Source organism: Jaculus jaculus, chromosome 6, assembly GCF_020740685.1.
Source record: "Jaculus jaculus isolate mJacJac1 chromosome 6, mJacJac1.mat.Y.cur, whole genome shotgun sequence".
Taxonomy (NCBI): domain Eukaryota; kingdom Metazoa; phylum Chordata; class Mammalia; order Rodentia; family Dipodidae; genus Jaculus; species Jaculus jaculus.
The window spans coordinates 65,516,606-65,660,784 of NC_059107.1; the positions used below are offsets into that span (position 1 = coordinate 65,516,606).

At 42.0% G+C, this 144,179-nt stretch overlaps 2 protein-coding genes and 1 non-coding gene across 10 annotated transcripts; 2 read left to right on the forward strand and 1 right to left on the reverse strand.

Annotated features, from left to right (window-relative positions):
* Positions 1 to 9,163: 9,163 nt before the first annotated feature.
* On the reverse strand, positions 9,164 to 25,547 carry Pcyox1 (prenylcysteine oxidase 1). Of its 2 annotated transcripts, none has more exons than XM_004668313.2 (6): positions 25,418 to 25,547; positions 24,125 to 24,331; positions 22,290 to 22,464; positions 12,956 to 13,167; positions 12,506 to 12,658; positions 9,164 to 10,096 (listed from the first exon to the last, which is right to left on the reverse strand). In XM_004668313.2, exons 1-6 carry the CDS (start codon positions 25,527 to 25,529, stop codon positions 9,438 to 9,440), a joined length of 1,518 nt encoding a protein of 505 aa, XP_004668370.1. In that variant the 5' UTR covers positions 25,530 to 25,547; the 3' UTR covers positions 9,164 to 9,437. The 2 variants fall into 2 exon arrangements, with proteins under 2 accessions (XP_004668370.1, XP_045009546.1); XM_045153611.1 differs by lacking the exon at positions 25,418 to 25,547 and adding an exon at positions 24,818 to 24,851.
* LOC123461736 lies at positions 19,721 to 19,911 on the forward strand. The gene has a single exon (XR_006637818.1). It is a non-coding gene; the product is annotated as a U2 spliceosomal RNA (small nuclear RNA).
* Positions 25,548 to 50,721: 25,174 nt separating the features above from the next.
* Positions 50,722 to 119,461, forward strand: Tia1 (TIA1 cytotoxic granule associated RNA binding protein). Of its 7 annotated transcripts, none has more exons than XM_045152524.1 (13): positions 50,727 to 50,980; positions 71,667 to 71,763; positions 75,548 to 75,646; positions 86,166 to 86,220; positions 86,385 to 86,417; positions 87,627 to 87,714; positions 92,908 to 92,983; positions 107,583 to 107,691; positions 108,073 to 108,168; positions 108,280 to 108,364; positions 111,228 to 111,351; positions 112,427 to 112,572; positions 117,524 to 119,461. In XM_045152524.1, the coding sequence occupies exons 1-13, from the start codon at positions 50,955 to 50,957 to the stop codon at positions 117,678 to 117,680; spliced, it is 1,191 nt and encodes a 396-aa protein (XP_045008459.1). In that variant the 5' UTR covers positions 50,727 to 50,954; the 3' UTR covers positions 117,681 to 119,461. The 7 variants fall into 7 exon arrangements, with proteins under 7 accessions (XP_045008462.1, XP_045008459.1, XP_045008461.1 ...); XM_045152523.1 differs by having other exon boundaries at positions 50,730 to 50,980; positions 112,424 to 112,572; XM_004668314.2 differs by having other exon boundaries at positions 50,733 to 50,980; positions 117,520 to 119,461.
* The last annotated feature ends 24,718 nt before the right edge of the window (positions 119,462 to 144,179 follow it).

Sequence of the window (144,179 nt, forward strand, 5' to 3'; positions counted from 1 at the left end):
TTTCACTTTCGGTTTGCCAGCAAGCTGCATCTGCAGCGTTTGTATTTCTGAACGGGTCATACGTCCATTGTGGACACACCATGTGGGCAGACCTGGAGGAGACTCGAGGCATATTGCCCCCTCATTTGAGTCGGGGCTCCATCCCGGAAGACAGAGCAAACCTTCTGGGGATATCTGCTCCCATCTGTACCGTGTTTGGTATCATCAAGCTGTCCCCTAAGGACACAGACTCATCTGGCCATCACAGATCTAAATCTAAACTTAATTATACAGCACATTTAGCTATTTTTTTTTGGTCCTTTGTGTTTGTGTTGTACTCATGTGTCTGTGTGTTGCTGTTGCCCTAATTTTATGGACACTCCTCTCCCAACTTTATAACATGGAACATCTAAACCAAATCCTGCCTTAGAGTCACTACAGGTTCTGCTCAAAAGTAGAGGCCTTAATCTTTCTGATAACCAAGCCCTCCAGGCATGGGGCTGTTTACTCAAGATTGCTCCCTGGTTGCCCGAGACTAATCTTTTTGACTGGGACACCTGGCATCGGGTTTAAGTTCTGATCAGGAGGGCCCAGGTGAAAAAGTAGGAGATTCCCCCCTTTAGGTGCCCTCCCAACTGTATCGGCCTTAAAAAAGGGAAACTCTGACCCAGAAGGGGACAAAAGATGATAAAAAGCTAAAAGTAAAACCAAAGCCAAGCACCAAACCCTCAGGCCCACCTGGGTCTTTGTATTCCTCCTTGGATCCTTTTGGAAATGCTCCTTGGCCCACCACCTCCAGACACCCTACTAACCCATTCCAGACTCCCTCTGTCCCTCCGCCTTATAGGATTGACACTTCTGGGGAAGGAATAACCAACCTCTTCCCTGTCAATGTTAATTCCAGCAGTAATCGCCCCACTGCCTGGTATCACTGGCAAGCTCATGATTTAAAAGACCTTAAAAAGGCTGTGTCAGAGGATGGACCTAATTCCCCCTGGGCAGAGACCATCCTCCAGGGTTTGGCTCATCATCAGTGTACCACCCAAGATTGGACAAACTTTGCTAAAGCCATTCTTTCTGGACCACTGTGCATAAAGTGGTGTGCTTTCTTTCAGGATGAGTACTGTATTCAGGCTGAGCAGAATCAGGCCGCTCAGCCCCCAGTCCAATCACCTTCAACATGCTCTCGGACACCACTGATGGGTTTTCCATGGGCCTCCAGCAAGCTGCCATCCCTGATCCATACCTGGATCAGGTGCAGGCTTTGGGAATGGCTGCATGGAGGAAACTGGAGGAAGGCCCATCTGAGCCCCCCCATCACAGGAATCACACAAAAAGCTAGTGAAGATCTGGCTACCTTCATAGAGAGGGTTAAAAAAGGTCTACAGAGAAAGTTTCCCCCTGGCCCCCTGCGAGACCAGTTCATTAAAATGCTGGTCTGGAAAGGCATGACAGGTGATCATAAGCTGGCCTGTGCTGGGCTAAAATATCACTCCATGAGTAAATAGATCATGGCCACTAAAGACATAAGATCCATGTCCCATCAGGCAAGGAGCATGGCATTGGCCCTAGAGCACCTGCCATGAAGATATGGCCACCTAGTTTGTGCCCTTCAACAGGCCCTGGGGGGGAAAGGGGAGGTCCTGTTTTGGGTGCAGGAAAGAAGGCCATTTTAAAAGAGAGTGTCCCAACTGGGCCAAGAATGCCCCAGCAATTCCTACAGCCCCTAATTTGCCTCACATGGGGCATCAGTCTGCCGGGTTCTCTGACAGGTAGGGCTGTGGGAGAGCTGGTCCACTAGTCTCTCCTTGGGGCTGAGGGGAATGGTGTCGATGACCCAGACCCTCTCCTAGTCACTGGAGAGAAACACATTGAGTTGGGAGACTTGTCAAAGCAGGATCTCACTTTATTGTAACAGGCAAGTGCTTATATAGCATTGAAAACGAGGGTGGGGATCTCAGGATGGGGTGAGGTGTAAGGGCCAATAGCATACTACGACTTTTGAAATGATTGGTTCTAAGCGTGTTACACGAAAGTAGCAGGCCAGAGGCAATTTGGCGCCCTGCTGAGTCATAGATGGCCAGAGACAGGTCGCCAAACTTTAGCTACGCTCAGGAAGTTCCATTAGGCCTCGCATCTGGGCCTCTCAAGGCCTAACAACTGTGGATTATCTTCACTGGTGATTTCTCTCTCTCCCATTGAACTGCATGCAGAATGGCTTCTTCCAGCTTTCTGTCAGCTGGTCTACATGGAGTATGTTATCAGCTCAGTTCCAGCAGGATGTCTCAGTGGCTTTGCAGCCCAAGTATGTGGAGTTTTCAGCAATAGGGTCTTACCATCTATTCTTGGTGGGAAACCAAGGGTCTTGGCAATAACCTGTAATGTTTTGGGGGCATCAGGGACCTCTCTGGCCAACAACTCACTGGAAGGTATCCCATTCCTGGCAATGAAAAATTTCTAGCAACAACCTACAGCTCCTGAGTGTTCCATTGTCCAAAAAAGTAGGTTTCTATATGATTTATTTATATCCTCTTAGATTTTGATTAGCCCTCTCTCCACCTTTCCTTTACTCAATCTCTTCCCCTAACTTCATTTGCAACCCCCCTTTTTAAATGGTTTTCTGAGGTACAGTCTCTAGCCCACACTGATCTGGAATTCACTTTGTACCCTTAGAGTGGCCTTGAACTCACAGCAATCCTCCTACCTCTACCTCCCAAGTGCTGGAATTAAAGGCATGCACCACCACACCCAGCTAGAAATACTTTTATTTTTAAATTTTGTGTGTGTGAGAGAGAGAGAGAGTGAGAATGAATGCACCAGGGCCTCCAACTACTGCAAATGAACTCCAGACTTTCACCACTTTGTGAATCTGGCTTACATGGCTACTGGGGAATTGAACCTGCATCCTTACGCTTTGCAAGCAAGTGACTTAACTGCAGAACCATCTCTCCAGCTCTATTTTTTTTTCTTTTTCTTTTGTAATCTTATTTTATTTTTTCTCAATTTTTTTTAATTTTTTATTTATTTATTTGAGAGCGACAGACACAGAGAGAAAGACAGATAGAGGGAGAGAGAGAGAATGGGTGCGCCAGGGCTTCCAGCCTCTGAAAACGAACTCCAGACGTGTGCGCCACCTTGTGCATCTGGCTAACGTGGGACCTGGGGAACTGAGCCTCGAACCGGGGTCCTTAGGCTTCACAGGCAAGCGCTTAACTGCTAAGCCATCTCTCCAGCCCTTTTTCTCAATTTTTAAAAACATTTTCCATGATTATAAAAAGTATCCTATGGTAATACTCCCCCCCCCCTATTTTTACTTACTTGAGCGAGAAAGAGAGTTAGTATGGGAGGCCAGGGCCTCCTGCCACTGCAAATGAATTCTAGATGCATATGCTACTTTGCACATCTGGCTTTTGCAGTCAGGGTCACATTGCTGGTAGAAATCACCCAAATAAGAGCAGCTTGTGAGAAAAAGAGGTTTATCTTGGCTTACAGGCTCGAGGGGAAGCTCCACAATGGCAGGGGAAAATGATGGCATGAGCAGAGGGTGGACATCACCCCCTGACCAACATAAGGTGGACCATAGCAACAGGAGAGTGTGCCAAACACTGGCATGGGCAAACTGACTATAACACCCATAAGTCCACCCCCAATAATACACTGCCTCTAGGAGAATTAATTCCCAAATCTCCATCAGCTGGCAACCTAGCATTCAGGACACCTAAGTTTATGGGGGACACCTGAATCAAACCACGACACTGGCTTTACCTGGGTACGAGGGAATCAAACCCAGGCCTTCAGGCTTTGCAGTAAGTGCTTCCAAGTTTTAGATTTCTGAGTATTTGTTAGGGATGGCTATACATCTACATTCCAAGTATAGTGCAACAGAAGCAACACACAGTGGGGCTGGGGAGATGGCTCAGCAGTTAAAAGCACTTGCTTGCAAAACCTGCTGGCCTGGGTTCAATTCCCCAGCATCCATGTAAAGCTGAATGCAAGAGTAGCAAATGCATCTATGATCCCAGTGCACCTGACAATGGGAGGCAGAACCAGGAGAATTCAGGTAGTCTGACATTCTGGTCTGACAGTTCTTTTGCAGACTTAACAGACTGTCTCAAAGTAGAGAAAGACACCTAGAAATTGTTCTTTGATAGCCAGGCGTAATGGCACACGCCTTTAATCCCAGCACTTGGGAGACAGAGGTAGGAGGATTGAGTTCGAGGCCACCCTGACAGGACATAGTGAATTTCAGATAAGCCTAGGCTAGAGCAAGTCCCTACCTCAAAAAACAAAAAAACATGATGCTGGGGAAAATGATTTAGTGGCACTTAAGACGTTTGCCGGTGAAGCCTAAGGACCCCAGTTGGATTCCCCAAGACCCACATAAGCCAGCTGCACAAGAGGGCGCATGCCTCTGGAGTTCATTTGCAGTGGCTGGAAGCCCTGGCATGCCCATTCTGTCTTTCTCTCTGCCTCTTACCCCCACCCCTCTCAAAGAAATAAATTAAATTAAATTAAATTAAAACCAGCTGGGCGTGGTGGCGCACACTTTAATCCCGGGACTGGGGTGGCAAAAGTAGAAGGCTCACTGTGTGTTCAAGACCACCCTGGGACTACATAATGAATTCCAGGTCAGCCTTGGCTAGAGCAAAATTCTACCTCAAAAAAAAAAAAAAAATTTTTTTTTTTTTACTTCTGCATGTGCTCACATATACACACAAAAAGATATTTAAGCCAGGTGTGGTGGTGCACAGCTTTAGTCCCAGCACTCAGAAGGCAGAGATAGGAGGACTTACATGAGTTTGAGGCCACCCTGAGACAGCATAGTGAATTCCAGGTCAGCCTGGGCTAGGGTGAGACCCCACCTCAAAAAAAAAAAAAAAAAAAAAAAAAAAACCCAAAAAACTAGATACTTAACTTTTTGCTGGAGAGATGGCTTAGTGGTTAAGCGCTTGCCTGTGAAGCCTAAGGACCCTGGTTCAAGGCTCAACTCCCCAGGAACCACGTGAGCCAGATGTACAATGGGCACGCACGCATCTGGAGTTCATCTGCAGTGGCTGGAGGCCCTGGTGCGCCCATTCTCTCTCTCTCTCTCTGCCTGTTTCTCTGTCTGTCACTCTCAAATAAATAAATACAAAATAAATTTTAAAAAGAAAAAAAAAATTTTTGTGGGCTGGTGAGATAGCAAGGACCCCATTTCAAGGCTCAATTGCCCAGTACTCATGTAAGCCAGATGCACAAGGTATCTGCATGTATTTGCAGTGGCTTGGAGGCCCTGGTGTACACATTCCCTCTCTCTGTCACTCTCAAATAAAGAATTTTAAAAATTTTGATTTATAAGCATTTATTTTATTTATATGAGCAGAGAGAGACAAGAAACCGAGAAAGAGAGAGAATGGGCTCGCCAGGGCCTCCAGCCACTGCAAATGAACTCCAAATACATGCACCACCTTGTGCATCTGGCTTATGCGGATACTGGAAAACTGTCATTAAGCTTTGCTGGCAAGCCCCTTAACTACTGAACCATCTCTTCAGCCCCATTTAACTTGTTTTGTTTTGTTTTGTTTTCAGAGGTAGGGTCTCACTCTAGCTCAGGCTGACCTGTAATTCACTATGTAGTCTCAGAGTGGCCTCAAACTCATGATCATCCTCCTACCTCTGCCTCCCGAGTGCTGGGATTAAAGGCGTGCGCCACCACGCCTGGCTCATTTTTTTTTTTTTTTAAAGAAGTAACACAGACTGGGTATGGTCTTTAATCCCAACACTTGTGATGCAGAAGTAGGAAGATCACTGAGTTTGAGACCAGCATGAAGATACAGAAATTCCAGGTCAGCCTGGGCTAGAGTGAGACTTTGGCTCAGGAAAAAAAAAAGTTAACACACAGTAAGTAATGACACAGTTGTTTATTTTTAGCATAATCACTAAGTGGGAAATACTTTTGAGTATTAGAAAAAGGATTTCAGAGAAAGACATTCCAGTGTATTGTAGCTCTTTCTGAGAATAATGATGACGTCATCCACATTTATTCACTTTTATAACACTGAAATTATCTAATATGCCTGACTTGATCCCAATCTGTTTCTGTTCTGAGAAAGTTTCAAGTTACAAGCCAAAATACATCTCATTGCAAAACAAGTCCACAAATAGTAAATATAAAATCTTGTATTTGCCAGTATCTGCAGCAGCTCTCCCTTATCTGGTATCTCTTCTGCAAGTTTTAGACATCTACAGCCAGCACCACCTGAAAATACTCAGTGGAAAATGCCAGAAATAAACCATACGTTTTTTCTTTTTGTTTTTCAAGGTAGGGTCTTGCTATAGCCAGGTTGACCTGGAATTCACTATATAGTCTTAAGGTGACCTTGAACTCACAGCAATCCTCCTACCTCTGCCTTCCAAGTGCTGGGATTAAGGGCATGCACCACCACATCTAGCTAATCATAAATTTTAAGTAACCATCTTAGTGGAATGTTAGACTATTTCTATTTTATGACTAATGTTAATCTTACTTTCTCACATTTATAAATTAAACTTTTTTTGTTCTTTTGTTTTTTTGAGGTAAGGTCTCACTCTAGCCCAGGCTGACCTGGAATTCACTAAGGAGTCTCAGGGTGGCCTCGAACTCATAGCGATCCTCCTACCTCTGCCTCCCGAGTGCTGGGATTAAAGGCGTGCACTAAATTAAACTTTTATCATGGATAGAAAAATATTGTTTACATGGATTTCACTACTACCCAGTTTTAGGTACCCACTGGGGGTCCTGGAACATGTTCCCTCAGATGGGGAGACTGCTATACTAAAACCTCAACAGTACTATATTCTCTATAAATGGTCTTCATTAAAACTTCAACCTAGGAAAAAATATAAGTGCTTCTTAACAAACTTAAGAATAAATTAGAAAAAGCTAACCCTTTGGTAAACTATGGATTTAATTTCTGCCACTGTATCTATATCAGATATATTATGGTAGCTACATCAGTACAATGATACCCACAACCCTACCAGGGAAGAAACAATGTTTAAAAGAATTGTCTTACAGCATCTTTGTTAAGGTAGCCACTGCCATTACCTGGTAAAGGAATTTTGATTTTTTTTTTTTCATTCCTTTTGACAGGGTCTTGTTACACAACCCAGCATGACCTTACACTCCTAATCTTCCTGCCTCTGCCTCCCCAAGTGATGGGATTACAGGCAAGTACCACCATGTCTGGCAAAGTAAGTTTTTCCCTGGTTAACGTTACATGTGAACCTGGTTGCAATGTTAGAATTCATAAATGTTTGCTTGTTTTGTAAAAGGCACTTATAACCTTTGTACACTAGATATAGAACTGGCTTTCTTGAGTTAGCCAGCAAAAGAGCCCTACAGTTGACTTCCACATGCCATCACAGGTGAGCCACTGTTTGATCTCAGCCATTAACCTCTCACCTGGCATTATCTAGCAAATGATGAATTTCACATTGAACCTGTGGCAGCTGACCAAGCTGGCACCCACCTGATCCTGACTTAGTGCCTATTGTTCTGGGCTCAACCAAGCTGCCTCTGCTCTTTAGATACCCTAGGCTGCTTCCTAGCAGGCTCTCACTAAGACATCATTCCTTGTGACATGGGTTTAATGTGGTCATAGCTGGGGTTGCTTAGCACTTTTAAGGCACTCAAAACCCTCATTAGACATTTTAACCTTATGTTTGAAATTCTCTTCCTTCTAGCTACAAGTTAGCAATCTGACAAAGCTACCAAGACACATCCTCAACCCAGTGAATTTCCATCTCTGGCTTTGAGGCCCAACAGTCATTTTAAAAGCTCTTGAGGCTGGTGCTGTAGCTTAATGACAATGCACTTGCCTATCAACCACCCTCAAGGAACTGGGTCTAATCCCTAGCACAGCATAGAAAAAATAAACAAACAGAACTCCTCTTATGAGAACTTAAATTACAATGCTAATTTCTAAATTTAATGGCCTGCATTTTCTTCCCCTTTCCCAAAATATTTCTGCATAAACAATGGTTATACTCCTAAGACTTTTGGATACACCCTTAACCCTAACAAATCAAGGCAGAAGTAATCTAAGATCACATTCTGAAAATCATGACTTTAGGCATGAGCACATTTAAAGATATAGAGTGTTTGCTTCAACACCACATATATAAAAAGAAAAGGAAGCCAGGCATGCTGGCGCATGCCTTTAATCCCAGCACTCGGGAGGCAGATGTAGGAAGATCACCATGAGTTTGAGGCCACCCTGAGACTACATAGTGAATTCCAGGTCAGCCTGGGCTATAGTGAGACCCTACCTCGAAAAATGAAAAAAAGAAAGGAAAGGCACTTAGAGCGGTAGCTCATGCCTTTAATCCCAGCAGGATTTACTCCCAGTGGGAGCCTGAAGTAGAAGGATCACTGTGAGTTGGAGGCCAGTCTGGAACTATACAGTGAATTCCACTAAGCTAAAGTGACACCCTACCTAAAAAAAAAAAAAAAAAAAAAATTAAAATTAAAATGGCATAGACTCCCAGAAGTAGTGGCTCATACCTATAATCTTAGCACTCAGGAAGTTGAGGCAGAAATGCCACGAGTTCAAAACCAATCTGAGCTACATAATGAATCCCACACCACCCTAGGATACAGAATAAGATCTTGTCTCAAAAACAAACAAGGAAGATATAAGTTACTAAAAGCAGGCTTAAGAAATCAGCTTCCAGAGTATTTCTGACTAGTAGGTATCAAATGAACTGATTCCCAACCAATGTCTCCTTTTTTTGTTGTTTTGTTTTTGTGGCAGGGTATCACTCTAGCCCAGGCTGGCCTCAAACTCACAGCAATCCTTCTACTTCAACCTCTTTAGTGCTGGGACTAAAGGCATGCGCCAACATGCCTGGCTCCAAGATGTCTTCAACTCTCTCAAGTATTCATCTAAGCCACTTTTCAGCTGGGTCCAAATTCAAGGCTGCAAACAACCTACTGAGTAAGAGTTTCAAAGCCAGGCATGGTGGTGCATGCCTTTAGTCCCAGTGCTCAGGAGGCAGAGGTAGGAGGATTCGCCATGAGTTCAAGGCCACCCTGAGACTACATAGTGAATTAATTCCAGGTCAGCCTGGGCTAGAGCAAGATCCCACCTGAAAGAAAGAAAGGAAGAAAGGAAGGAAGGGAGGAGGGAGGGAGGGAGGGAGGAAAGAAAAAAGAAATTCAGAGTGAAGCTTGAGGATCCAGACATTTATCAAATTCTAGGTGATGCTTACAGACAAGTTTAGGCAATAGCGCCAAAAATATTAAAGAATAGCTAAGAAATTTTGGATATGGTTGAAGAGAGCAAGAATCATCCACTGAATGTTATACTTTGTCATGACCCATGGGACTACTCCGTTAAACAACGATCATTATCTGATTCAAAACCATCTCTGCTCAGAATTTGTTCTTTGTCTGTGGTACTGATCAGGAACCAGGACAGGAAAGGGATGGTGGTAAGTCACAGCTCTGTTTTAAGCTTCTCATACAGGTCATCCTGGTCAATCATGTTTGTGTGCCCATTCCAGCGGTGATAGGCAAGGAGGGCAGCATTGTAGCCTGCAATGGCACTCATCTCCATAGCACTGGCTGCAAACTCTATGCCATTGAGATAATAGAGTTGGTCATGGAGGACGATGGAGGGGCACCTCTGTGGGGGTTTGTAGTAAGGATACGACCGCCACAGCTTTCGCACAGCATAATCATAGGTCAAAAAGAGCCTGGAAATTTGCTCTTTGGTAAGAACTTCCCTAGAAAAGGTTTTCCAAACATGTATACCATCTGGTGACGATGCAGGGTTTTCCTTTTTCCTTACAGAGGACACAATCCCAAGACTGTTAATAAACATATTTGCATTATCAGTGATTAAGATTGTAGACAGGCCAAACTGATCCTTGGCTCTGGAGCTAAAGAGAGTTGAATTCAGTTCTCCTTTAACGAAAGTGGTCACTAGCTGTTGGTACTGCTCACGGAACTCCTCAATTGGAGGATTAAAGTTAAGGAAAGTAATGGTGGACATTTCTGGATTCAATGGAGTAGCCACGAAAACAATGTCATAGAAGTCTGAATGGGTTTCAGATCCCATCTGATAAACTACTTCATACATCTTTGTGGGATTTCCTAGAATGAATAAGGAAGCATACATTTATTAGTGTCTCTAACATACCATATTTATACCTTTAAAAAATTATTCTAGGGAGCCGGGAGTGGTGGCACATACCTTTAATCCCAGCACTTGGGAGGCAGAGGTAAGAGGATCACCGAGAGTTCAAGACCACCCTGAGACTACATAGTGAATTACAGGCCAGCCTGGACCAGAGTGAGACCCTACCTCGAAAAAAAAAAAAGGCCAGGCATGGGAGCATGTGCCTTTAAGCCCAACACTTGGGAGGCAGAGGTAGGAAGAGTGCCATGAGTTTAAGGCTACCCTGAGACTATACAGTGGATTCCAGGTCAGCCTGGGCTAGAGTTAGACACTACCTCAAAAAAAAAAAAAAAAGATTCTAGGGCTGGAGAGAAGCTTAGCAGTTAAGACACTTGCCTGAGAAACCTAAGGGCTCAGGTTCAATACCCCAGTACCCATGTGAGTCAGAAACACAAGGCGCATGCACCTGCAGTTCATTTGCAGTGGCTGGAAGCCCTGATACACAAGTTCTTTCTCTCTCTCTCTCTCAAAAAAGTAAATAAAGAGCCAGGTGTGGTGGTGCATGCCTTTAATTCCAGCACTTGGGAGGCAGAGGTAGGAGGATCACCATGAATTTGAGGCCACCATGAGACTACATAGTGAATTTCAGATCAGCCTGGGCTACAGACTCTACCTTGAAAAGCCAAAAACAAAAACACAAAAAAACAAGAGACACTATCTCTCACTGAAACTAGAGCTCACAAATTCAGCTAGACTGGCTAGCCAGTGAGCCCCATGATCCTCCTGTCTCTGCCACCCCAGTTCTGAAGTTACATATGTGCAACACCATACCCTGTTCTTACATGGGAGCTGGGAATCAAAACTCAGGTCCTCATGCTTGTGTAACAAGTAATTAACCAGTATGACTTTGAACTCCGGATCCTCTTGACTACCCTCCGGATTATTAGAATCACTGGCATAAAACACCAGTACCATTTATGCAGTGCAGGGAATCCTTTGTGTATGCTAGGCAAACTATCAATTGAGTTATGACCCCAAGTCCAAAATTCTGCAACTTCTAATAGTTTCTCTATAATTTTATTTTTATTTGTTTGACAGAGAAAACAAGGGAGAGAGAGAGAAAAAAAAAAAAAAAGGCATGCCAGGGCCTCTAGCCACTGCAAATGAACTCCAGACATATGTACCATCCTATTCATGTAACTTATGTGGGTCCTAGGGAATTACCTGGGTCCTTTGGCTTTGCAAGCAAGCAACTTAACTGCTAAGCCATCCCTCCAGCCCAGTTTCTCTATAATTTTATAAAGTCAAGGGAGATTTATCTAATTGTATTACACTGAAGACAACTTTTTTTGTTGTTTTTTTTTTATTCATTTTTATTTATTTATTTGAGAGTAACACACAGAGAGAGAGAAACAGGCAGAGAGAGAGAGAATGGGCACGCCAGGGCTTCCAGCCACTGCAAACGAACTCCAGATGCATGCGCCCCCTTGTGCATCTGGCTAACATGGGTCCTGGGGAATCAAGCCTCGAGCCAGAGTCCTTAGGCTTCATAGGCAAGCGCTTAACTGCTAAGCCATCTCTCCAGCTTTTGTTTGTTTTTTGAGGTAGGGTCTCTCTGTAGCCCAGGCTGGCCTGGAATTCACTTATGTAGTCCCAGGCTGACCTTGAACTCACAGGGATCCTCCTACCTCTGCCTCCCAGCTTCTGGGATCAAAGACATGGGCCACCCACATTTATACAATGGAATTCTACTCAGCGGTAAAGAAAAATGAAGTTATGAAATTTGCAGAAAAATGGATGGACCTGGAAAGGATTATACTAAGTGAGGTGACCCAGGCCCAGAAAGCCAAGCGCCACATGTTCTCTCTCATATGTGGATCCTAGCTACAGATGACTGGGCTTCTGCGTGAGAAGGAAAATACTTAGTAGCAGAGGCCAGTAAGTTAACAAGGAGACATAAAGGGAAGAGAAAGGAAGGGAGGAGGGTACTTAATAGGTTGATATTGTATATATGTAAGTACAATGATTGAGATGGGGAGGTAATATGATGGAGAATGGAATTTCAAAGGGGAAAGTGTGGGGGGGAATTACCATGGGATATTTTTTTATAATCATGGAAAATGCTAATAAAAAAAAAAGACATGGGCCACCACACCCAGCCAGAAATATTTTCTTTTGAGGATGAAATTACTTTTCATAACCTAAGAGTAATAGCTGGTTAACACTCTAATGTGGTAAATATGGTATATGCAATTTAAGGTCTCACCATTCTGCCACTGCTTACGAGCCAAGAGAATAAGTTTTGTGTTTTTTTGTTTTGTTTTTCCTCTTTGCATCATAATTTTATGCAGAAATGATCAGGAACAATGAAAGTTAAAGCTCACCTGTCTGCTTGTTCTTCATTTTCTCTTCTATGGATAGTACTGAGCCAGATATAAGATTGCCTTTGGAAGCCTGAAGGAGCCGTGAGCAAACAACTTTATTGCCACCTTGCACTGCCCAAAGATTGGAATCAGCAGCTGTCATTGATACTGCTCCTGTCAGCAGGAGGCAAAAAAAAAAAAAAAAACAGCTTCAATTTTTCCAGGTAGGTAAGCAGCAACTACATACTCTGGCCAATTAAATCCTCTGTTCCAATATCTCCTGACACTAAAAAATGACCCACAGGGACAAAAATCTCACCTACTAGAGAACCAATGAACTGACAGACGGATAAAACCCTCTCCCTCTAAAAATGAAAGCTTCTTCAAGCCAGGGCCTAAAGCACAAAACCCCCAAATTTCAGCTAAGCCTTTGTTAATGAACACCCCCATATGCTCCATGGCTTGGCTTACCCACAAATGCATTGAGATCAGTACTTTGACCATAATTGACCCTCATGATAGGAGCAACCATCTCATTGAGGAATTTCTCAGAGAAGCCTGCTTTCTGCAGATTTTCACGAAGAGTGTGATTTAGTAGTCCAACGTAGTCAACCCCCCCAACAGCATACAGTAATTTTTCTACACTGCTGAAGGCATAATCATGGGACTGGTAGCGATAAATCCTATTGAGAAGAAAAGAAATGGCCATTAAACAACACATAGATATGGAAAGGGGAATTTCAGTGTCAGGGTGAAATATTTTCCAGCAGTTTGTTGGCCAGGGAGGCCTCTGATGCCCCCAAAACATTACAAGAACTAGACCCTATCCCTGAAGATTCCACTTGCTCATCACTGAGACATCAAGCTGGAGCTGAGCTCTCAAATATGTGCAAAATTAAAAAAAAAAAAATTAAAACTTAAAAAAGAAAGAAAGAAAGAGGCAGACAGAGAAAATGGGCATGCCAGGGCCTCCAGCCACTGTAAACAAACTCCAGAAGCATATGCCACCTTGTGCATCTGGCTTTACATGGGTACTGGGTCCTTTGGCTTCGCAGGCAGGTGCCTTAACTTCTAAGCCATCTTTCCAGCCCATAAAAAGTTTAAAAAAGAGGGCTGGAGAGATGGCTTAGTGGTTAAGTGCTTGCCTGTGAAGCCTAAGGACCCTGGTTCAAGGCTTGATTCCCCAGGACCCATGTTAACTAGATGCACAAGGGGGTGCATGTGTCTGGAGTTTGCAGTGGCTGGAGGCCCTGGTGTGCCCATTCTCTCTCTGTCTGTTGCTCTGAAATAAATAAATAAAGTTAAAAAAGAAGAAAGGAAGGAGGAAAGGAAAGAAGGGAAAGGGAAGGGAGGAGGGATGGGAGGAAGGGAAGGGAAAGGAAGGGAAGGAAAGGAAAAAAGGAAGAAAAGGAGGGAAGGGAAGGAGAGAGAGGAGAGGGAGGGAGGAAAGAAGGGAAAATAAAGAATGGAAGAAGCAAAGGAACTGGAGGAGTAAAAAATATTGTCTTCCAGACACAAAATGACCATTTGCATTCATGACTTCACAGCGGCTAATGTTACCTACACAAGACCTGTCTAATAAGAGGGACAAAATGATGACATCAACATAGAAGAGAATAGCTGGGAGTGGTGGCACAGGCCTTTAATCCCAGCACTTGGGAGGTAGAGGTAGGAGGATCACTGTGAGTTCAAGGTCACCCTGAGACTACATAGTCAGTCTGGGCTAGAGCAAGACCCTACCTTTAAAAAAAAAAAGTAGTAGTTCTGAATAGTTCCTGAGGATGACAACCTGAGCTTGTCCTCTCACCTCCACATGACCACAAGCACACATATACACACACATGTACACACACATGTAACCCCCCCCCCAAATAAGACAACAAATAATGTGTAGTAGTGCTGAGGACTGAACTAGGACCTTCCTAATATATGCTAGGCAAATATCCTCTTACTAAACGACATATTCATCCTATTTTTATTTTGTAATTTGAGACAGGGTCTCACTAAATTGTCCAGGCTGGGGCTTTACCCCTCTCCAGCCTTCTCATGTGCAAAAACTCTTTATTCCCTCTCCTCTTTCCTTCTCTTAATCTAACAAATTCTAAATATTTTCCGCTGGGCGTACTGGTGCACACCTTTAATCCCCACACTCGGGAGGCAGAGGTAAGAGGATCACCGTGAGTTCAAGGACCCTCCCCCCCGAGACTCCATAGTGAATTCCAGGTCAGCCTGGGCCAGAGTGAGACCCTACCTCAGAAAACCAAAATAAATAAATAAATAAGTAAAATTCCTCTTTATTTTATTTTTTTTGTTTCTTTTTATTTATTTATTTGAGAGTGACAGGTAGAGAGAGAAAGAGGCACATAGATAGAGAATGGGCGTACCAGGGCTCCAGCCACTGCTAACAAACTCCAGATGCATGTGCCCCCTTGTGCATCTGGCTTACGTGGGTCCTGGGGAGTTGAGCCTCAAACCAGGGTCCTTAGGCTTCGCAGGCAAGCACTTAACTGCTAAGCCATCTCTCCAGCCCAATTATTTATTTATTTGTTTGAGAGAGAGAAAGAGAGAGAGGGAGAGGCAGAGAGACAGTGGGTACACCAGGGTCTCCAACCACTGCAAACAAATTCCAGACACATGCACCCCATTGTATATCTGGCTTATGTGGGTCCTAGAGAATAAAGCCAGAGTCCTTTGGCTTTGCAGGCAAATGCCTTAACCACTAAGCCATCTCTCCAGCCCTATTTACTTATTTTTTAACTTTTTCATTTTTTGGTTCTTCAATGTAGGATTTCACTGTAGCTCAGGCTGACCAGGAATTTACTATGTAGTCTCAAGGTGGCCTGGAACTCACAGCGATCCTTCTACCTATACCTCCTGAGTGCTGGTTAATCCATGAGCCACCATACCTGACTTTTTTGTTGTCATTTTATGAGGTAATGTTTCACTTTAGCCCAAGCTGACCTGGAACTAACAATGTAGTCTCAGGCTGGCCTCGAGCTTTCAAAGAACCTCCTGAGTGCTGGGATTAAAGGCGTGCACCACCATACCCAGCTAATAAGGTCTCTCTAAACTTTACCCTCTGGTTTGTTTATTTCACTTCTTTGAATTTCTAAGGCAAGAATCTGAGGATGCCCCCAAATTACTGGTGCATTGGCGAGAGACCCCAAAATTCCTGTATTATATTGGTGCATTAGTCCAGGAATGTCAGAGGGTTAAGTGTTCTTCAACCTTAAGGCAGGAAGCATGATCTATTCTATCTCCTAATTCTCTCTTCAGCTTGGAAACTGGGCATATTTAAGACTTTGTAAAGTCAACATCAAAATGTAAAAACAGTATGTAGAATGTTAAGTTTTGTGTTTGCTCTGTGTAACACTGACTGGAGTTTAAAATGCCGGGGTTGGGAAGATGGCTCAGCAGTTAAGGTGCTTGCCTGCAAATCTTAACGACCAGGGTTTGATTCCCCACTACCCATGTAAAGCCAGATGCACAAAGTGGTGCATGTGTCTGGAGTTCATTGCAGTGGCAGGAGGCCCTGACTCACCTATTATCTCCCCACTACCCTACTGAAAAGAAAGAAACAAACAAACAAACTGCAGGTCATGGTGGTACACACCTTTCATCCCAGCACTCAGGAGGCAGAGGTAGGAGGAGCACTGAGTTCAAGACACCCTGAGACTACATAATGAATTTCAGGTTAGTCTGGGCTAGAGTGAAAACCTACCTCAAACAACAACAAAAAAAAGTTGGGCATGATGGCACATGCCTTAAGTCCCAGCACTTGGGAGGCAGAGGTAGGAAGATGTCTGCCAATTCAAGGCCACTCAGAGACCACAGAATGAATTACAGGTCAGCCTAGGCTACCTTACCTCGAAAAACCAGAAAAAAAAAAAAAACAACAACAAAACTTTAAAATGCCAATGCCAGGCTTAACAGATGGCTTAGTGGTTAAAGGCACTTATTTGTAAAGCCTGACAGCCCGTTTGATTCCCCAGTACCCATGTAAAGGTGCGTGTGTGTGTGCATGCGTGTGTGTGTATGTATACAAACATATATACATACATACATACACATATACATACATACACACACACACACACACACACACACAAAGTGGCACATGTATCTGGAGTGTATTTGCAGTAGGAAGAAGCCCCAGTGCACCCTCACAAATAAATATAAATATTTTAAAATGCTAGTGCCTAATGCTAGTCTGAGAGAAATGCAGATTTTGCCTGGGATCACAATGCCCTGGGACAGACATTCAAGCAATGTCACCCACATCACTAGATGGTATCATCTTTTGGAGCTCAGTCCAGGATTTGCTTTCTGGAGACCACTGACTCAGACTCACCTTAAGGTCAGCAAAAACCAAGCTAAATCAGGAAGTGGGGAAGAGTGACTGTTGAACTTCTGGCATCCTTCCTGACCTGGGAAAGTCCCCAGCCACAGCTAGCATAGCTGAATTCCCAAGCTGTTTTTCTCCCTTCCTCCCATTTTTGAGTTATTTAAATTCTAAATTCTAAATTTGGGTATCTAGCTTTACATGAGTGTGAAGGAATCAAACCAAGACCATCAAGCTTAGAGAGAGAGAGAGAGAGAGAGGGAGAGAGAATGAATGCACCAGGACCACTAGCCACTGCAAACAAATTTCAGACATGTTGCGAGCTATGAACCAAACCTCGGCCATGTTAACAGAAACCGCCATATAGCAAGTTAAGTTTCTACTTCCTCACCTAATATCCAACTACCAGAAACAAAGGGATCGTATGCTTGGCTGATTACTCCTCCATGCTGCCGGTAGCTGATGAAGAAACAAAGGCATTGCGGCTTAACCAGTAACTCTGTGATCTTTGGCCTGATTACATCCCCTGCCCCCTACAACCTTATATAAACCTACATGTAAGAATAAACTCTCAAGGCCTTGACAAACACCTAGCATGGTCTCCTTCTTGTGTGTGTTTGCTTTTTCCCACTCAGGTTAACTTCTCCTTGGGTCCTTGTTCAACTCCCCGCTGGCCGGGGCAAGTGGCGCCCAACATGAGGCTCAAGGTTACGAAGTGTGACCTGGACATTGCTCGAGTGGACAGCCATCCTCGCCATTGGACCGCCACCCCACCAGGAAGTGAGTGAAGGTTTGCATAGATCACTACAAGCAATACACCTGTAATACAGATCTGCTCTGTGATCACCACTGAAAAAACCCGCCTGTAATACAGATTCACTGAGGTAAGACAAGCAATGCAGACTTCTAGGCAAACCATTTAAGTAAAGACTATTTAGTCAGATTTGCAAGACACAAGAATTGCAGGATTTCTTTGTTGCTTTTTGTAAACTTCTTTTCCTTCTTTTACTTTCAGTTGGCGCCATCGCATAGAATTGCAATATAACGACAGGGCAACTGAAGCCTCTTAGCCAGGGCTACCCTCTGGCATTGGCTGAAGGCCCCTAGCTCTCTGTGCGAATCCCAACAGCCTGTTCGGACATTGGCAAAGACCTCCTATCTAGCCTCTTCCTACCAACGAACCTGGTTACACAATAGCCAGTAAATGCCCTTAGGGCAGCTGCCACATCCCTAAATTTGTGGACAGGCTTGCATCAAGCTCACTGGGGAATCCCCTGTGCTGGTTCTCTGACTGGGAACATTGCCCTCTGGTCTTGCCATTTCTCCTCTTTCCTTTTCTGTCATGGGACAGACCCTAAATTAGCAGGAACTTTTTATCCAGGGACTTAAAGACTCCCTCAAGACTCGTGGGACAAAAGTTAAGAAAAAAGACCTTGTTCACTTCTTCCTCTTCTTAGAAGATTTATGTCCATGGTTTCCCCAGGAAGATACCATTGATGTAAAAAAGATGGGGGAGAGTGGGAGATTGTATAAAAGACTATTGTAAGACTTCTGGCCCTGAGAAAGTCCCGGTTCAGATCTTTTCCTATTGGAATTTAATAAATGATGTCCTAGAGATACACTGGTGCCAACTGGACATTTCAAAAGTTGTTAGGGATGGAGAATTCTTTCTTAAAAATAACCTTAAAAAAAATAACCTTAAACCTAGCCAGATCCCTCCTATTCATAAACTAACTCCCAGCCATCAGGATCCCCACAAGGCAGCAGCCACAGCAGCTACAGCTCCCTTCCCTGAACCGCCCCGCCCTCCAGGCAGACATTGAGGTGGTGGCCCAGAGGCAAAGGAGCTGGGTGGGACAAATGGTTCCCCTTCACCATGCCCTTCTTTCATTGTTCCTATACCCGAGGATGACCCACTTGACCCACCTGCCCCTAAATCTATTTATCCTATTCTCTCCAAAACTATAGTTACCCTCCCCTTAATGCCCCTCTTTCCCCAGATGAGGAATCAGGGCTAGAGGGTGAGGCTGCCAGATATCATAACCCTGACTGGCCATCTCCTATGGCACCCATAGCAGACCCTCCACCTTATCTTTACAAGCCTAAGCCACGTCACTTCTGTGCCCCTGTAACCGACTTGACAGGTAACTCGCCAACTTTCCCGGGAAGCCCAATCACTAAAAACTCACTTGCAGCTAAAAAAGAAAAGGCCACTTTCTTCAGAGGCCTCCTGGCAGTCCTGGAGACCCCCTTTCCCCTTCAGGTAGTCAGAATCCTTGGCCTCCTGGCAGTTTGCTTGGTCATTACCTCCACATGTACTAGACCGGCCCCCTGGGGAGTGCAGGAGTAAGGCAGGGCTGATCTAAGGTGATACAAGCCCCACCCAGCCGCCAAAAAGCGGCAAAAAAAAAAAAAGAGGTCACATTTAATTACAGCCTATAAAGAACTAAAGTTTTACATAAAAAAAAAAATGTGTCAACTTTGTTACATAGCATAAATATAATTACTAAATTTATGTTCTAGGTCAACTTCAACTTTCATAAAAAATTATTAGAAATTTACCATGGGATTTTTTTTATAATCATGAAAAATGTTAATAAAAATTAAAAAAAATTATTAGAAACAACAGAATTCTCTCTAAAATGGTAACTTATAATTTGTCAGGTATTAAAAAAATTGTAACATACTTAAAAGGAGGAGACAACTGACCTGACTTCTAGGCCAGCCTGCCTCAAGATAACAATACAATTTGCCTTAGTTACTTCTAATAAAGTCACTTCCAAGTGTGTTATTGGTATTAATGACATAAAATTATATTAAGACTACTTTCTTGTTAGTAATAGGATTAATCAATTTGGTGTAATTTTTTAATAGCCTTATAAGAAAGATAATTAATCACTTCTTGGCCTTTTGGCTAAGATCACATGTAGTATCTGTTCTTATCAGTTTAATATCTGATACGTCCTCTATCTGAGGACAATATATTAAATAGATTTTTGGAGCTCAGAGTTGGAATAGGAGCTTGCTCCATCCACTCCATGCATCGACCTGGTATTGCAGTACCTCTAGGAACAGTGCTCCCCCTCGGGGGAATAAAAAAAAAAGAGAGAAAGGTAATTAATGACGGGGTGAGATGAATTGATTGAAGGAACTAGGAAGGAAGTTTTCAATGATTACTTGTTAAAAATGCCTTTTGAGTGGTACTTAGATCAGAATGTTAAAGTATATAAAGGTGTGCGGATGTAAAAAAAAAAAATATATATATATATATGTATATGTATATATATATATACGTGTATGTATGTATGTATGTGTGTGTATGTATGTGTGTGTATATATATATATATATATACACACACACACACACACAAAACTATTAAACATACCCTCCAAAAGTTAAAAACGAGGGATTTATATCCCATAAAAGGCTCTCCAAGAAATATCCTTCATCATGCCTTGTTTGTCCTAAACTTTTTAACACTTGATACTCAGGGAAATTCAGCTGCTGATTGCTTTTGGCACACAAATACAAAAAATACCTTTGCCAAAGCCATGTGGAAAGATCCTTTAACTTTAAAATGGAATGGCCCAGACCCAGTACTCATTTGGGGCCGAGGTTGTTTGACACCAAAGAAAATGCTGTGAGAGACTTGTAAAACAGGCTGATGATCCTCCAATGACACTTCACATATTCAGGAAAGAAACACTTCCCTGAGAAAATCTCCCTTTTTTCCTAACAGGACAAAGCTGGAAGGACCTCTACTTATCTTAGTCCTCTTACTCACAATCAGACCTGTTATTATAAATAAAATTATATCTTTTGTATGTCAACAGATTTAAGCCATTAAGATACAGCCTTTACAGGTCCATTATCACAGACTGGAGCTGGCGGATCAAGACGTTGCAACTGAAGACCTACCACCTGCAGCTGTCACTCTCCCTTGATCTTACATTCTGTAGTCATTTACTATACTACATACATTCTGTACTTATTTACTATACTGCTGTCCTCTACACCTCTGCTATAGCTGTGGTCTACCTGTCTTGGCCAGATAGCTACCCCTCCTACGGGAGCTGCATAGGATCCAGACTATGCATATTGGCTCACAATAAAGTAAGTGCGATATGGGCACCAACGTGGGTGTGAGGCAAAGCCACTACAAGGGAAGGTCCCTTTCTGACCACTTCTGAATTCCCTGAGACAAAAACCTGACTTGCATGGAGGTTGGTACCGTGCCTCACTCTCCAGCCACATAGGCCCTGCCTCCCCTCCCCAAAAGGTATCAAGGGCCAAAGAGTGTGGGAAAAAGACATCCCATGGGAGGAATTAGGTCCCTACTCCCCCAGTTGGTCAATGCCCACCATTGCAAAGCGGGCCTCCCCCTCTTTTTGTATAAAAGAAGGGAGGAGATGTTGGGAGCTATGAACCAAACCTTGGTCATGTTAACAGAAACTGCCATATAGCAAGTTAAGTTTCTACTTCCTCACCTAATATTCAACTATCAGAAACAAAGACTGCCATGTAGCAAGTTAAGTTTCTACTGCCTCACCTAATATTCAACTACCAGAAACAAAGGGATCATACACTTGGCTGATTACTCCCCCATGCTGCCGGTAGCTGATGAAGAAACAAAAGGCATTGTGGCTTAACCAGTAACTCTGTGATCTTTGGCCTGATTACATCCCCTTCCCCCTACAACCTTATGTAAACCTACATGTAAGAATAAACTCTCGAGGCCTTGACAAACACCTAGCATGGTCTTCTTCTTGTGTCTGTTTGCCTTTTCCCACTCAGGTTAACTTCTCCTCCGGTCCTGTTGAACTCCCTGCTGGCTGGGGCACAGACACATGTGCCATTTTGTGTATCTGGCTTTATGTGGGTCCTGGAGAATCAAACCTGGGTCCTTGGGCTTTGCAGGCAAGTACCTTAACTGCTAGGCTAGCTCTCCAGCCCCAAGCTTTGCAAGTGCCTTTAACAGCTGAAGAGTTTCTCCAGCCCCATTTCCTCCTTTGAGCTAAGTCTTCCTACTTCCCTGGGTATGAATGGCAGAGCTCACATTGCCTGGAAAAAATGGTCAAAGTTCCTCAACAATCTAGAGAGACTGAACTCAGCCAGTGGTCCAGGATTCATGCAGCACACACAGTGTAGGACTCATGGGAGCTAAACCCTGTGCATAGCTCAGGACAACTCCACATGGAACACAGAACCTACAAGGCTACACACCATGGTAGGTGGCTAACAGTGATGAGGCTGCCAGTTTGAGGCCACACAGTGAATTCCAGGTCAGCCTGTGCTACAGTGAGACCCTATCTCAAAAATCCAAAACAAAACAAAACAAAGTCAGAATGCCAGGTCAGCCTGGGGTAGAGTGAGCACCATTCCTTGAAAACAAAGAAACAAATAACTAGATAAAAATAGCCATGTTCGATTCCCCAGTGCCCTTACAAAAGCAGGAAAGTTACCTCATGAACTTATCTAGCAGGTCTTCCACCCACATGTGCATTCGGAGGGACTGGAATCCATAGCGCCACACCAGTTTAATCATGTTGATGATGAACCAGCTGCTCTCCTCGAACACCAGAGTCTGTCCATTGTAGATCCCCACAAGGCCACCTGACACTGGAATAGTGGAGAGACCTGCAAAAGCAAAGCATGGCCAAAGTCAACGGTCTCTACATCAATCAAATAAAAAAAAATGGGGCCGGGCATGGTGACACACGCCTTTAAATCCAGCACTTGGGAGGCAGAGGTAGGAGGACTGCTGTGAGTTCAAGGCCACCCTGAGACTACATAATGAATTCCAGGTCAGCCTGGGCTAGAGTGAAACCCTACCTCAAAAAACAAACAACAAAAGATGATAATCTGGGGACCTGCCAGGGGCATCAGGAATAAATGATTTTGGGGCTTTCCCCAGGTTCCAGGAGTAACATTGGAGTTCTATTTTTATTTTTATTTATTTGTTTATTTTGTTTTTTTCAAGGTAGGGTCTCAATGTAGCCCAGGCTGACCTGGAATTCACTCTGTATTCTCAGGGTGACCTGAGAATACAAACTCATGGGGATCCTTCTACCTCTGCCTCCCAAATGCTGGAATTAAAGGCATGCTCAGCTAGAGTTCTATTTTTAGAACAAGGTGATATACTTGCACCCATTGCACTGTCCACAAGGAGATGGATCAGATCACACTTACCAAAATAGACCCACTATTCTTTGTCATGGAGAAAATACCCACAGGGGATGAGGAAGGTAGCTAAGGGGGAAAAGGTACTCCTGTTCCTACTCCAATCTTACTTTGTAAAACTAGGTACTTCAGATAAGTGGAAGGAGACCAAAATTATACAATACTCCTAAGGAACAGACTTGCAGAAGTCTGCAAGACTTCCTCTACAACTCACCCAGTTTTTCTGTTGGCAGGGTATCAGTCCCCATGAATGCACTGTTTCTGATAGCTCAAAGCACTCTGATTCTTCAACCCAAAACCATGTTTAAGAATTGATAGAAGGGCTGGAGAGATGGCTTAGAGGTTAAGGCACATGCCTGAGAAGCCTAAGGACCCAGGGTTTTTTTTTTTTGGTTTTTTGAAATAGGGTATCACTCTAGCCCAGGCTGACCTGGAATTCACTATGGAGTCTCAGGGTGGCCTCAAACTCACAGCAATCCTCCTACCTCTGCCTCCCAAGTGCTGGGATTAAAGGCGTGCACCACCACGCCTGGCTAGGACCCAGGTTTGATTCTCCAGTTCTCACATAAGCCAGATGCACATGGTGGCACACGCCTCTGGAGTTTGTTTACAGTGGCTAGATGCCCTGGCGTGCCCATTCCCCCCCACACACACCCTGCCTATGTCTCAAATAAATAATTGATAGAAGGGGCTGAAGAGATGGCTTAGTGGTTAAAGCACTTTACTGTGAAATGGACCCAGGTTCAATTCCCCAGTACTTAGCCAGATGCACAAACTGGCACATGCATCTGGAGTTCATTTGCAGTGGCTAGAGGCCCTGGCATGCCCATTCTCTCTTTCTCTCTCTCAAATAAATAAATATAATACAAAACAGAATTGACAGAAGCAGCCCATGGCTGTAATTCCAGTTAACTGATGATACTGATATAGGGTTCCATTACAGTGGTGTGGCGCCCAGTTAAGCCAGTTCTAACTCTACTAACCTGACAGTGAAGGACAGTTTTATTTATCTGTAGTAGATAATTAACAAGGCAAAAACAGTTGGGTTCTCCCTATGATAAAAATACCCGGGGCAGTCCACAGAAATCTGCTTAGCTCTAAAACCAAAATTACATACCCAGCTCTTTGACAAAACGCTTCATGTGCAGATTTAGAGGATGGATAACGGATCCTCCTGCTTCATAATCTTCACCTTGCACCTTCAAGGTGGCCAGGCGGCCCCCCACCTCATCTCTTTCAAACACATCAATCTTCACATCTTTCCCAAATTTCTGCCGAAGATAATAGGCCGATGAGGTGCCACCAATTCCAGCTCCGATAATTGCTATGAAAATAAATGGAAATAATAAATGTTTTTATTTTTTATTACCATTGTGAGTTTTGCTTATGAAAGCAAAACATTACTCTCAAATAAATAAAAATAAAATAAGAGGGCTGGAGAGATGGCTTAGCCCTTAAAGCGCTTGCCTGCAAAGCCAAAGGACCCAGGTTCTATTCCCCAGGGCCCATGTAAGGCAGATGCATAAGGTGGCACATGTGTCTGGAGTTCCGTTTGTAGTGGCTGGAGGCCATGACATGCCCATCCTCTCTACCTTTCTCTCTCAAATAAAAATAAAATAAACATTAATTAATATTAGAGACTACTCAAGACAATAAGCAACAATTTGGGGAACGCTGGGAGACAAGCTTCCCTAAGAAGACTGAACTCCTTAGTGATCAGGCGCTGCTGCCAGTCAAAAGTGGTGATAGGTTAAGCTACAAATTGACATTAAGTGAAATTATTTTGTCCCAGATGCTCAGATTCCCGTACGTCTTTGTGGAGGCAACATGGAGCCGCAGACCCTTTTAATGCCCGATTCCAGGGGAGAGTCGTTTCTGCACGCATTTTAAACAAAGTGGCCGCCATTTCGCCTAGCTCGGTTGTTTGTCTCAGTGCGGCCTCAACGTAATGCATGATCCCACAGAACACAGCTTCAACTAGGGGCAGACAGACCAGGGAGCAAAACTCAGGGCGACTGACGCGAGGCAGTGAATTATGGATCGCTCGGTGGCGGCCCAGCAGTGGGCAGAGCCCACCGGGCATCACAAGGCGCAGGTGCGGGGAGGCGGTCCCCGCCCCAGGCGAAAGGAGCCCGCAGGTCCCCTGCGCGGTGGGCGCGCACCAGTCCGGGGTCAGCTGCCCGAGGCTGGCTCCCAGGGACGAGGACGAACCCTGGTTTTCCGGAGAGAAGCCGCAGGCCTCCCGAGCCGCGGCTGCAGGGACGCTAGGTCCCGAGGCCGGCCACGCCTCTAGCGGCGCCGCTGCACGCCCGGGAGGGCAGAACGGGTCCTCCGGGGAACTGAAAGCGGCCCGGCAGCCCGGCCGGCCTGCGGGACCCGGCGCTCCGCGCTCCCGCCCCGACGCGCCTACCGATCCTGTCGGGAGGGGCCCGCAGCTCGGCGCTCGCGAGGCACCCGAGGCCGCACAACAGCAAGCCCAGCCCTGGCAGCGAGCCCACAAAGTCGGCGGCAGGTCGTCCCATGGCCGCCGAGTGCTGCAGCCGCCCGCGGTCCCACGCTCGGCGCGTCTGCGCGCGCCCGCCCTGCGCGAGCCAGCCCCGCCTCCCGCCGCCGCCGCCGCCGCCCCGGCAGCCCTCCCTCAGGCCCGCCCCGGGCCGGGCCCACACCTCCCGCGCCTCGCCTGGCGCCCGCATGTGCTCCCCACCGCAGGCTGCCTGATCCCCCGTGTCCCCTCCCCTTTCTATCTACAAGGCAGTAAAGGTGTTGCTTTCTCTCTCTGCCTCTAGCCAATGGGCACTCCGGGGCATTTTGCCTCCGCAAATGAACTCCAGATGCATATGCCACTTTGTGCAGTTGGCATTCTGTGGGTACTGGGGAATCGAACCGTGGTCCTTAGGCTTCTCAGGCAAGCAACTTAACCCCTGAGCCATCTGTCCCGTTTAACTTTCTTTATTTCTTTTTTTTTTTTAATTTATTTATTTGAGATCGACAGACACAGAGAGAAAGACAGATAGAGGGAGAGAGAGAGAATGGGCGCGCCAGGGCCTCCAGCCTCTGCAAACGAACTCCAGACGCGTGCGCCCCCTTGTGCATCTGGCTAACGTGGGACCTGGGGAACCGAGCCTCGAACCGGGGTGCTTAGGCTTCACAGGCAAGCGCTTAACCGCTAAGCCATCTCTCCAGCCCCCGTTTAACTTTCTTTTTTTTAAAAAAAATTAAACCAGGCGTGGTGGCTCATACTTTTAATCCCAGTACTCGAGGTAGGAGGAGCACCGTGAGTTCGAGGCCAACCTGCTACTACATAGTGAATTCCAGGTCAGTCTGGGCTAGAGCAAGTCACTACCTGGGGGGGGGGGAGGGGGGAATTATTTACATGTAAGCAGAGAGAGACAGAGAATGGGTGGACCAGGGCCTCTAGGCATTGCAAGTGAACTCCAGAAACGTGCCACATTGTGCATCTGGATTTACGTGGGTGCTGGTGAATTGAACCTATGTCTTTAGGCTGTGCAGGCAAGTACCTTAATCCCATCCCTGAGCCATCTCTCAAGCCCCGAATCATCCTGATGCCAGAAGAATTCAGGCTGTGTTCCAGCATAATGTGTTTAGTACTTGCTTCCCTGTCTAGTCTGTTGCCATGCAGTCTGCATGGCTACTCAGGAATCAGCTACAAATTTTGAGTTCCTTCTAAGTGGTAAGCAATGATCTACATCGCTATGAAAAATCAGTTCTTGGGCTGGAGAGATGGCTGAGCGGTTAGGGTGCTCGCCTGTGAAGCCTAAGGACCCAGTAAGCCAGACGCACATGGTGGCATATGCGTCTCAAGTTCGTTTACAGTGGCTAGAGGCCCTGGTGTGCCCATTCTCACTCTCTCTACCTCTCTCTATCTCCCTCTCTCTGTATCTAGAAAATAAATAAAAACAATTTTTAAAAAAATCAGTTATTAGGTCTGGAGAAATGGCTTAGTGGCTAAGGCACTTATCTGCAAAGCCAAAGGACCCAAGTTTGATTCCCCAGGACCCACTTAAGCCAGATGTATAAGGGGGCACATGAATCTGGAATTCTTTTGCAGTGACTAGAGGCCCTGGTGAGCCCCCCTCTCAAATAAGTAATGTGTATATGCACACACACAAGGAGAAAAATCAGTTCTTGTCAAGCGTGGTGGCACATGCTTTTAATCCCAGCATTTGGGAGGCAGAGGTAAAAGGATTGCCATGAGTTCCCAGCCAACCTCAGACAACATAGTGAATTAAACACCAGAAAAGGGCTGGCAAGATGGCTTAGCTGTTAAGGCACATGCCTGCAAAACCTAAGGACCCAGGTTCTATTCCCCAGATCCCATACTAATGGTGGCACACGGTTCTGGAGTTAATTTACACTGGCTAGAGGCCTTGGTGCCCCATTCTCATTCTCTTTATAGTATATAAATAAAATAAATATAAATAAACATTTTTTAAAAAGAAAGATCTTTCCAAAATCATTTAAAAAAACACCTGCATGTGGTAGTGCAAGCCTTTAATCCCAGCACTCAGGAGGCATAGGTAGGAGGATCACTGTGAGTTTTAGACTGTTCTGCATGACCTAGAGCAAGACCCTACCAAGAAAAAAAAAAAGAAAAGGAAAAATAAAATCAAGGTTTTTGTTTGTTTTGTTTTTTTTCCGAGGTAGGGTCTAACTCTAGCTCAGGCTGACCTGGAATCCACTATGTAGTCTCAGCCTGGCCTCAAACTCATAGTGATCCTCCTCCTCCTGCCTCCGGAGTGCTGGGATTAAAGGCATGCACCACCACGCCTGGTGTTTGTTTTTGTTGTTGGTGTTGTTTGGTTTTTGAGGCAAGGTCTCAAACCACATAACTACCACATAAAGCTAGATGCAAAAAATGGTGCATGCATTTGTAGTGTCAGGAGGCCCCAGCACTCCCCTTCACACACTCTCTCTCATTGACAATGAATAATAAATAAAACTTTAGAAGGGCCTCGCTCTAGTCCAGGCTGACCTGGAATTTACTATGTAGTCTCTGGGTAACCTTGAACTCCTGACAAATCTTCCTACTTCTGCCTCCCAATTGCTGGGATTAAAGGCATGAACCACCATGCCCAGCTAAAATTTTAATTATTTGCATGTGTATGTGGATATGGATATGAGCGTGTCTCTTGCTTTTGCAAACTTCAGAGAATGTACCACTTTGCCTTTGGCTTTATGTCGGTTCTGGGTAATTGAACCCTAGGCTGGCAGGCTCTGCAAGCAAGCAACTTTAACCACTGAGAAATATCCCCAAATCCCCCAAAAGATCGTTATTTATTTTTAAAAATATTTTATTTACTTATTTATCTGAGAGAGAGAGAGAATGGGCATGTCAGGGCCTTTAGCCACTACAAACAAACTCCAGATGCCCCACCTTGTGCATCTGGCTTAAGTGGGTACTGGGAAATTGAACCTGTGTCCTTAGGCTTCCCGGGCAAGGGACTTAACCACTAAACCATCCCTTCAGTCCACCCCACCCCCTTTTTTGGAGGAGAGTCTCACTGTAGCTCAGGCTGAACTGAATTCACTATATAGTCTCAAGGTGCCCTCATACTCACAGCACTCCTCCTACTTCTGCCTCCTGATTGCCGGAATTAAAGGCATGAGCAACCACGCCTGGCTCTCCCAGCAGGAAGATTGAGAGTTCAAAGAATGCCTCGGCTAGATAGTGAATTTAAGGTCAGCCTGGGCCGCATGACATCTTGGCTCAAAAAAAAAACAGGGGGCTGATGAGCTGGAGAGATGTTTAAGGCACCCATGTAGAGACAAATGTGCAAAGTGGCCCATGAATCTGAAGTTTGATTGCAGTGGCTAGAGATTGTGGCACACCCATTCTCTTTATCTGTCTCTGTCTCTCTCTACTCACAAACAAATAAAAATAAAGTTTTTTTTTTTTTTAAAGTCGGGTGGGTGGCACACATCTTTAATCCCTGCACTCAGGAAACAGAGGTAGGTGGATCGCTGTGAATTCAAGGCCACCCTGAGACTACATAGTGAATTCCAGGTCAGTCTGGGCTACAGTGAGAAAGAAAGAAAGGAAGAGGGTGCACCATGTCTACAGAGTGAGTGCCAGGTCAGTCTGGGCTAGAGTGAGACCCTAACTTGAAAAAAAAATTGTAAAGGCTGAGTTCTGTCCAAAAACAAAAATCTTGAAGAAGGGCTAGAGAGATTGCTTAGTGGTTAAGGCGCTTGCCTGTGAAGCTAAGGACCCATGTTTGACTCTCCACATCCCACTTTAGCCAAACCCACAAAGGTGAGGCAAGCACGAGGTCGCACATACCCACTAAGTGGCAAAAGCATCTGGAGTTCAATTACACTATACCAACTGTGCTATCCCCTTAGCCCCTTTGTTTATTTGTTTGTTTTGAGACTGGCTCTCCTGTGTAGTTTAGGTTGGCCTCAAAATTTTAATCTTCCTGCCTCAGTTGAGAGGTGGTTGGGATTACAATCATATACCACCACTCCCAGCCAATGAAATATAATTGTAAAATACTATAACACACATTTACTCAAAGGTATGTTGTTTTAATACTGTGGTTTCTCTTCAGACTGAATAAATCTTTCACCTTTTACTAAAAAAAAAAAAAAAAGGTATGTTGTTTAAAAAAGGTAGTCTAGTACTGGAAATATGGCTTAGCAGTTAAGGTGCTTGACTGTGAAGCCTTAAAGACCCAGGTTTGATTCCCTAGTACCCATGTAAGCCAGATGCACAAGGTGGCACACATATCTGGAGTTCATTTCCAGTGGCCAGAGCCCCTGGCATGCCCATTCATTCTCTCTCACATGCAAGTAAATAAATAATTTTTTAAAGTAGTCTAAAGCTGGGTATGGTGGTGCATGCCTTTAGTCCCAGCACTCAGGAGGCAGAGGTAGGAGGATTGCAATGAGTTCGAGGCCACCCTGAGACTACATAGTGAATTCCAGGTCAGCCTGGGCTAGAATGCTAGAATGAGACCCTACCTCAAAAATAAATAAAACTAGTCTATCCAGACATGGTGGCAAACTATTAGAGCTGATAAACACTTTTAGCAATGTAACAGGATATAAAATTAACAAATAGATATCAGTAACCTTCCTATATACTAACAACCAACATGCTGAGGATGAAATCAGGGAAACACTCCCATTCACAATTACCTCAAAAAAAAAAAAAAAAAGTAGTAGCTGGAGAGATGGCCTAACAGTTAAGGCACTTACCTACAAAGAAGCCTAAAGACCCAGATTCAATTCTTCAGTACCCACACAAGCCAGATGCACATGCATCTGGAGTCCTTTTGCAGTGACTAGAGTCCCTGGTATGCCCAATTCTCATTCTCTCTCTCTCTCTCTCTCTCTGCCTCTTTCTTTTTCTAAAACAAAGAAAAATTAAAAAATAAAAATAAGGGCTGGAGAGATGGCTTAGCGGTTAAGCGCTTGCCTGTGAAGCCTAAGCACCCCGGTTCGAGGCTCGGTTCCCCAGGTCCCACGTTAGCCAGATGCATAAGGGGGCACACGCGTCTGGAGTTCGTTTGCAGAGGCTGGAAGCCCTGGAGCGCCCATTCTCTCTCTCCCCCTCTATCTGTCTTTCTCTCTGTGTCTGTCTCTCTCAAATAAATAAAATAAAAAATTTAAAAATAAAAATAAAATAAATAAAATTTAAAAAAAAAATTTAGCCGGATGTGGTGGTGCATGTCTTTAAACCCAGCACTCAGGATGCAGAGGTAGGATGATTGCCATGAATTTGAGGCCACACTGAGATTACATAGTGACTTCCACTATGTAATCTGGGCTAGAGCAAGACCCTACCTTGAAAAACCAAAAATAAAATAAATAAATAAAGTACCTTGCAATAAACCTAACCAAAGAAGTGAAGGATCTCTACAATGAAAACTTTAAAACACTCAAGAGAGAAACTGCAGAAGACAGTAGGAAATGGAAAGACATCCCATGCACCCATGCTCTCTCCCTCTCTCTCAAATAAATATATAAATTAAAAAAAATTTTTTAAATCTAGGATATACAAAGAACTCAAAAACTAAATAATAAATGAAACAACCCCCCCCCAAAAAAAAATGGGTTATGGAGGTAGGAGGATCACTGGATTTCAGGCCATTCTGACACTACATAGTGAATTCCAGTCAGCCTGGGCTAGAGTGCGACCTTACCTCAAAAAAACAAAATATAATAATAATAGAGTTGAGCGTGGTGCAACATGCCTTTAGTCCTAGCATTCAGGAGGCTGAGGTAGGAGGATTGCCATGAGTCCGAGGCCACCCTGAGACTACATAGTGAATTCCAGGTCAACCTGGGCTACAGCAACACCCTACCTCAAAAATAATAATAATAGGGCTGGAGAGATGGCTTAACAGTTAAGTGCTTGCCTGTGAAGCCTAAGGACCCCGGTTCGAGGCTCGGTTCCCCAGGTCCCACGTTAGCCAGATGCACAAGGGGGCGCATGCGTCTGGAGTTCGTTTGCAGAGGCTGGAAGCCCTGGCGCGCCCATTCACTCTCTCTCCCTCTATCTGTCTTTCTCTCTGTGTCTGTCGCTCTCAAATAAATAAATAATTAAAAATTAAAATAATAATAATAATAATAATTGATTTACAATATGATTGGCATATATCCTAAGAATTCTACTCACTACATTAGAGATACTTGCTCATCCATGTTTACTGCTGCTCTTTTCACAGTAGCTAGGAAGTGGAACCAGCCTAGATGTCCCTCAACAGACGAATGGATAATGGAGATGGGGTACATTTATACAATGGAGTCCTTTTTTTTTTGTTTTGTTTTGTTTTGTTTTGTTTTGTTTTGTTTTCTGAGCTAGGGTCTCACTCTACTCAGGCTGACCAGGAATTCACTATGTAGTCTCAGCGTGGCCTTGAGCTCTAGGCAATCCTCCTACCTCTGCCTCCCAAGTGCTGGGATTAAAGATGCGCACCACCACACCTGGTTTACAATAGAGTCCTATTCAGTCATAAAGAAACATGAAATTATGAAATTTGTAGAGAAATGGATGAGTGTGGAAAGGATTATACTAAGTGAGGTAACCCAGGCCCAGAAAGCTAAGTGCCGCAAGTTCTCTCTCTCTCATACCTGGATCCTAGTTACAAATGTTTGCAGTTGCATGTGAGTTGGAATAAAATTCAGTAGTCCAGGCCAGTAAACTTGAAAAGGACTATAAGGGAGGGTGGAGAGGGGAGGACTTAAGGGGAGGTATTGTATATTTAAGTAGACAAACAGATTACTGGGGCCACCTTTAATCCCAGCACTTGGGAAGCCGAGGTATGAGGATTGCCATGAGTTTGAGGCCACTGTAAGACTACATAGTGAGTTTCTGGTCATCCTGGGCTAGAGTATAATTCTACCTCAAAAAAAAAAATTAAGATGTGGCAATGTACACACTGGGCATAAGGAGTGCTTATACCAGCTCATGCTGCCAAAGACCTCATTGGAGATCGAGTACCAGGTTTTAGATGGAGCAGGATTAGATATTTATTTCCATCTAGCCTCTCCAGAAGGGAAAAACCTTAGTTTTGCTTGTTTGTTTTAAGGTAGGGTCTCACTCTAGCCCAAACTGACCTGGAATTCACTATGTAGTCTCACGTGGCCTCAAATTTATGGTGATCCTCCTACCTCTGCCTCCCAAAGCTGGGATTGAAGATGTGCGCCACCAGACCCCGCTTTAGCCTTAGTTTTTGAACAACAACAACAAAAATCAGATGGAGCTGGGTGGGCATGGTGTCAGCCATTCAAGTTCATATGCTGAAAAGTCTATTTGAAGATAAGAAAAGTAGAACCTAGAAATCCAAAACAGATTAGCTAACATTGAAATCAGAGGTGGAAAACTGTAAAAGCTGTTATAGTTAAGATCATTAAGTGCAAAACAGTAAAATTTTAAAATGAAGTCTTCTTGTTATATACAAATAATTTTAACAATCCAGTTGTGCTTATGCATGTAATAAGAAAAACATAAAATATAAATTTAAGTGAATGGAGCCATATTAACAAGTGTATATTCCTGAGTTTAAAAAAAAAAAAAAAGGCACAACAGAAAGCTGGAAGAAGCCATTCTACATGCAGTTAAATGGGAGAAAGAAATCACCAGTGAAGATACTCAACAGAGGATGCTGCAAGCCTTAGATTTGGCCAGCCAGGACAAATGAGCCAATGGTACAATAGTGGCATGTCTATCATGGTGGAAACCAACTGCCCTCTAATTGGACAGGAGGCCCACTCCATGGGAGGGAATACATCCCTGAAACTGAAAAGTTAAAACAAGGATAGTCATGAGCCCTAGGGGTGTAACATCTGCTGCTGTCTGGCTAAATGTATACACTATGCTTATCAAACTATCCAGTAAGCACTTCTCTTAATGTTCATACCCTTATATTAATGCTACTCTCTCACTTTTGGTAAAGAATCTTCTCTTTTCAGATGGCAGTGACCTTGGGACAACTCAGAAGGTATCATGGTGCTGGAAAGAAGTGACCGGAGTGCTCAATACTGCAATATCTCTATCACACCTTTCAAGGCTCAAGGGCTAATACAGAAGAGGTGGCAGAAAGAATGTAAGGGCCAAAGGAAGGGTAGGACTCCTTACTACATGCTCCCTCCAGACACGAAATGGCCTGGATGTCCATGACCTCACAGTGCCTGACACTACCTACACAAGACCATCATAAGAGGAGGAAAAGATCATGACATCAAAATAAAAGAGAGACTAATTGAGATGGGGAGGGGATATGATGGAAATGGAGTTTCAAAGGGGCAGGTGGGAAGAGGGAGGGTATTACCATGGGATATTTTTTATAATCATGGAAGTTGTTAATAAAAAAATTTTAAAAATGGTCACAAGTATCAAACATGAATTAAGTGAATGAATACTCTTCCTAAACACCAATTTACTTTTACCCAGAAGTTTATGTGCATATGTGGCAGTCACAAATTAATTGTGGAGGCTGTCAATGTAGCTAGTTATAAACCATTTCAAAAACATCTAATTATCAAGCTGGGCATGATGGCACATGTCTTTAATACCAGCACTCTGGAGGAAGATGTGGGAGGATTGCTGAGTTCAAGGCCACTCTGAGAGTACATAGTGAATTCCAGGTCAGCCTGGGCTAAGGTGAGACCCTACCTCAAAAAAAAAAAAAAAAAAAGGCTGGAGAGATGGCTTAATGGTAAAGGCACTTGCCTGTGAAACCTAAGGATCCAGGTTCAGTTCTCCAGGTCCCACATAAGCCAGATGCACAAGGTAGTGCATGTGTCTAGAGTTCCTTTGTAGTGGATAGAGGCCCTGATGAACCCATTCTCTCACTTTCTCTCTGTCTCAAATAAATAAGTTAAAAAAGCTTAACTTATTATTTTTATATATTTTATTTATTTATTTATTTTGGTTTTTTGAGGTAGGGTCTCACTCTAGTCCAGGCTGACCTGGAATTCACTCTGTATTCTCAGAGTTGTTAGGTCAGGACAAAATGAAGTTATAGCAGGAGGGCAAAGTGAATCATCCACATTCCTCAAGAAATTGCACAGTCATTATCCCTCCCCTGCCTGAAAAAGCTCCAAGTCTAGATTTGCTGCCTCCTAATCTCTCCCTGGGTCACTTCCGGTCTCACCCTATAGCTAATATAAAGAAAAAAGATTTACAGCCCCAACAAAGAAATTCCTTCCCTTCCTCACCTTCCCCAAGCTCACTATCTGTAACCCAAAGCTGGCTGCTCTGTTCTTGAGAGTCAGTCCTGGCAGCTTACTCCCCCCCCCCCCCCCCCCCCCCCCCGCGCCTGAATAAAAACTTCCATCTTGGGGACTTCCGGTTAAGATAGCGGCACAGGTACCATGCCAAAGCAGCCTAGGAGTAAAAAAAGAGAGAGAGAGAAACAGCAAAATACACTCTCTGTGAAAAAGTGAGGTATATAAGAAATTATCAACTGCAACAGAGAAGTAGGAGAGATCAAGACCATCTAGAGCCCACAGCAGCAGGTAGAAGCAGCTCCAGCAGCAGTGGCACTAGGTCCATGGGGCTCTGGCTGTAAGGCTTGGCCTGAGCCACAGGAAAAGCCAGGTGGGGAGATTGTCCACTCATACAGGAGTTCCTTGCAAACTCAAGAAATGTGAAGGGAAGATGCCAGGGAAGAATGGAGGATCAGCTCATGAGGAAGACAATTATGAGGATCAGCAGGCAAACATCAACCACCATTCACAACCTCCCCTCCACAACCACCAGTGTGAGTACCAGAGACCTGGGGAAGATAGTTCACATACATAGCACCTGACAGGTGATCAGAGTAGCAACCCACAGACCCAGCCAACCTACCTGAACCCACAGGGTAACAAAGAGGGACCCGAGCAGGAGCACAGCATAATTGAGACCAAAATCATCCCAAAAGGTAACTGGGATTATGCCAGGGAAGGGTGTCATATTGTCAAAGCTGACTTGGAACCCTCAACAAATGAGAAATCTTAGCCTTCTAGTTGACAGGATTAAGGGGGTGGGGCAACACACATCCTAAGGGACTGTGACTATTTTTGAGGACCTGGTAGTCATAATACCTACTTTTTCATAAATACTCTATGCTGTTTTTCATTGGATATATACGTTGTTTAGTTAAGTTTTAGAATCTGGCTGTATTTTGTTCTACTCAGCCTTTTTGAATACTCTCATAGCAGGCAAACCCAACTCCTACTGTCACTTTTGTACTTACTCTGAGAATCTTAAGAACCACACCAACCACCTTAAGGTCCTACCCTGAAGATATATAACATCAGATTGATTGATACATCTAATAATACTGCAGCTAACTAGAAAGTCCAACCATTAAATTAACCCAAGTTGCAAAAATATGTACATTACAACACAAGAAACACAAAAAAACAAGACAATATAAATACACCAAAACATATTAATGCATCAGAAATGACCTCCAGTGAGAATGAGAGGAAATTCCTGAGAAAGAGTTCAAAAGAATGATTATAAATGTATTTAAAGAAATCAAAGAGGAAATCAAAGGAATGAAAATTGAAATCAAAGAAGTCAAAGAAGACACAAAAAGCAATTTAATGAAATGAGGAGGTCAATACAAGACATAAATAAGGAAATGGAAATAATAAAGAAAAACAAGTCAGAATTACTAGCAATGAAGAACACAGTCAATGAAATAAAAAACTCTGTAGAAAATCTCACCAGTAGAATGGATGATGGAGAGGACAGAATATCTAAACATGAAGACCAGGTGGCAGATCTAATACAGTCCAACAAAGAGAAACACAAACTAATAGGAAAGTATGAATGTAAATTTCAAGATATTCGAGGCTTTATGAAAAGATAACAACATAAAAATTCAGGGTATAGTAAGAGAAGAATTTCATTCCAAAGGCATAGTAGGTGTTTTCAACAAAATCATAGCAGAAAACTTCCCCCATATTAGGAAAGAGATACCAATGCAGATACAGGAAGCCTTTAGGACACCGAAAAAAGACAAAAACTGGAAAGAACCTCTCCTTGTTATATTATAATTAAACTACCAAACATACAAACCAAAGAAAATATATTGAAAGTAGTTAGGCAGAAAAATCAAGTCACCTACAAAGGAAATCCCATCAGGATCACAGCAGGTTACTTAACACAAACTTTAAAAGCCAGAGGGTTTGGAGTGATGTATTCCAAGTTTTGAAAGATAGCAACTGTCAACCAAGGTTACTTTCTCCTGCAAAGTTATCCATTCAGATAGGTGGGGAAATAAGGACATTCAACAACAAAAGCAGGCTAAAGGAATATTTGAAGACAAAACCAGCTTTACAGAAAATGCTTGAAAGGATCCTCCATGTTTAACAGAAAGAAAAACACACATATAAGGAACCGGGAAAAAACAAACCATACTCAAATACTAACTAATACAAGAAACCAAAAATAAAACTAGAAGAACTACAAAACAAGAACCATGGCAAAAATAAATACACACTTTTCAATAATAACTCAATATCAACAGCCTCAATTCCCTAACCAAAAGACATAGGTTTGCAGACTGGGTTATACAGAGACCCTTCAATTTGTTGCCTCCAAGAAACCCACCTTTCTACAAAGGATGGAAACTATCTTAGGTTGAAAGGTTGAAAAACGTGTTTCAAGCAAAGAGGCCTAGGAAACAAGCAGGAGTTGCTAGCCTACTATCTGAAAGGACAGACTTCAGTCCAACATTAGGAAAGATAAGGAAGGTCACTTTATATTAATTATAGGTGCACTCCAACAGGAGGACATTGCAATCCTAAACATATATGCACCTAACATGGGGGCTCCCAACTTCATCAAACAAATGCTATTGTAACTAAGGTCACAGACAATGCCAAACACAGTTATAGTGGGTGACTTCAACACCCCACTCTCATCAATTGACAGATCGTCCCAGCAAAAAATAAACAGAAAGACATCTGGATTAAATGAGGTCATAGAAGGAATGGACCTAACAGATATATATACAGGACATTTCATCCAAAGGCTGCAGAATATACATTCTTTTCAGCAGCACATGGAACATTCTCTAAAGTAGACTATATATTAGGACATAAAGCAAATCTTAACAAATACAGGAAAACTGAAATAATTCCTTGCATTTTATCTGATCACAACGGAATCAAACTACAATCAATAGCAAGAAAGGCTATAGAGCATGCAAAACTTCATGGAAACTAAACAATACACTAGTAAATTATGAATGGATCAATGAAAAAATCAAGAAGGAAATAAAAAAATTCATAGGCTCAAATGATAATGAGAACACTACTTACCCAAACATTTGGGGCACAATGAAGGCAGTCCTAAGAGGGAAATTTATAGCGTTAAGTGCCTGTATTAAGAAAATAGAAAGTCCAACAGACCCAGTTATACCATTACTGGGCATGTACCCTAAAACCTTCAAACCAAAAGCCAGAGAGATTTGCTCAACCATGTTTGTAGCAGCTCAATTCGTAATAGCTAAAAGCTGGAATCAACCCAGATGTCCATCACTAGAAGAATGGATAACAAAGATGTGGTATATCTACACAATGGAATTCTATACAGCAGTAAGAAAAAACGACATAAAGAAATTTGAGGAAAAATGGTTGAACCTGGAACAGATCATTCTCAGCGAACTTACCCAATCACAGAAAAAAAATCGACACATAGTCTCACTCATCTGCCACACCTAAACTGAATCTGCCCAAGATGCCTTACATACCCAGCAAGCACCTCATGGACTAGACAATAAGATGGATGGGAGGGCGGGGAGGGAATCAAAGAGTGGAAAACAGTAATCTGGACCCAAACGGCAATGGTACCATAAAATTCTACTTCCTAAAAGACAGACCAAATGGCTGAACCTTCACTAGACCCTTACAGGAAACACCTGAACCACAAGACACTGGGGTGGGTAGGATCAAGACTGACCTAAATCTCCTACATCTTCCCTCCCTCCCTCTCCCCCTCTCCCCTCTATCTCTCTCCTCTCTAACTCTTGTTTATTAGTTATCTTTTTCCTCAATTTCTTAGTGGACACTGACCTGTAAACCCCACTACCAGCTTGGGGCTACCATCCATAATGAGCTTTTGATCAGAGAAACCTACAAGGTTTCCCAAAACAATGACAGACTTCTGTCAGAGTACTTGATGACCCACCAAAGGCCAGTGATAAGACCCTATTGCTGAAGACTCTATACACAGCTGACACGTAAAATGGAATGACATGGCTGGAAGCCAGGAGAGAGTCAGTCCCCAGACAGTCAGCGTGTCTAGTGCCAGAAGGCGCTACATAGGCGACTGGGGGAAATGACCAAGATCTGTCCAAGCAACACATTGTTTAACCTAATTAGCAACAAATAACCGGATGTGATGCCCACACAAGTGCAATAGTGGTACACAGCCATGGTGAGGAATCAATTGCTCTTGATTTGGCTAACTGATCCACTCAGTGGTACTAGACCCTTAGCTGGAGCTGGGAAACAAGTCAGCACCATACCCTAACACAAGCCCACTCTACAATATCAAGCTACCATCAATCACGGGGTATAAGAGGGCCTACACCTATCAAACTGTCTATCAAAAAAGTAAGTGTTATCTCAATTTTCCGGGTGCTAACTTACTCTCCGTTGGAGAATCTGCTTCTCTTTTCCAGATAGATGCAGATCCTAAGAAGAGAGCTGCCCCAACATACCTCAAAAGGGGCCCAACTGAAACTAAGGACAACTGGTGAAATAAGCAAGGGTGATGTTTTCCTGTGAACTGGATACCAGCACAAAGGGGAAAGAGATCAACGCAGAGAAAAATCAACTCCTACCAAATCAGAGAGCCAAAGCCTCAGAGGTCCCCAACACCTCAGCACTGAAGCAGACCAAAAATGAACCCAACATGGCACAGGGAAATCTTGCGGAAGAGGGGGCGGAAAGAATGTCAGAGTTACATGTTGGGTCATGATTTGCAGAGACATTTATCATACTAATAACTGGGGGCTAACTCCACAATGCACGACCCATTTTCATTAACAAGGAGGGTCTAATGGGAGGGGGTAGATCACAGATGAGCCTAAATAATGGTACCAAACTGCCTGTATTCACTGAAATGAAAACTAATAAATTAAATTAAAAAAAAAAGAAAATAGAAAGTCCTCAAGTAAAGGACCTAATGCTTCACCTTAAAGCCTTGATAAAAGAAGAACAAGGCAAACCAAAAATCAGTAGATGGGAAGAAATGATAAAGATTAGGGCAGAAATTAATGATATTAAAATGAAAAAGACAATACAAAGAATCAATGAAACAAAGAGTTGGTTCTTTGAAAGGCTAAACAAGATTGAGAATCCCTTAGCAATTCTAACCAAAAGAAAGAGAGAAGAGACACAAATTAATAAAATTAGAGATGAGAAAAGCACTATCACAACAGATACCAGAGAAATTCTAAGTCATAGGGACTTACTATAAGAACATATACTCCACTTTGTTTGAAAATCTGAAAGAAATGGATAATTTTCTTGATTTATATGACCTACCTAAATTAAATCAAGATGAGATTAACCACTTAAATAGACCTAAAACAAGCATGGAGCTCCAAGTGGTTATCAAAAATCTCCCAACTAAAAAAAAAAAAAAAGTCCAGGCACAGATGGATTCACCAATGATTTTTTTGTTGTTGTTGTTTTTTCGAGGTAGGGTCTTACTCTAGCCCAGGCTGACCTGGAATTCACTATGGAGTCTCAGGGTGGCCTTGAACTCATGGCAATCCTCCTACCTGTGCCTCCCAGTGCTGGGATTAAAGGTGTGCACCACCACACCTGGCCCTCACCAATGATTTTTTACCAGACCTTCATAGAGGAACGAACACCAATGCTTCTTAAACTTTTCCAGGGCTGGAGAGATACCTTAGCAGTTAAGGCACATGCCTGTAAAGCCCAAGGACCCAGGTTTGATTCTCCAGGTCTCACATAAGCCAGATGCACATGGTGGCACATGCACTGGAGTTCGTTTGCAGTGGCTAGAGGCCCTGGTGTGCCCATTCTCTCTCTCTCTAATAAATAAATAAAATCTTTAAAAAAAAAAACCCAACTTTTCCATAAAATAGAAAAAGAAGGAATCCTACCAAACTCCTTCTATGAAGCCAGCATCACCCTGATACCAAAACCAGCCAAAGATAGAAAAAGAAAAATTACAGACCAATCTCCCTCATGAGCATAAATGCAAAAATTCTCAACAAATTATTGGCAAACAGAATACGAGACTATATCCAAAAGATAATTCATCCTGACCATGCAGGCTTTAGCCCATAGATGCAGGGATGCCTCATTGTTCTTCCCATCTCCTCCCTCCTTCTCAGTAAGTGCCCCTCTCTCTCAGGGCCTGTCTTGGGGTTCACCCCTTCTCATGGAAGCCATGTCAGCACACAAGGCTATACCCCTCGGCTGCTACCGTACTCTGGATACCTTGGGTCTCTCTCTCTCTCTTTCTCTGGTCTACAGTACCCTAAGGGGTGCCTTTTTGTTTGGTTTCTCTATCTCAGGACCCCTCCTAACTCTCCCTCTTCTCCCTCTCCCTCCTGAGCTCTCATCTTCCACTGCTAGCTGCTTAATCTTCCACAGCCAGCAGCTTTTACCATTGGGAATGCAGTCATCCTCCTTGCCCACTAACAGGCTAAAAAGCTGACAGTTGCGACCTGTACAGTATCTGCCCACGTGGGAGATGAGGTCCCATTCACCCTTACAGACCAGGGGGTCATATTGGTGTTCTGTCTAAACCCAGCTTAAGCTCTGATTTATTCTTCTCTCACCCTTGTTTTGCTGTTTCCCTGTCTCCTTAAGAACTTAAAGCCTCTGTGGCTCTTGGATGACATCTTATCTTTCTCTGCAACTCTGCTTGGCCACATCCATAAGTTGGACATTGAGTCCAAATGGCCTGAAAATAATGCTTTTTATTTCCAAATTCTCACTGATTTTAAACAAACTTCTGCCAATGCACAGGAAAATGGCCCGCAGTACCCTACTTTTCACTCTGCATGAAAGGCCTTCTCTGTTCTTCCTGCTTTTCTTACCAGGTCCTTCTAGCCCCTCCCCTATACTTGTCCTCACCCTCTGCTTTTGACCCTGACACCATAGAGGACCTCGCCCCAACAGCTCCTCCATCTCCTCCAGCTTCCTCAGCCTCTCCTTACACCCTGCCTGGTAATAAGGTTTGATTTTAATCTCTGGAGTTGTAAGAAACAAATAGAAATTTAAAATGGGGCGGGCAGCGCAGCGCGGTGGCAGCGGAGGCGCGCGAGCGGCGGCTATTCCCTGGCCGCGGACGGCCGCGGGGAAGGAGCTGTGGCCAGCGCCGCCGAGTCCTCGCCCCCGCCCCGCCGCCTCCTCCGGGAGCCCGAGCGAGAGCGGTGAAGGTCCGAGCATCGTAAACCAGCACTCAGGGCCACTGGGTTGACGGGGTCGTAGGGTAGAGGTTTAGCCTGCTGGCAGCCATGGATGAGTGGATGAAGAAAAGCCCTTTGGAATGGCAAGGTTATGTTTATAAAGAAGTCAGAGTGATAGCCAGTGAGAAGGAGTACAAGGGATGGTTGTTAACTACCGACCCAGTCTCTTCCAAGGTTTCACTCTAGCCCAGGCTGACCTGGATCTCACAGTGGACTTCCTGCCTCTATCTCCTGAGTGCCGGGATTAAAGTATTGTCCTTGTGAACTTCCTTGAAGATGGCAGCTTGTCTGTGACTGGTGTCATGGGACAGTGTGTGCAGACTGTTGAAACTGTGAATGAAAGGGACCCCAGGGTAAGGGAGAAGCTGATGCATCTCCTTACATCAGGAGATTACAACGGATTCAGTCCTGAGAATTTGGACAGGAGAAAGAAGAGCCTCAAGAAATGGCTTGAAGAATGGAATTTCAAAGGGGAAAGTGGGGGGGGGGGGGAAGGGAGGGAATTAACATGGGATTTTTTTTAAATAATCATGGAAAATGCTAATAAAAATTTTTAAAAAAGAAAAAAATAAATAAATTACCACATTTCAAAGAAAGAAAAAAAGAAAAAGAAAGAAAGAAAAAGAAATGGCTTGAGAAGAACCACATCCCCATCACTGAACAGGGAGAGGCACAAAGGACTCTCTGTGTGGCTAGGGCTCTGACCATACATACACCCACCAGACGCTCCAGAAAACTGCAGCAGCTCTAATGAAATTATTCTGTCCTGTATTCAAGATCTTATTCGAGGACATCTGCAGTAAAAGCTCTAGAACTGATTTAAAAAAACAAAACTGAAATTTAAAATGGGAATGCATAACTTCTGAATGAATGAATGAATGTGTGAAAGGGAAATGGTTGTCTAGAATCTATGAAAAGTGCACTTGAAATGAATGTGTGTATATGAGTATGTACGTGGCTCACAGCCCACGGCTGCAGAGTGATTTCTGTTCTGAGCAATTCCATTTCATTGTGGGGATGTTTTCCACCAAGCCACTATACTACACAGCATAACCAATTTTTACTGTGAGTGTCTCCCAGAAGAAACAGTAAAAGTAATTAATATCATAGAAAAAATACAAGATTCTCCTACTCTTAAAGAGTTGTAATATGGTAGGATCTAAAAGAAGCCTATAACCCTGAGGAAACTCTCCCTGGAATTTAGGGGGGAAAAAAGGCTCTTTCTTAGCTTCCCTGCCTTGCAGAGCCGGGAAACTGCAAGCACAGCGAATCTCAGAAACACTAAAGGCAATTAAGATCATAGAAAAAAAAAATACAAGATTCTCCTACTCTTGAAGAGTTGTAAGATGTCAGGATCAGGAAGCAGCCTATAGCCCTGAGGAAACTCTCCCTGGAATTTAGGAAAAAATGGCTCTTCCTTAGCTTCCCTGCCTTGCAGAGCCAGAGAACTGCAAGTACAGGGACTGTCAGGATCCTGGCCCCAGCATGATGATGAACGAATGCCAAGTCGCTATGTGGACTTCTTATAAGAAATTTGTAACTGTTTTACATTTACTTTATCTTTCTATGCTTACATGGAACTACTAACAGACAATAGCATCAAGGTTTATGTTTAAATTTAAAAGTACTCACTACTAAAATTTTTAAAAATAATTCTCTAAAATTTCTAATAATGTTTAAATATGCTTTCATTTTTTTTTTTAAAATGTGTTTCAGGAAAGTATAAGAAACAAAGTTCCAAAATCTATATGTTTATTATTGGTAAATAACATAAGTCAAATCTGATCTACTTTTTATTTTAAAAAGTTTATTTCAAAAGGCCTTCTGAAGGGAAAAAATGGTCATATTAAAAGTCTTACAGTAAGGACAATAAAAGTTTTTGTTGATAGTTATGAGATGAATGTGACTAAAGGAGATAAACTGGAGAGGAAACTTTATATGTTGGATGTTAAATGTTTGATGAAAAAGGTTGTTACAGAGTGGTTACATGGATTGTGAGGTAAAAGTATGTGGATGAAGGTATGAGTAAACTATGTAGATGAAGATAGGAAGCAGCTTAAACAGAAGGTTAACGACAAACTACTTAATCAGATTACAGACTTCTTGAGATATATAATGATTTAGCCTAGGGTTTACATCAGACTAACAACGTATGGCCCTGGCTGGTGGCAGGTTGCTATGGTATTCAAGATGTAAATTTAACTTTAACTCATTGATGTTAATCTGGTTATAAAAATGGCCATGAAAGACTGAATTTAGAGTAACCCAACTAAGTTAACTAGGTTCCTCTATTTGTCAATCTTTTAGCTAAATCTTAAGGTTAAAATTGACTTAATACTTAATTCTCTTCTAAGGTTATTATATCTAAAACCTTGCCTAAAAAACAAAAAATCTCACAAAGGAACTATTTACTCTTTTTCCCCCCCATTTTTTAAAGGTAAATAGACCACATTTAAAACATTAAACAGTATTTATCATCCACACACTTGAAAACTATTTACCTCATGGTGAACAGTAAAAAAAAAATTCTAAACAAAGCTATGTTGTGACTTAAGATGTGATTCCTCAATTCCTCCAACAATCAGTCTTCATACTTTAGATTTAACTTATGTTATTACTGAACAAGTTCACCAAAGTACCACAGACAGAATTATAAAGTTTGTTAAGGTTTGAATAGTTATAGATTGTGTTATAAAATTTTGTGTATGTCTGGAATTCAATATAGTTCTATAAAACTGATTTGGAAAAGATTAAAAATATTTCATTTTGGGCTGGAGAGATGGCTTAGCGGTTAAGTCCTTGCCTGTGAAGCCTAAGGACCCCGGTTCGAGGCTCGATTCCCCAGGACCCACGTTAGCCAGATGCACAAGGGGGCGCATGCGTCTGGAGTTCGTTTGCAGTGGCTGGAAACCCTGGCGTGCCCATTCTCTTTGTCTACCTGCCTATATCTGTATATCTCTCTGAAATAAAGAAATAAAAATAAAATATTAAAAAAATATTTCATTTTGGCTCATCAGATAAAGGTGCTTATTTGCAAAGCCAGATGCATATAGTGGAACATGAATTTGAAAATTGTTTTGGAAATTGTTTGCAGTGGCAAGTGGCCCTGGCATACTCATTCCCTCTCTTTTTCATGAGACTTGTCTCCTTTTTTATTAGACCATGGCAGTTTAATCCAGTTCATTTATTCTTTGGGTATGTTAAATATAAATAAAGTAGGGCTGGAGAGATGGCTTAGCGGTTAAGCTCTTGCCTGTGAAGCCTAAGGACCCCGGTTCGAGGCTCAGTTCCCCAGGTCCCACGTTAGCCAGATGCACAAGGGGGTGCACACGTCTGGAGTTCGTTTGCAGAGGCTGGAAGCCCTGGCATGCCCATTCTCTCTCTCTCCCTCTATCTGTCTTTCTCTCTGTGTCTGTCGCTCTCAAATAAATAAATAAAAAATTAAAAAAATATATAAATAAAGTAATTTCAAAAACTGACTTATAGATTGGATAGACAGCTAGCTTTAAAAAATGCTAAATCTCCTCATAAAAATATATATTATATAAAGATATTCCACCTCTGATAAACTTTAAAAATTACAATATTTTATTTTTATTTATTTGACAGCGACAGACAGAGAAAGAAAGAGGCAGAGAGAGAAAGAGAGAATGGGCGCGCCAGGGCCTCCAGCCACTGCAAAGGAACTCCAGACGCGTGCGCCCCCTTGTGCATCTGGCTAACGTGGGTCCTGGGGAATTGAGCCTCGAACCGGGGTCCTTGGGCATCACAGGCAAGTGCTTAACTGCTAAGCCATCTCTCCAGCCCAAAAATTACAAAATTTTTAATGTCTTCATATTTAAGCCAAAAATGTTACTACATAATATGGATTTCTTGTTTATTTTAAATTCTGTCAGCAGATCTTTTGTTCATAGTTTTACTCTCTGTAGTCTCATGTGCCTTAAATATGTAAACTCTAACTTTTGTTAATATCAGACATTTCCAGATATCAAAATATTAGAATATTGTAATTTGATTTGTACAAAGTCCATGATGTTTGGCTATCAATAAGCATACATCACTATGATTGGCTAAAACTCTGTAATTTTAAGATGGTTCTTGTCTTGTTCAAGCTGGTTTTGCTAGATGATTATCACTGAGGTTATAATCTAAGTCTTATAGAAAGTAACTTGTTGTGATTTTGTTCTTAGAAAAACTGAAAATGTTCCCCATGTCTTAGAAAAATTGACTGCATACAAACAATGTTAATATAGTTTGGCTAAGCTTCATGTAATAGTCAGAAATATTTCCTTAATTAAGTCTTAAAATTGTTCAATGGTAAAAGGTACTTATTTAAGAAACTGTTTTGTGTCTGTCATATTGCCTCTAATGCAGGCTTTCTTAACTCAACAATGACCATGTTTTATTTTATTTTATTTTTTTATTTTATGTATAATCAGTCTTAGTCAAGGTTTCTCTTAATTGTCTCATTTCTGACATCTTAAGTTCATTGCTTATAGAAATATTGATACTTGGGTTGGAGAAGATGGCTTAGTGGTTAAGCGCTTGCCTGTGAAGCCTAAGGACTTCGGTTCGAAGCTCGTTTCCCCAGGTCCCACGTTAGCCAGATGCACAAGGGGGCGCACGCATCTGGAGTTCATTTGCAGTGGCTGGAAGCCCTGGCACGCCCATTCTCTCTCTCTCCTATCTTTCTCTCTGTGTCGGTCGCTCTCAAATAAATAAAAAATAGACAAAAAAAAATTAAAAAAAAAAAAGAAATATTGATACTAAAGACATGTTCCACCCCCCAAAGAAAACCACATCTTTTAAGTTGCTACTCTACTTCCAGTTTGGGGGGTAATTGGTATACACACTCTCCAAAATTGTTTTCAAATACAGATGCTAAGTTTTTATACTGTCTTGTCTTTTTTTTTTCCTGGCATACAATTTCTAGATTAAATCAATTGCCTTAAAGTTATTGATAAAAATATTGTTTTCAGGGCTACTAAAATGTTCTGCCTATGCTTATAACTGAAAGATGCTTAAAAAAATAAGAGCATATGCTTTCTATGTTCCAGATATAGCTTACACTGTCATCTGACAACTAGACTTAAATATTAATCAAAATAATTTTAAACTATTGTGTCATTCTCTAACCAGATCCGTTTTGCTAACCAGATATGTTCTGCATCCTTTTAACTAATCTGTTTTGCTAATTAAATATGTACAGTCTCTCTGGGTGATTAATAACCATATGTAGAAACCAAAATCTATTGGAGACATTGGAATTCAAAGGATAACCAATATTTTGGTTCCTGCTCCAGGGGCAAAAGGCCACAGGACATACTGGGACACTTGAACTTCTAGCCTCTGGTAAGTTACCTATCTTCTTTATCAGAGAGGATGTGGAAGCCCAGAAATGAATTCCAAGTCAGCATATCTGCAACAGGAGAGTCACACTGGAGGAAAAATCAGTCCTCCAGGCTTCCCAAAAGAGGGAAGGCCACTTGGTCAGCACAGCCTTCACTTATCATAGCAGATGACAATGCTGAGAGTCATAAAAATTTTCATAGGTCTCTGAAAGTCTCTCCTACAGTGCTGTTATTGACCTCCAAAATATACAGTTAATTATGGCAGCCTACATGGTCTTAATCATCCTGTTAAACATATATATATATCATAAACAAAATTTCAGACTAATAAGCTCCCCTGTCTGATGCTTGCTTACAATACTAAACTCTAACATTAACTCATGCCTTCTGCCTCTGCCTGTCCCTGATTAACTTCACCTACCCTGACCTCAGCTCCTCTCCTCCCACTTGCTTTAGCCAGAATGATAGCTATTCCTTGGACCCCCTCCTTCCTTAGCCCTTACCCTAATTCATCCAGAGATAACTACACTGGCACCCCAACAGACACTCTCATACTTAAACTCTCTTGTGTTCCTACTCTTGCCCTGACCCCAAAATGCCCCTCTGCCTCCTCTCTCTTGCCCCAAGCCCTCTATCTCTCACCTCTGAATACTCATCTTCCCTTTACACCTGGTGTTTTGACAAGAGTAACAAGCTCCTTTATTCTCCCTTCTGTCTTCTCATGGGGTGCTTGCCTACGAGAAGTCCCTGTCGTTCATGCATAACAAAGTCCTATGAAGAGTACTTACTTTTCTCTAATATTAACTTCATGAGAAGCAAGTTTACAGGTACCATAACTAATACAGCAGGATAGTTATAGTCTACTGCATCTGTTCTACAAAAGTGTGATTAATAATTCTACCTTTTGATATTGTATATATGTAAGTACAATGATTGTTATGGGGAGGTAAGATGATGGAGAATGGAATTTCAAAAGAGAAAGTGGGGGGGGGAGGGAATTAACATGGGATTTTTTTTTATAATCATGGAAAATGCTAATAAAAATTAAAAAAAAAAGTGAACAACAAGAACCAGGAAAAAAAAATAATTCTACCTTTTATGTGTCTTTTACTGTATTCTAATTCCTTACTTAACACTGAATTTATAATATCATGTTGTGTGTATGTGACTTGTGCCACTGATTTTAAACCAGCATTTTACCACATCACCACATAAATGATGGCTTTATTTGAAAAATAAGAAATTTAGAAATATTATGAATACCTTATTTTTATAGATATATTTATATATAGATTTTTTTGTTTGTTTTTCGAGGTAGGGTCTTGCTCTGGTCCAGGCTGACCTGGAATTAACTCTGTAGTCTCAGGGTGGCCTTGAACTCACTGCGATCCTCCTACCTCTGCCTCCTGAGTGCTGGGATTAAAGGCGTGTGCCACCACTCCGGGCTTTATAGATAGATTTTTATAGATCTATTTATAGATATTTAAGCATCACATTACCTGTACTGACCATAAAAGGCAAAATCTGTGAACAAAGGACATGTGTATTTTTTTTTTGTTGTTGTTTTGTTTTTTCAAGGTAGGATCTCACGCTAGCTCAGGCTGACCTGGAATTCACCCTGTAGTCCTCCTACCTCTGCCTCCCAAGTGTTGGTATTAAAGGTGTGCACCTGGCTTAAAGACAAGTATTTTTAAAGGCATGTTGTCTGCTCCTGTAAGTTCTTTTTTTTTAATTTTTATTAGCATTTTCCATCATTATAAAAAATACTGTAAGTTCTTTTAGTGTTACTTTCTCAATTGCAAAAATTAATTAAGTGATCTCTGGAGCTGGTTTTGCTTACAGATTATGTCAGCTTGACATAAGCAGCATTTCACCAAAGCCTAGAGTTCATTGTCCTTACTTGCCTTTGGACCATTCTGTGCTCTTCTTTAATGTGAACGTCAATACACAAAGGTCAACAAGTGCTTGAAAATAGCATTAATATGAGCTGGAGAGTGGCTTAGTGATTAAGCGCTTGCCTGTGAAGCCTAAGGACCCCGGTTGGAGGTTCCATTCCCCAGGACCCACTTAGCCAGAAGCACAAGGAGATGCAGTCATCTGGAGTTCGTTTGCAGTGGCTGGAGGCCCTGGCATGCCCATTCATTCATTCTCTCTCTCTCTCTCTCTCTCTCTCTCTCTGCCTCTTTCTCTCTATGTCTGTTGCTCTCAAATAAAATAAACAACAACAAATTTAAAAAGAAAAAAGAAAATAGCTGATAGAGAAAATGTCTTCTCACATTTATCCTTCCTAAACCTTATGTCTTAAGGTTGGCAAAAACATGTACCTGTAATTGTACTACTAAAGTGAAAATTATTCCTGATTTTAAAACAAATCAATTAAGCATGTAATGATTTTTCAATGGTATGTAGTAATAGTGTTGCTCACACTTGCTGTACACTTGTAAACAGTTGTCTTAAATGAGCAACGGACTGTGTACTAAGCTGAGCTTATCTAATAAAAATCACAAACAGCTGGGGATGGTAGTGCACACCTTTTTTTTTTGTTGTTGTTCATTTTTTATTTATTTGAGAGCGACAGACACAGAAAGACAGATAGAGGGGGAGAGAGAGAATGGGCATGCCAGGGCTTCCAGCCACTGCAAACGGACTCCAGACGCGTGCGCCCCCTTCTGCATTTGGCTAAGTGGGACCTGGGGAACCGAGCCTCGAACTGGAGTCCTTAGGCTTCACAGGCAAGCGCTTAACCACTAAGCCATCTCTCCAGTCCGTGCACACCTTTAATCACAACAATAGGGAGGCAGAGGTAGGAGGATTGCCATAGTTTCAAGACCACCCTGAGACTACATAGTGAATTCCAGGTCAGCCTGGGCTAGAGTGAGACCCTATCTCAAAATCTCGAAAAAAACAAACAAACAAAACAAAAACAATAATAAATAAGTAAATAAATAAATAAAAATTCCATTCTTGTTTCCCAGGTTGAATTTCTGGTGGTATACAACTTTCTTTTGATTTAGGTCACTTAAGACCAAATAATTTGAAACATAAGCTTTATCTATTTATTTGAGAGAGAGATAAGGAGGCAGAGAAGAGTGAAAGGAAGGATGTGCCAGGGCCTTCAGCCACTGTAAAGGAACTCCAGATTCATGTGCCACCTTGTGCTTACGTAGGTCCTGGGGACTTGAACCTAGGTACTTTGGCTTTGCAGGCAATTTCCTTAACCGCTAATCCATCTCTCCAGCCGCAGTTCCCTACATATTATAGTTCACTATTGAAACATTCCGGTCTGGAACAAAATGAAGTGGCCTAAATCCTGAAGGAGTTAACTTTGCGCCTGCGCTGTCTGAGCCATCTCTAGCGATAGATGAAAGCGCGGCTGCGCAACCCGCGAAGCCCGCGGTGGGAAGGGTGAGAGTGCAAGGTGATGGTGCGCACGCGCGGCGCGGGTCACTCGGCTGGCTGCTCCCAGGCGCCCGCTCGCCGCCATCTTGGATCGGGGCTTCATTGTTCGCTGTGGGACAGATGGTTTAGTGCAATTGCTGCCCACGAGGAAGGCGAAGTAACCTTCAGGCAACCGAGACATCCCGCTATTCCGTAGCCATAGTCGCTCAGGCGTTTTGGGAACAGTAGAGGGCAGGGAGCTGGACCCAGAGGCACCGCCGCACCAGCTGCAGCCATGGAGGACGAGATGCCCAAGACTCTGTGAGTCTGGAGCAGCGATGAGGGAGGAGGGATGGTGGTCGTCCTGGAGGGAGGCCTCGGCCCTGCGCCCCTCGCCCATTGTTCTGCGTGGACGCCCGATGTCGCTCGCGGTCGCTCCCTCCCTAGCGCACACCTGGAAGCTTAGCCGAGGCGGGCAGTGAGGACAAGCGCGGCGCGGGGCTCAGCCTGCGCGTCCACCCGCCGCCCGGGCTGCCCGCCGGCGTCCTCCGGCCGGAGACCTGGGGCGAGACTCCCTTCAGACCTCCCTCAGAACCCGGCAGCCTGCCTTTAGTCGTGATTGCCCTTTCCTACCCTGTACCCCTTTCCTGGTTAATCTTCTAATTTTGCTTTTGGTTCATTCTAGGACTCCCATTTTCTTAGGACAGGAGTTTTTTTCTTCTTCTTAGGATGAGGTAAACCTTATTCTTGCAGTTGCCAACTGGAAAAAAAACCAAACCTCTTTCTTTAAAGTCTTAGGCATTTCTTCTGTACCACCCCGACCTTTGACCCAAAGGCCTAAGCGGATAGCCCAAGGATTTTGAAAGTGCTCTTGAATATCTACCAAGGGAAAGTAGAGCTAATAAATATAATCACGTACTGCCCCTGACTGACACTGTTGCCAATCAAGGAGGCCTTTTTATGAAGCAACAGTTGCTAATATAGTTAGTCAAGTCTAGGAGTTCTTAGTATTAAATGATCTGAGCTTGGCATATTTTCTTTGTCGTGTAGTTTCCCTTCTGCATTCTTGTTTTTCAAAATATTATTGAATGAGATGATCCTGCTATTGTTTCATTTCTTAGGGGAAAAAAAAGAAAAGCTTAAGTCGTTGATTTTTGTAATGTATAGTTTGAAGATCACACATGTTCTAGAATGCATGTAGATGGTCACTTATGAGTGAAGCATCTTAAATATCATCGTACATAGTTTTAAGTTTCAGTGAGTTCCACACACACCTTTTTTTTCCTTAATACTAACACTTTCAGAGCTCTAAGCATTTAGTTGAATATACTCCCAAAAAACATTTGTTGGAACTTTCCTATTACATGTTAGCAAAATGTATGGCAGCATATTTGGGTTAGACTACTAGTTAGTAGTCTCTTAGTGCTTTTCTTTCTTTTCTTTAAAATACCTTGTTAAAGTATTTATTTATTTATTTGCAAGCGGAGAGAGAGAAAAGAGAGACAACTGCTGCCAACAAACTCCAGACTCATGCCCCACCATATGCATCTGGTTTAAGTGGGTACTGGGGACTTGAACCTGGGTCCTTAGTGCTAAGCCATCTGGCCATCCCTCTCTTATTCATTCATTCATTTTTTTTTTTTTTTTTTTGAGGTAGGGTCTTACTATAGCACAGGCTCACCATGTAGTCTCGGGCTCATCACCAAACAGGGATTAAAGTCATGGGTCCCCATGCTTGGCCTCCACTTATTGGGGGGGTTGTTTGAGGAAGGGTCTTACTCTAGCTGAGGCTGACGGGGAATTCACTATGTAGTATCAGGTCGGCCTCCTACTACTGGCAGTGATCCTTATACCTCTGCCACTCAAGTGCTAGGATTAAAGGTGTGTGCCACCATGCCTGGCTTTCTTTCTCCCTCTCTCTGTCCCTCTCTCCCTCTCTCTGTCCCTCCCTCCCACTCTTCCTCTCTCTCTCTCTTTAGGCAGACCTGGCATATGTAGCCCATGCTGGCCTCTCAACTTCCGGCCATCTTCCTGTCTCAGCCTCCAGAGTTTAAGGCATGTACCATTTTGCCTGGATTCTTTTAGTCTTTAAGATTCTTTCATTGTTTTTAAAATTTTCAATTTCAAAAGTTATCAATATCTAGAAACTCCGCCTTTTTTAGTATGCTGATTTGGGAATACGAAATAAATGATGATATATCAACATAGACTGAAAAAAAGTAGGGAGTTATGTAATAATAGATTGGGACAGTAGAATTAATGGGGTTTATTCATGTCAAGACACTGGATGCTTAGTGTGGGTCAGGCTCTCTTTATTAGATAGTTAACATGTTCATTTGCTCCTCCTTAGAACTCTAAAAAGGTAAATTACTCCATTTTGTAGCCAAGGAAAAGCTAAGCCTAGAATTTGAGTGGCTCATTCAGATCATATGTATTCATTTCTTAACTGTTAACGCTAATGGTTAATTTTGTCTTGTACCCCTCAGTAGAATATCCCTTCCAGGAATTTTCTACCTAAAGTTATTTTATGATTATTGTCTCCTCTCTTGTTTTGACCTCCATCAACCAAAACTTCCATACTTCTAGTCAGCCAATCTTTTTTTTTTTTTTTTAGTATTTATTTATTTGAGGGGGGGTTGGGGGAAAGAGAGAATGGGCATGTCAAGGCCTCTGGGCACTGCAGATGAACTCCACCACCTTGTGCCACCAGTTTATATGGGTCCTGGGGATTTGAACCTGGGTCCTTTGGCTTTGCAGGCAAGCGCCTTAACCACTAAGCCATCTCTCCACCCCAGGCAGCCAATCTTGAGTAAATAAGGGTAGGTTTTTCCAAAAGTATTTTTCATTTCAAATGCTTGTCTTAATGGAAATCAGATGCTTTTAATATATCCTTAACCACAGTGTCTGGCCCATGGTAAGTAATCAGTTTTTGTTTGTGTGTTTGTTTGTTTTTCGAGGTAGGGTCTCGCTTTAGCCCAAGCTGACCTGGAATTCAGTATGGAGTCTCAGGATGGCCTGGAACTCACGGAGATCCTCCTACCTCTGCCTCCCAACTGCTGGGATTAAAGGTGTGTGCCACCACGCCCGGCTTTCAGATTTTTTAAAAAAGTCTGGTACAGAGCTGGAGAGATGACTCATTGGTCAAGGCCCTTGCCTGCAATGCCTAAGGACCCAAATTTGATTCCTTAGCACCCACTGAAGGCCAGATGCACAAGGTAGCACATGTGTCTGGAGTTTACTTGCAGTGGCTAGAGGCCACAGTGGACTCATATTCTCTCTCTCTCTCTCTCCCCCTCTGTCTGCCTAGTTTTCTCTCTCAAATAAATAAAATATTAAAAAATAATTGGTCCAGGACTAGAGAAATCATTTAATGGGTAAGGCTCTTGCCTGTGAAGCCTAAGGATCCAGGTTCTACTTCCCAGAACCCACGTAAGCCAGATGCATTTGCAGTGTCTGGAGACCCTACATGCCCATTCTCTCCCCAAAGAAATATTTAAAAGTTAAAAAAAAAAAATGGGTACAGCTGGGCATGGTGGCACACACCTTTAATCCCAGCACTTGGGTGATAGAAGTTGGAGGATTGCTGTGAGTTCAAGGTCAGCCTGGGACTACAGAGTGAGTTTCAGGTCAGCCTAGGCTAGAGGGAGACCTTACTGCAAACAAACAAACAAAATCTGCTGCAGTTCAAGAAGTTTATCAAGATTTTACTCATTGACGAATCAAATAGCTTTAATTTTACTATCACCTATGTTCCTAAATGTCTCACCTTCATTTGCCACATCCTCAATTTTCAGCTCCATCTTGTTAAGTTAGAGATTGCCAATATTCAATTTCTTGTCAGCAATACTGTGAAAATATATTGTAAGAAAAAGTTTCTTAAAGTTTAATGCAAAATCATGAAGAATGGTCAACAGAAGATTTTAAGTTCAGATATTTGTAGTGAGTGAATGGGTGATGTATACATACTATTCTCATGTATAACTTTCAGATTGTCCATAATTAAAAAAATAAAAGTGTATGTGTAGTGAATCTGAATTGGCTTTGGTCACTTTAAAAACTTTCAGATTGTGAATTAAACTGCACACTTGAAAAAACATTGCCAGTGTTTAGTTGATGGTAGTTACTTCCCTCAGATCCAGGCACCTAAACATGTTGTGTGATTTATTCTTAAATGCACGGTTTTGGGATCACTGTACATTTATTGTATGGTATTTACATTGCTAAGATTGTAGGTCTATAAGTTTTAGAGCATCCTTAACAGCCTGCAGCTAAATAATTCCTGTATACTTGTGGGCTTTGTCTTTCCATCACCCTATGCATGTCTTTGATTCTTGTCACCCCCACTCCTCTCCAGACACTTTTGGTTTTACTACTTGTATGGACTAGCATCTCTTGTGTTGAGTTGAATGTGCTTGTGTTCTTTTGAAACAGCATTTCACTGTGTAGCACGCTGACCTTGCAGCTTGTTCATTCTTAACTAAAGATTATATTCGAGGCAAGATTGACACAAATGAGATATATAATTATTGGATACTATTGATGATGTTTCCAAAGAACTATTAGTAATAAAAACGTGCTAGAAGCCAGGCATGGTGGTGCATGCCTTTAATCTCAGCACTTGGGAGGCAAAAGTAGGAGGATCACTTTGAGTTCAAGGCCACACTGAGACTAATAGTGAATTTCAGGTCAGCCTGGCCTAGGGTGAGACCCTATCTCGAAAAACATAAACAAAAATATGTTTGAAACATATTCATTCACTAATATTTGAGAGCATAGCCTTTGGGTGTTACTGTTCTATGAAGTCGGCATATAATTAAATATACCATGTTTGTTTAGTTTTTGCTTATGTGTGCATGTGTGTGTGTGATATATGCACGTTTATGTGCCTTTGCAGCTATCCATATGCTCACCTGCGACAGGGGTCCCTTGCCTGCACCTGGTAGGCTCACTCCGTTACTCTTCGGCCTGGTCTTATTTTGAGCTGGAGTCTATTTACTGATTCCAGAGCTTATAGGGCTATAGTCCTATGAAAATCTGAGTGGTGCTTGGCATGGTGGTGCACACCTTTAATCCCAGCACTTGGGGAGACTGAGGCTGGAGGATTCCATGAATTACAGGTCAACCAAGCTAAAGTGAAATACTGGTTCAGAAAACAAGGGCTGAAGGTCTGTGCTCCCCTGTGGGACTGGGGTTACAGGCACATGTGGTCATGCCCAGCTGTGTTTTTTTTTTTTTTAACCTGGGATCTGCAAATTTGAACTCAGGCTTTCTTAGGCCTCCTCAGGCCCTAATGCTTGTGTAGGAAGTACACTTAACTTCTGAGCCATCTCTAGCCCAAAATATAACATGTTTTTATTTTTATTTGAAAGCGACAGACAGAGAAAGAGACAGAGAGAGAATAGGCGTGCCAGGGCCTCCAGCCACTGCAAACACACTCCAGATGCATGTGCCCCCTTGTGCATCTGGCTAATGTGGGTCCTGGGGAATTCCCCAGTACCCATGTAGAGCCAGATGCATAAAGTGATACATGCATCTGGAGTTCGTTTATAGTGGCAAAGGCCCTGGTGTGCCCATTCTCTCTCCCTTCCCCCCTCTCAGATAAATAAATAATATATATGTGTGATATATATTATAAATTATATATAATAAAATTGTGTGTGTGTGTGTGTGTGTGTGTGTGTGTGTGTGTATGGTGTTTATTTATTTACCTGAGAGAGAAAGGGGAAGAGAATCAAACCAAGGTCTTTAGCTTTACAGGCAAACACCTTAACTGCTAAGCCATCTCTCCAGCCCAATAAAAAATTTTTTTTAATCTACCAACAAAGTTGGGCATGGTGGCACATGTTTTTAATCCTAGCACTCAGAAAGTGAAGGATTGCAGTTAGTTTGAAGCCAACCTGGACTATAAGGCTAGAGTGAGATCCTGCCTCAAAAGAAATTAATAACAGTAATTATCATTAAACTGGATATGCCATATGAAACAATATCACAGTGAACTTATCAGGCTAGGGATATAGTTTAGTGGTGCTTGCCTAGCATATGCAAGGTCTTAGGCTCAATCACCTATACTGAAGAAAGAAAATTTATTCACAGAAGAATGGAGTTTTCTACATAAAAAATCTTAGGCCGGGCGTGGTGGCGCACGCCTTTAATCCCAGCACTTGTGAGGCAGAGGTAGGAGGGTCGCCGAGAGTTTGAGGCCACCCTGAGACTACATTGTGAATTCCAGGTCAGCCTGAACCAGAGTGAGACCCTACCTTGAAAAACCAAAATCTTCAACACCAAGGCTGGTCATGGTGGCTCACACGTTAATCCTAGCACTTGGGAGGTAGAGGTAGGAAGATTGCCATGAGTTTGAGGTCACCCTGAGACATGGTGAATTCCAGGTCAGCCTGAGCTACAGTGAGACCCTACCTCAAAAATAAATAAATAAAAATAAAAATCTTCAACCCTGAACCGGGCTTGGTGGCACACATCTTTAATCCCAGTACTCAGGAGGCAAAGGTAGGATCACTGTGAGTTCGAGGCCACCCTAAGACTACATAGTGAATTCTTTTTTTTTTTTAAGGAGATTTTTTATTTTATTTATTTTATTTATTTATTTGAGAGCGACAGACACAGAGAGAAAGACAGAGGGAGAGAGAGAGAATGGGCGCGCCAGGGCTTCCAGCCTCTGCAAACGAACTCCAGACGTGTGCGCCCCCTTGTGCATCTGGCTAACGTGGGACCTGGGGAACCGAGCCTCGAACCGGGGTCCTTAGGCTTCACAGGCAAGCACTTAACCGCTAAGCCATCTCTCCAGCCCGACATAGTGAATTCTAAGTCAGCCTGAGCTGGAGTGAGATCCTGTCTTGAAAACCCAAAAAAGAAAAACAGTTCAAAAGTCATTGTGGGATGGCGTAGCAGTTAACGAACTTGCCTGTGAAGCCTGAAGACTCATGTTCAACTCTCTAAGTCCCATGTGTAAGCCAGACACACAGTGAGATAATTGCGCAATGCCGCACATGCACACAAGGGGACACGTGTCTGGAGTTTGATTACAGTGGCTGGAGGTCCTGGTGTGCCCATAGTCTCTCACTCCCTCTCTCTCTCTCTCTTGGTCATTGGAAAGTGTGTGTGTATATATATATATATGTATACACACACACATACATACATATATATATATGAAATCCAAAACTTATTTTTTTTTAATTTTTAAAAATTATTTTATTTTTATTATTTTTTTTAATTTTATTTACTTTTATTAATCCTAAACAACTAGTTTACAAAGAAAACTTAAAAAGCAGAATGGTAGCCTGGGTTTGTTTCTAGCCATACTCATATTAAAATGTAGAACTAGGGCTGGAGAGATGGCTTAGCGGTTAAGCGCTTGCCTGTGAAGCCTAAGGACCCCGGTTCGAGGCTCGGTTCCCCAGGTCCCACGTTAGCCAGATGCACAAGGGGGCGCATGCGTCCGGAGTTCATTTGCAGAGGCTGGAAGCCCTGGCGCGCCCATTCTCTCTCTCCCTCTATCTGTCTTTCTCTCTGTGTCTGTCGCTCTCAAATAAATAAATTTAAAAAAAAACATTAAAATGTAGAACTGGATAATGAAAAAGTCCTGTGAAAATCTGAGTGGTGCTTGGCATGGTGGTGCACACCTTTAATCCCAGCACTTGGGGAGACTGAGGCTGGAGGATTCCATGAATTACAGGTCAACCAAGCTAAAGTGAAATACTGGTTCAGAAAACAAGGGCTGAAGAAGTGGCTTAGTGATTAAGGTACTTGCCTGCAAAGCCTAAGGACATAGGTTCAATTGGTGGTACTTACGTCTGGAGTTCGTTTGCAGCAGCTGGAAGCCCTGGCCAGCCTGTTCTCTTTCTCTTAGTCTCTTTCTCTCAAATAAATAAACAAATAAAATATTTTAAAACAAACAGCGGCTGGAGGCCCTGGTGTGCCCGTTTTTTCTGTCTCTCTTCTATCTCTACTTGTAAATAAATTTTAAAAATTTCAAAAATAAAAAATAGATGCCAGGTGGTGCATGCCTTTAATTCCAGCACTCAGGAGGCAGAGGTAGGAGGATTGCTTTGAGTTCAAGGCCACCCTGAGACTACATAGTGAATTCCGGGTCAGCCTGTGATAGAGTGAAACCTTACCTCAAAAAACTCAAAAAAAAAGAGAAAGATTTTTATAGACACCTTAAAAGAAACAGGATGGAGAGAGGGTTCAGTGGCTAAGGTACTTGTCTACAAAGCCTAACGATCTGAATTTGATTCCCCAGTACCCATGTAATCCAGATGCACAAAGTGGTGTGTGCATCTGGAGTTATTTTGCAGTGGCTAGAGGTTCTGGCACAGCCACGCACTATCTGTATCTCTGCTTGCAACTAAATAAATATGTATGTATGTATGTGTATATATATGTACACACACACACACATATATTTGGGTTTTTGGTGTTTTTGAGGTTTCACCCTAGCCCAGGCTGACCTGGAATTTACAGTGTAATTCAGGGTGGCTCAAATTTAACAGCAATCCTCCTACCTCTGCCTCCCGAGTGCTGGGATTAGAAGTGTGTGTCATCACACCTGACCCTTTTATTTAAAAAGTTATTTTTATTTTTATTTATTTATTTGATGGGGAAAGAGGCAGGGAGAGAGAGAGAGAGAATGGGCATGCTAGGGCATCAAGCCTCTGCAGACAAACTCCAGACACATGTGTCTTGTGCATCTGGCCTATATGGGTCCTGGGGAATTGAACCTAGGTCCTTTGGCTTTGCAGCCAAGAGCCTTAATCACTAAGCCATATCTCCAGCCCTTTTTTTTTGGTTTGGATGTAGGGTCTAATGTTAGCCCAGGTAGACCTGGATTTCACTACATAGTCTCAGGTTAGCCTTGAATTTACAGCAATCCTACCATTGCCTTTCAAGTGCTGGGATTAAAGGCGTATTCTACAACACTGCTGAGTAAAATATTAAAAAATAAAAATAAAAAAGAGGGTTAGAGAAATGGTTTAGGAGCTAAAGGTGCTTGCTTGCAAAGTCTGATGGCCTGGGTTTGATCCCCACTATGCACAAAGAGGCACATCCATCTGGAATTCATTTGCAGTGGCAGCAGGCCCTGGCACACCCATTCTCTCTCCCAAATAAGTAAATATTTCTTTAAAAATCTGAGTGTAAAGCAGAATTTTATTTTATTGTTTTTTTTTATTTTTTTTGAGGTAGGGTCTTGCTCTAGCCCAGGCTGACCTGGAATTCACTATGTAGTCTCAGGGTGGCCTTGAACTAACAATGATCCTCCTACCTCTGCAGAAAGAAAGAGTGGGTGTGTGCCAGGGCCTCTAGCCACTGAAAATGAACTCCAGACGCATGAACCACCTTGTGTACCTGGCTTACATGGGTTCTGTGTCTTTTGGCTTTGCAGGCATGTGCCTTAACTGCTAAGCCATCTTTACAGCACTCATTCCCCACCCACCTTTTTCTTTTGTAGAGGTAGGATCTTACTTTAGTTCTGGCTGACCTGGTATTCACTCTGTAGTATCAGGTTGGCCTCAAACTTAGAGTGATCCTCCTACTGCTGCCTGTTGAGGGCAGATATTAAAGGCATATGCCACTATACCAGGTCTAGGATTAAAAAAAAATTTTTTAAATGTATTTATTAGAGACAGGCCAATAGAGAGAGAGCAAATGGGGCAGGCCAGGGCCTCCAGCTACTGCAAATGAACTCCAAATGCATGCACCACCTGGTGCATCTGGCTTACGTGGGTACTATAGAATCAAACCTCGGTTCTTAGGCTTTACAGGCAAGCACATTAACCACTAAGCCATCTCTCCAGCCTAGGATTTTTAAAAAAATTTTATTTATTTAGAGAAAGAGGCAGAGAGAGAGAGAGAATGGGCACGCCAGGGCCTTCAGCCACTGCAAACGAACTCCAGACACATGTGCCCCCTTGTGCGTCTGGCTAACGTGGGTTCTGGGGAAATCAAGCCTCGAACCGGGGTCCTTAGGCTTCACAGGCTTAACTCCTAAGCCATCTCTCCAGCCCCAGATTTTTTTTTTTTTTTAATGTTATTTATGTGCAGAGAGAGGATTTGGACACACCAGCCTGAGACTACATAGTGAATTCCAGGTAAGCCTGGGCTAGAGTGAGATCCTACTTTGAAAAACTTAAAAAAAAAAAAGTCTCAGTGGCATGCTGTTTGGGTTTTGAAGCTTCCAGGATTGTAGGCCAAATAAACCAGTTCATAAGTTACCCTGCCTCATGTGTTTTGTTACAGTAACACAAAACAGACTGAACATGGTAATTTTCATTTCTTTGACTTAATAGTTACGTTTTGTTACTTAAACATGACTTTACTTTCCAGTTCTACATAAGATTAGCACAGGATCCTAAAAGTGTTAAATGCCAAAATGGGATGACTAAAGTCCTTTCTATTAACACAAAGTCATTGGATCTGATTATATGAAGTTCATGGTTTCTGTGGTTAAATAAACAACTGATAATAAGTTTTGTTTCTTTTTTTTTTTTTTTTTCCCTGGAGGTAGGGTCTCTCTCTCTCTCTCTAGCCTAGGCTGACCTGAAATTCACTCTCTGTATTCTCAGAAAGGCCTCAAATTCATAGCCATCCTCCTACCTCTGCCTCCTGAGTGCTGGGATTAAAGGTGTGCACAACCATGCCTGGCTAACTATTATTTTTTTGTAAAGTTGGGGGCTGGAGAAATTGCTTAGTGGTTAAGGCATTTGCCTATGAAGCTAAAGGACCCAGGTTCAATTCCCCAGGATCCACATAAGTCAGATGCACAAAGGGCACATGCATCTGGAGTTTGTTTGCAGTGGCCAGAGGTCCTGGTGTGCCTATTTTCTCCCTGTCTCTGTGTCTGCTTGCAAATAAATAAAAAAAAAAATTAAGTTGGAGCTGTTAAGGTGGTTGCCTGTCAAGCCTAATGAATCAGGTTCGATTCCCCGGTACTCACATCAAACCAAATACACAAAGTGGTGCATGCATCTGGAGTTTGTTTGCAGTGCCTATTGGCCCTGGGGTGTCCATTCTTTCTGTGTGTCTCTTCATCTTTTTCTGCTTGCAGATAAATAAAAATAATAAAATAATTTCTAAACAGTCATTGGAGCCAGGCCTGGTTGCGTAGCCCTGTGATCACAGCTAATCAGGAGGCTGAAGCAGTAAAATTGCATGTCTGGGTAATTTAGTGAATGAGACCTTATTTCAAAAGAAGAAAACATTTGGTAAATAGTGCTGGAAGCTGGGTGTGGTGGTGCACACCTTTAATCCCAGCACTCAGGATTAAAGTCCTGGAGATTTCAGAGGACCTTGGTTAAGTCTTAATAGTTTAGTAGACACAATGACAGGGGACCCTGGTTTATAGTTTCTCAAGCTATAAAATTCATGTAGCAAGAAAAAGGCTTTTTTGTTTGTTTTTCGAGGTAGGGTCTCGCTCTAGCTCAGGCTGACCTGAATTTCACTATGTAATCTCAGGGTGGTCTCAAACTCACGGCAGTCCACCTACCTCTGCCCCCCAAGTGCTGGGATCAAAGGCGTGCACCACCATGCCCAGCTTGTTTTTTTCTTTTTTGAGGTAGGGTCTCACTGTAGACCAGGCTGACCTGGAATTCACTGTGTAGTCTTGGGCTGGCCTTGAACTCAACAGCGATCCTCCTACCTCTGCCTCCCAAGTGCTGGGATTAAAGGCATGTACCACCATGCCCAGCTGGGATCTAATTTGAATTTGGATAGTCTCAGGCCCTCATGCGTGCACACAGGAAGCAATCTTAACCACTGAGCCACTTTTCCAGCCCTTGACAGCATTTTCTATTTCATTTCTTCTTTATCATTACAATAAAAACAAACTTTTTCATATATATATACATATATATATGTATAAATTTAATTTATTTATTTGAGAAAGAGAGAAAGAATGGGTGTGTCAGGGCCTCTAGCCACTGCAAGTGAACTCCAGATGCATGCATCACCATGTGCATCTGGCTAATGTGGGTCCTGGGGAATCGAACCTGGCTCCTTCAGCTTTGTAGGCAAACACCTTAACGGCTAAGCAAACCCTTAAACCAGATTAAAGGTGGTGCTCACCTTTAATCCGAGCACTCAGGAGGCAGAGGTAGGAGGATTTGAGTTTGAGACCACCCTGAGACTACATAGTAAATTCCAGGTCAGCCTTAGCTACAGTGAAACCCTACCTCAAAAAAATAAACCAAAACAAAACAAAGCAAAAACCTTTTCTGCTACCTAGGATTCATTCAAAGATTATTCATTTGATTTGGTTGTCAGTGTGAAGTTTAAACAAAACATCCTTAAAAAAATAGTACAAAGGCTGGATAGATGGCTTAGTGGTTAAGGTATTTGCCTTCAAAGCCCAAGGACTTAGGTTCCCCAAGACCCACATACGCCAGATGCACAAGGTGGTGCACTTGTCTGGAGTTGGTTAGCAGTGGCTGAAGGCCCTGGTGTGCCCATTCTCTCTCTCTCTCAAGCAAATAAAATGCAACAAAGTTTAAAAAAATAGTACAAGAGGCTAGGTACTTAGCTAGTGGAAGATTTCTTGGGCCCTGGGTTCAGACTTCAGCAAAATAATCATCATCATCATAATAAAGAAATAGATAGTACAAAGCCGGGCATGGTGGTGCATGCCTTTAATGCCAATACCCTACCTCAAAAAAAGAAAGAAAAATCAAGTGGAGCCAGGTGTGTAATAGTGGTGGTCACATTTAATACTAGCATTTGGGGGCTGGAGAGATGGCTTAGCAGTTAAGGCATTTGCCTGCAAAGCCAAAGGACCTCAGTTCAATTCCTCAGGACCCATGTAAGCCAGATGCACAAAGTGGCACATGCATCTGGAGTTCGTTTGCAGTGGCTGGAGGCCTTGGTGTGTGCCCATTCTGTCTCTCTTTCTCTCCCCCTCCCTCCCTCCCTCCCTCCCTCCCTCCCTCCCTCCCTCCCTCCCTCCCTCCCTCTCTCTCTCTCTCTCTCTCTCTCTCTCTCTGTCTGCCTGGTTCCTGTAGCCCCATGTCGGGCGCCAGACTTCCAGGCTCCCCTGGCAGGTAGTGCTGAGGAAGGACCAGGCCCTCTGGTTCCTCTAAAGGGGTTGAGGAGGAGTGTCCATGGCCAGGAACACACCACTATGCGGAAGCAACAAGCCAGAGGCCATTAGGCATCTTGCTGAGTCATAGCTGGCCAGAGGCAGATCACCAAACTTTAGCTAGGCTCAGGAAGTTCCACTAGGCCTTGAGTCTGGGCCTTTCAAGGCCCAACAGGTCTGCCTCTTTTTCTCAAATAAATAATAAAATATTTTTAAAAATACTAGTAGTTGGTGGTTGAGAATTGGAGTGAGAGGCCAGTCTTGATCACAAAGTAAGTTCCAGGTCAGCATGGTCTAAAGACTGTGCTTCAGTACCCCCCTCAACAACCACTACAAAAAAAAAAAAAAAAAACACCTAAATAAGGTAGAAGTTGCATGCCTTTAGTCCCAGCAGTTGAGGCTGAGGTAGGAGGATCACCATGAGTTCAAAGCCATAGTGGGATACAGAGTAAGTTCTAGGTCAGCTTGGACTAGAGTGATACGTTGTCTTAGCTCCCCCTCTCCCCCCCAGAAAAAGTAGTAACATGGTAGAGAGAAATTGAAGACCACAGATGTTTACCTCTGACATCCACATGAGCTTATGCACCTGCAAACACACCCACCTATAAAAACATCCATATATACACAAATTCAGATGACATATCTTTTTTGTTGTTGTTTGTTTTGTTTTTTATTTGTTTTTTGGTTTTTCAGGGTAGGGTCTCACTGTAGTCCTGGCTGACCTGTAATTCACTATGGGGTCTCAGGGTGGCCTCGAACTCAGAGCAATCCTACCTCTACCTCCTGAGTGCTAGGATTAAAGGCGTGCGCCACCATGCCTGGCTCTCAGATCCCAGACTTTTTATGAAACAACTTGACTTCTTTTTAAGAAATTGTCTTGGGTCTGAAGTGTAGCTCCATACTAGAGTGCTAGTACAGCTACATGCTTAGTATACCTAAAGACCTGGGTTCAATTCTCAGCACCAAGAGCCAACCAAACCCAAAACACTACTACTGTACTTTTTTTTTTTTTTTTTTTTTGGTTTTTTTTGAGGTAGGGTCTCACTCTAGCTCAGGCTGACCTGGAATTCACTATGGAGTCTCAGGGTGGCCTCAAACTCACAGTGATTCTCCTGGCTCTGCCTCCTGAGTGCTAGGATTAGAAGTGTGCGCCACCATATTTGGCTTCCACCTGATTTTTTGAGACTGGGTCTTTCACTTACCCCAGAACCCACTGATTCTGCTAGACTAGCCTAGCCAGCAAGCCCCAGGTATCTCCTGTTTTTGCTTCTTCAATGTTGGTATTACAGATACAACTTGGGTCCTTATGCTTGTGTGGCAAACACATTACTGACTGATCTCCCTACCTTCTCCCCAAATTTGTTTATTTTATATATATATATATATATATATATATATATATATATATATATATATAATCTCCAATAAACTTGAATCTCTACCTCTGTTTTAGATTTATTTTTATTTTATTGATAAGAGAGAATGGGCACACCAGGGCCTCTAGCCACTATAAATGAACTCCAGATGCATGTGCTACCATGTATATCTGGCTTATGTGGGACTTGGAGAATTGAACCTGGATCCGTAGGCTTTGTCAGACAAGTGCCGTTACCACTAAGCCATCTCGTGAGCCCCTTGAATATACACTTCTAAGCTTGGTTGTTCTGGTGGTCCTTGACTGTACTCTCAGTGCTCCAGTTGTAGTCAGGAAGATGACAAATTTTAGGCTAATCTAAGCAACATTGGACTTTGTATCAAAGGGATTAAAAAAAAAAAAAGCTTGATGGGGCTGGACAGATTGCTCAGTGGTTAAAGGCACTTGTTTGCAAAGCCTGATGACTTGAGTTTGATTCCCTAGTATCCACATACAGCCCATACACAAAATGGTGTATGTGCCTGGACTGTGTTTCCAATGGCAGAAGGCCTTTGCATACCCATACTCCTCTGTATGTTTGTCTCTTAAATAAATAAAAAAGTTAAGATATTTTTATTCATTTGTAAGCAGAGAGAGAGAGATAGAGAGAATGCGCACACCAGGGCCTTCAGCTGCTGCAAAGTAGCTCCAGATGCATGCATCATGTTGCGAGTCTGGCTTTACATGTATTCTGAGGAATTGAATCTGGGTTGTAGGGCTTTGCAGGCAAGTGCCTCAACCACTGAGCTATCTCTCCAGCCAAATAAATAAATAAATAAATAAATAAATAAATAAATAAATAAATAAATAAATGTGTATGTGTGTGTGTGTGTGTATTTTTGTTTTTTGAGGTAGGGTCTCACTCTAGCTCAGGCAGACCTGGAATTCACTATGTACTCTCAGGGTGGCCTTGAACTCATGGCAACCCTCCTACCTCTGTCTCCTGAGTGCTAAGATTAGAGGCATATGCCACCACACTGGGCTAGTTTTTTGTTTCCAAATTTTTTTTTATTAACAAGTTCCATGATTATAAAAAATATCCCATGATAATACCCTCCCTCCCCCCACTTTCTCCTTTGAAACTCCATTTTCATATCCCCTCCCCATCTCAGTCAGTCTCTCTTTTATTTTGATGTCATGATCTTTTCTCCTATGCTAGTCTTGTGTAGGTAGTATAGGTACTGTGAGGTCATGGATATCCAGGATATTTTGTGTCTGGAGGAGCATGTTGTAAAGAGTCCTACCCTTCCTTTGGCTCTTACATTCTTTCCACCAATTCTTCTGCAATAGACCCTGAGCCTTGGAAGGTGTGATAGAGATATTTCAGTGCTGAGCACTCCTGTCACTTCTTTCCAGCACCATGATGCCTTCTGAGTCATCCCAAGGTCACTGCCATCTGAAAAGAGAAGATTATCTAACAAAAGTGAGAGTAGCATTAATATAAGGGTATAAACATTAAGAGAAGTGTTTACTGTTCAGTTTGGTGAGCATAGTATATACATTTAGCCAGACAGCAGCAGATGTTACACCCCTAGGGCTCATGACTACCCCTGTTGTAGATTTTCAGTATCAGGGATGTATTCCCTCCCATGGAGTGGGCCTCCAGTACAATTGGAGGGCACTTGGTTTCCCCCATAACAGATGTGCCACTATCGCACCTGTTGGCTCATTTGGCCTGGCTGGCCAAATATAAGGCTTGCAGTGTCCACTGTTGAGTATCTTCACTGGTGATTTCTTTCTTTTTCTTTTTTCTTTTTCTTTTTTTTTTTTTTTTGTATTGAATTGCATGCCTGGCTAGTTTTTTTTTTTTAACAAAAAGTTTGATTTCTGGCCTGGTTGTGGTGGTGCATGTCTTTAATCCCAGACCATGGGAGGCAGAGGTTAGAGGACTGCTCTGAGTTAGAGCCCAGCCTAGAGCCACAGAGTTCCAGGTCAGTTTGGGCTACAATGAGATGCTACCTTTGAAAAACAGAAATGAAACAAACAAACAAAAAAAAAAAAAAAACAAACCACAATTCTCAGATGCTCAATGTGACACATGCCTGGAGTTCCTGACATGCCCATTCTTTCTGCCTCTCTTTCTCTCTCTCTGTGCTTGCAAACAAACAAACAAACAGAAAAATAAATTGGGCTGGAAAGATGGCTTAGCAATTAAGGCACTTGCCTGCAAAGCCAAAAGACCCAGGTTTGATTCCCCAGTACCCACATAAACCAGATTCACAAGGTGGCTCATGCATCTGGAGTTTGTTTGCAGTGGCCAGAGGCCCTGGCGAGCCTATTCTCTTATCTATCTGCCCCCTCAAATAAATAAAATATTTAAAAGTTAAAAAAAAAAAGCACCCAGCTTGATTCAATTTAAAGTAGACTTTCCAAAAAATTGATTTTAGTGTGGTGTCTGTGTTTATGGGCATGTGTGATCAGAGGACAGCCTCAATGTGTCTCTTCCAACCTCTCTTTCAATATTTCAAAAAGCAAGACAAAAAAAAAATCCCTTTTTGAGCCAGGTATGGTGTCCCACACCTTTAATCCCAGCACTCAGGAGGCAGAGGTAGGGATTGTTGTGAGTTGAAGGCCAGCCAGAAGACTACATAGTGAATTCCATGTCAGCCTGGGCTATAGTGAGACCTTACCTCAAAAAAACCAAGGAAAAAAAAAAGTCCTATTTTGGAAACTTATTTTTTGAAGTAGGGTTTCACTCTAGCTCAGGCTGATTGGAATTCATTATGTAGTCTCAGGGTGGTCTTGAACTCATGGTAATTCTACCTTTACCTCCCGAGTGCTGGGACTAAAGGCATGCACTACCACTCCCAGCTTCCAGGCCACCCTGAGACTCCATAGTGAATTCCAGGTCAGCCTGAGCTAGAGTGAGACCCTACCTCGAAAAAACCAAAAAAAAAAAAAAAAAAAAAATTGTTTTCATTCATTTATTTACTTATTTGTTTATTTGTCTTAGAAAGAGCAAGACAATTGGTGCTCCAGAACCTCAGCCACTGCACATACTTGTGGCCACCTAGCAGATATGTGTGACCTTTGTCCAGCTAATGTGGTATCTGGAGAGTAGAGCCATAGGACCTTAGGCTTCCCAGGCAAGCGCCTTAATTGTTAAGCCATCTTTTCAGCCCTCAAATTTGTTATCACAGAGAACTTTATTGTATGGATGTACCAAAAACATGGTATCTCAGAATATACCTTCCCACCCTGTGGCTCTTAATTAACTAATTAATTAATTAATTATTTTAATGGGAGGAAGGAGTTTATTTCAAGCTTACAGATCCAGGGGGGAAGTTCCATCAGTGGTAGAAGCAGCTCCTTCCATAACTCCAAGTAGTGAGAGACCATCACCAGCCAGCAAACACCAACAGCCACAAGCACAATATTGGCAGCAAATATCAGGGACCCCAGCAGAGCTCAGACCTTTCTGAATACCTTTTGGCTAGAATTTAGATCTGCCTCCAACACACCTTAGAGCCGGACTCTAGGATCTGCCCTCAGTGATGCCTCCTCCACCCACGCAGCGGGATGCAAGCTTTAATAAAATACCTGAGACCATAGGGGCCATATTCAAACTACCACACCACCCTAGAGAAGCACCATTCCATGGGCCAAACAAAAAGGAGAAAGTGGGCTGAGCAGCATTCATTACTGTATCTCTTACTTTCTTATAAATATTTTTTGTTCTTTTTATTTATTTATTTGAGAGCAACAGACAGAGAAAGAGGCAGAGCACCAGGGCCTCTAGCCACTTCAGACGAACTCCAGACGTGTGTGCCCACTTGTGCATCTGGCTAACGTGGGTCCTGGGGAATTGAACCTTGAACCAGGGTCATTAGGCTTCACAGGCAAAAGTGCTTAACCGCTAAGCCATCTCTCCAGTCCTTTTACTTTCTTGATGCTAGGACAAAATAAATGCCTGAAAAGAAAAATCAGTTTAAGGGAGGAAGGGCTGTGTCAGCTTAGAGTTGAAGGTTACAGCCTATGCCGGTGGGGAAGGCAGAGCTTGAAACAGTTGGTTATACTCAGTCACTAGTGAGGAAAAAGAGTGAAGAATGCTGTGCTCAGTCAGCTTTTTTTTTTAAATTTAAATTTTTTTATTGACAACTTCCATAATTGTAAACAGTATCCCATAGCAAATCACTCCTTCCTCCTACTTTCTCCTTTATAACTTCACTCTCCATCATCCCCTCCCCCTTTTAATCAGTCTCTCTTTTATTTTGATGTCATGATCTTTCCTCCTATTATGATGGTCTTGTGTAGGTAGTGTCAGGCACTGTGAGGACATGAATATCCAGGCCATTTTGTGTCTGGAGGAGCACGTTGTAAAGAGTCCTATCCTTTCTTTGGCTCTTTCATTGTTTCTACCACCTATTCCACAATGGACCCTGAGCCATGGAAGATGTGATAGAGATATTTCAGTGCTTTGCACTCCTCTGTCACTTCTTCTCAGCACCATGGTGCCTTCTGAGTCATCCCAAGGTCACTGCCATCTGAAAAGAGAAGGTTCTCTACCCACATGTGTGATTAGTATTACTATATGGGTATGAAGCCCAGCATGGTGGTGCATGCCTTTAATCCCAGCACTCGGGAGGCAGAGGTAGGAGGATTGCCGTGAGTTCGAGGCCACTCTGAGACTCCATAGTGAATTCCAGGTCAGCCTGGGCTAGAGTGAGACCCTACTTTGAAAAACCCCCCCAAAAAATTAAAAAATAAAAAAATATATATATATACAAACACATACACACATATACATACATACATACATACATATACATAAACACATACATACATACATACATGAACACTAAGAGAAGTGATTATTACTGGGCAGTTTGATGAGCATAGTACATACATTTAGCCAGACACCAGCAGACATTACACCCCTAGGGTTCATGACTACCCCTGTTTTAAGTTTTCAGTATCAGGGATGTATTCCCTCCCATGGAGTGGGTCACCAGTTCAATTGGAGTGTGGCTGGTTACCCCCATAACAGACATACCACTATTGCACCTGTTGGCTCATTTGGCCTGGCTGGCCAAATTTAAGGCTTGCAGTGTCCACTGTTAAGTATCTCCACTGGTGATTTCTCTGACCCATTGAACTGCATGCAGCATGGCTTTTTCCAGCTTTCTGCCAGCTGGTCTACATGGAGGAAGTTTTCAGCTCAGCTCCAGCAGGATTTCTCAGTGGTCCTGCAGCCCAAGTATGTGGAGTCTTCAGCAATAGTGTCTTCCCATCTATTCCTGGTGGGAAACCAAGGGCCTCGGCAATGGCCTGTAATGTTTTGCAGGTATCAGTGACCTCCCTGGCCAACAACAGACTGGGAGGTATCACATCCCTGGCACTGTAAGTTTTCTAGTAATAGTCTATGGCTTCTGAGTGTGCCATTGTCCAAAAGAGTAGGCTTCCATATGACTTATTTATATCTTCTTAGATTTTGATTAGCCCTCCTTCCACCTTTACTCAATCTCTTCCCCTGACCTCACTTAGGCCTTTTTTACTCCCATCCTGTGGCTCTTAATTCTTTCTGCTGCCTTTTCCACAATGTGCCCTGAGCCTTGGAGGGCTTAGTATAAGTAAGTGTTGAGCTGTCAGGAGCCTCTGATTTTCTGCTTTGATGAGTTTTGAATCTCCTCAATGCCTACCACCATTTCCATGAAGGAATTTCTCAGATAAGAGCAACACTCATGTTTAAACATTTTCTCTGTCATGTTTCCTAGGCCTTGGCAGTTGTGATAGAGATGACTTGTCTAGTTTTAGGCAATTGGCTTTCTTTTGTTGTTGTACTGGTGGGCTTTGGTTCTTTCTAGTATTCATTGACCTGTAAAAAGCAGATTCTCTAAACCATGAATGACAGTGGGAGCTCCCTCTAGTGTCTGACCTTCCAAGCCACAGGTTTCTGACTTGGTTATCTGTATCAAGTTTGAATACCCCTCCAATCAGAGAGCAATTGATTACACCTGTAGCCTGTGTGCCGCTGTCACACATATTGTACATCTTGCCTGGCTCATTGATTTTTGTAGTTTGTAATCTACTGCTTATTCCTGCTATTGGTGAACTTATCCCCCAGTGATTTACATGGTGTTCTCCAGCAATCTAACTGCTAACCAGCAGGGAGCTGACTTCCATCTCAGTTTCAGCATGCTGTTTCAATGTCCTATGACTGCAGCCTGTGGTGTCTTTTTTTATTCGAGGTTGGGTCTCACTATAGCCCAGGCTCTGACCTGGAATTCACTACAGAGTCTCAGGGTGGTCTCAAACTCACGGTGATCCGCCTACCTCTACCTCCCAAGTGCTGAGATTAAAGGCATGCGCCACCACTCCCGGCTCTGGGTCTTGTTTATTTTTGAGATAGGGTGTCACTCTGTAGTGAGGCTGACCTGGAACTTGACATGTAGATTAAGCTGGCCTCTTACTTCTGCCTCCCAGGTGCTGGGATTACTGGCATCAACCACTACTAACCCACCCAAAAGAATCAAATCTAAAATGATAAATTATTTTTCTTTATGTTTCAGATATGTCGGTAATCTTTCCAGAGACGTGACAGAAGCTCTCATTCTGCAGCTCTTTAGCCAGATTGGACCTTGTAAAAACTGCAAAATGATTATGGATGTAAGGGTATTTTACTCAGTTAATTTTCTTCTTCCTTTTTTTTAAAATAATTTTAGTTATTTTATTTGCACATGGGTGTGTGTGTATGTGTGTGCATGCACATGTGCACATGTGTATACACCAGGGTTCTTGCACTGTACATAAACTTGAGCTGTATGCACCCCTTTTTCATATCTGGCTTTATGTGGGTACTGAGAAATACAATTCAGGCTTGCAGGCTTTGCAAGCAAGCATCTTTCACTCCTGAACCATCTTTCCAGCCCAATATTCTCTCTTTTTAATTATTTAATTTTTGTTTTTTGAGGTAGGGTCTTCTAGCCTAGGCTGACCTTAACTATGTAGTTTCAGGCTGGCTTTGAACTTACAGTGATCCTCCTACCTTTACTTCCCGAGTGCTGGGATTAAAGGCGTGCACCACCACGCCCGGCCATTTTTTGAGGTAGAGTCTTGCTCTAGCCCAGGCTCATCTGGAATTCTACTATGCAGTCTCAGGATGGCCTTTAACTCATGGTGATCCTCCTACCTCTGCCTTCCTATTGCTAAAATTAAAGGTGTGCACCACCATGGTTGGCCTTCTTTTTTTTTTTTCTTTTTATTAGAGAGAGAGAGAGAGACATAAACAGAGGGAGAGAGATAGAATTGATGCGCCAGGGCCTCAGCCACTACTTTTGAACTCCAGACGCTTGCACCACCTAGTGGGCATGTGCAACCTTGCACTTGCCTCGCCTTTGTGCATCTGGCTTACGTGGAATCTGGAGAGTTGAACTTGGGTCCAGACTTTGCAGACAAACGCTTAAACTGCTAAGCCATTTCTCCAGCCCTTAGCTTTCTTTTTTTTTCTTTTTTCTTTTTTTGGTTTCTCGAGGTAGGGTTTCACTCTAGCTCAGGCTGTTTGTTGTTGTTTATTTTTATTTATTTATTTGAGAGTGGCAGAGAGAGAGATAGAGAGAAAATGGGCGTGTCAGGGCCTCCAACCACTGCAAATGAACTCCAGATGCATGTGGCACCTTATGTATCTGGCTTACGTGGGTCCTGGGGAATTGAGCCTTGAACTGGTGTTCGTAGGCTTCACAGGCAAGCACTTAACCACTAAGCCATCATTCCAGCCCCCAGTAGTTCTTTTTTGTTGTTTTAATTTTTGGAGGTAGGGTTTCACTCTAGCTCATGCTGACCACGAATTCACTAAGTAGTTTCAAGGTAGCCTCGAACTCATGGTGACCTTCCTACCTTTGCCTCCCAAGTGCTGGGATTAAAGGTGTGCACCACCATGCCGCCTTCTTCTTCTTCTTTTTTTTTTGTTTTTTAGAGGTGGGGTTTCACTGTAGCCCAGGCTGACCTGGAATTCACTAGGTAATTTCAGGGCAGCCTCGAACTCACGGTGATCCTCCTACCTCTGCCTCCTGAGTGCTGGAACTAAAGGTGTGTGCCACCGCGCCTGGCTATCTGCCTCTTTTTCTGTCTGTTGCTTTCAAATAAATAAATAAATAAATAAAAATAAACAACAACAACAACAAAAAGAAGTGAATACAGGTGGGATTTATCCTCTGAGCCATCTCCCCCAAAGTCCAGGTTTTTAAATCATATCTCAATTATAATGGAAATATAGAAACATTGCTGTTACCAATGCATGCACCCACTTTGCATCCCATCTCCACCTGAGAGGCCTTCAGAGCAAGCATCTTTACCCACTGAGCCATATCCTCAGTCCCATGCCAGCCTGGGATAGAGTGAAACCCTACCTCAAAAAACCAAATCAATTAAAAAAAAAATCAAGCCTGATGTGGTGGCACACACCTTTATTGACAGCACTAGGGGCCGTAGGTAGGCAGTACGCTGTGAGTTTGAGGCCAGCCTGGGACTACAGAGTGAGGTCCAGGTAGCAGCCTGAATAGAGTCAGACCCTACCTTAAAAAAAATGAAACAAACAAACAAAAAAACTCAGGCCAGGTGTGGTGGCAGATGCCTTTAACCCCCAGCACTGGGAGGCAGAGGTAAAAAGGATCACCATGACTTCAAGGCAATCCTGAGAATGAATATATAGTGAATTCCAGGTCAGCCTGGCCTAGAGTAAGACCATTCCTTGAAAAACCAAAAACAAGCAAATAAACAGAGAAGACTGCAGATATGGTTTAGTGGTTAAGGCACTTGCCTGCGAAGCCTAAGGACCCATGTTCAACTCTCCAGGCCCATGTAAACCAGACACACAAGGTGGCACATGCGTTGGGAGTTTGATTACAGTGGCTGGAGGACCTGATGCCCAAATTCTTTCTCTCCTGCTCTCTCTCACAGAAAAATAAATAGGGGCTGGAGAGAGGCTTAGCAGTTAAGGTGCTTACCTGCAAAGCCAAAGGACCTTGATTCGATTCCCCAGGACCCACGTAAGCCAGATGCACAAGGTGGCGCATGCGTCTGGAGTTAATTTGCAGTATCTGGAGGCCCTGGTGCACCCTTTCTTCCTCCCTCTTTCACTTTCTCTCTTTCAAATAAATAAATAAAAATAAAATATCAAATAAGTAAATAAAATGAATAGGACTGGAGAGATGTAGTGGTTAAGGCACTTACCCGCAAAGAAGCCTAGGTACCTAGGTTCAATTACCAAGGACCCATGAAAGCTAGATGCACTGGTGACACATGCTTCTGGAGTTCTTGTGCAGTGGTTAGAGGAACTGGCATGCCCATTCTCTCTAACTGCCTCTCTGTCAAATAAATAAATAATAATAAAAATTAGAAAGCAAACAGAGAAAGAAAATAATATACAAGGGTAGGGTTAGAGCTGTGTGGTAGGTTGTTTGGCTAGCATTTTTATATAGCAAATGTAAGACTCCGGTTTGATCCATAGCACTGAAAAATCATAGTGTTTACTTTTTATCTAAAATTTATTTGTGGAATGAACCATTCACTATCCATGATCTGATAACTGAAATGTTATAAAACCTACGTAAGGGCTTGAGGGATGGTTTAGCAGTTAAGATGTTTGCCTGTAAAGCCAAAGGACCCAGGTTTGATTCCCCAGGAACCACATTAGCCAGATGCACAAAGGGGCACACTCATCTGGAGTTCATTTGCAGTAGCTGGAGGCCCTGGTGCACCCATTCTCTCTCTCTCCCCGTCTTTCTCTGTTAAATAAGTAAGTAAATAAATACATCTTAGTTAAAGCTGGGCATGGTGGCACACGCTTTTAATCCCAGCATTTGGGAGGCTGAGGTAGGAGGTAGGCCACCCTGAGACTACATAGTGAGTTTCAGGTCACCCTGGGCTAGAGCAGGACTTTACCTTGAAAAACACAAAAACAAAAAGATTAATTTGAATATTTATTTGAGACTGAGAGGGAATGTGCACACCAACATACCACGGTCTCTTGTAACTCCAAATGCATGCATAACCTTGTGCATCTAGCTTTATGTAGGCACTGGGAATTGAACTTATGCCATCAGGCTTTGTAAACAAGCACCTTTATCCATTGATCAATCTCCCTAGCCCTTAAAATATCTGCAATTTTAAGCCTTACTCTCCCATTAAGATTTTTGTTTGTTGGGCTGGAGAGATGGCTTAGAGGTTAAGTCGCTTGCCTATGAAGCATCAGGACCCAGGTTCAATTCCCAGTACCCACATAAGCCAGATGCACAAGGGGGACATGTGTCTAGAGTTCATTTTTAGTGGTTGGGGACCCTGGTGTGTCCATTCTCTCTCTCTCTCTCTCTCCCCCTCTGTATCTTATCCTCTTTCTCTCTCAAATAAATAAAAAAAATTTTTTTAATTTAATTTTGTATTTTTCTTTCAACAGACAGCCGGAAATGATCCGTATTGTTTTGTGGAATTTCATGAGCATCGTCATGCAGCTGCAGCACTGGCTGCTATGAATGGACGGAAGATAATGGGTAAGGTAAGCTGTCATCATCAAATAAGGTGACTTGACTTGGACATCTGTCTTTTTATTTGTTTATTGGATTTAATGTAGCTCAGGAAAATGTTGAACTTCTGACCCTCCCACCACTACCTTCTAGGTGCTGAGATAATAGGTGTGTGCTACCATACCTGGTGTATGCCCTGCTAGAGAAGAAATACAGGGCTTTGCAAATGCTGGTTAAATAACATCTGTAACACTTATACTGGAAAATTTGAAGTTCTTATATGATTTTGTTTCTGTTTTAGAGCCATTATGTATATTTTATAGCAAAAGGTCAGTTCCACACATTTATTTATTTTGCAGTTTTATTTTATTTGGTTTTTTTTTTTTTTTTTTTTGAGAGAGAAAAAAAAAAAAGTATTGGTGCACCAAGGTCTCCTAACACTGCAAACGAACTCCAGATACATGTACCACTTTATATGTCTGGGTGCTAAGAAATTGAACCTTGACCATTAGGCTTTATGAACAAATGTCATTAGGCACTAAGCCTTCTCAAACCCCTTTTTTACCTTTTGAAAAAAATTGTGTTTGTTTTTGTTTTTCAAGGTAGGGTTTCACTCTAACCTAGGCTGACCTGGAATTCACTGTGCAGACTCAGGGCGGCCTTGAACTCATGGTGATCCTCCTACCTCTGGCTCCTGAGTGCTGGGATTAAAGGTGCGCGCCACCACACCCGGTTCTTGTTTTATTTTTTTGAGGTAGGGTTTCACTGTAGCCCAGACTGACCTAGAATTCACTTATGTAGTCTCAGGGTAGCCTTGAACTCATGGCAATCCTCCTACTTCTTCTGCCTCCCAAGTGCTGGGATTAAAGGCATGCACCACCATGCCCAGCATGGTTTTTTGTTTTTGGTTTTTTAAGATTTTTTTTGTTTTTATTTATTTATTTATTAGAGAGAGAGTGAGAATGGGCCACCAGGTCCTCTAGCCACTGCAAATGAACTCCAGACGCATGCGGCACCATGTGCATATGGCTATATGGCTTATGTGGGACTTGGAGTCCTTAGGCTAACCTGAAATTCACTATGTAGTCTCAGGGTGGCCTTGAACTCAAGGAATGTGCTACCATGCCTGGCTTTTTTTTTTTTTTTTTTTTTTTTTTTTTTTTGGTATTTTATTTATTTGGCAGGGGGGGAGGGGGAGGAAGAGGTAGATAGAGAGAAAGAGAGAATGACCACTCCAGGACCTGTAACCACTGCAAGCAAGCTCCTGACACATGTGCACCCTTGTGCACCTTGAGTTCTGGGGATTCGAGCCTGGGTCCTTTGGCTTTGCTGGCAAGCGCCTTAACCGCTACATTTCTTTACCCCCCCTTTAAAAAAATACTTTATTTATTTGTGAGAGAGAGAGAGAGAGAGGGATATGTAGTCTCAGAGTGACTTTGAACTCACAGGGATCCTCCTACCTCTGCCTTCCCAGTGTTGGTATTAAAGGCATGTGCCATCATACCCAGTTAAACTTTTTCACACTAGCCCAGGCTGACCTGGAACTTGCTATATAGTTTCAGGATGGCTTTGAATTTATGGTGATCATCCTACCTTTGTCTCCTGAGTGCTGGGATTAAATGCGTGTGCCACCACGCCCGGTATGAACTTTTTTTTTTTTTTAGTTTTTCGAGGTAGGGTCTCACTCTGGTCCAGGCTAACCTGGAATTAACTATGTAGTTTCAAGGTGGCTTTGGACTGTCAGTGATCCTCCTACCTCTTCTCCTGGGTGCTGGGATTAAAAAGGCATATATGCCTGGCTATCGGCATAAGCTTTTTTATTTATTTTTATTTTTATTTATTTATTTGTTTTTGGCTTTTCGAGGTAAGGTCTCACTCTAGCCTGGGCTGACCTGGAATTCACTATGTAGTCTCAGTGTGGACTCAAACTCACTGTGATCCTCCTACCTCAGTCTTCCAAGTGCTGGGATTAAAGGCATGTGCCATCACACCTGGTTAACACTGCAACACTCTCTCTCTCTCTCTCTCTTTTTTTTTTTACATATATATCATTACCTTGTGAAGAAGTAGGTATTTATAACATCTTTAATTTAAAAAAAATTTTAGTCCAGCATATTGGCACATGCCTTTAATCCCAGCATTTGGGAGGCAGAGGTAGGAGGAATGCCATGAGTTAAGGGTCACCTGAAACTAAGAGTAAATTCCAGCTCATCCTGGGCTAGAGCTAAACCCTACCTTAAAAATCAATATATATATATATATATATATATATATATATATATATATATATATATATAATTCGTTTCTTTATTCATTTGAGAGAGAAAGAGACAGCTAGAGAGAATGGGTATGACCAGGCCTCCAGCCACTGCAAACAAATTACAGAGGCATGCACCACCTTGTGCATCTGGCTTTTTACATGGGTACTGGGAAATTGAACCTAGGTCCTTAAGCTTCACAGGCAAGTGCCTTAAATGCTGAACTATATCTTCAGCCCTGACATTTTTAATTTTGATTAATACTTCTCCCACCTTTCCACGTCTCCATCCCCTCCCCTGACCCCATTTAGACCATCTTACCCCCCCACCCCATATTCTGCCCCTTTACTTATCTATCTAACATACCTTCCCATTAATGTTCCCCTCTCTTGCCTCCCTATTAGCTTGTTTCTTGCTTCTTGTCTTCTACTACTGACTTATATTCCAACTCATGTATAAATTAAACACTTGAAGTTAAAATCCACATATGAGAAAGAACATGTGGCTTTTGACTTTCTGAGCCTGACTTACTTCACTTAGTATCTTTTCTAGATCCATCTGTTTCCTTGCAAATTTCGTTTTTCTTTGCAGCTGAATAAACTCCATTGTGTAAATGTACCATATATTCATTATCTGTTCATCAGTTTATGGGCATCTAGGCTGGTTCCATTTCCTAGCTATTGTGATAGAGTAGCAGTAAACATGGATGAGCAATTATCTCTAAGGTAGTTAGTAACAACCTTTGGGTCTATGCCTAGGAGTTACACCTTTATTTATTTATTTTTTTTTTGAGTCTTGCTCTAGCCTACATTGACCTGGAATATGGTAGAATTCACTGTGTCAGGTGAACCTGGAGCTCACAGAGATTTTCCTACCTCAGCTACCCAAGTGCTGGGATTAAAGGCATGCACCACCACACCTGGCTATTTTTCTTTTTTGAGGCAAGCCCAACAGGCTGGACTTTTTTTTTTTTTAATTAAAAGAGAAAGAGAATTGGTGCACCAGGGTCTTCAGCAACTGCAATTGAACTCAAAATACATGTGCAACCTTGTGCTCTTGGGCGACCTTGCGCTTGCATCATTTTGTGTGTCTAGCTTACGTGGGACCTGGTGAGTCAAACAAGGGTCCTTAGGCTTTGCAGGCGCCTTAACTGCTAAGCCATCTCTCCAGCCCTTTTTGCTCGTACTGTAACCTAAACTGATGTGGAATTCACTATGTAATCTCAAGGTGTCCTTGAAGACAGTAATCATCCTTCCTCTGTCTTTCAAGTGCTGGGATTATAAGCATGTGCTAACATGCCTTTAATCTACATTTTTTTTGTTTTTGTTTCTTTCTTTACTTTCTTTTTCTCCCCCCCCCACCTTTTTTTTCTTTTGCTTGTTTTGTTGTTTTTCAAGATAGGGTTTCCCTGTAGCCTAGGCTGACCTGGAATTCACTATGCAGTCCAAGGGTAGCCTAGAATTTGCAGCAGTCCTCCTACCTCTGCCTCCCATGTGCTGGGATTAAAGGCTTATGCCACCAAGCCCGGCTACTTGTCATTTTTGTTTAAAAAAAATTATTTATTTATTTGCAAGAAGAGATAGTGAAAAAAGAGAAGAGAGAATGGGTGCCCCAGGACTTCCAGCCTCTGCAAATGAATTCCAGATGTATGCACCTCTTTATGTACCTGGTTTTACGTGGGTAAGGGGGAATTGAATCCAAGTCCTTAGCCTTTGCAGGCAAGCACATTAATTTTGAGCCACCTGTCCAGCCCTTAAATATTTTTATTTTTTTATTTGAGGGAGACAGAGAGAGAGTGTGTTTATATGAGCATTCTGGGCCCCCTGCCATCGCAAGCATACTGTAGACACATGTGCTACTTTGTGAATCTGGTTTTATGTGGGCATTGGGAAATTGAACCCGTTTTATTTTATTATTTATTTATTAATATTTTTATTTATTTGAGAGAGAGAATGAGAATAGGTATGTCATGGCCTCCAGCTGCTGCAAACAAACTCCATACACATGTCTACCTACTAGGGAGTTGAACCTGGGTCCTTTGGCTTCACATGCAAGCACCTTCACTGCTAAGCCATCTCTACAAACCTGTTTTTTTTTTTTTAAACTTTTATTTTATTAAATTTTTTGCTTTTTTGAGGTAGGTTCTTACTCTAACTCAGGCTGACCTGGAATTCACTATGTGGTCTCTGGCAAGCCTCAAAGTCACAGCGATCCTCCTACCTGTGCCTCCCAAGTTCTGGGATTAAAGGTGTGTGCCACCATGCCCAGTCTGTTTTTATTTTTATTTTTATTTTTGGTTTATTTTTATTTATTTATTTGAGAGTGACAGACAAGGAGTCAGTGAGAGAGAGAGAGAGAGAGAGAGAGAGAGAGAGAGAATGCACGTGTCAGGGCTTTCAGCCACTGCAGACGAATTCCAGATGCATGCGCCCCCTTGTGCATCTGGCTAACGTGGGTCCTGGGGAATCAAGCCTCAAACCAGGGTCCTTAGGCTTCACAGGCAAGTGCTTAACCACTAAGCCATCTCTCCAGCCCTATTTTTATTTTTATTTTTAGTGTTTTTTTTTTTTTGTTTGTTTTTTTGAGGTAGGGTCTCATTCTGGTCCAGGCTAACCTGGAATTAACTCTGTAGTTTCAGGGTGGCCTTGAACTCATGGTGATCCTCCTACCTCTGCCTCCCGAGTGCTGGGATTAAAGGCGTGCACCACTACGCCTGGCCTATTTTTATTTTTAAAAATATTTTTATTTATTTGGGAGACATAAAATAAAAGAGGACATAGAAAGAGAGTATCTTCTTTCACTACAAATGAACTCCAGATGAATGTACCACTTTACCCAACTGGCTTTATCTGAGTGCTGGGAAATTAAACCTGAGCCATCAGGTCTTGCAAATAATCACCTTTAACCACTAAGCCATCTCCCCAGCCCAAGTCTTTTATTATCTCTCTTTTCTCTCTCTCTCAGGTAAGTAAAATAGAAAAAAAGAACTTCAAATAAATAAAGTATGTATTTTTAAAATTTTATTTATTCACATGTGATTGTGGACAGGGGACAGCCTAATGATAGACTGGCACCCCTTTTGGAGTTAGGCTTTATGTGGGTGGCTTAGGGGTTGAAAGAGAGCAAACAGGCTTTGCAAGCAAGCACCACTTACATTATATTATAATTTTTAAAATGGCTTTATAAATTATTAAAGAGAAGCATTTTGGACTCTTTGCAAGTGAGGAAAGCAAAGTTTAACTTTCCAAGAGCCCAATTTTGTAGACAGCTACTCATGACATTCACAAAGGTTCACAATTCCAATACCTGGCAGGGCTACATAGTAAAGTTGAAGGCCAGTCTGTGTCTTAAAATAAAAAGGGGGGCTGGACAGATGCACAAGGTGGTGCATGCATCTGGAGTTTGTTTGCAGTGGCTGGAGGACCTGGCACATCCATTCTCACTCCCTCTCTTTCTCTCTCTCTCTCTCACACTCGCTCTCTCATATAAATAAATAAAAATAAAGATATTTTAAAAATAAAAAAAAAGGGGGGGCTGGAGAGATGGCTTAGTGGTTAAGGCGCATGCCTGTGAAGCCTAAGGACACAGGTTCGATTTTCCAGGTCCCATGTAAGCCAGACACACATGGTGGTGCATGCATCTGGAGTTCGTTTGCAGTGGCTGGAGGCCCTAGAGTGCCTAGTGTTTCTCTTTTTCTTCCTTTCTGTATCTCTAATAAATAAATTTTAAAAATGTTAAAAAAAGATGGGGGCACAAAAAGGTAAAGGGGCTATGAATAGCTAGCTCAGTAGTTGAGCACTAGGCTAGCATGTGTAAGATCTTAGGTTCAGTCACCAGCACCATACACACACACACAAATTTGGCACGATCATCCCAGTAATTATTGGCAGAATTCTGGAAATGACTCAGTTTTCTAGTTTGAAATCCTCATGGCAGCCAGGTGTGGTGACACGTGCCTTTAATCCCAGTACTTAAGAGGCAGAGATAGGAGGATCTGGAGAAAACAACAACAAAATGGTGTTATACCAGTTGCCACTGGGCCTGGTCCATTGTAAGGTACTGTGTGACCAATGTCCCACAAAGCAGAGCAGAACCTCCTCTGTTTGATGTCCACCATAGCTCCGAATCACTCATTTGAGGGTACAAGGCACTGTGACACCTTGTCCCTATAACACTTTGGGTCAGACTTGAGCAACCGGGAGAAGCCATTGTGAACCTTCTTATCATCCACGGCCATGGCTCAAGCCAAGGATAAGGTGCCCACTCACTTCACCCTGGCCAAACCCAAGTTCAGGCCCATTAGGGTCTGTTGTTCCTCTGGCTGCTCTTTGAAATCCAAATCCCTGGCTTTCCTTCTCGGAATCATGTCTCCAAGCAGCAAGGCTCCAATCCAGTGGTGTCTACAGGCCAGGAGCTCACTGTGGAAGTGGCTGCCTATGGAAGCAAAGGAGAAACTTTTTTTTTTTTTGTTTGGTTTTTGAGGTAGGTCTCCCTGATTTTGGCGGGGGGGGGGAGGGGATTTATTTATTTATTTATTTTTGTTTTTTTCAAGGCAGGGTCTCACTCTATCTCAGGCTGACCTGGAATTCACTGTGTAGTCTCAGGGTGGTCTTGAACTCTTGGCAATCCTCCTCCTATCTCTGCCTCCCCAGTGCTGGGATTAAAATCATGTGCCACCACATCTGGATCTTTTTAAAATTTAGTATTTGGTCTTTTGAGATAAGGTCTCACTCTAGTCCAGGCTGACCTGGAATTTACTATGTAGTCTCAGGGTGGCCTCAAACTCACAGTGATCCACGTACCTCTGCCTGTCTAGTGCTGGGATTAAAGGCCATGTGCCACCATGCTTGGCTCTTTAAAAAAAAAAATCTAGGGGCTGGAGAGATGGCTTAGCGGTTAAGCGCTTGCCTGTGAAGCCTAAGGACCCCGGTTCGAGGCTCGGTTCCCCAGGCCTCACGTTAGCCAGATGCACAAGGGGGCGCACGCGTCTGGAGTTCGTTTGCAGAGGCTGGAAGCCCTGGCGCGCCCATTCTCTCTCTCTCCCTCTATCTGTCTTTCTCTCTGTGTCTGTTGCTCTCAAATAAATAAATAAAAAAAATTAAAAAAAAAATCTATATCTCTCTCTATATGTGTGTGTGTGTGTGTGTGTGTATGTGTGTGTATGTATATATATATATACATATATATATATATACATACATACGTATATATATGTAAAGTTTTATTTATTTATTTGCAAGAAAGAGACAGAGAGGAAAGAGAATGGGCACACCAGGGCCTCTAACCATTGCAAAACGGACTTGAGATGCATGTGCCACCTTCTGCATTTAGCTTACATGTGTCCTAGGGAATCAAACCTGGGTCCTTTGGCTTCATAGGCAACTGCCTTAACCACTAAGCCATCTCTCCAGCCCTTGTATGATTTTTTTTTGAGGGGGAGGGGTTTTGAGGTAGGGTCTTGCTCTAGCCCAGGCTGACCTAGAATTCACTAGTCTCAGGGTTGGCCTTGAACCCATGGTAATCCTCCTGCCTCTGCTCCCAAAGTACTGGGATTAAAGCCATGTGCCGCCATGCCTGGCTTGAATGATGTTTTTGATGTATTCTTATATTCTGTTTGCCAGTACATTTTTGGGGCTGGTAGGGTCTCACTCTAGCCCAAGCTGACCTAGAATTCACTATGTAGTCTCAGGGTAGCTTTGAAGTCACAATAATCCTCCTACCTCTGTCTCCCGAGTGCATGGGTTACAGGCATGTGCCACCATCACACCCTGCTTATTTACCAGTATTCTATTAAATTTTTTCACATCTATGTTCATGAGAGAGATTGGTCTGTCATTTTCTGTTTTTGTTCTGTCATCTGGTTTTGATATCAGGCAATGCTGATGACTTTATAAAAGGAGTTTGGTAGGTTTTTTTTTGTTTTTAAGTATTTTGCGGTAAGGTCTTACTAGCTCAGGCTGACCTGAAATTCACTGTGTAGTCTTAGATATGTGCATGTGCAATCTTGCATGCTTGTGTCACTATGCGTCTGCCTTATGTGGGACCCAGAGAGATGAACATGAACATGAGTCCTTATGATTTGTAGGCAAGTACTTTAAACACCAAGTTATCTCTCCAGCCTTGGTATGTTATAGTTTTTAATTTTTTTAACTTTATTTTGATTTATTTATTTGTGGGGGGGGGGTTGAGAATGGGCATGCCAGGGCCTCCACCCACTGCAGACGAACTCCAGATGCATGTACCACCATGTGCATCTATCTGGCTTACATGGGTACTGGGGAATCGAACTCAGGTTGTTAGGCTTTGCAGGCAAGTGCCGTAATCACTGAGCCATCTCTCCAGCCCTATTTTATTACTTGTTCATTTATTTTTTCATTTTTAAAAAATTTTTTGTTTTATGTTTATTTATTTGAGAGTGACATACAGAGAGAGAAAGAGGCAGAGAGAGAGAGAGAGAGAATGGGCATGCCAAGTCCTCCAGCCACTGCAAACGAACTCCAGACACATGTGCCCCCTTGTGCATCTGGCTAACATGGGTCCTGGAGAATTGAGCCCTGAACCGGGGTCCTTAGGCTTCACAGGCAAGGGCTTAACTGCTAAGCCATCTCTCCACCCCTATTTTTGTTTTTTGAAGTAGGGTCTTGAACTCATGGTGTTCCTCCTACCTCTGCCTCCCAAGCCTGGATTAAAGGTGTGTGTCACCATGCTGGCTCCTATTTTATTTTTAAAATACTATTTAATTGAGAGAGAGAATAGTCATTTTTGGACCTCTTGCCACTGCAGATGAACTCCATACTCCTGTGCCAGTTTATGCATCTGGTTTTAAATTGGTACTATGGAATTGAATACCTGGACCAGCAGGCTTTGCAAACAAGTGCTTTAACCAACTAGCCATCCTCCCAGCCCCAGTTGTTCATACTGAATATCAAAGGGTAGACTCAAGGTTCTGGAGTTCAGAGACCTATGCTTATGTTACCTTTTTCTCTGGTACTGTACAAGTGACATGCTGAAATACTTACTTGGTTATTCATGTTTGGATGAAGCCTAATAACATTGGATGTTAATAGAGAAGAGAGGGGGGAATGTGTTGATTGATACCTTTGGTAAAGAAGATATTTGAGAACCGGGTGTGGTGGCACAGGCCTTTAATCCCAGCACTCGGGAGGCAGAGGTAGGAGGATTGCTATGACTTCGAAGCCACCCTGAGACTCCATAGTGAATTCCAGGTCAGCCTAGGCTACAGTGAGAACCTACATTGAAAAACCAAAAAAAAAAAAAAAGATATTTGAAGCCAGATGTGGTGGCTAACACCTTTAATCCCAGCTCTTGAGAGGCAGAGGTAGGAAGATTGCAAGTTCTAGGTCAGCCTGAGACTACAGAGTAAATTACAGGACAGCTTGGGCTAGAGTGAGACCCTACCTCAGAAAAACAAACCAAACAAGATATTTGAACATCAACAGAGATGTGTAAAAATTAGTTTTTGTCAGAGTTACTTGCTGTAGCTGAACTTGCTGCTACAGACCTGTAACCAGTTCCGGGTTTTGCTGGGCTATGGAGTTAAGTTCAAAGCCAACTGGGTAACTTAGTGAGATGTCTCAGTTTTTTTTTTTTTTAAACTTTATTTTTATTTATTTGAGAGAGAGAGGGAGAGAGAAAATGAATGTGCCAGGGCCTCCAACCACTGCAAACGAACTCCAGACGTATGTGCTCCCTTATGCATCTGGCTTACTGGGTTCTGGAGAGTTAAACTAGGATCCTTTGGCTTTGCAGGCAAACGCCTTAACCACTAAGCCATCTCTTCAGCCCCCTTGACTCAATTAAAAAGTTTTTTTTTTCATTTATTTATTTGTTTATGAGAGAGAGAAAGAGAGAATGGGCTCGCCAGGGCCTCCAGCCACTGCAAATGAACTCTAGACACAAGCACCACCATGTGCTACTGGCTTAAGTGAGTTCTGAGGAATGAAATCTGGGTCCTCAGCCTTCACAGGCAAACACTTAACCACTAAACCATATCTCCAGCCCTCAAATTTTTAAGAAAAGGGGTATTTCTGGAAAGTTCAGTGGTAGTGTGTTTGCTCATCATTTGTGAGGCCAGAGGTTCTAGCCCAGTGTTGTCATAATTTTGATCAAATGATACATATTGAGACTTTGACTAGAACTGTTATATCCTTGAATGCTCTGTTTCTTATGTGTTCATAGAAGCAAATATGATCTTTAAGCTTTATTTTTATTGAGAATAAATATAAAATTAAAAAAAAGAAAAAGAAAAAAAGAAAAATAAATTGTTTTTTAGGAAGTCAAAGTGAATTGGGCAACAACTCCCAGCAGTCAAAAGAAAGATACAAGCAGTAAGTATATCTTTTACCCTTTGAGAATTTGTTTTTATTATTTAGTATTATAATAAAGCATATGTACATACAAGTTTGCAGTAATGTTTTGATCGTAATCCTAAGATATGATTTAATGTGTTTGTGTTAATAAATTTAAGAACAAATCTAATCTTTGTCATCAGGTAGTACCGTTGTCAGCACACAGCGTTCACAAGGTAATTGTATCTTCTTAAACATAAAATGAAATCTCTTGCAAGGGTATTCACTAACCATCTCAAGTTTTTGTTTTATATGGGGGGAGTGGGGAGGAAGGATATAGTATTTCTATTTGTCTCTGGCAATATATTCCCCCTTCCCAGTGTTGACCAAGTGTGGCTGGTCCACTACTTTGTTGCTAGTTCAAGCTCTCTGTCCCCCTTGGTAACAGCTGATGTCTTAGAAATACTTTCACCATCTAAAGGGCAAGATACCCTACTTCCTTGAGGTTACCTAGGCTTCATACCCAGATCTTCCAAGTGCTGGAGTTGCTCCTGAAACGGTGTTTCCCGAAGAGCAACGCAGTATGTTGTTTAAGGCCTGCCAAATAGGGGTAACTTTTCTTTCCAAATAACTTTGTCAAAATTGATACATATAGATTTAAAGTGTCATCCAGCAGTTTTGGGTTTTTCGATGTTTTTTGTTTGAGAATTGTCTTTAAGATGCAACAACTTCACATATGGGTTGGTTATTTCTCTCCAATGCTTTTTTAATGGTTCTGATGTAAAGTGAAGGGATTACTGTTTTCATTCTGTTGCCTTCAGTCTTAGTTCACTTGCACATGGATTCACATAAACTGAATGGTGTAATGTCTGGGCAACCAAAACTGTTGGCTTTTGAGAAAACTGTCAAATACTTTAACATCAAACTGTTGCAATGCAAGGTATTTCTTTGATTGTTCTTCACAAAATATTGGTTAAACCAAGTATATCATGTAGCTAGCTTCAGCAAATTGCCTTAATAAAGGCAAATCTAGTGTACATATTGGACACTACCACTATTTTGTTATAATTTATAAATCCTAAATATAGTGGTAAAATGACTTAAAGTAAATAATTGCTCTTAAAATGCTAACTAAGTTTTTACATTTTTTGCAGAATTGAAGCTTGTTATGTATTAGTTTATTTTATTAGACTTTAATAACAATTGACTCTAAGTAGATGTACAACTTATGTGTCTGTCTAGTTAGCCATCAGTCTTTCTAAAAGAATTTTTCTTATATTATTCCCTTGATTTGTTATTTTTAAAATGATAGAGTTTTATAGATAGGATAGTGTCTTATTTATAATTTATTATAATCCGTACATATTTTATTGCATTGATTTTAGTGTTTTTTAAATTCTAAAGTTCTATTTTTCTTTTCACTTCCCCTTCCTTCCTTTTATAAGATCATTTCCATGTGTTTGTTGGTGACCTCAGTCCAGAAATTACAACTGAAGATATAAAAGCAGCTTTTGCACCATTTGGAAGAATATCGTAAGTAACGTGATAAATAAAATGCTTTTAATTAGAAATAATTTCATGTTAGAATAACTTTAAAATATCTCTTGTGGACTTGGGACATTAATTTTAACACAGATTAAGCCATTATTCAGGAGATCAGCAACAAAGAGTGAAGATCAGTCATGAAAGGGAAGAGGGTTATCTCAGAATTTTGTCTCAGCAATAGTTTATGACTTATTTGTCATTTTGTGCGTTATAACTTCTTTTTTTTGTTTTTTGTTTTTTTGTTTTTTTTGGTTTTCCAAGGTAGGGTCTCTAGCTCAGGCTGACCTGGAATTCACTATGTATTCTCAGGGTGGCCTCAAACTCTCGGTGATCCTCCTACCTCTGCCTCCCGAGTGCTGGGTTTAAAGGTGTGCGCCACCACGCCCGGCTGTGTTATAACTTCTTATGTAGATGTTTTGCTGTAACTGTTAATCTTTAGTGACTTTATGCTATGACTAAGGAGTTAATTCAAGCAGTTCTATAATACCCTTGCACTTTAGCTATTAACTAGAGTCCTACAATGTTTGAAACAGCACTATCTTAATTTTAAGCTCTTTGTAAAGGTAGCTTTCATCATAGGAAAACTTTCATACTTAGAAAAGTATGTCATATTACAGTAGAAATAACAGGTAGTTTTCAATATTTATTTTGGATTATTTGTTGAATTTGGAACATTTTTTATTTAGAGTTTCCAATTCCTTTATTACTTTGTCAGCTAGAAGAATAGTAAAAAGGTGGCTTGCTTTGAATATAGCAGATAGGTGAGGAGACTGAGAAGTTAATGGCAGTTAGTTTTGATTATTAGTTCCAAAGTTTTTATTGTTTCATTCACAGTGACTGAGGAAGTACAGCTTTAAAGATTAAGATTAGGGTTTACTGAGTTAGAGTGAGACCTTACCTTGAAAAACTAAAAAAGCCAGGCGTGATTACGCATGCCTTTAATCCCAGCACTCTGGAGGCAGAGGTAGGATTGCTGTGAGGTTGAGGCCAGCCTGAGACTACTTAGTGAATTGATTCCGGGTCAGCCTGGGCTAAAGTGAGACCCTACCTCCAAAAAACAAAAATAAAATAAAACAAACAAACAAAAAGATTAGGGCTCAGCTGGGTATGGTGAGCAAACCTTTAATCCCAGCACTTGGGAGGCAAAAGTAGGAGGATCATCATGAGTTCAAGGTCACCTCAAGACTACATAGTGAATTCCAGGTCAACCTGGGCTAGAGCAAGACCCTACCTCTAAAAACCACACCCCCCCAAAAAAAAACAAAGATTTAGGGCTGAGAGCTGGAGAGATAGTTTAGCATTTAAAGTGCTTGCTTACGTAGCCTAATGACCCGAGTTTGAATCCCCAGTGCCCATGTAAGCCAGATGTATCAAGTGGTGTATGCATCTGATGTTCCTTTGCAGTGGTTAGAAGCCATAGCATGCCTATACTTCCTCTCTTCCTCTCTCTGTTGGTATCTCTATAAAATATTAAAAAAAAAAAAAAAAGGCTGGGCGTGGTGGTGCATGCCTTTAATCCCAGCACTTTGGAGGCAGAGGTAGGATTATGCCGGGAGTTCAAGTCCACCCTAAGACTACATAGTGAATTCCAGGCCAGCCTGTGCTAGAGTGAGACCTAACCTCAGAAAACAAAAAAAGAAAAAAACTAGGTATGGTGGTGCAAGCTTTTAATCCTAGCACTTGGGAGGCAGTTGTGGGAGGATTGCTACTACAATGTGAATTCCAGGTCAGCCTAGGCTAGAATGAGCTCCTACCTCAAAAAAAAAAAAAAAAAAAAAAAAATTAGAGTTCATAAGTATAGTCTTCTTAACATCACAATTTTCTTTGTGAGAACTGGTTAAAATAAGTAAAGCTTTAATTTTTTTTATTGTTCCTCTTTATCTGTTGAAGAATTTCAGTAATGGTTAATTTGCTTTCCAGACTAAGAAGTTATTAATCTTTGGCCTCCAGAGAACTCTGTACGTCCCTGAAGGCAGAATGTTTCATATGTTAGAAATTACATCCTACCCTCATAGTAGTCCAGGACCAAAAAAGACTTCGGGATCTGGGTCTAGATCTTTGCTGCTCCTTTTTGAATGAGCCCTATATGGAGAGGCATAGGAATTGAATGTTGGAAGAGAAAAGTCATTTTCCAACATTGTGAACAAATAAAATAGCTATTTTGGCAAATCTTTGATTTAGAAGTAGCTTTTCTCTTTTTTAAAAAAAATACTAATTCATTAATTTATTTGAGTGAGAGAGGGAGAGAGAGAGAAAGAGGTAGATAGAGAGAGAATGGGCATGCTAGGGCCGTTAGCCATTGCAAACTCCAGATGCATGTGCCACCATGTACATCTGGCTTAAGGCAAGCTTAACCGCTAAGCCATCTCTCTAGTGCCTAGGAGTAGCTTTTCTAAAATTCCAGAGTAGACAAAGATTGTTTAGTTAAATGACTTTCAAATGTTATCAGTTTCATGGCTTTTAATATCAGTATTTTGTTTTTGTTTTTGTGTTTTCGAGGTAGGGTCTTGCTCTAGCCCACGTTGACCTAGAAATCACTATGTAGTCTCAGGGTGGCCTTGAACCCACAGCAATCCTCCTATGTCTGCCTTTTGAGTGCTGGGATTAAAGGCGTGTGAATAAAATGTTGCACTATATTTTTAAGTCTCTGAATTTTTTTTTTTAAACAGCCTAGGCTGTCCTTGAACTCACAGTAATTCTCCTACCTTGGCCTGGGGATTAAAGGTGTGCCCAACCACGCCCAATTTGTTGTTTGTATTTAAAGGAGACAATTTGATAATTATTTTGAAGGACTTACAGTAAATATTCTCTGTAGTCTGCCTATAACAGTACTTGATTTAGAAAAGGTATAATAAATGGTGACCTATTAAAATATTTAGTAAAAAATTAGTAAATTCCATAATTTACAGAAATCTTTCTTTTTGTTGAGTTTAGGATAATCTAGCAAGTTTTAGTGTACAAGTTGGTTATGTACAAAATTAAATACATGTGTACTATGTAGATAATTTAATACTATTTATATGTTGAGAAAAGATATTAATTTTCTCTGTTTACCAGAACCTCTTTTTTTTGTTGATGTTTGTTTGTTTTCTTTTTCAAGGTAAGGTCTCACTCTAGCTCATATGTAGTATTTAGTAATTATGTCGTCTCAGGGTGGCCTGGAACTCATGGTGATCCTCCTAATTCTGCCTCCCAAGTGCTGGGATTAAAGTTGTGTGCCACCACGTCTGGCTTTCTTGGTCATTTTTTAAATTTAGTTTTATTTATTTGAGAGAGAGAGAAAGAAGCAGATGGAGAGAGAAAGAATAGGTGCACCAGGGCCTCCAGCTACTGAAAACGAACCCCAGACACATGCACCACCTTGTATATCTGGCTTATATGGGTACTGAGGGATCAAACATGGGTCCTGAGGCGTCACAGGCAACCAACGTAACCACTTAACCTCTCCAGCCCACCTCTTTGTCATTTTGACTGCACTTAATAAATCACTTCAAAATTGATCTAAAATATGCTTATGTGTACTTTAGCTAAAATATCCATTGCATGGCTTTCTGATTTGGATTTTTGTTGTAAAAGTACCTGTTTTGTTCATGTGTCCTGAGAGAGCAAGCATTATGACATACCTGGCTAACTTAAAAGCAGATTGGGGGCTGGAGAGATGGCTTAGTGGTTAAGGAGCTAACCTGCAAAGCCAAAAGGATCCAGGTTCGATTCTCCAGGACCCATGTAAGCCAGATGCACAAGGTGACACATGAGTTTGGAGTTTGACTGCAGGGGCTAGAGGCCTTGGTGTGCCTATTCTCTCTCTCCTCCTCTATCATTCTTTCTTTCTCTTCCTCTTTCAAATAAATAAAAATAATATAATATAATATTATATATATACATATATATTTATGTGTGTGTATGTGTGTGTGTATATAAAAGCAGATTGCCTGTGAAGCCCAATTTTTAGACATACAGAGTTTTAGCTGTCAATGGCTGGGTTTTACTCAATCTCAAATAATAGGGCTCTGGTTATTTTGCAGAGTGTCTCTGAAGAATGGACAGAGTTGCCCTGGCTAACTACAAACTACGGTTCACAGTGGATAAATGTTGGCATGCCTTTTTACTTTCTGAATTTTTAAAACATTGCTTTTCTATCTTGTAGTTTCCAATCAATCTTAATATGAATGCTATTATGAAATTCAGTATAAAATTTTCTCTTGTGTAGTTTAAGCTTATGTTATTTAGTATTTTTCTTCAATGACTTAGCATTTCTGAAATGTCAAGCTCTCAAAATGTATCCTAGCCCCTCCAATAGCTGTATAAACTGATTAATTTAGGCAATATATGACTTTGTAATCCTTAAAGTTCCCAATTGTAGCCAATATATGACTTTGTAATCCTTTTAGTTCCCAATTTTCATTTTTTATTTTTTGTGTTTTATTTTTCGAGGTAGGATCTCAATCTAGCTCAGGGTGTCCTGGAACTCATGGTGATCCTCCTACCTCTGTCTCTCAATTGCTGAGATTAAGGGCATACGCCACCATGCCCAGCTCATGGCCTTTTTTGGAAGAGGGGAGGGGAGAAAAAGAGGGGGAGAGAATTGGTGTGCTAGGACCTCAAGCTACTGCAATTGAACTCCATATGCATGTGCTCCCTTCTGCGCATGTGTGACCTTGTATGCTTGCATCATCTTGTGCATCTGGCTTATATGGGATATAGAGAGTCAAACATGGGTCCTTAGGCTTCATAGGCAAGTGCCTTAACTGCTAAGCCATTTCTCCAGCCCTAAAGGTTTAATTTATTTCTTTCTTTCTTTTCTTTCTTTCTTTCTTTCTTTCTTTCTTTCTTTCTTTCTTTCTTTCTTTCTTTCTTTCTTTCTTTCTTTCTTTCTCTCTCTCTCTCTCTCTCTCTCTCTCTTTCTTTCTTTCTTTCTTTTTTTCCCGAGGTAGGGTCTCACTCTAGCCCAGGCTGACCTGGAATTCACTATGTAGTCTCAGGGTGGCTTTGAACTCATGGCGATCCTCCTAACTCTACCTTCCAAGTGCTGGGATTAAAGGCATGTGCCACCATGCCTGGCAAGGTTTACTTTTAATGATGATAAAACATGACAATAAGTTGCATATAAAATTCTCATTTTTTTTTTTTTTATCCAGAGGACAGTTTACAAACCTCAATTTCTGATTGTTTTGTTTACAGAGATGCCCGAGTGGTCAAAGACATGGCAACAGGAAAGTCTAAGGGATATGGCTTTGTCTCCTTTTTCAACAAATGGGTAAGAGCAATTAAAAGTACACATATAGTGCTGTTAGAGTGAAGCATGAAAATTCTTAGAGTGTTTCAACCTTTTTACCTACTGTGTGTTCATTTCACTGATAATTGTCACCCTCCCTGGAAGTTTTAGGTTTTTTGTTTTTTTTTCTTGATTTTTCAAGGTAGCGTCTTACTCTAGCCCAGGCTGGCCTAGAATTCACTATGTAGACTTAACGATGGCCTCAAACTTACAGTGATCCTCCTTTCTCGGCCTCCTGAGTACTGGGATTAAAGGTGTGCACCACCATACCTGGCTAAGTTTTAGTTTTTAGGCATTTAGTGCCTAATGAGTAGAAAATACTGATAAAATGTTTCAGAATATGCAAAATAAAAGTGTAAAATTTTTTTTAATGTAAAAAAGTAGGTCTGGAGAGATGGCTTAGCAGATAAAGGCAGTTGCTTGCAAAGCCTGATGACCTGGGTTCAGTTCTCCAATATCCACATAAAGCCAGAAGCCCAAAGTAGCCCATGTCTGGCGCTTGTTTGCAGTGGCAGGAAGCCTTGGCACACCCATATTCATTCTCTCTGTACTTCTTTCTCTGTATCTTTCTCTCTCTCTCTCTCTCTCTATTAAATAAATAAATAAATAATTTCTTAAAGTGTTTAATGTGGCTGGAGAGATGGCTTAGCTGTTAAGGTGCTGCCTACAAAGCCCAAGGATCAGGTTCAATTCCCCAGTAAGCCAGATGCACAAGGTGGCACATGCATCTGGAGTCTGTTGGCAATGGCAAGAGGCCCTGGTACACCTATTCTCTCTATATATATCTCTCTTTCTCAAATAAATAACTGACCTGGAATTCACTCTGTGGTCTCAGGGTGACCTTGAACTCAAAGTGATCCTCCTACCTCTGCCTCCTGAGTGCTGGGATTAAAGGCGTGTGCCACCATGCCCAGCTGAAATAAGTAAAATATTTTTAATATAGTTTCTTTTAAAATTAAAAAAAAAAGTGTTTAAGCAGGGCTGGAGAGATGGTTCAACAGTCAAAGGTGCTTGCCTGCAAAGTTGTTTCTCCAGTACCCACGTAAAGCCAGATGCAAAATGTCGCATGGTTCTGTAGTTTGTTTGCAGCATCTAGAGGCCCTGGCACACCCATTCTCTCTCTCCCTCTTTCTCTCTCTCTCTTTTTTTTTTTTCTTGGTTTTTCGATGTAGGGTCTCACTCTGGTCCAGGCTGACCTGGAATTAACTATGTGGTCTCAGGGTGGCCTCGAATTCACGGTGATCTTCCTGCCTCTGCCTCCCAAGTGCTGGGATTAAAGGCATGCACCACCACACCTGGCCCTCTTTCTCTCTTTGCAAATAAATATTTTTTTAATAAATCAAGAAAAAAATTCTTTACTTTTTTTATTGGCAACTTCCATAATTGTAAACAATATCCCATGATAATTCCCTCCCTCTCCCCACTTTCTCCTTTGAAACTCTATTCTCCATCACATCCCTTCCCCCTCTCAATCAGTCTCTATTAAAAAAATCAAGAAAATTTTGCTGGGTGTGGTGGTACATGCCTTTGATAGCAGCACTCAGGAGGCAGAGGTAGAAGGATCTCTGTGAGTTCAAGGACAGCCTGAGCTAGAGTGAGTCACTACCTCAAGAGAAAAAAAATGTTTAAAGCAAAAAGCAGACATTGCAAATCTCAATTGTGGGGGCTGGGGTTAGAGATAAGGGGTAGAGTGAATTTAGTATGCTTGAGGCCCTATGTTTTATTTATTTATTTAAACATCTTTCTCTGACCTCCACATGTATGTGCACATACATGTAGCCACCATATGCATACACACACACACACACACACACACACACACACCAAATATATATGTATGTATGTGTGTGTATGTATGTATGTATATATACAAGTACAATAATATATATATATATATATGTGTGTGTGTGTGTGTATATATATATTGAAATTTCATTGGGCTTGGAAAATGACCAGTAGGTAAGAACACTTGCTGCTTATTCATGAGGAACTTAGTTTGATCCCTAGCACTCATGTGAAAAAAGCTGAGCACTTTAAAAAAAAATAGCTGGGCATTACAGGGCGTGGTAGCGCATGCCTTTAATCCCAGCACTCAAGAGGCAAAGGCAGGAGGATTGCTGTGAGTTCAAGACAACCCTGAGACTACATAGTGAATTTCAGGCCAGCCTGGGCTAGTGTGAGAACCTACCTTGAACCCCCCCCCCCCAAAAAAAATACTGGCAAACAGAAAATAAGAACACATCAAAAAGATCATTCAGGGCTGGAGAGATGGCTTAGCAGTTAAGCACTTGCCTGCGAAGCCTAAGGACCCCGGTTCAAGGCTCGGTTCCCCAGGTCCCACGTTAGCCAGATGCACAAGTGGGCGCATGCGTCTAGAGTTCGTTTGCAGTGGCTGGAAGCCCTGGCGTGCCCATTCTCTCTCTCTCCCTCTATCTGTCTTTCTCCCTATGTCTGTCGCTCTCAAATAAATAAATAAAAAATGAACAAAAAATATTTTTTTTAAAAAAAAAGATCATTCAAACTGGGCATGGTGGTACACGCCTTTAATCCCAGCACTTGGGAAGCAGAGGTAGGTGGACCACCGTGAGACTACATAGTGAATTCTAGGTCAGCCTGAGCTAGAGTGAGACCCTACCTCAAAAAACCAAAAAAAAAAAAAAAAAAAATCATTCAAGGGCTGGAGAGATGGCTTAGTGGATAAGGCACTTGCTTGCAAAGCCAAAGGACCCAGGTTCAATTCCCTAGGACCCACATAAGCTAAATGCAACAGGTGGCACATGCATCTCAAGTTCATTTTGTAGTGGCTGGAGGCCCTGATGCATTCTCTCTTTCCTGTCTGTCACTTGCAAATAAATAAATAGCGAGCCAGGTGTGGTTGTGTACTCCTTTAATCCCAGCACTTGGGGAGGCAGAGGTAGGAGAATTGCCAAGAGTTCAAAACCACCTTGAGACTACATAGTGAATTCCAGGTCAGTCTGGGCTAGAGTGAAACCCTACCTTGAAAAAACAAAAGCACTTTGAGGCTGGAGAGATGGCTTAGCAGTTAAGGCGCATGGCTGCAAAGCCTAAGGATCCAGGTCCCACGTAAGCCAGATGTACATGGTGGTGCCTGCATCTGGAGTTGGTTTACAGTGGCTGGAAGCCCTGGCACACTCATTCTCCCTCTCTCCCTCTCTCTGTGTCTCTAATAAATAAATAAAAATAATTTTTTTTTAAAGTACTTTGAGCCAGGTGTGAGCATGTGCCAAGGCCTAAAGGCCTAAGTGGTAAGCTCAGGAACAGGCAGCTGGTCCAGATTTTCAGGGGCAGTGGATGGACGGAGAGACTAGCTAAGGTGTGAGGAGCAACTGAATGCCCAAAGGGACCAGGAACCACACACACTTCTACACAGAGAAGCCACAGACAGCTGCTGGAGCTGATGCCCCACCCTCTTTGCTAGGGTGGAGTCTAGCAATGGACAGATGCCCCAGGTGCAAGTGAAGACAGAGGGAATGGAGGCAGACTAGGATGTGAGCTTGGGGGACTAGGAAAGAGTAATGCCAGTTTCTGGATGGGTCCCAGCACTAGGCCCTAGTGGCCCTGCCCTTCCCTGTGCCACCTCATCTTTTCCATCCATACCCCAGCAATCTTGTCATCACTTAGCTACCAATTGTGCCTCCTGGCATTTCATTCCCCAGACACGAACTACCTCTGCTATGATCCCTGGGGCTTTTAATCTCCAGTACCCCTCCTACCCTTTTTTTAAAATTTATTTTGCTATGAGGAGGGATGATCAAATGAATAACTTTTTTAAAATTTATTTTTATTTATTTATATGCAAGCAGAGAAAGAGTGATAGAAGAGAGACAGACACAGAGAGAATGGGTACTCCAGGGCCTATAGCCACTGCAAACAAACTCCAGATGCAGGTGCCCCTTGTGCATCTGGTTTCTGTGGGTCCTGGGGAATTGAACCTGGGTCCTTTGGCTTTGCAGGCAAATACCTTAACCGCTAAGCCATCTCTCTATCCCAAATGAATAACTTTTAAATGGTAGTTTTTATAAGATAAACTTGTACCTTTTTACTATTCAAAAAAATGAAAGGGGGCTAGATTGTAGTGGTTAAGGTACATGCCTGTGAAGCCTAAGAACCTAGGTTTGATTATCCAGTTCCCACCTAAGCCAGATGTACAAGGTGGCACATGTGTCTGGAGTTTGTTTGGCAGTGGCTGGAGGCCCTAGTGCACCCATTCTCTCTCTGTTTTTTTTTTTTCTCTCTCTCTCTCTCTCTGTCTCTAATAAATAAAAAGTAAATCTTAAAAAAATAACAAAAGGGCAGGAGATTGTTTAGTGGTTAAAGATCTTGCCTGTGAAGCTCTCTCTCTGTCTCTAGTAAATAAGTGAGTAATAATAACAAAAAAAACCTAGCTGGGCACGGAGGCGCTTCATTTAATCTCAGCACTTGGGAGGCAGAGGTAATTGGATCACAGTTGGGGCCACCCTGAGAATACAGAGTGAACTCCAGGTCAGCCTGAGCTAGAGTGAGACCCTACCTCAAAAAAAAAAAAAAAAAAAGAATTTATTTTTTTATTTGAGAGAGAGAGGCAGCTGCTGTAAGTAAACTCCAGACACATGTGCCACTGTGCATAGGGCTTACATGGGTCCTAGGGACTCGAACCTGAGTCCTTTGGCTTTGCAGGCAAGTGCTTTAACTGCTAAGCCATCTGTCCAGCCCTGAATAGCTTAAGTTTATGGCTTTTACAGAAAAAAGAGAGAACAGTATGGTGCTGACTATAGACATTAGTTAGTAGGCTATATGCCAATCTGTGAAAAGGAAGGGAGCATCTGTGTACTGTGTAACATGTTTGTGTTCTTAGTCCTATTTGTGTTTTTTGCCTACAGGGATAAACAAAAAGCTTATAACAAGAATTCCTGTCCAAAGGTTGAGTTGGAAACTAGGCAGAGCAATACATTGTGTTGTCCTTTTTATTTTTGGCTTTTCAAGGTAGGGTCTCACTCTAGCTCAGACTGACCTGGAATTCACTCTGTATTCTCGGGCTGGCCTTGAATTCACAGCAATCCTCCTACCTCTGCCTCTCGAGTGCTGGGATTAAAGGCATCTGCCACTACCCCTGGCTTTTTTTTTTTTTTTGAAGTAAATTCTCACTCTAGCCCAGGCTGTCCTGGAACTCACAGTGTAGTCTTAGGGTGGCCTTGAGCTCATGGCAGTCCTACTTCTCCAACTCCATGTGCCACCATGGTTGGCTTGTTTGTTTTTAAATATGTTTATTTTTACTTATTTATTTATTTGACAGATAAAGGGAGAGAGAGAGAGTGGGCATGTCAGGGCCTCCAGCCACTGCAAATGAACTCCAGACGCATAACCCCCCTTGTACATCTAGCTAACGTGGGTCCTGGGGAATCAAACCTGGGTCCTTTGGCTTTGCAGGCAAAAGCCTTAACCGCTAAGCGATCCCTTCAGCCCCACTTGTTTGTTTTTGATTCAGGATATTGTTGTAGCCTAAGTTGACCTGGAATTTACTCTGTAACCCAGGCAAACCTGAGACTTTAGATTTTTCTCTGACCACAATCTCCCAGGTGTTGGGATTAAAGGCATGAGCTACCATGCCTAATATTGTTTTTTTGTTTTTGTTTTTCGATGTAGGGTTTCACTCTACTCCAGGCTGAAATTCACTATGTAGTCTCGGGGTGGCCTTGAACTCACAGTGATCTGCCTCCAGAGTGCTGGGATTAAAGACATGTGCCACCACGCCCAGCTCCATGCCTAGTATTGTTTTGTGCTTTTTTTTTTGTATTATCCATTTTTTGTTTGTTTTTGTTTCTTTTGTGCTTTGAAGTAGGGTCTCACGGTAGCCCAGGCTGACCTGGAATTCACTCTGAATTCTCAGGGTCGCCTCGAACTCAGAGCCATCGTCCTACCTCTGCCTCCTGAGTGCTGGGATTAAAGGTGTGCGCCACCATGCCCAGCTAAAATTTTATTCTTTATATTATGCCTATGGTAACTACACAAGGCCCTGTAGCTTCTGTAGAGTGCCTTAGAATGAGCCATTTAGAAGTTTTTATGAGGCAAGTCATGGTGGGGCATGCCTTTAATCCTAGCACTTGGGAGGCAGAGGTAGGAGGATGACCGTGAGTTTGAAGCCATCCTTGAGACTACCTAGTGAATTCTAGGTCAGCTTGAGCTAGAACAAGACCCTACCTTGAAAAACAACAACAACAAATTTATGAGTCTGGGCATGGTGGTACACATCTTTCATCCCAGCAGAGGTAAGAGGACTTGAGTTTGAGGATAGCCTGCAACCACATAGTGAGTTCTGGGTCTTTCTGGGCTACAGTGAGACCCTACCTTGAAAGAAAAAAATAAATAAATAAAAAGAAAGAAAGAAGAAAATCTGTGCAGAGCACAGGGTAAACTTGTAAAATTGGAAGGAAATAATATAAATTTTAAAAAGTGGAAATGATGAAATATGGCTTTTTGTTTTGTTTTATTTATTGGTTAGAGAAAGAGGCAGATAGAGGAGAATGGGCACACCAGAGCCTCTAGCCACTGCAGATGAGCTCCATACACATGTGCCACCTTGTGCATCTGGCTTTATAGGGGTACTGGGGAATCGAACCTGAGTCCTATGGCTTTGCAGACAAGTGTCTTAACCACCAAGCTATCTCTCCAGCCCTCTTTTCTATTTGTTTGTTTGTTTATTTATTCATTTATTTAGTCATAGGGTCTCAACTGTAGCCCAGGCTGACCTGGAACTCAAAGACATCCTCCTACCTCTGCATCCCAAATGCTGGGATTAAAGGTGTGGGCCACCATGTCTGGAGTTTTCTTTCTCTCTCTCTCTCTCTCTCTCTCTCTCTGTTTTTTTGTTTTGTTTTGTTTTTGTTTTTGTTTTTTTTTTTGTTTTTTTGAGGTAGAGTCTCACTCTGGCTCTGGCTGACCTAGAATTAACTATGCAGTCTCAAGGGTGGCCTCAAACTCACACCTGGCTTGCTTTATTTAATTTTCAAGGGTAAAGTATGAAAGGTTTATTTTAAGAGAAAAGAAGCAGAAAGCTCCAAATCTGAGAGAGGACCTCCTCTTACACATACCTGGGAGGGGTTTTAACAGGAAAAATTCCTCCTCTATATCTTCTTCTTATTATTATTATTTGAAACAGAACCTCACTATTAGACTGTGATTGTCATAAGACTTTGACAGGTCCAACTGCCCCAGCTCAGCCCTTTTTTTTCTTTTTTTTTTTTTTTTTTTTGAGGTAGGTTCTTACTCTGGTCCAGGCTGACTAACTATGTAGTCTCAGGGTGGCCTCGAACTCATGACGGTTCTCTTACCTCTGCTTCCCGAGTGCTGGGATTAAGGTGTGCGCCACCACGCCTGGCTCAGCCCTTTTTTAAAATTTTTATTTGCAAGCAGAGAGATACAGAGAAGAGAGACAGACAGAATGGGCCTTTAGCCACTACAAACAAACTCCAGACTCATGTGCTACCTTATGCCATCTTGCCACCCCCCCCCCCCTTTTTTTCGGCCAGGGTCTCACTCTAGCCCAGGCTGACCTGGAATTAATTCACTAGGTAGTCCCAGGGTGGCCTCAAGCTCACGGCAATCCTGCTACCTCTGCATCCTGAATGCTGGGATTAAAGGTGTGCGCCACCAAGCCCAGCCCTACTCTTACTTTTAATACATCTACATTAGGGCAGGAGAGATGGCTTGGCAGTTAAGCGCTTGCCTGTGAAGCCTAAGGACCACGGTTCAAGCCTCCATTCCCCAGGACCCACGTTAGCCAGCTGCACAAGGGGGCGCATGCGTCTGGAATTCGTTTGCACTGGCTGGAGGCCCTGGTGTGCCCATTCTCTCTCTGTCTCTTTCTCTCTCTGTTGCTGTCAAATAAATAAGTAAATAAAAATAAACAAAAAAAAATACATCTACATTATACTATAAAAAACACGGGGTGGGCCAGGCATGTTGACACAAGCCTTTAATCCCAGCATTCATGAGGCAGAGGTAGGAGGACTGTCGTGAGTTCCAGTCCACCCTAGGACTACCTAATGAATTCCAGGTCAGCCTAAACTACAGCAAGACCCTACCTCAAAAAAAAAAAAAAAAAAAAGGGAGAGAAAGAAAGACAGACAGTGATTATGGGTACACCAGTACCTCCTGACACTGTAAACAATCCACAGATGCATGGGTCACTTTGTGCATCTGGCTTTATGTGGGCATTGATAAATTGAACCTAGGTCATCCAGCTTTCAGGTTTGGCAAACAAAGGACCTTTAACCACTAAGCCATCTCTCCAGTCCCCTTGTCCTTTTTCTTGTTTCATTTTGTTTTTTTTTCCCCTTGTTCCTTTTAAAAATAAGTTTATTTAGAAAGAGGAGCCAATTCCCTGGGGCAGGAATGAAGTGATCTTTACCCTGATTGACACGTCTACACATGTATGTTGTACATCCTGAAACAGGGTGCTAGGGGTTCAGGAAGTCCTTGAGTCTTAAACCCTGCATTTAACCAAAGAATTAGGCAAACCAAACTGAGGAGGATTATCATTAAATTATTATATTTATTGATGTAAATACAGAACCAAAGAAAGGAAAATGAATATGCCCACATGGCCTGAGAGCCCACATGGTTGGTGTGGGAAAACCATAAACAGGACAGGAAAAGAAAATACAAAGTGCTTCTGCCATATGGAGGGCAGGAGGGGTTAAAGAGCCCATGTGGAAAATAGAGTTTAGGGGGTTCTCTCTTAGCCTCTGCCCAGCTGGGGAAACTCACCAGAACTTCAAGGTTCTCAAGTGATCAAGTAGCCTAGAGAGCTTGCCTTCCCCTCACAAACTTAATTATAACCTTATGGTGTTGGGACCTACTTTCTGGCTCAAGTGAGCCAGAGAGACAGTTGACTGGTCTGGGCTAGAGGTTGTCTCAGGAAGAGGCTAGTTATGACACCAAGTTCTGGGGGCTGACTTGACCAACTACAATGTTAGGATTAGATTTAAATCCTAGGAAAGGGCTTAATACCAGGAGGGGCCCAGGTTGTTGGTGGAAAAGGAGTCAGATCATCCTTTGCTCTCTAGCAAAGTGGAGACTGCTAAAATAGGCCCAAAGGCATTTCTGCTTCTTACTTTCAGGGGCCCAGTCACCTTAACTGCCTAACAAAGCTACTTGACTCCTTCTCAATCCCATGATTTTAACCATATGTATGCACCATTATGCATTTACTTGAGATTGTAAAAAGGGATTTTTCCTTCATGGGTCACTTTAGGGACAGGCTGGCCCTCACAGTGCTTCCGACCAATACTGGTTTAAGTTTTCCTTCCTTATTTCTTTCTCTGTATTTCTCTCTCTTTTTCTTCAAGGTAGGGTCTCACTGTAGCCCATACTAACCTAGAATTCACTTTATAGTCTCAGGCTGGCTTAAGGTGATTCTCCTGCCTGAGTCTCCCAAGTTCTGGGATTAAAGGCATGAGCCACCACTCTTGGTTTATCTCTCTTTTTTAGGTGGGGTGGGGGGAAGTGTTCAAGGCAGTCTTGCTCTAGTCCAGGCTGACTTGGAATTCACTATATAATCTCAGGGTGGCCTCGAACTCACAGCAGTCCTCCTACCTCTGCCTCCCCAGTGCTGGGATTAAAGGTGTATGCCACCAAGCCTGGCTATTATCTCTCTTTTTACCAGGAAATGCCTGACCACAGACTATTCACCAGTGAGGAGGTGTAACAGGAAGGGGAAGGGGCAATGGGAGGCCTGATTTCTGTGCTGTCCCTGTGGTTGCCTACATCACCTTCATCCTAAGAGATGTTTTTCCCTAATTCTTTTTTTTTTTTGGTTTTTCGCGGTAGGGTCTCTCACTGTAGTCCAGGCTGACCTGGATTTCACTATGGAGTCTCAGGGTGGCCTCGAACTCACAGTGTTCCCTAGTGCTGGGATTAAAGGCATGTGCCACCATGCCCAGCTCTTTTTTTTTTTTTTTTTTTTTGTGGGGTGGATTTCAAGGTAAAGTCTCTCTTTAGCCCAGGCTGACCTGGAATTCACTATGTAGTTCCAGGCTGGCCTTGAACTTGTAGTGCTTCTCCTACCTCTGCCTCCTGAGTGCTGGAATTAAAGGCATGAACTACCACCTCTGACTCTCCCTAATTCTTGAAGGGTGCAGAAGGATGAAAATCTACCTTCTGTAACGGCTTCCTACAGAAATAGAGGAGTTGAAAATTAGGGAGATCTTTCCTATTACTGTCCCTAAGGGGAAACTGTCTGGGAGGGTTGGGGAAATGGCTCACTGGTTCAAGGTGCTTGCTCTGCAAACCTGCTGACCATAGTTCAGGTCCCCAGCACCCACGTAATCAGAATACAAGGTGGCATCTTCAACTGTAATCCTAACATGCCTGTGGCAATGGGATGAAGTCAATAGGATCCTGAAGCTGCCTGCCAGCTTATTGCTTTACCAACAGCAATAGCAAGAAGAGAAATCCTTTCTCAAAACAAGGAGAAAGGAGAGGACTAATACTTCAAGGTGTCCTCTGATCGCACAAGCTCCTTGGCTTGTATGTACCCATATACACAAAACAAATGAGCCAGGTGTGGTTGTGCACACCTTTAATCCCAGACAGTGGTAGGAGGATTGCCATGAGTTCAGGCTAGCCTGGGACTATAGAGTGAATTCCAGGTCAGCCTGGGCTTGAGTATCTACCTTGGGGAAAAATAAATAAATAACTAAACAAATTATAGCTGTTCACGGGCTGGAGGGGTGGATTAGTGGTCAAGGTGTTTGCCTGCAAAGCCAAAGAACCCAGGTTCGATTCCCCAGGACGTAAGTCAGATGCACAAGGTGGCACAGGCATCTAGAGTTGGTTTGCAGTGGCTGGAAGGCCTGATAACACCTATTCTCTTCCCTCTCTCTGCCTCTTTCACTCTCACTCTCAAACAAATAAATTAATTAAACTAAATTAAATACAAAGCCAGGCATGGTGGTGCATGCCTTAAAAAAACAAACAAACAAACAAACAAACAAACAACAACAACAAAAAGCTGATCCCAAAATTCCCTTGCCACATGGTTGAGTGGCAGCATGGAGATACTTTTCAAATTTCTGGGTCTCTTTTTGGAATTGACCTGAAGTCCTGTTGAACTACCAGTTGGGATATGATGGCTTCTAAGTGTAAAGAGATAAATTTTGTCAGGGGATTAGTAGACAAGGTCCAAATGTAGGGCTAGGAGGTATGTCAGCAAGGCCCCTGCTAAGGAAAGCAGCAAAGCCCTCCTAAACCAAACTTCAGACCATGAGTCCATAATTCAGGTAAATGGCTAGTGAATTATGAATGCGGTGTCTGGCACTATTCATGTAGCATCTCTAACAACCTTCAAGGAAGAGGCATAATTCCCTTTTTCTGAAGCTAGAAGTCTGGTTTTACATTTTTTTCCCTCCAAGGTAGGGTCTTGCTCTAGCCGACCTAGAATTAACTATGTAGTGTCAGGTTGGCCCCAAACTCAAAGCAATCTTCTTCTGTCTCCCAAGTGCTAGGATTAAAGGTGTGCACTACCACACCTAGCTGTTTTTACTTTTTTTTTTTTTTTGAGGTAGGGTCTCACTCTAGCACAGGCTGACCTGGAATTCACTATGTAGTGATCCTCCTACCTCTGCCTCCCTAGTGCTGGGATTAAAGGTGTGTGATTTGTTTTTACTTTTTAAAATAATTTTTTGTTGTATTTGAGAGAGTGAGAAAGAGGCAGATAGAGAGAATGGGTGGGTCAGGGCCTTCAGCCACTGCAAACAACTTCAGACTCATGTATCACCTTGTGCATCTGGCTTACATGAGTACTGGAGAATCGAACCTGGGTCCTTAGGCTTCACAGGCAAGTTTTGGCTTCATCACTAAGCCATCTCTCTGTACCTGTTTTTACAATTTATTGGGGGCGGGGGAGATGATAGGGTCTTATGCAAACCAGACTGGCCTCCAACTTGTCATGTAATTGAAGAGAGGGAAGAAGAGAGAGAGAGTGTGGAAGAGATAGAGAATGAGCATGCCAGGGCCTCCAGCCACTGCAAACAAACTTCAGAAGCATGGGCCACCTTGTACTGCTGTGTATTCTGGGGAATCACACCTGGGTCCTTGGGCTTCACAAGCAATCACCTTAACCACTGAGCCATTTTGTAAGCCCCTGGATCTAGATTTTATATATATTTTTTATTTATTTGCAAACGGAAGGGAGGAGGAACGGACATGCCAGGACCCCCTGCCCTGCAAATGAATTCCAGATGGCACCACTTTGTGCATCTGTCTTTACATTATATACTGGGGAATTTAATTTGGGCTGTCAGGCTTTGCAAGCAAACTGCCATTAACCCCTGAGCCATCTCTCAAACACCCCCTCCCCCCAGCCTTTTTTTTTCTTTCTAGTTTTTCAAGGTAGGGTCTCATTCTAGTTCAGGCTGCCCTGGAATTCACTATGTAGTCTCAGGGTGGCATGGAACTCTTGGTGCACTTCCTACCTGTGCCTCCCAAGTGCTGGTATTAAAGGCATGTGCCACCACACCTGGCTTGCCAGCCTTTTTTTTTTTTAAAGATTTATTTTATTAGGGCTGGAGAGATGGCTTAGCAGTTAAGCGCTTGCTTGTGAAGCCTAAGGACCCCGGTTTGAGGCTCGATTCCCCAGGTCCCACATTAGCCAGATGCACAAGGGGGTGCACGTGTCTGGAGTTCATTTGCAGAGGCTAGAAGCCCTGGCGCGCCCATTCTCTCTCCCACTATCTGTCTTTCTCTCTGTCGCTCTCAAATAAATAAATAAATAATTTAAAATAAATAAATAAATAAAATATTTTTTAAAAAGATTTATTTTATTAAGTTATTAGAGACAGAAAGAGGGAGAGAGAGAGAAAATGTGAGAATGGGCACGCCAGGGCCTCTAGCCACTGCAAACGAACTCCAAACACATGAGCCACCATGTGCATCTGGCTTATGTGGGACCTGGAGAATTGAACCTGGGTCCTTAGACTTCACAGGCAAATGCTTTAACCACTAAACCATCTCTCCAGCCCTTCTTAGCCTTTTTTTTTTTTTTTTTTTGGTTTTTCGAGGTAGGGTCTCACTCTGGCTCAGGCTGACCTGGAATTCACTTTGTAGTCTCAGGGTGGCCTCGAACTCTCAGCGATCCTCCTACCTCTGCCTCCCGAGTGCTGGGATTAAAGGCGTGCGCCACCACGCCCGGCTCTTAGCCTTTTTTTTTTAAAGCTAGAGAAGTAAGTGTGCTGTGTGGTGTGGCTTTTTGGCTTGTGGTTTCCTCTCTCTCTTCTTGGACCTATAAAAGCAGGACCAGCTTCTTCTGCCATTATGGAACTCTCCCTGGATCTGTAAGCGTCAGTAAATCCCTTCCTTCGTTAAAAAAAAAAAAAAAAAAAAAAAAAAAAGCAAAGCCGGGCATGGTGGCACACACCTTTAATCCCAGCACTTGGGAGGCAGAGGTAGGAGGATTGTGGTGAGTTTGAGGCTACCCTGAGACTTCGTAATGAATTCCAGATCAGCCTGGGCTAGAGTGAGACCCTACCTCAATTAAAAAAAACAAAAACAAAAAAGATAAAGCAGAGTAAATTTTATTCCAGAGCAAAAGTGAAGATGCAGGATAAACACTTGTTAGGGGAGGGATCCAGAAATGGGAATCTCTTGACTTTTTTTTCATCCTCGCTGATATATATATTTTTTTAAATAACATCTTATATCATTCAAGCTGGTCTCAAGCTTTAAGAATGACCTTGAATTTTGGTACCTCCCAAGTGCTGGGATTACAAGGCTTGTACCACCATGCTCAGTTTATGGCTTAGCATTTATCAGTTGAGTGAATGAGGTGCAATGCTGTACTTAAGAAGCTTGCTGTGGGTTGGAGAGAAGGCTTAGCAGTTAAGGCACTTGCCTGCAAAGCCAAAGGACCCAGGTTCAATTCCCAAGGACCCACGTAAATAAGGTGGCACATGCGTCTGGAGTTTTCTTGCACTGGCTAAAGACCCTGGTGTATCCATTCTGTCTGTCTCTCTACCTGCTTGTCTCGCTGTATCTGACTTATTAAAAAAAAAAGAATTATTTATCTTGGTTTTTAGAGGTAGGGTCTTACTGTAGTCCAGGCTTACCTGGAACTTATTCTGTAGTCCCAAACTGGTTTCCAACTCACAGTGATCCTCCTACGTCTGCCTCTCAAGTGCTGGGATTAAAGGCTTGCATCACCATGCCTGGCTGCCTCTCTCTGTCTTTCTCTCCATCTGCCTGGTTCTCTCAGTGAAATAAATAAAATTTAAAAAAAAAGAAAGAAAGAAACTTGCTGGATTATGTAAAATAAGATTCTCCTAATAGGCTAATTGTTGCATTGGCTTTATAACTACCTCATTAAGTTATTGACACTTAGGACTTTTTAAATGATTGACATTTCCAGAGTCTGTTATCAAATAAAGGTAATTTTATAGCAACATTGCATTTTGGAAAGCCTTCATATGTTGTGTATTTCAAGAGGCATTTTCATTTGATAAAACATTTGTGAAAAGCACCAATGCTAAAAGTTATTGTAATGTAAACTGACTGTGCCTTCTTTTTTGTTGTCTAATATGTGGAACAGGATGCCGAAAATGCTATTCAGCAGATGGGTGGCCAGTGGCTTGGTGGAAGACAAATCAGAACTAACTGGGCAACCCGAAAGCCTCCAGCTCCAAAGAGTACATATGAGTGTAGGTGCATTGGAGAAGAAAAGGAATTGTGGAATTTTGGAGAAAAGTACACTAGATTGTAAATGTTTAGAGCTGTTCCTGGAGATTTATTGCAGAAATAGATACGAAGCAAGTCAAGACTACTGTTCAAAAATGTACTTAGTTTTCATTTTTGTAATTTTCAATAATTATATTGTCTGTAATGTCAAGTCTCCTAGTAAGCAGAATACTGGGTAACATTTTACACATTCCTGGGGGATGGCTTAATCTTCAACTCAAATGTAGGGCATATTTTACAGAGTTTTGATCAAGGTAAATATTGCCATTACAGTAGTGTTAATGTTGCTTTTCTTCTGAACATTTCTACTTGATTAATTAAAGGTATGACATTTTCTCTCCTAGCCAACACCAAGCAGCTATCTTATGATGAGGTTGTCAGTCAGTCGAGTCCCAGCAATTGTACTGTATACTGTGGTGGTGTGACTTCCGGGCTGACAGGTAGAAAGAGCTTTGCCTGTGTGGCATCTTGAGACTTACTTTTAAACTGAAAAGCTTTATATTGGTTGGTTTTTAAATATAATCTAGTGTGATTTGTTTTTTGTCTAACAGAACAACTAATGCGTCAGACTTTTTCACCATTTGGACAAATAATGGAAATTCGAGTCTTCCCAGATAAAGGATATTCATTTGTTCGGTAGGGGTAGTTTCTTTTAAAGCTCTTTTTCCTCCCCAAATAGTTTTTGAGCCAGGCGTGGTGGCACATGCCTTTAATCCCAGCACTTGGGAGGCAGAGGTAGGAGGATCACCATGAGTTCAAGGCCACCCTGAGAATACAGAGTGAATTTCAGGTCAGCCTGGGCTACAGTGAGATCCTACCTCAAAAAACAAACAAACAAACAAAAAATAGTTTTTGAACATTTAACATACTGATTTTCTTAAGAATTTTCCTTGGGTCCATTGTCATGGTGTACACATTTAATCCCAGCACTCAGGAGGCCAAAGTAGGAGGATTGCTGTGAGTTTGAGGCCAGCATGGGACTACAGGGTGAATTCCAGATCAACCTGGGCTAGGTCAAGACCCTACCTCAAGTAAACAAACAAAAAAAAATAGAGGAGCTGAAGAGATATCTTAGTGGTTAAGAGGCTTGCCTCCAAAGCATAACATCCCGGGTTTGGTTTCCCAGTACCCCCATATTTAAAAAGAGAGAGAAAGGGAATTTATCTTGTTTTTCCTGTTGTCCCACCTACTTGCCTACTTGAAAGGCTAAGATTGAGGATTATTTTAGCCTACCGGTTCAAGATTTGCCTGTGCAATATGGTGGGAAAAAAATGTTTTTACCTTGGGTTTAAAGAACTAGGAGCATCTCTAGCATATAACTATTCGCTGTTGTATTTTCGTTTCTCTCTCCTAGCACCAGCCTAACAAAAACATCCTCTATTTGCTTGACATGGCGGTGTTAGGTCTGTATTCCTGGCGTGTTGGAACAAGGATAGATGCAGGAGAATCAGGGATTCAGCTTCCTAGGGAGTTTGAGGCTAATCTGAGATACATGAGATTCTATTTTTAAATGTTTTTTTATCACCATATGTTATACATAAAAATGGATTTTTCCAGGTATGGTGGCACATGCCTTTAGTCCCAGCTCTCTGGAGACAGAGGTAGGAATCACCATGCTTTCAAGGCCACCCTGAGAATATGGATCAGCCTGGGCTAGAGTGAGACCCTACCTCGAAACACCAAAAAACAAACCAAAAAATGGATTTCATAGTGATACTTTCAAGCTTGTAAACAATTTTTTTTTTAAATTTTATTTTTATTTATTTATTTGTTAGATACAGAGAGAGCGAGGTAGTGAGAGTGAGTGAGAATGGGTGCGCCAGGGCCTCCAGCCACTGCAAACGAACTCCAGACACATGTGCCACCAGTGCATCTGGCATATGTGGGACCTGGAGAATTGAACCAGGGTACTTAGGCTTCACAGGCATGCACCTTAACCACTAAGCCATCTCTCCAGCCCCTTTTTAAGTATTTTTAATTATTTGCAAGGAGAGGGGGAAATAAGTGCCCAAGGGCTTCCTGCCACTGCAACCAAACTCTAGATGCATATGCCACTCTGTACCTCTGGCTGTATGTGGGCACTGGGGAATTAAACTTGGGTAGTCAGGCCTTACATGCAAATGCTCTTAACCACTGAGCAATCTCCACAGCCCCATTATGTATTTCAGTCATACTCATCTTGTTAAGCTTTCTTGTTCCACTGATTCTCAACTAGCCCTCTTCAACTTTAAGCTTATTTTTTACCCAATATGTTTTATCAGGGTGGTTTATTGGAGCATAGGTGAATATATTGGCACTTTACCAGTAGCTACATAAATCCCCTCCATCAATCATTAACTGCCTATTAATTATCAGGTAGGGATGGGTCCACATGAATCCCTCCTCCTATGATAAGGTGTTATTGGGCCCGATCTTATGCTGATTTTGTGTAGCTCGTAGCTGCTGAGACTTTAACAGTGCAGGGCTGGGGAGATGGCTATGTAAAGCACTAATGCACAGCTCTGAGCATCTGAGTTTGGGTCCCTAGGCCCCATGTGAAAGTTGAAAACTGTGCTGAGCTCTATCATCCCAATGCATGCACTTAAGACAAGAAGGGAGGTAGAGACTGGAGAATTAACTGAAAGCTCACAGACCAGCTAGGCAGGCTGGCAGAGCATGAACAATGAAAGCCCCTGTCTTAAACTAGGTGGAAGATGACCTTAAAGTTGTCCTTTCACTCCATATGTGTACCATGGCACACATGTGTCTACACTCACACACCAAAAAAGTGGGGATGATACATCAGAGTGAAGTTAGTGTTCCCCACAGCTCCCTTCCTTTCTTGTGACTTCCCTTCTTTCCCCACCTCCTCTTCTACAATATTCTAAGCTTTGGAAGGAATGAAAAACATGTCCTGTTTAGGACTGAAAGGACTGAACAGTCATTTAGCACCTCAGCCAGTCACTGCTGATCACTGTAAACATAAGCTTTTCTGACCACAGCTGGACTGATGGATATTAACATAGTTATTTTAAAGGCAGTTTGATGGGCACATAATGTTTGTTTAGCAAAACAACAAGAGTAGCTTCCCACTAGGGCCTATGACTTCCCCATATATGGGCTTTTAACCAGGTTTATAATACCAAAAGACCCTATTTTAAAAGGGGAGTCTTAAACCAGTTATGGAGATACATGCCTTTAATCCCAGCACTCAGGAAGCAGAGGTAGGAGGATCACTGTGAGTTGGAGTCCACACTGGGATCATAGATTGAGTTTCAGGTCAGCCTGAAGACACTACCTCAAAAAAAAAAAAAAAAAAAGAAAAGAAAAGAAGGCATGTACTTTATGGGGGGTTTTGGTGAGTGGATGGGACTTGTTTTTGTGAATTTCTGAATTGCCTGGTAACCTTGATCCCCCTTCCCAACTGATGGTTGAATTTGTCTTTGATTTTTTAAAAGATGTCTTACTCATGAATATTTAAAAGAATTTATATTGGCATTCTTAATATTGTTTTCAATAGGTTCAATTCCCATGAAAGTGCAGCACATGCAATTGTTTCTGTTAATGGTACTACCATTGAAGGTCATGTTGTGAAATGCTATTGGGGCAAAGAAACTCTTGATATGATAAATCCCATGCAACAGGTGAGAGGGTCCCTGACTTTGGGACATAGTTGTTGGACTAATAAGGTTATTTTGAAGTGAATGTTGCTGATAACCCTTGTTAACAAGCTCTAGTCAATCTGTAGTATATAAGGGCTCTTCCTACATGTATTATAGTTCCGGAGTGGTGTCTCATGGATTGCAGTGGTGACATGATGCATATAACCGCCTCAGTTGACTCATGCTCACACAGTGGATTTTAAAATGCTCCGCCAAACCTAACAGGGTATAAAATCTTTTTTTAATACTTGGTAGATTCATTCACATGTGATTTGGAGAACTCAAAGCATGCCTAACCTGACTGAATAAAAATAAATAAATAAAGTTATAAGTATATAGATAGCTGCTTTTTGTTTTTCTAGGCAACTTAAGTGGTTCAAACTTCTTTTTTTTTTTTTTTTTGTTCTGAGGTAGGGTCTCTCTCTAGCCCAGGCTGACCTGGAACTCACTCTGTAGTGCCAGGTTGGCCTCCAACTCATAGTGATCCTCCTACCTCTGCCTTCCAGAGTGCTGAGATTAAAGGGGTACCACACCAGGCCTGTCTAAACTTTTTTTTTCTTCATTTTTTAGTGTTTCAAACTTAATACCACAAAGATTTCTATGAGGAAGTTGTAAATGGAGCATAGAGATGGGAATAAGAAAATCCTAAGCTCTACATTCAGGTTTCTTAAATAAACTGCATATAGGAATAACTAATCATTTTATATCCCCAATCTAAAATGAACAGACATATGGCTAATTTACCAAACACTAAGTATAATATTCATTACTTGGGCATTGCCTGTACTTTTACAAAGTCTGCCATTTAGAGTATTACATATATATTGCTATATAATGTCACTTTTTCAGCATTTTTTTTCCCACTTCTTTGTTGGGGATAGAACTCAGGGACTCACACATTAAGCAAGTGTTTACCACTGAGCTACATTCCTAGCCCTATCCTATTATTTCTGTTTTGATAATGGCCCTGTGTTTTGGCTGCTTGGTATTTTGAGAATCTACATATACAAATAAGTTTAAGTAATATTAAATTATCTGCTATGATTTTATTTAGCAGCAGAATCAAATTGGATATCCACCAGCATATGGCCAGTGGGGTCAGTGGTATGGAAATGCACAGCAGATTGGCCAGTACATGCCCAATGGTTGGCAAGTCCCCGCCTATGGAATGTATGGCCAGCCATGGAGCCAGCAAGGGTTCAAGTAAGCATATCTGTTCTTTACCCTTCCTAACCTTGGGAAATGGCAAAAGGAAATTTTAAAGTAATGGTCCCAGTATTAAGCTGTTTTTAGGGAGGGGGTTTCGAGGTAGGGTTTCACTCTAGCCCAGACTGACCTGGAATTCACTATGTAAACTCAGGGTGGTCTTGAACTCAGGATGATCCTCCTACCTCTGCCTCCCAGTACTGAGATTAAAGCCGTGCGCCACCACACCTGGCATAAACTGTATTCTCCTCCCTATTCTCCCCTCCCCCTGCAGGTAGGGTTTCACTGTAGCCCAGTCTGACCTGGAATTTTATGGCCTCAAACTCACAGTGATCCTCCTACCTCTGCCTCCTGAGTGCTGGGATTAAAAGCATGTGCTACTATGCCTGGTTTAAACTGTATTCTTTTTTCAAAAAAAAAAAATTATATTTATTTACTTGACAGAGAGAGAATGGGCACACCAGGACTTTCAGCCACTGCAAACGAACTCCAGACACTTGCATCCCCTTGTGCATCTGGTTAACGTGGGTCCTGGGGAATCAAACCTGGGTCCTTTGACTTTGCAGGCAAACACCTTAACAGCTAAGCCATCCCTCCCAAGCTGTATTCTTTAATGAACTCTAGAGTGCTTTTTTTTTTTTTCAATATTTTATTTATTTATTGGAGAGAGAGAGGAGGAGGCAGAGAGAAACAGGGAATGGGCACACCAGGGCTTCCAGCCATTGCAAACAAAGTCCAGATGCATGCACCCCTTGTGCATCTGGCTTACGTGGGTCCTGGGGAATCAAACCGGGGTCCTTAGGCTTCACACGCAAACACCTTAACCACTAAGCTATTTCCCTAGCTCTAGAGTGGTTTTTAAATATATTTGTTGGTTTTTGTTTTGTCTTTTTTTTTTTCTTTTATGGTAACCACAGAGAGATTCGAATTTTTTTCTTTTTTAATTTTTTAAAAAAATATTTTGTTTTTATTTATTTATTTGAGAGAGAGAAAGAGGTAGAGAGGGAGAGAATGGGTGCAACAGGGCTTCCAGCCACTGCAAGTGAACTCCAGAGGCATGTGGCACGTTATGCATCTGGCTTATGTGGGTCCTAGGGAATTGAACCAAGGTCCTTTCGCTTTGCAGGCAAGTGTCTTAACCACTAAGCCATCTCTCCAACCCCCTTTTTATTTCTTTTTTGGGGGCATGATCTCAATCTAGTCCAGGCTGGCCTTAAGCTCATAGCAGTCCTCCTGCTTCAGCCTTCAAGTGCTGGGATATAGGCATGAACCACCATGCCTGGCAAATTTATACTTTTAAATATTTCTTCTTAGGGGTGAAGAGATGCCTTAGTGGCTAAGGCCCTTGCCTGTGAAGCCTAAGGACTCAGGTTTGATTTTCCAGGACCCATGTAACCCAGATGCACATGGTAGCATGCATCTGGAGTTTGTTTGTGGTGGCTAGAGGCCCTGGTTTGCCCATTTCCTCACTCTCTCTCAAATAAATGAATAAAAATAAAATATTTTAAATATTTCCCCTTAAAAATGTGCCTGAAAAAAAAAAACAAAAAAAAAAATGTGCCTGAAGTCAGGCGTGGTGGTGCACACCTTTAATCCCAGTGTTCAAAGAGGCGGTTAGGATTACTGTGAGTTCAAGGCCACTCTGACACTACATAATGAATTTCAGGTCAGCTAAAGCAAGACACTACCTTAGGGATTTTTTTTTTTTTTTTTTTTTTTGGCCTAGAGATGGGTGTGGTGCCCCATGCCTTTAATCCCAGCATTTGGGAGGCAGAATTGGGAGGATGGCTGTGAGCTAGAGCCCAGCTGGGGACTATAGATGAGTTCCAGGTCAGCCTGGGCTAAAGTGAGATGCTAACCTCGACCAAAATAATAAAAGGGCTGGAGAGATGGCTCAGTGGTTAAGGTGCATGCCTGTGAAGCCTAAGGACCCAGGTTTGATTCCCCAGGACCCATGTAAGCCAGATGCACAAGGGGGATATGTATCTGGAGTTCATTTGCAGTATGTTCCCATTCTCTCTCAAATAAATAAATAAATTATTTTAAAGCTAAAAAAATGTTCAAGGTCAGCCAGACATGGTGGCACATGCCTTTAATCCCAGCACTCAGGAGGCAGAGGTAGGAGTACTGCCATGAGTTCGAGGCCACCCTGAGACTACATAGTGAATTCCAGGTCAGCCTAGGCCAGAGCAAGACCCTACTTTGAAAAAAAAAAAGACAATAAAAAAGTTCTAGGTTATCTCCAGCTTTGTAACCTACCTGAAATAACGAGACCATCTCAGAAAATGACACAAAAAGCCTACCAAAAGAGTGAGTTGATTCATTGTTACCAAAATCTGTATGTCTTACTATATTTCAGAGCAAAATGTTTCTAGGTAATTTTTTTAAAGATATTTGTTTATTTATTTGAGACAGAAAGAGATGCCTTAATGCCTTAACCGCTAAGCCATTTCTCCAGCCCTGACCTTGAACTTTTGCTTTTCAATTTTTTTTTTGTTATTAACAATTTCATTGATTGTTAAAAATATCCCATGGTAATACCCTCCATCCCCTCCCCCCTTTCCTCTTTAAAACTCCATTCTCCATCATATCCCTTCCCCATCCCAATCAGTCTCTCCTTTATTTTGATGTCATGATCTTTTCCTCCTATTATGATGGTCTTGTGTAGGTAGTGTTAGGCACTGTGTGAGGTCATGGATATCCAGGTCATTTTGTGTCTGGGGGGAGCACGTTGTAAGGAGTCCTACCTTTCCTTTGGCTCTTACATTCTGTCTACCACTTCTTCTGTAATAGACCCTGAGCCTTGGAAGGTGTGATTGAGATATTGCAGTACTGAGCACTCCTGTCACCTTTCCAGCACCATGATGCCTTCTGAGTCTTCCCAAACTGACCTTGAACTTTTGATCCTTCCCTTGCCTCTCTCTCCCAAGTGCTAAGATTAAAGACAAGTGCCACCACACCTGGCTGGCTCCGCCCAGGTCCAGCCAGGAGGGCTCCCTGTCCCTTACTCTCCACATGGGTTCTTTATCCCCTCAACCTCCCCGCATGGCAGGAGCTCCATGAACTTTTCTCTTTTTCTTTCCACATTTTTTTTTCAAAGTAGGGTGTAGTTCAAGCTGACCTTGAATTCACTGTGTAGTCTTAGGGTGGCTTTGAACTCACAGCGATCCTCCTGCTTCTGCCTCCTGAGTTCTTGGATTAAAGATGTGCGCCACCACAACTGGCCTTTCCTGGCTTTTTTCCCCAGATCCATATCTGGTCACATGGACACTTGAGCTACAGGTGGCCCCACATGGGCTTTTGGGCTCCATGTGGTATACTTTGCTTCACCCTACTTTATCTCTCCTCTTACCTCCCAGCCTTCTGCTTTCCACACTCCTTTATAAAATCTGCATAAAATATGCTATTTTAAAAATGAAATAAATAAAAATAAAATGGAATTAAAAAATTTAGAGCTGGATGGGGTGGTATACACATTCAGTCCCAGCACTCCAGAGGCTGAGGTAGGAAGATCACCTTGACTTTGTACTATAGCATTCCAGGTTAGCTTGAGACCCTGCTTCAGGGAAATTAAAAAGCAAAAGAAGCTGGATGTGGTGGTGCATGCCTTTAATCCCAGCACTCAGGAGGCAGAGGTTGGTGGATTGCCATGAGTTCAAAGCCATCCTGAGACTACATAGTGAATTCCAGGTCAGCCTGTACTAGAGCAAGACCCTACTTCGAAAAAACAAAAACAAGAAAAAGTACTTTGCAGTTTGAAAAAATTATATTTACTCAGAAGGCACCATGGTACTCAGAAGTGACAGATTGCTCAGCACTGAAATATCTCACACCTTCCATGGCTCAGGGTCCATTGTGGAAGAGGTGGCAGGAAGAATGTAAGAGCCAAAGGAAGGGAAGGACTCCTTACAACGTGCTCCTCCAGACACAAAATGGCCTGGATATCCATGACCTCACAGTGCTCGGCACTACCTACGCAGGACCATCATAACAGGAAGAAAAGATGATGACATCAAAATAAAAGAGAGACTGATTGAGAGGGGGAGGGCATATGATGGAAAGAGGAGTCTCAAAAGGGAAAGTGGGGGGAGGGAGGAAATTACCATAGGATATTGTTTATAATTATGGAAGTTGTCAATAAAAATAAGAACAATTTTAAAAAGTAAAAATAAAGAAATAAAATAATATTTATAAAGTAGTAAACCTAGGAGTTTGCATATGCTAATGGCTTTAGTTTCCTTCTTGAGTACTATAGATGCTAATTCTCTTTGTACTATGTAATCAAGTTTCTTTCAGGGAGTGACTTGTTCAGTGTGTCCAATTTAGATGGAGAGGACAGTTTTTTATTATTATTATTTTATTGACAGCTTCCATAATTACAGAAATAACCATGATAATTCTCTCCCCTCCCTGACTTTCCCCTTCACAACTCCACTCTCCACCATATTCCATTGCCCTCTCAATTAATTTCTCTTTTATTTTAATGTGATCATCTTTTCCTGAGCCTTGGGAGGTATGATAGAGATGCTTCATTGTTGACCACTTCTGTCACTTTTTTCAGCATTATGGTGCCTTCTGAGTCATTCCAGAGGTCACTGCCATCTGAAAAGAGAAGCTTCTATAATCCAAAAGTGAGAGTAGCATTAATGTGTGGGTGAGGTAGGGGTCACACTCTAGCCCCAGGCTGGCCTCGAACTCTTGGAGATCCTCCTACCTCTGCCTCCTGAGGGCTGAGACTAAAGGTGTAGGCCAACATGCCCATCATGACACACTTGTTTTTAAGAGAAATTATACCTTTTCTTTTGCATCCCTAGGCCTAAGTTGTTCTTATATTTTGATTGAAGAAAAAGTATATTTCCTATGTATGTGTTATTAATATGTGGCTTGACATTATTTTAACCAATGATCTCTCCTCCCCTCTGCTTCTCTCACATTTTCCACTAGTCAGACCCAGTCTTCCACACCTTGGATGGGACCAAATTACGGAGTGCAGACACCACAAGGCCAGAATGGCAGTATGTTGCCTAATCAGCATGCTGGTTATCGAGTGGCAGGATATGAAACCCAGTGAGAAAGGACTCCAGAATCAAAAGCCAGTGGCTTGAGGCTACAGGGAGTGTAGTAAAGCCGTTGTTTACTTAAAGATTTATCAAATCAGCCAGTGCAAATGTCAGATACAATGTATTTATTTAAAAGATTCATTTTTTAATCATGAAATTACTTTTTATCCACATTGTTTTAAAAGGAACAAGATGGTGGATGTCTGCCAATTTTTGCCTTCATTACCTTTTTTGATAACGTTTCTCAGATCCTTGTTTCAAACACAAATGCAGGGATTACTGCCACTTTTTAAAAATTAAGAGGCAGAAAATTGCACAATGTTGAACTTTTTTCCACTAAAAGTAGTACGCAGTTTAGTTTGCATTCCTGATATGATTTAAAATATGTAATATAAAAATGTAAAAAGAAAAAGAAAATCCAAACTTGTGCAAAGTCTTGAAATTCTTTGTAATCTCCAGCTTGTGCACAATTCTGTCTTAAGTTAAAAAGAATAGGCATTGCTTGAGCTTTACCATCTTCACTCTTATCCCCTTGGAATATTTAAATTATTAGTTTATATCATTTTTGTATCTACATTTTTTCACAAATTTGTCCTGCCTTATTAAAGTTCTGTAAAATACTCTTAAATGGAAAAAAGTGATATTAATTTACATTGAAAACTTTTCTCAGATGGATTGATAATTGTATTCATCTTGTGTTTTATATGAGAAGGTGCCTCAAGAATTCACTGTTGGAATTGTTTAAAAAGGATTTTTTATCTTCTGTGATAAACTTTGCTGTGTACCAGGAACTGTAAAAACAAAAACTTGTTACTAAAGAAAATCTCTGAAATGTGATAAGCTCTTATGCCATGTCAACTTCATATGTCAGTGTCTACATTTATGTGTATTTTTTCATTTTGTAATATGTTTCAAGTGTCAGTAAGCTAATCTTTTGCACAGTTAGCAAACTTTGTATGTCATTTCCTTTTTAAAGGCATCATGCAGAATTGACTTGACAAGGTTTTAAGTTTGCATGTGAGTATCAAATACACACTTTGGTAGTCTTTGAATATGTCATCTGCTCTTGTTTTTCAAGAATTTTGAAACAACAGTTTTATGTAAAAGAATATGTTAATTTGACATTTTCTAGTTAGATTTATTTAAAAGAGTAAATCAACTTTAATATGTACACATGATAGCTGTGAAACTATCAAATATTCTTATGTCAGGCTTGGGATTCTTGTAAACTCTAAGATTACCAGCCAGGCAAAGATAAAAACAAATAAAAAACCCTTAAATCCTACCTCCTTAAATAGCCTTCAAAGAGGTGAATCCTCAGTGCAATCATTATTTTCACCCTTTTGGTACCAGATTTTTTGGAGTTCCTACTTCATTACTTTGGGGTAGCTCCGAGCATTAAGAGATTTAATCTTTGATGGCATTCTAGTTTTGGAATTTCTAGTACATTTGAATCTCTTAAAAGAGTTGTGGGAACTTTGGTTTGCTGTAGTTTCATGAATGTCACATACCTTAACACAGAGAGGAAGGGTCTCTTTTTCTTGTATTTTAGAAGTTATGTTTTTGAGATCTACATAAACCTTCCAACATTTCATTTAGGAAGAGAAGAAGCCTCTGAACTCTTCAGTTGCCTGACCTATACCTTCCAGGTGGGAGCAAATGACTCTAAAGTTGGTTTGTCAACCAAACTCTTGTAAACCAGTGCCCAGGAAAGACAGCTCTAAGTGTATAATTTTTTGGAGCTCAATTCTATGCAGTTGTAGTGATGTTTCATTAAGTAACTGTGTACTTTTAAGTATTGATACATTAAAATTTGCTTTATGGAAGAGGAGTACTTTTTTAACTATACTTGGAAATTTTATTTCCTTGTTTTCTTCTACACATCAGGGCACACAACCAGAAGTAGCTTATATGAAATACTAAAACACACACACACACACACACACACACACACACACACACACATACACACCAGGAAGTTGTTTTTTAGATCTTCTGCTTATATTCCTATTTTGGCACTCATTTTCTCTTGGTGGCACCTGCCTTTAATCCCAACACTCAGGAGGCAGAGATAGGAGGATTGCTATGAGTTCAAGGCCAGCCTGAGTCTGCATAGTAGATTCCAGGTCAGCCTGGGCTAGAGTGAGACCCTACCTCAAAAAAAAAATAAAATAAAATAAGGCCGAGGTAGGAGGTAGGAGGATCACCATGAGTTTGAGGCCACCCTGAGACTACATAGTGAATTCCAGGTCAGCCTGGGCTAGAGGGAGACCCTACCTTGATAAACCAAAAATAAAAAATAAAATAAGGACTGAGCATGGTGGCACACCTTTAATTCTAGCACTTGGGAGGCAGAGAGAAGAGGATTGCCATGAGTTGGAGGCCACCTTGAGACTACATAGTGAATTCCAGTTTAACCTGGGCTAGAGAGAGACCCTACCTCAATAAACCAAAAAAAAAATAAGTAAATAAAATAGAAGAGGATTTTATTTCTTGTACATCTCATAGACTACAAGGTACTTTGATTGGGCATCAGTAATTTAATCTGAACAAAAGTATAGTTTGCCTTTCATTTTAAGTAATAACTTTCATTAGCCAGAATATTTTCTTATAACACAAATCTCCAAACATTGATTTTTTTTGTTGTTGTTGAGAAGATAGTCACACCAGTATTCCTGGTGAGGAAGTCATTGCCAAACATTCATATTTCAGGAATATTGTTGATTTTGCTTTAAATTTTAGTGTTAAATCATTTTAGCTTTTTCAACCTAAAACAAAATCATCCTGGTGTTAGTGTTGGGAAAGGAAATTAAGGTTTTTACATGCCATTCTCTGCAATATGCACTTGGATTTCATTCTGGTACTGTAAAGAACCCAAACTGACTCACTCTCAAGTGGTCAGTAATCGAGTATTCTTTACTCTGACTGTTTGGATATTAAAGTTCCTTTATGTTTTCTATAACCTATGGGATCTTCTTGCAGTGATTATTGTGTGTGAGAATTTTTTGGTGTAGCCATATGGTTATGTACACTCAGCTACTTCTTAATAGTTGTTTAATCATATTCCAGAAGCCATGGTTTGTCTTGGGTTCCTGTTTAATCCCACAGATAATCTGCATTGTGCAGACCTAACATTATAAAAGTCTCCTTTTCTATGTTTCCCTGTTGAAAATGAAATTCACATGCTACGTTTCATTATGTCCCTAGACTTGCCCATCTTCCTATTAGATGTGTTACTGAAGTTCTCCATTTATTTTTATTATTTTTTAATACTTTTATTTATTTGAGAGTGATAGAGAGAGAAAGAGGCAGAGAGAGAGAGAGAGAGAATGGGCGTGCCAGGGCCTCCAGCCACTGCAAATGAACTCCAGATGTGTGTGCCCCCTTGTGCATCCGGCTAACGTGGGTCCTGGGGAATCGAGCCTCGAACCGGGGTCCTCAGGCTTCATAGCCAAGTGCTTAACTGCTAAGCCATCTCTCTAGTCCTCCTTTTATTTTTTTTAAAATACTTTTTTGAAGCCAGCTGTGATAGCACATGCCTTTAATCCCAGCACATAATAGGCTGAGGTAGGAGGAACGCTGTGAGTTCGAGGCCACCCTGAGGCTACATAGTAAATTCCAGATCAGTCTGGGGCTAGAGTGAAACCCTACCTCAAAAAACCAAAAAATAAAAATTAAAAAAAGAAAAACTCATGATGATGGTGATCCTCCTACCTCTGTTTCCCAAGTGCTGGGATTAAAGATGTGCACCACCACACCTGGCTCTGTTTTTATTTTTTTGAGGTAGAGTCTTACTCTGGCCCAGGCTGACCTGGAATTCACTGTGTAATCTCAGGTGGCCTACAACTCACAGTGATCCTCTCCTACCTATGCCTCATTAGCACTGGGATTAAAGGTGTGTGCCACCATGCCCAACAAAGGAAAATACTTGATGTTAACTTCTGGCTTCCATATGTGTGCACCATGCATACCTGTACACATATGCATCCACATGATACAAACATACCACACATGAATACATAGACCACACCAAAAAGAAAAGAAAACAGATGGAAAGAGCGGTGTGTAGTGGTGCATACCTTTAATCCCAGCATTTGGGAGGCAGGGGTAGAAGGGTTGCTGTGAGTTCAAGTTGAAAGCCACCCTGAGACTACATAATGGAATTCCAGGTCATCCTGGGCTAATGTGAGATCCTATATTGAAAATAAAAATCCACTTACAACACCAGTTTTCCCAAGGTTTCTTTCTGGAAACTGACTGGTAGTATATTGCACCTTTGTAACTAATCCAAAGTATTTTATTTATTAAAGGCAGGTGTGTTGGTACACACCTTTAATCCCAACACTTGGGAGGCAGAGGTAAGATCACTATGGGTTCAAGGCCACCCTGAAACTACATAGTGAATTACAGGTCAGCCTGAGGTAGAGCAAGACTCTTACCTTGAAAAAACCAAGAAAAATTTTTAAAATTTATTTGAGAGAGAATGGTCACTCCAGGACCTCCAGCCACTACAAACAAGCCCCAGACACATGTTCCACCTTGTGCATCTTGCTTTATGTGGGTACTAGAGAATTTGCTGGCAAGCATTTTAATTGCTGAGCCAGCTCTCCGGCCCTTATTCTTTTTTTTTTTTTTCCTTGAGGTAGAGTCTGTCTCTATCATCCCAGCCTTATCTGGAACTTACTATTTAGCCCAGGTTGGCCTCAAACTCCAGCACCACAAAAACCAAATGTAAGTAAAAATAGTAAATCAAGTCCAGCCCTGTGTCTAGCGATGGGATCTACCACTGGAGTGAGATAAAAGGAAGTCCCAGAGGAGGCCCATAAAGCCACCTGGCAGCCAGTCTACATCCACAACAAGAAGGCTTGACCTTGCCTGACAGGATGAACTTTATGGAGGTGGATGATAGGTGTCTTATGAAGTATGGAAGGTGGGAGGAAACTTAAAACCACATTAACTAAGGTAGTGATAATGATGAAAACTATGACGTGTACCTCAATTTCAAAAAAAAAGATGAGTTATTTTGACAAAAGGAGTATATGAGCTAAAACCCTCACCAATAAAAAAGTAATGTCTTAAAATGGCCTGGGTAGCCATGACCTCACAGTGCCTGACATTACACATGATTATCATTATAGGAGGAAAAGATGATGACATCAAAATGAAGAAAATAAAAGAGAAAGCCAGTAGCACACACCTTTAATCCCAGCACTCACACTCGGGAGGCAGAGGTAGGAGGATCACCATGAGTTCAAGGCCACCCTGAGACTACATAGTGAGTTCCAGGTCAGCCTGGGCTAGAGTGAAACCCTACCTCAATAAAATAAAATAAAATAAAATAAAAGAGAGACTAATTGAGAGGAGGAGTGGATATGATGGAGAATGGAGTTTCAAAGGAGAAAGTGGGGGGAGGGAGGGCTTTACCATGGATACTGTTTATAATCTTGGAAGTTGTTAATTTAAAAAAAAAAGGTAATGTCTTGGGCTGGAGAGATGGCTTAGTGGTTAAGGCGTTTGCCTGCAAAGCCAAAAGATCCCTGTTCGATTCTCCAGGACCCATGTAAGTCAGATGCCAAAGGGGGCGCATGCATCTGGAGTTTGCAATGGCTAGAGACCCTGGCACATCCATTCTGTCCCTCGCTTTCTCTGCCTCTTTCTATCTCTCAAATAAATAAAATACACTGAAGAAAATTTTTTTAAAAAGGCAATGTCTTAAGTTGATTAAGGAACTCATGCTGAGGCTGAAGAGATGGTTTAGTGGTTAAGGCATTTGCCTGCAAAGCTAAAAGACTCAGGGCTGGGTGTGGTGGCGCATGACTTTAGTCACAGCACTAGGGAGGCAGAAGGGCAGAGGTAGGAGGATCGCCATGAGTTCGAGGCCACCCTGAGACTACATAGTGAATTTTCAGGTCAGCCTGTGCTAGAGTGAAACCCTACCTCTTAAAAAAGAAAAAAAAAGCCAAAAGACCCAGGTTCAATTTCACAGGACCCATGTAAGCCAGATGTACAAGGTGGCGCATATATCTGAAGTTTGTTTGCAGTGGCTGGAGAGCCTGGGATGCCTATATACTCTCTCTCTTTCTATCACTCAGATAAAAATAAAAAAATATTTTTAAAAATTGATTCTGGCCAGGCGTGGTGGTGCATGCCTTTAATCCCAGCACTTGAGAGGCAGAAGTAGGATCGCCCTGAGTTCAAAGCCACCCTGAGACTACATAATGAATTCCAGGTCAGCCTGAGCTAGAGTGATAACAGTACCTCAAAAAAAGGGGGGGGGCTGGAGAGATGGTTTAGTGGTTAAGCGCTTGCCTGTGAAGCCTAAGGACCCTGGTTCGAGGCTTGGTTCCCCAGGTCCCACGTTAGCCAGATGCACAAGGGGGCACACGTGTCTGGAGTTCGTTTGCAGAGGCTGGAAGCCCTGGCGTGCCCATTCTCTCTCTCTCCCTCTATCTGTCCTTCTCTCTGTGTCTGATGCTCTCAAATACATAAATAAATAAAAATTAAAAAAAAAAAGTGGGGGGAGAGCTGGAGGGATGGCTTACTGGTTAAGGTGCTTGCTTGCAAAGCCAAAGGACTCAGGTTCAATTCCCTAGGACCCATGTAAGCCAGAGATGCACAAGGTGACAAATGTGTCTGGAGTTTATTTGCAGTGGCTGGAGGTCCTGGCATAACCACTCTCTCAAAAAAAAAATAAATAAATAAAAATAAAAAAATTCACATTAAGCCAGGTGTGGTGGTGCATGCCTTTAATCTCAGCACGGGGAGGCAAAGGTAGGATCGCTGTGAGTTTGAGGCCAGCCTGAGACTACATAGTGAAGTTCAGCCTAGGCTAGAGTGATACTATACCTCGAAAAAAATTTAAAATATTCATATTAAAGTTGAGAAGATGGCTGGGCATCCTGGCTCATGTCTTTGATCCCAGCACTCAGGAGGCTGGGGTAGGAGGATTGCTGTGAATTTGAGGCTATCCTGGAGCTACAGAGTGAGTTCCAAGTTGGCCTGAACTAGAATGACACCCTACCTAGAATCCCTTCCCGCCCCTGACACCCAAAAAAAAAAAAAAAAAAAAAATGCAGAGATGGCCTAGTGGTTAAAAACACTTGCTTTTGGGTTCTGGAGAGATGGCTCAGCAATTAGGTGCTTGCCCATAAAGCCTAACTACCCGGTAAGCCCAATGTGTCACATGTATCCGGAGTTCGTTTGCAGTGGCTAGAGACTCTGGTGTTCCCATTCTGTCCCTCTCCCTCCCTTGCCTTCCTCCCTCTCTCTCTATCTCCCTCTCTGTTGATCTCCCTTGGTATCTCTGTGCTTGCAAATAAATAAATAAAGCACTTGCTTGTAAACTTTGCCAGTGTAAAGGCATATGGTAGATCAATCTTTAGCAGTCTTAGGAACATCCACACTGATTTCCACAATGGCTGGACCAGATTGCATTCCCAGCAATAGGGTAAAAGGGCTCCTCTTTTTTCACATCTTCGCCAGCATTTATGGTCATTTGTTTTCATGATGGTAGCCAATCTGACAAGAGTGAGATGGAATCTCAATGTAGTTTTAATCTGCATTTCCCTGATGATTGGGATGTAGAACATTTTTTAGATGCTTATATATGCCATCTGTATTTCTTCTTTTTTTTTAAATTTTTTTTGTTTTTTTTTTATTTTTATTTATTTGATAGTGACAGACAGAGAAAGAGGCAGATAGGGAGAGAAGAGAGAGAATGGGTGCACCAGGGCCTCCAGCCACTGCAAACTAACTCCAGATGCTTGCGCCCTCATGTGCATCTGGCTAACGTGGGACCTGGGGAATCAAGCCTCGAACCAGGATCCTTAGGCTTCCCAGGCAAGAGCTTAACCACTAAGCCATCTCTCCAGCCCTGTATTTCTTCTTTTGAGACCTCTTTATTTAGTTCCACAGCCTATTTTTTTTTAATTTTATTTATTTATTTGAGAGCGATAGACACAGAGAGAAAGACAGAGAGAGGGAGAGAGAGAGAATGGGCGCGCCAGGGCTTCCAGCCTCTGCAAACGAACTCCAGACACGTGTGCCCCCTTGTGCATCTGGCTAACGTGGGACCTGGGGAACCGAGCCTCGAACTGGGGTCGTTAGGCTTCACAGGCAAGCGCTTAACTGCTAAGCCATCTCTCCAGCCCAACCACAGCCTATTTTTAATTGGCTTGTTTGATTTCTTGTTATTTAATTTTTTGAGTTCTTTGTATATCTTAGATATTAATTCTCTATCAGATGTATAGCTGGCAAAGATTTTCTCCCATTCTGTAGGTTGCCTCTTTGCTTTTTTCACAATGTCCTTTGCCATACAAAATCTTTGTAATTTCATGAGGTCCCAGTGGTTAATCTGTGGTTTTATTGCCTGAGCAATTGGGGTTATAGTCAGAAAGTCTTTGCAATACCAATACGTTGAAGGGTTTCCTCTACTTTTTCCTCTAGCAGTTTCAGAGTTTCAGGTTTGATGTTAAGTTAAGGTCTTTAATCCATTTGAACTTAATTCTTGTGCATGGAGAGAGAGAAGAATCTATTTTCATCCTTCTACAGATATATATCCAATTTCCCAGCAAAATTTGCTGAAGAGGCTGTCTTTTCTCCTTTCTTGGCATTTTTTATCATATATCAGGTAGCTGTAGCTACCTAGACTTACATCTGGGTCCTCTATTCTGTTCCACTGATCTACATGTCTGCTTTTGTGCAAGTACCATGCTGTTTTTGTTACTATGTCTCTGTAGTATAGGTTAAAATCAGGTATGGTGATACCACCAGCCTTATTTTTGTTGCTCTGTACTGTTTTAGCAATTCAAGATTTTTTTGTGATTCCAAATGAAGTTTTGGATTTTTTTTTTTTTTTATGTCTGTGAAGAATGCCGTTGGAATTTTGATGGGGGATTACATTAAATGTGTAGATTGCTTTTGGTAACATTGCCATTTTCACACTATTGATTCTTCCAGTCTAGGAACAAGAGATGTCTTTCCATTTCCTGGGGTCTTTGGCAATTTCTTGCTTGAGTGTTTTTAAGTTTTCATTGCAGAGATCCTTCACTTCCTTTATTAGGCTTATTCTAAGGTAGTGTATTTATTTATTCATTTATTTATTATGCAATTGTTAATGGGAGAGAGTTTCTGATTTCATCCTCTTTGTGTTTGTTGTTAGCATATAGGAATGCTACTGATTTCTGTGTATTTATTTTGTATCCTGCTACATGGATATAAGTGTTTATCAGCTCAAACAGTTTGCTGATAGAGTCTTTAGGGTCCTTTATGTATAGGATCATGTCATTTGCAGATAATAATAACTTGATCTCTTCCTTTCCAATTTTTATCTCTTTTATGTGCGTCTCTTGCCTTATTGCTATGGCTAAGACTTTCAGTACTATATTAAATGAAAGTGGGGACAGTGGACACCCTTGTCTTGTTCCTGATTTTAGTGGAAAAGCTTCCAGTTTTTCTACATTTAGCAATATGTTGGCTGTGAGCTTGTCATAAGTAGCCTTTATTATATTGAGATATGTTCCTTCTATTAGGACTTTTATCATGAAGGGATGCTGGATTTTGTCAAATGCCTTCTCTGAATCTAATGAGATGATCACGTGATTTTTGTCCTTCAGTCCATTTATATAATGTATTACATTTATCGACTTGCATATATTGAACCATCCCTGCATATCTGGAATAAAGTCTACTTGGTCGGGGTGAAGGATCTTTCTGATATATTCTTGTATTCTGTTTGCCAATATTTTGTTGGGAATTTTGCATCTATGTTCATGAGGGAGATTGGTCTGTAATTTTATTTCTTGTTCTACCTTTGGCTGGTTTTGGTATCAGGCTGATGCTGGCTTCATAAAAGGAATTTGGTATGATTTCTTCTTTTCCTATTTTATGGAAAAGTTTAAGAAGCAATGGTGTTAGTTCTTCCCTGAAGGTCTGGTAAAATTCACTAGTGAATCCGTCTGGGCCAGGACTATTTTTTAAATTTTTTTGGTTTATTTTTATTTATTTATTTGAGAGCAACAGGCAGAGAGAGAGAGATAGAGAGAGAGAGAGAGAGAGAGAGAGAGAGAGAGAGAGAGAGAGAGAATAGGTGCACCAGCGCTTTCAGCCACTGCAAATGAACTCCAGATGCATGCACCCCCTTGTGCATCTGGTTAACGCGGGTCCTGGAGAATCAAGCCTCCAGCTGGGGTCCTTAGGCTTCATAGGCAAGCGCTTCACCGTTAAGCCATCTCTCCAGCCCCCAGGACATTTTTTAGTTGGCAGATTTTTTTCTCATTTTTTATTAACATTTTCCATGATTATAAAAAATATCCCATGGTAATACCCTCCCGCCCCCCCCCCCCCACTTTCCCCATTGAAATTCCATTCTCCATCATATCCCCTCCCCATATCAATCAATCTCTCTTTTATTTTGATGTCATGATCTTTTCCTCCTCTTATGATGGTCTTGTGTAGGTAGTGTCAAGCACTGTGAGGTCATGGATACGCAGGTCATTTTGTGTCTGGAAGAGCACGTTGTAAGGAGTCCTACCCTTCCTTTGGCCCTTACATTCTTTCAGCCACCTCTTCCACATTAGACCCTGACCCTTGGAAGGTGTGATCGAGATGTTACTCAGTACTCCAGTCACTTCTTTCCAGCACTATGATACCTTCTGAGTCATCCCAATGTCACTATCATCTGAAAAGAGAAGATTCTCTACCCAAAGTGAGAGTAGCATTAATATAAGGGTATAAATATTAAGAGAAGTGCTTATTGGGCAGTTTGATAAGCATAGTATATACACTTATCCAGACATCAGCAGATGTTATACCCATAGGGCTCATGACTACCCCTGTTTTAAGTTTTCAGTATCAGGGATGTATTCCTTCCCCCTTGGAGCAGGCCTCCAGTCCAATTGGAGGGCAGTTGGTTTCCACCATGACAGATGTGCCACTATTGCACTCAATGGCCTGGCTGGCCAATTATAAGACTTGTAGTGTCCACTGTTGTGTATCTGCATTGGTGGTATCTCTTTTTCAGTTGGGAGATTTTTGATAACTACATGGATCTCTATACTTGTTATAGGTATATTTAAGTGATTAATGTCATCTTGATTTAATTTAGGTAGGTCATATTAGTGTCCTAATATATGGTCTATTTTAGAGAATGTTCCATGTACTGTGAATAGAATGTATATTCTGCAGCATTTGGATGAAACATCTTGTTGATATCTGGTAGGTCCATTTCTTCTATAATCTCACTTAAGACAGATGCCTGTTTATTTTTTGCCAGGAGGACCTGTCAATTGATGAGAGTGGGGTGTTGAAGTCACCCACTACCACTGTGGTTGGTGTTATCTGTGACTTTAGTTGTAATAGTGTTTGTTTGATGAATTTGGGAGCCCCCATGTTGGGTGCATATATGTTTAGGCTTGTAATGTCTTCCTGTTGGAATGTGCCTTTAATCAATATAAAGTGACCTTCCTTATCTTTCCTAACTAATGTTGGACTGAAGTCTACCTTGTCAGATATTAGAATAGCAACGCCTGCTTGTTTTCTAGGCCCATTTGTTTTTAATTTTTATTAACATTTTCCATGATTATAAAATATATCCCATGGTAATTCCCTCCCTCCCCACCCCCATACTTTCCCATTTGAAATTCCATTCTCCATCATCTTACCTCCCCATTACAATCATTGTAATTACATATATACAATATCAACCTATTAAGTATCCTCCTCCCCTCCTTTCTCTATCCTTTATGTCTCCTTTTTACGTTACTGGCCTCTGCTACTAAGTATTTTCATTCTCACGCAGAAGCCCAATCATCTGTAGCTAGGATCCACATATGAGAGAGAACATGTGGCGCTTGTAGGCCCATTTTCTTGAAACACCATTTGCAAACCTTTCACCCTAAGATACTGTCTATCTTTTGTAGGAAGGTGAGTTTCTTGGAGGCTACAAATTGAAGGATCCTGCTTCGTAACCTTGTCTGCAAACCTATACCTTTTGTTTGGGGCATTGAGGCTGTTGATATTGAGATATTATTGAAAAGTATATATTTATTTTTTCCATTTTTTTGGTACTTCTGCTTTAACTTTGCTCTCTTGTGTTAACTAGTATGTGAGTATTGTTTGATTTTTACAGGTTCCTTTTATGTGTGCTTTTCTTTCTCTTCAGCATGGAGGATTCTTTCAAGTATTTTCTGTAGAGCTAGTTTTGCCTTCAAATATTTCCTTAGCCTGTTTTTGTTGTGGAATGTTCTTTTTTTTTATTTTATTTATTTATTTTATTTTATTTTATTTTTTGTTTGTTTGTTGTGGAATGTTCTTATTTCTCCATCTATTTGAATGGATAGCTTTTCAGGATAAAGTAACCTTGCTTAACAGTTGTTATCTTTCAGAACTTGGAATACATCTCTCTAAGCCCTTCAGGCTTTTTAAGTTGGTGTTGAGTAATCTGATGTGATCCTGATGGGCTTGCCTTTGTAGGTAACTTGATTTTTCTAAGTGCTTTCAATATTTTTTCTTTGGATTGTTGGTTTGGTAGTTTAATTAATTTGGTAGTTTAATATGGCAAGGAGAAGTTCTTTCCAGGGTTTGTCTAGTTGGTATTATAACAGCTTCCTGTATCTGCATTGCACCTCTTTCCCAATTTGAGGGGAGTTTTCTTCTATGATTTTGTTGAGGATGCCTACTATGCCTTTGGAGTGAAATTCTTCTCCTTCTACTATGCCCTGAATTCTTATGTTTGATCTTTTCATAGGGTCCTGAATATCTTGAAATCCCATTCATACTTTTCTATTAGTTTGTCTTTCTCTTTGTTGGACTGTATTAGATCTGCCACCTGGTCTTCTTGCTTAGATATTCTGCTTCATCCATTCTACTGGTGAGATTTTCTACAGCATTTTTTATTTCATTAACTGTGTTCTTCATTGCTAGTAATTCTGATTTTTCTTTATTATTTATATTTCCTTATTTATGTCTTGTATTGACTTCTTTATTTCATTAAATTGGTATTCTGTGTCTTCTTTGATTCCTTTGATTTTCTCGATTTCTTCTTTGACTTCTTTGAACATATTTACAATCATTCTTTTGAAATCTTTCTCAGGCATTTCCTCTAACTCAATCTCCCTGGAGGTCATTTCTGATGCATTAATACTTTTTGGTGGATTTATATTGTCTTGATTTTTGGTGTTTCTTGTTATAATGTATATATTTTTGCATCTTGGATTAAGTTAATGCTTGGATTTTCTAGCTAGCTGGGTATTCTTAGCTGTATCAATTGATCTGATATTATATATCTTCATGGTAGGAAATTAAGATGTTAGGTGTGGCTCTTTTTTTTTTTAATTTTTTTTGTTTATTTATTTGCGAGTGACAGACAGAGAGAGAAAGAGGCAGATAGATAGAGAGAGAATGGGCGCGCCAGGGCCTCCAGCCGCTGAAAATGAACTCCAGACGCGTGTGCCCCCTTGTGCATCTGGCTCATGTGGGTCCTGGGGAATCAAGCCTTGAACCAGGGTCCCTAGGCTTCACAGGCAAGCGCTTAACCGCTAAGCCATTTCTCCAGCCCCAGGTGTGGCTCTTAACACTCTCAGAGTATCTAGAAAAGTGTTCCTAGGGTTTGAGTTTGCCTTCTATGGGAGTATTCAAGTAGGGTGAGTGGAACAAAATACTTGTAAATTCTAAAATTTAACTAACCACTGTGCACATTCAATAAAAAACAGCACTGAGTATTTATGCAAGAGTAGGTATTATAACAGCCAGATCCTCTATCAACAAAGAAGTTGAGATTTCTGGTCTGTTGAGGGTTCCAAGTCAGCTTGTGACCAAGTGAGACCCTTCCCTGTTGCAATCCCAGTTACCTTTTTGGATGATTTTGGTCTCAGTCAAGTAGGCTGGCTGGGTCGCTGGACTGCTGTTCTGTTTTCTGGAGCTGGGCACTGACTTTTCCTGTGGGGCAAACCAAGCCTGGCAACTGTGGCCCTGCATACCAGAACCCCTGCTGCCGGAACCACCACTGCTGCTGCTGAAGGTGCTGCTGCTGGATCTGCCGCTGCTGCTGCTGAATCTGCCGCTGCTGGAACCGCTGCCGCTGCTGCTGCTGAAGCTACCGCTGCTGGATCCGCCACTGCTATAGCCACCTCTGCCACTGCTGGAGCCACTGTTGCTGGTGCTGGAGCTGCCTTGGCTTCCACCGCCACTTCTGCTGTCAGAACCAGAGCTGCTGCTGCTGGAGCTGCTTCGGACTGCCTGTGTGGGCTCTGGATGCTCTGGATCTCTCCTACTTTTCTGCTGCCGTTTTAATTTCTCATGCACCTCACTTTTTAGTAAAAGTGTTTATTTTGCTGGGTTTTCTCTCCTAGGCTGCTTTGGTGTGGTTCCTATGGTGCCATCTTAACTGGAAGCTCTACCCTGAATTCTTGTTTGATCTTTTCATAGTATCCTTAATATCTTGAAATTCCCTCTCACACTTTCCTATTTGTCTTTCTTCTGTTGGATTGTATTAGATCTGCAACCTTATCTTCTAGTTTAGATATTCTGTCTTCTCTATCATCCATTCTACTGGTGAGGTTTTCTAGAGAGTTTTATTTTATTTTATTTTTTCATTAGCTGTGTTCTTCATTGCTGGTAATTCTGACTTGTTTTTCTTTATTATTTCTATTTCCTTATTTATATCTAGTTTTGACCTCTTTATTTCATTAAATTGGTGTCTTTGTCTTCTTTGACTCCTTTGATTTCCTCTTTGAGCATATTTATAATCGTTCTTTTGAAATCTTTCTCAGGTATTTCCTCTAACTCATTCTCACTGGACATCATTTCTGATGCATTGATACTTTTTGATGGATTTATATTGTCTTGATTTTTGGTGTTTCTTGTGTTATAGTGTATATATTTTTGCATCTTGGATTAATTTAATGGTTGGATTTTCTAGTTAGCTACAGTATTATTAGATGTATCAATCAATCTGATGTTACATATCTTCAGGTTAGGAGCTTAAGGTGCTAGGTGTGGCTCTCAAGACCCTCAGAGTATCTACAGAAGTGACCCTAGGTGTTGTGTTTGCCTGGTATGAGAGTATTTTAGTAGGCTGAGTGGAACAAAATACAGGCAGATTCTAAAATTTAACTAAACAATGTACACATTCAATGAAAAATAGCAGAGTATTTATGCAAGAGTAGGTATTATGACAACCAGATCCTCTAACAAAGTCACAGTCCCTTAGATTGTGTGGTGCCCCACACCCTTAATCCTGTCAACAAATAGGTTAAGATTTTTGGTCTGTTGAGGGTTCCAAGTCAGCTTGTGACCAAGTGAGATCCTTCCCTAATATACAACAGAAGAGGAAGCAAAGCCACTATAAATCAAGAAGCAACAAATAACAAGCCCAAAATATAGCTTAGTTAATAATGGTAAATCTGTCCATCCATCAGATTTAACATATATCCTGATATGGAAGGTGCAATTAGCACTTTGGGTTCAGGCCTATGTACCACATAGGCTTATTTGGCAGGTACTGACCTGGTGTAATTCCAGTTATCTTTTGGATGATTTTGGTCTCAGTTATGCTGCGCTCCTGCTTGGATCCCTCTTTGGTGCACTGTGGGTTCAAGTATGGTGGCTGGGTCACTGGATTGCTGCTGTGGTTGCTGGTGCTGGGTTCTGTGATCTCCCTTCCCCTGGTGTCTGGTGCTTGCTGAGGGGAGGCTGTGGAGGGTGGTTCTAGTTCTCCCACTAGTCCATGTGATCCTCTACCTCGTGATCTGCTTCTCCGTTGTTCGCTGTGGTTCTCCACATTTCTTGAGTTTGCTAAGCAGTTTGGTGTGAGCGGAAAATCTCCTCACCTGGCTTTTCCTGTAGCTCAAGCTGAGCTTGCAGCTGAGGCCCTGTGGATTTGGTGCCACTGCTGCTGGAGCCACTTCTACCTCTGTGGACTCTGGATCTCTCCTACTTCTCTGCTGTCATTGGTAATGTCTTATACACCCCTCGCTTTTTAGTAGAAGAGTGTATCTTGCTGTGTTTTGTTTTTGTTTTTGTTTTGCTTTTTCTCCCCTAGGCTGCATTAGCATGGTTCCTACACTGCCATCTAAACTGGAAGTCCTTTAAAATATTTTTTAAAATAAAGCAATCTTCAGAGGTGAGGGTTTCTATGTGAGCAAACTTTTATTAAAAAATCAACAAGTTGCCAGGCATGGTGGCACATGCCTTTAATCCCAGAACTTGGGGGCAGAGGTAGGAGGATTTCTGTGAGCTCAAGTCCACCCTGAGGCTACATAGTGAATCCCAGGTCAGCCTGGGCTAGAGTGAGACCTTATCTTGGGAAAAAAAACCAACAACAACAATCAATTGGGCTAGAAGGATGGATTAGCAGTCAAAACACTTGCTTGCAAAGACAAAGGACCCAGAATCAATTTCCAAGGATCCATGTAAATCAGATGCACAAAGTGGCAAATGCACCTAGAGTTCATTTGCAGTGGCAGAAGGCCCTGACACACCCACTCTCTCTCTCTCAAATAAATAAAATAGACAAAAAAATTTAATCAATAAATTTTGAAAAAGCAGTCTTCAGTTACAATATATATTTTTTTATTTTTTGGTTTTTAAAAAATATTTCATTTTGAGCTAGGCATGGTGGCACACACCTTTGATCTTAGCGTTCAAGAGGCAGAGGTAGGAGGATCACCATGAGTTTAAAGCCACCCTGAGACTACATAGTGAATTCCAGGTCAGCCTGAGCTAGAATAAGATCCTACCTTGAAAAACCAAAAAAATTTATTTTTATATGAGAGAAAGACAGAATGGGAATGCCAGAGCCTCTAGCCACTGCAAATAAACTCCAGATATATGCCCCACCTTATGCATCTGGCTGACATGGGCCCTGGGGAATCAAACCTGGGTTCTTAGGCTTTGCAGGCAAGCGCCTTAATCATTACACCATCTCTCCAGCCCTTTTTGTTTGTTTGTTTTTTGGTTTTGGGTTTAAAAAAATTTTTATTTCTTTATTTTACAGAGAAAGAGGGAGAGGGACACAGAGAGAGTGGGCATGCCAGGGCATCCATCCACTGCAGATGAACTCCAGATGCATGCGCCCCCTTGTGCATCTGGCTAGTATGGGTCCTAGGGAATCAAACCTGGGTCTTTTGGCTTTGCAGTCAAACTCCTTGACTGCTAAGCCATTCTTCCAGCCTGTTTTTTGTTTATTTATTTGACAGAGAAAGATGGAGGGAGGTAGTTAGAGACAGAGGGAGAGAACAGGCATGCCAGGGCCTCCAGCCACTGCAAAGGAACTCGTGCCACCATGCCCATCTTTAATTACAGTATTTCGGTGGACAATATTTTAGTCTGTTCTTCCCCCCCCTCCCCAAAGTAGGGTCTCACTGTAGCTCTGACCTGGAATTCACTAGGTAGTCTCAGGGTGACCTGGGACTCACAAGGATCCTCTTATCTCTGCCTCCCAAGTTCTGGGATTAAAGACGTATGCCATCACCCCCAGCTTTCTTTTTTTTTTTTTTTTTTTTTTTTGAGGTAGAATCTCTGTAGATCAGGCTGGCCTCAACCTCATGGCAATCCTCCTACCTTTCCTACCTGTATGCTGGGACTAACAGTGTATGCCACCATGCCTGGCCCATAAAGGTGTTAGCCAGATAGCTTTTGGAGGGTATAAATGCCTAAAATTAATCATCATGATTGCTAATAGTTAATGAAGACTAACTACACCCACATAAAGCTGATGCAAAGTCATATATATATATATATATATATATATATATATATATATATATATATCTATCTATATATCTTTGGGGTTTTCAAGGTAGGGTTTCACCCTAGTCCAGGCTGACCTGGAATTAGCTATGTAGATTCAGGGTGGCCTCAAACTCATGGTGATCCTCCTACCGCTGCCTCCCAAGTGCTGGAATTGTGCACCACCATGCCTGGCCACATTGGTATATATTGAAAAGTTAATGACTTTCCTTAAAACCAGAGGGAACTGAAGGATTAATTACTGTTCCTGAAATTAAAGGAAGTCTTGGGAACATCAGAGGCATTCAGTCCCAGACAAACCTGCAACTCTCCTGATTGGTTAACTTCCCTTAACTCAGAAGGCCTTGAAGGAACAGAAACCATCTGGGGAGTCCTCCTTAGATAATCTTTCTGAAAAAGCTTGAGCAAGGATACAAATAACTACAGTTCCTTATCTACTTCCCTTGGACCTGCACCTGGTCTAGTTTGTTTTTCTTTTATTTTTTTATTGACGACTTCCATGATTATAAACAATATCCCATGGTAATTCCCCCCACGTCCCCCTTTGAAACTCCACTCTCCATCATATCCCCTCCCCCTTTCAATCAGTCTCTCTTTTATTTTGATGTCATCATCTTTTACTCCTGATGGTCTTCTGTAGGTAGTGTCAAGCACTGTGAGGTCATGGATATCCAGGCCATTTTGTGTCTGGAGGAGCACATTGTAAGGAGTCCTATCTTTCCTTTCTTTGGCTCTTACATTCTTTCTGCCACCTCTTCCACAATGGACCCTGAGCCATGGAAGGTGTGATAGAGATATTTCAGTGCTGAACACTCCTCTGTTACTTCTCAGCACCATGGTGCCTTCTGAGTCATCCCATGGTCACTGCCATCTGAAAAGAGAAGTTTCTCTAACCAAAAGTGAGAGTAGCATTAATATATGGGTGTAAACATTAAGAGAAGTGCTTACTGGGCAGTTTAATGAGCATAGTATCTACTTTTAGGCAGACAGCAGCAGACATTATATCCTTAGGGCTGATGACTATTCTGGTGTAGGTTTTCAGTATCAGGGATGTATTCCTTCCCATGGAGCTAGTCTGTTTTTCTTAGGATCCTCCTTAGGATTCCTCCTTATAAGCTTGAACCCTAGCTTAGTCAGTGCTTCAGCCTCCATCCTGCGGGAAGGTTGTAGCCCCTTGCTTTGCCTCAGTAAACAATCAGTGTCTGTTGAGATCAAGTCTGGTGTTTTCCTTTGCTTTTCTTTTTTCCTTTCCTTACACATATATCTGTGATCCCAAGGCACCTAAGACAAGGGGAGGCAGAATTAAAAGAATCTGAAGCTCAGGGACCAGATAGTTTTACCTTTGTTTGCAGTCTGGCAGTTCATGTGCAGCAGCAAGAGACCCTGTCTCAAAGAAGGTAAAGCACAGACACCTCAAGGTTGTTCCCTCAGTTCCACACAAGCACTCTGGCATATGTAATCACTCACACTGTATTAGTCAGGGTTCTCTAGAGGAATGGAACTGCTAGAATAAATTACTTTAAAAAGGGAATTTATTGGATTATCTTATGGTAGTCCAATAGCAGTTGCAGGCCCAAGAATCAAGGAGCCTGGTAGCTGCTTAGTCCATGTGGCCAGATGCCTCTGCAGTCCTGATCTGGCACTGTAGATGGTGCTGGAAGGCCTGGAGGCTTCCTGAGGAGCCACTGGTCTTCCATCCACATTGGTCTTCAGTTGATGCTGGTCTTCAATCCATGCTGCAAGGCAGCAAGCAGCTCTGACAGTTAAGTGGGAAGAAGGAAGGGGCTCTTTTCACCCAGAGCTTCCTTACATAATGTCCCCCTCTGAGGGAAGGGCTCACTTTGGGGGAAGGACTTCCTCCTTCAGTTAATCCTTCCTGGAAGCAACCTTGGATACCCACCTGAAAGGGATTTATGTGGATTACTAAACCGAGAAAGTTTAGTAATCCTTAACTATCACAAACCCACCCCTTATTAACTTGCCACCAAACTATATCTCCTTACATCATACTTAGTTTCCAAATGCAAACAGTAACAAGCTCATAATTCTGCCTAACATTGTATAACTATCCCATGTACAACCAGAACTACAAAATCTTCCCCCCAACACAAAGCAAGGTTCCTTGAGGAATGCTTAGTCTCTAATATAATAGGTCTAATATAAATTCAACAGTTAGCTAGTGATATAATCTGAATATTGGTGTAGATATGTACAAACACTATATCAAGGTAGGACAGAAACATTGCAATTACAGTCCTCGTTTCTGTAACTGGGTCATGTAGCCTTAGCTTGTATTTATAACTACATTCTTCTACTACCCATTCTGTATTTCCTCCACCTTTAGCAAGCACCTCAGCAGGTCTTGGTTCTTTACCTGGAGGGGTGACCCATACCTTCACTCTTGAAGGATCTGGGCCATTTATCACACTACATCAATTGGGTTGTTGCAGTTGTCCATTGACATTGATAACAGGGCATGGTAACACTAAGAGACACCCTAAAGGATCTCCTTCACTCCAGACATACTCTTACCTCCATTATGGAGGAGCAGTCCAATTTCCCCCTGGTAGTCTGGATCAGTCACCCCTGCTATCACTGTAACTCTTTTCACAGCCTGTTCACTCAAGAGCATTAGGAGCTCAAAGTGGCCAGGGGGAAGTCTTAGCTTCCAGTTCAATAGAATGGCTCCTGGCAAAAGCACACCCCCGTCTAGAACCAAGACTTGTAGGCCAGCAGAGCATAAGGTTGTGGGAACAGGAAGCAAAAATTTAGCTAATGGGTCACTTGGGGTGAAGGTAAATGGGACCGTTCCCATTTCCACTCCTTGATTCCTGGACCCATGAATCCGGGCTATAGGAGAAACAGTACCATATATAGAACACTGATTCAGAGCCTGCTGGAGGACATGCTCCCAACCTTCCAAGCTATTGCCACCTACTTCGCACTGTAGCTGTGCGGGGCTCCTTCCTGCACAGGTAGTGCGGAGGGAAGGACCAGGCCTGCTGGTTCCTCCCTAGGGGTTGAGGGGATGATGAGCGTCGGACGACTCAGAAACCTCTCCTGGCCACCGGAGAAAAACCACACTGAGCATGCAGAAACAACTCGCTTTATTACTCTGAGCAGTTGCCTATATCATGTTGGGGATGAAGGCGGGGATTTTAGGATGGTGGCAGAGGTAAGGGCCAATAGTAAACTGTAACTATTGAAATGGTAATTACAATTAACACAGGGAAGTAGCAGGCCAGAAGCCATTAGGCATCCTGCTGAGTCATAGGTGGCCAGAGACAGGTCGCCATATTTCAGCTAGGCTCAGGAAGTTCCACTAGGCCTCACGCCTGGGCCTTTCAGGGCCCAACATCTCCCCCTTTTGTTTTTGTAAGAGCATTAGTCACCGTGGCCCCTGTCTTAGGTTGTCCCCCTCTGGGGACCTTACCCATCATTGAGTACCAGGGGTTTAGCTCACTGAGAAGCCACTCCATGGCCTGTCTTAGGTTGTCCCCTCTGGGGGCTTACCCGTCATTGGTCACATGGAGGGCAAAGGAGGTGGCAGTGGGTTATCTGAGGAACTTAATTCCTGAGTTTCCAGCCTGTGGTATCTCGACCTGATGAAGTTTTATTGCCTCTAGCCGCTGGTGAATAAACTGTGTAATTTTGTTAATTACACAAGGCCTGACAGGAGAAGGAGAAGGGGAAGGAGAAGGAAGGGTAGGGGTCCAAGTAGAGGGAGGAGGTAGGGTTAAGAAGTCATGTAAGCCCGTCCGTAGTGGGTTGTCCCGGAGGTCCCATCGCCTCCTCTCTAAGTCCTCCTGGAGCTTCTTGATCTTGTCCTGGACGATTCCCGATTTTTTGGCGTTAAAGCAGTGTTTTTCCTGTAAAAACAAACATACACCTCCCTTTTCAGCTGTTAGTAGGTCTAGTCCTCTCCTGTTTTTTTTTTTTTTAATTTTTATTAACATTTTCCATGATTATAAAATATATACCCTGGTAATTCCCTCCCTCCCCACCCCCACACTTTCCCATTTGAAATTCCATTCTCCATCATCTTACCTCCCCATTACAATCATTGTAATTACATATATACAATACCAACCTATTAAGTATCCTCCTCCCTTCCTTTCTCCACCCTTTATGTCTCCTTTTCAACTTACTGGCCTCTGCTACTAAGTATTTTTATTCTCACACAGAAGCCCAGTCATCTGTAGCTAGGATCCACATATGAGAGAGAACATGTGGCGCTTGGCTTTCTGGGCCTGGGTTACCTGACTTAGTATAATACTTTCCAGGTCCATCCATTTTTCTGCAAATTTCATAACTTCATTTTTCTTTACCGCTGAGTAGAACTCCATTGTATAAATGTACCACATCTTCATTATCCACTCATCTGTTGAGGGACATCTAGGCTGGTTCCATTTCCCAGCTATTGTAAATTGAGCAGCAATAAACATGGTTGAGCATGTACTTCTAAGGAAATGAGATGAGTCCTTTGGATATATGCCTAGGAGTGCTATAGCTGGGTCATATGGTAGATCAATCTCTAGCTGTTTTAGGAACCTCCACACTGTTTTCCACAATGGCTGGACCAGATTGCATTCCCACCAGCAGTGCAGAAGGGTTCCTCTTTTTCCACATCCCCGCCAACATTTATGATCATTTGTTTTCATGATGGTGGCCAATCTGACAGGAGTGAGATGGAATCTCAATGTAGTTTTAATCTGCATTTCCCTGATGACTAGTGACGTAGAACATTTTTTTAGATGCTTATATGCCATTTGTATTTCTTCCTTTAGAACTCTCTATTTAACTCCATAGCCCATTTTTTGATTGGCTTGTTTGATTCCTTATTATTTAACTTTTTGAGTTCTTTGTATATCCTAGATATTAATCCTCTATCAGATATATAGCTGGCGAAGATTTTTTCCCATTCTGAGGTTGCCTCCTTGCTTTTTTCACTGTGTCCTTTGCGGTGCAAAATCTTTGTAATTTCATTAGGTCCCAGTGGTTAATCTGTGGTTTTATTGCCTGAGCAATTGGGGTTGTATTCAGAAAGTCTTTGCCAAGACCAATATGTTGTAGGGTTTCCCCTACTTTTTCCTCTAGCAGTTTCAAAGTTTCCGGTCTGATGTTAAGGTCTTTAATCCATTTGGACTTAATTCTTGTGCATGGCGAGAGAGAAGAATCTATTTTCATCCTTCTGCAGATATTTATCCAGTTTTCAAAACACCATTTGCTGAAGAGGCTGTCTCTTCTCCAATGAGTATTTTTGGCATTTTTATCGAATATCAGGTGGCTATAGCTATTTGGGCTTACATCTGGGTCCTCTATTCTGTTCCACTGATCTACATGTCTGTTTTTGTGCCAGTACCATGCTGTTTTTGTTACTATGGCTCTGTAGTATAGGGTAAAATCAGGTATGGTGATACCACCAGCCTCTTTTTTGTTGCTCAGTATTATTTTAGATATTCGAGGTTTTTTTGTGATTCCAAATGAATTTTTGGAGTGTTTTTTCTATTTCCATGAAGAAAGCCTTTGGAATTTTGATAGGGATTGCATTAAATGTGTAGATTGCTTTACGTAAGATTGCCATTTTCACGATATTGATTCTTCCAATCCAGGAACAAGGGATGTTTCTCCACTTTCTAGTGTCTTCTGCAATTTCTCGCTTGAGTGTTTTAAAGTTCTCATTGTATAGATTCTTTACTTCCTTCGTTAGGTTTATTCCAAGGTATTTTATTTTTTTTGATGCAATTGTGAATGGGAGTGATTCTCTGATTTCATCCTCTGTGTGTTTGTTGTTAGCATATATGAAGGCTACTGATTTCTGTGTATTTATTTTGTATACTGCTACATTGCTGTAGGTTTTGATCAGCTCTAACAGCTTGCTAGTAGAGCCTTTAGGGTCCTTTATATATAGAATCATGTCATCTGCAAATAATGATAACTTGATTTCTTCCTTTCCAATTTGTATCCCTTTTATGTGTGTCTCTTGCCTTATTGCTATGGCTAAGACTTCCAAATCTATATTAAATAGAAGTGGGGACAGTGGACACCCTTGTCTAGTTCCTGATTTTAGTGGAAAAGCTTCCAGTTTTTCCCCATTTAGTAATATGTTGGCTGTAGGCTTGTCATAAATAGCCTTTATTATATTGAGATATGTTCCTCTATTCCCAGTCTCTGTAGGACTTTTATCATGAAGGGATGTTGGATTTTGTCAAATGCTTTCTCTGCATCTAATGAGATGATCATGTGATTTTTGTCCTTCAACCCGTTTATGTAATGTATTACATTTATAGATTTGCGTATGTTGAACCATCCCTGCATCTCTGGGATAAAGCCTACTTGGTCAGGGTGAATGATCTTTTTGATATACTCTTGTATTCTGTTTGCCAATATTTTGTTGAGAATTTTTGCATCTATGTTCATGAGGGAGATTGGTCTGTAATTTTCTTTTTTTGTTCTATCTTTGCCTGGTTTTGGTATCAGTGTGATGCTGGCCTCATAGAAGGAGTTTGGTAGAATTCCTTCTTTTTCTATTTCCTGGAAAAGCTTAAGAAGCAATGGTGTTAGCTCTTCCTTAAAAGTCTGGTAAAATTCAGCAGTGAATCCATCCGGGCCTGGGCTTTTTTTAGTTGGGAGATTATTGATAACTGTTCGGATCTCCATGTTTGTTATAGGTCTATTTAAGTGATTAATCTCACTTTGATTTAATTTAGGTAGGTCATATAGATCAAGGAAATCATCCATTTCTTTCAGATTTTCATACTTTGTGGAGTATATGCTTTTATAGTATGTCCCTATAATTTTTTGAATTTCTCTGGAATCTGTTGTGATGTTACCTTGTTCATCTCTGATTTTATTAATTTGTGTCTCTTCTCTCTTTCTTTTGGTCAGATTTGCTAAGGGTTTATCAATCTTGTTTATCCTTTCAAAGAACCAACTCTTTGTTTCATTAATTCTTTGGATTGTTCTTTTTGTTTCTATTTCATTAATTTCTGCCCTAATCTTTATTATTTCTTCCCGTCTACTGATTTTTGGTTTGCCTTGTTCTTCTTTTTCCAAGGCTTTAAGGCGAAGCATTAGGTCGTTTACTTGTGACCTTTCTAATTTCTTAATATAGGCACTTAAGGCTATCAATTTACCTCTTAGAACTGCCTTCATTGTGTCCCAGAGATTTTGGTATGTTGTGTTCTCATTATCATTTGACTCTATAAATTTTTTGATTTCCTTTTTGATTTCTTCATTGACCCACTCATCATTTAGTAGTGTATTGTTTAGTTTCCATGATTTTGTGTATGCTCTATAGCCTTTCTTGCTACTGATTTGTAGTTTAATTCCATTGTCAGATAGAATGCAAGGAATTATTTCAATTTTCCTAAATTTGTTAAGATTTGCTTTGTGTCCTAATATATGGTCTATTTTAGAGAATGTTCCATGTGCTGCTGAAAAGAATGTATATTCTGCAGCCTTTGGATGAAATATCCTGTATATATCTGTTAGGTCCATTCCTTCTATGACCTCATTTAGTCCAGATGCCTCTCTGTTTATTCTTTCCCTGGATGACCTGTCAATTGATGAGAGTGGGGTGTTAATGTCACCCACCACCACTGTGTTTGGTGTTATCTGTGACCTTAGTTCTAATAGTGTTTGTTTGACGAATTTGGGAGCCCCAATGTTAGGTGCTTATATGTTTAGGATTGTAATGTCCTCCTGTTGGAGTGTGCCCTTAATCAATATAAAGTGACCTTCCTTATCTTTCTTGACTAACGTCGGACTAAAGTCTACCCTGTCTGATATTAGGATAGCAACCCCTGCTTGTTTTCTAGGCCCATTTGCTTGAAACAGCGTCTTCCAACCTTTCACCCTAAGATAATGTCTATCCTTTGTAGAAAGGTGAGTTTCTTGGAGACAACAAATTGTAGGATCCTGCTTTTTACCCCAGTCTGCAAATCTATGTCTTTTCGTTGGGGCATTGAGACCGTTCATATTAAGAGATATTATTGAAAGGTGTGTATTTATGTTTGCCATTTTTTTGTGTGTGTGTGTTTCTGGTTCTACCTGTGCTCTCTTCTGTTAACTGGTATTTGAGTATAGCTTGTTTTTTCTAGGTTCCTTATATGTGTGCTTTTCCTTTTCTTCAGCATGGAGGATTCTATCAAGTATTTTCTGTAGAGCTGGTTTAGTCTTCAAATACTCCTTTAACCTGCTTTTGTCATGGAATGTCTTTATTTCTCCATCTATTTGAATGGATAACTTTGCAGGATAAAGTAACCTTGGTTGACAGTTGTTATCTTTCAGAACTTGGAATATATCACTCCAAGCCCTTCTGGCTTTAAAAGTTTGTGTTGAATAATCTGCTGTAATCCTGATGGGTTTGCTTTTGTAGGTAACTTGATTTTTCTAACTGCTTTCAATATTTTTTCTTTGGTGTGTGTGTTTGGAAGTTTGATTATAATATGGCGAGGAGAGTTTCTTTCTGGGTTTTGTCTGGCTGGGGTTCTAAAGGCTTCCTGTATCTGTATTGGCACCTCTTTCCCAATTTGGGGGAAATTTTCCTCTATGATTTTGTTGAAGATGCCTACTATGCCTCTGGAGTGGAGTTCTTCTCCTTGTAGTATGCCCTGAATTCTTATATTGGATCTTTTCATAGGGTCCCGAATATCTTGAAATTCCCACTCATACTTTTCTATAAGTTTGAGTTTCCCTGCTATAGGAATATTCAAGCAGGCTGAGTGGAATAAAATACAGGTAGATTCTAAAATTTAACTAAACACTGTACACATTCAATCAAAAACAGCCCCG

Bases quoted from the DNA above. Each gene is read 5' to 3' on its own strand.
- Pcyox1 (XM_004668313.2), bottom strand. From the start codon at position 25,529: ATGGGACGACCTGCCGCCGACTTTGTGGGCTCGCTGCCAGGGCTGGGC. The intron at 24,332-25,417 runs GTAGGCGCGTCG...TTATTTTCATAG, and splicing joins GGCCCCTCCCGACAGGATCG to CAATTATCGGAGCTGGAATT. The intron at 12,659-12,955 runs GTAAGCCAAGCC...TCCTGCTGACAG, and splicing joins TGATCTCAATGCATTTGTGG to GAGCAGTATCAATGACAGCT.
- Tia1 (XM_045152523.1), top strand. From the start codon at position 50,955: ATGGAGGACGAGATGCCCAAGACTCT. The intron at 71,764-75,547 runs GTAAGGGTATTT...TTCTTTCAACAG, and splicing joins ACTGCAAAATGATTATGGAT to ACAGCCGGAAATGATCCGTA. The intron at 86,221-86,384 runs GTAAGTATATCT...CTTTGTCATCAG, and splicing joins TCAAAAGAAAGATACAAGCA to GTAGTACCGTTGTCAGCACA.